This window comes from Gobio gobio (assembly GCF_949357685.1).
Source record: "Gobio gobio genome assembly, chromosome: 11".
NCBI classification, from domain to species: Eukaryota; Metazoa; Chordata; class Actinopteri; order Cypriniformes; family Gobionidae; genus Gobio; species Gobio gobio.
In genome coordinates, this window is record NC_137104.1 from 22,882,022 (window position 1) to 23,026,200 (window position 144,179).

A 144,179-nucleotide genomic window follows, 5' to 3' on the forward strand; every position below is an offset into this window, starting at 1 on the left:
CTGGAATGAAATCAAATATTTTTTCAGAGAGACCTGACTTTTACATTTCCTTTACTATAAAATGTAATAAGTCAGTTGTGGCATAATAAATAAAGAAGATATCTCATTAAAACTGCTCTACAGTGGTACATGGAGTTTCTTGCATCTTTTGACCAATTAATTTCCATTCATGGTTACTGAATAAATACATTTAAAAATAATTATTTTTTATTTATTTATTATAATTTAGTAGAGAATGATTGAATTTAATAGAGAACTTCCTCTTGTACACTACCATTCAAAAGTCTGTGGTCGGTAAGATTTTTATTTGAGCAAAAATACAGTAAAACATTAATAATATGTGAACTAACATTACAATTTAAAACAACTGTTTTCTATTTGAATATATTTTAATTAGGGCTGTCAAAAGATTAATCGCAATTAATCGCATCCAAAATAAAAGTTTGTGTTTACATAATTTATGTGTGTGTGCTCTGTTAATTATTATTTATATATAAATACACACACATTCATGTATATATTTAAGAAATATTTGCATGTATATACTGTATATACATTTATATAATCTATAATATATATAAATATAAATGTTTTATATATAAAAATGATATTTTTTCTTAAATATATACATGCTTGTGTGTGTATTTATATATAAATAATAATTAACAGAGTACACACACACATATTATGCAAACACAAACTTTTATTTTGGATGTGATTAATCGCGATTAATCTTTTGACAGCCCTAATTTTAATATGTAATTTATTCATGCGCTGTTAAGGCTGCATTTTCAGCATCATTACTCCAGTATTCAGTGTCACACATGATCCTTCAGAAATCAGTCTAATATGATGATTTGCTGCTCAATAAACATTTCTTATAATTATCAATGTTGAAAATAAAATCAAAAAGTTGTGCTGCTTATTATGTTTGTGGTAACAGCGATACGTGTTTTTCAGGATTATTTGTAACATTTTAAATGTCTTTACTGTCACTTTTGATATGTAGTGTCCTTTTGGATGTTATGTATATCAGATACCAGTCCTTGGAATTCATAGCTTAAAACACTTATCCATGTAAATCACAAAGAGACAAAAAGCATCATGAAACTTGAATGCAGTGGAGGATTCAGGTTTCTATGTTTGACTGGTGAATTTCCTCTGCTTAATCATCTATTGTGTCTCACCTGGACTCCATTCAATTGTGTTGTTCTTCGTCTCACCATTTTGGTATTTATCAGAGTAACGTGCCACATCTGAAAAAAAAAGAAGACAATAAAAAGCCGTTCAAACCTGGTCTTCCATGGACCATTCATGCCTGATGGGTCGTTAGCTTTGAATATTTTAGTGACTGCCCACAGTTCAAATGTAAATCTAGAGATTGCATGACCTCATTCTCTAAGGCCCGGTTTTTACACCTGGTTTTAAGATGCGTATTGGTCGATCGGATCACAAGTAGACACATACCAGTTTACACCTGGGTTTTTAATCCATCTCTTTTGTCCACTTTCAACCACTTCTGTCCTGATTTCTACGAGGGGCGGGTCTATGGGTGGGTAATATGGATGGAACGATTACCGGTTTCACTATAAACCACGATAAAATGTACTGACAGTTAGTAATATTGTTTAAAATTTAATTATCATTAAAACCGTGTTTGATTATCACGATTTTGAAAACTCGCGGTAAATCCTGTCCAGCCAGCATCACTCTGGTGAAGGCGCAGTGCTGTTTTTTTTTTTATGAAAAGAAATGGCAGAAGGCAGTGACGGCGCTAAAAGATTTTTCAGCCTTCTAAAAGGACCAAATCTGAGGAGTGGTCATATTTTGGCTTTTACAAAAGTCCTGAGGGAAACTTAATCAAGTATGGTCACTCTGTCTGCAGAACATGCGAAAATAAAGTTGTTGCTATAGGGGCAAACACTTCGAATCTGTCGTTTTCGTGACCACCCACTGTTCTATAGCATCTATAACACAAGGCAAGTGGACTTTGACCTCAATACCAAAACTACGTCTGGGAAATAATTGGACTCAAAGATTTGAGTTGAAATATTTGATCTCACTCACTTGAAATTAACGTGAAGCTTCCACAAAGAAAAGTTTGCAGCAAGTGGCTTTGGGCCAAAGACGAACAAACAAGTTCAGACAAGACTAGGGTGACATTTAAGGGATAATAATGTATATTCATTGTACACTTATAACGCAGATTTTCTTTACCACATAAATAATTACGGGGACAAATTGAATTGAGATTAATGCTTATAAATCCATTTTGTACAGTGTACAAAACAATCCTCCAGACAAGTGTAGTATTAATAGTAAAGTCCTCTGATTTCACTACTTTCGTCTTCATACCAAACTTGGGTCTTCAGCCACATGGTGCAATCAATGAGTACATTTTAGTGGCATCTAGCGGTGAGGTTGTGAATTGCAAACGCCCACTGCTCACCTCTCCCTTTCGAAGCACATAGAGAAGCTACGGTGGCCGACACAGGACAAAGATGTCGTCGTCAGCAGAGAGTAGCAAGCGCTCTGTAGAGCAGTTTGTCCGTTTAGGGCTATTGTAGAAACATGACGATGCAAAATGGTGACTTCACTGTAAGGGGACCCACGGTGTATGTCGATAGAAATGGCTCATTCTTAGGTAATTAAAACATAACGGTTCATTATGTAAGGTCTTTATACACCACTGAAAACATAGTTATGTATATTATATTACATTTCTGTCAATTGATCCTCATAAATACTACACACCGCACCTTTAAATCTTGTCTGGCTAGTGCACTTCCCATAATATTTACACATAAGGTCAGTAGCTGGAGACCACACTAGTGTTTACACTACGAAAGCAATCCGGTCTTTGACTACCTCTAGAAGTGGCTGAAAGTGGACAAGCTCTTTTAGACCCCATTTACACCTGTATTTCTATTTAGTGTTGTCCACTTGTGAACCGATCGACCAAATCGCATCTTAATACCAGATGTAAACAGGGCGTAAGTCACGTTGGATCTTCATTCTTTGTGCTCAGGATTGTCCACTCTTGCCCATTTTACCTGTCTTTGTTCTGGCTTCTCTTATGTGGAATGGCAGATTCTTGCTAGAGGATCTCAGCTCCTGCTTTAGAGCGAGCATATATTCCACCTCTTCTCCTGTAGGCAGAGGCACTGGTCTAAATTGCATAGGCTGAAAAAAAAAAAATACAATTACACTCAAACAAAAACTTTTTCTCAGAATAACCAATTCTCACAAATCAGTAATAAGATATGTATATCATTTATATATGTGTAATAACAACCATTGTAGTTAGAATGTAAAAAAAGATTGTTATTCATGCTACGGTAAAAACCTGTTTCTCTGTACGAAAAACTGCAATAGATCTAACCTTACGTTTCACATAATTTTACAGTAAAATACAATTTATGGAAAGTAAAAAAGGACAAAGATTTTACATTACCAAAATTCCCTGTGTGACTCTTCAATATTGATGGCTTTTCATTTTAAATAATGATTATGTTTCTTCTTAGTTTGTAGTCAGTGATGTACATCTGTTTTATGTTACATCTTATTTTGTTAAAGTGTTTATTGCATTATTTTAGTGTCTTGTGTGTTACTATGAAGGTGTTTTGTACTTTGTGCATGATCTTTATATTAGTTTTTACCTCAGTTTGTGGAAAAACTACATGTAATGAACTGCGATTCGTCATGTGTTTTCTCTTTACCACCTGTGTTATTATGGCGTTTGACGGTATATTTTAAAGGTACAGCTTGGCCTTACTAGTTCAGCAGAAAAAGTACTGTTAGAGTTACCTGTTTAAATGTCTCTGTATTAAATTACAGTTTTAAAATGTAAATGTAAAACTAACAGGTTGTTCTGTAAACATGTTTAAACCACAGCTGACCGTTTAATTATCTGTAAAAAATTACAGAATATTGTACAGAGTATATTATATATTACAATGTAAAGACACTGAAAATACCATTAAACACTTACAGGAAAAAGAGGAGAAGGTGTATGTGTAGATGTGGGTAAAGAATCACCCCTTCCAAAACCCAGTGCGTCCACGCTGAAGGTAAACTGGCTTCTTCCACGACCTCTGCTCCTACCTGCCATGACTGTACCTGTATGGTCAACACATGTGCTTGACTATACAACTAGTCAATAGCAATAAATAACATTCATTACCATGATAAAATCTGCAAGATAGATCCACAAGGATGCTGTATTTTAAGCAGCAATAGATTCGCCACTGAACTTCTTACCTTAAAATGTGTTTCAGGTTAAATCTCCCGTAAATATGTGCGCAGATCAACAGCTGCCTGCTGAATGTAAAGCCATGTGTAAGGCACAATCATTAGGAGCCTACTTGAACACGTGGGTAGTTGTGTTTACATCCGGCACATGTACACGTGTGGTCCGTCTCAGTTTACAATCCAACCAGAAAGACCCCTCGGGTAAAGAGTTCCTAGCACTGACAGCATGCACTACAATTGATTACATTGCTATTACTACTGTTATTAATATGATATTACAACAAATCTTATCTTAATGGTGTTGTAAACACGAATAAAAAAATCGCTTCCTGACAGACATCACTTGAAATAGCTGTCGTGAGAAATCACGTGGTTGCGAGTTGTTGGAGGCGGAGTTATATAAATATATTTAAGGCTTTTTATCTAAATTTTTTTTTTCTTATTTGCGAGAATGTGAAAAGTCGCCACAAGTCGCGTTTTTGTAAGACAAAACGTCATGAGATTTGAAGGTGCCTCTGAGTGTCGAGCGCCCCCTGGAGGAGAATAACTAGGCATGTGTCACTTTGGAAACGGTTCGATATTATTTATTCCAGCAGGTGGCACCAATGGTTATATCCACTTGCATGATTTCACATCACTGAAACTGGCAGAGGGATCTGGCATGCATGACCAGCAACAGGAAATGTCCCATTGTTATATCTGTATGTGACATTTATTTTGCCTATTGCTTAAGTCAAATATTATGGGTGGAAACTTGAGTTATGGAATGTAAGTACGTCTTGAACTTTACATTTGCTTTTCCAATTAACCACCCAATAAAGGCATACAATTAAATATGCATTTGAATGTTCTTTCCTCAAACCATGTACTACAGTATATAGTTGTGGATGCAAATAATTCAATACATTCTATTAAACACACACCATCAAGACAAGATAGAGGCAACTAAATGATGAAGGCATATGATTACAACTGAAAGGTTCTTAAAATGAAAGCAAGTCAGTGCAAGACTCATATGTTGTTGTTTTTTATTTAGTTTTAAATTACAGTTTCTGGTTTGAACAAAAACTACATTTTTGCAGCTGTACTTCAGTTTAAATTCTGCTGAAACGTCTAGGCCTTTTTGCTTCAAACTATAGGCCAATAAAATGACAAAAGGCTAATAATAAATGAAAAGAAAAAAAATTATATATTATACTTAATTATATTATTATAATTAGACAATATAATACTATTTTTGTGTTTTTTATTATTCTCACATATCAGTAAAATCAAATTCATCCCTCTCCACAAGATTTTTATCATGCCAGAAATATGATTATGTGTCCCATTATGAACCATTGTTTGCAAAATGTTTCCATGACAACACATCCTGTGCAGTGCACATGTATCCCTCTCCTTAGGGTGCAGCAGACCCATGTCAGACGCATTAACCTCTGGTTAAACCAACCAAGTTATACCTTTTTGACGCAAGTAGATTTCACAGTGTATTGCGTGCAGGTCAAACAAAATGGCTTTGACGGAGGTCCATGGATCTCAGTGAAGAACAATGAAAAAGCGGATGGAGCAAAACAAAAGAATTGAGATGATTCATAATCTGTTACTAACTTTAGGTCCCATAAAGCCACGCCTCCGTCCATGATTGATTGACATGTGTATTGTGTATCATGTGTGATTGGCAGTCTGTTTCTGGATAAAAGCTTTGCAAATAAAAGATTATACTTAATTTACCCTCAGTGCCACTCTACACAAGACACTCCATTAGAGGAATACTTCAACATTCAGTGAATTTGAATCCAGTTTCTTCAGGATGAGGCACATTGAGTTACATTACACTGGGGCAGTATTGTGCTTCCTGCTGTTTTCTGCAACAGGTGCGTACAAACTTTTACATTTAATGAAATATCTTGAGGACATCACTTAACTGAGTTCATGTGAACACAATGTTATGGTAACTCACTTTCTCTTTTTTTTTTATTTCATTCATTGACTCCCATATTCAGCTTGTAGAAGTCCATATTAGTTTAATAGATCTTTACATCTGCTCTTTTTTGAGGGTGAGGAAGAATATGCTTTATTGCTTATATTATGAGAAAAAAAATGGTTTGTGACAAACACAGGTTGTCCTTTGTCAAGTTAATGAATCAAGAACACAAATCAAACATGCCAATAAGAAAAAAGTGCTCAAATAATTTTAAAAAGCCATCACATTTGGAAAATATCAATGTGTAAACCCAGTTTGTTCAAACCATACAACTGCAGGAATGTTTGTGATAATAGAATAAGATAAAAATATTATATTCTATTTAGAAAATGTCTGATCTCATTATTGTCAGTAGTCTTGAATAGTTAATAAAAAATATTTTTCATGGAGATTTGTAAATAAACTATTAACATAAATTGGAATTACTCATTAGAAAAGCAATTTGGAATTGCAATGTCCTGACATTGACATAAGCTGAATATGATTATTTTTTGGAAAAATACACAGCCACGACCAACCTCATAAGCAGACCTAGAAAAAGGAAATAAATAAATTATATATAGTTTTGTGGCCGTGTCTTTTCCTTAAATAGTCCTGATCTAATAGATATACAGCATATAGTCACCATCTAATAATAACAAAACAACAATAATAATTTATTATATATAATAATTTTATATATATATATTAGATCCAATATACACACACACACAATATAATATATACACAATATAATAATAATAATATATTATTATTATTATTATTATTAGTAGTAGTAGTAGTATTAGATGGTGACTATATATCTAGATTATGACAACCACTTTATTTATTAAATTTTTCTAGGTATGTATATATATATATTATTATTTATTATTATTATTAGATGGTGAATATATGGTTACTAACATGGCAATGAATAAGCTTATTGCTTTTGTAGGTGCTCAGCCCTTGAGCATTTTAAAGATTGTTGAGGAGCTCCAGTCAGCCCCACACGCCTACTCTTCACCCCTTTACTCATTTTCCCTCTGCATGGAGATCACCAACCGCGTCTTCAATGACTCCCTCCTTAACACAAGCTCGCAGCAGTACAAGCAGATGTATGCCGAGGTTTCTGGAGTTGTAAGTGTTTCCTGCGATTTATCAGTAGACAGATGTCAGTACCATTTTACAAATAAAAGCAAAAACATTTTAAGTAGCTATGTAAATTGCTGTTGACCCTAAGAGAGATCTGGTTTGACCTTCACAGTTGGACGTGGCCTTTAATTGCTCTAACTGTGACACAAGAGAAACGTACAGAGGGGTAACCAACATACAGTTCAGGTAAAACTCATTTGATTCTTTTTATAAAGGTGTTCTTTCTGATGAACTGAACTGAGAATATAAGTGCATGCTCTTGTGAAAAAGAAGTGTGCTTAAACTGTACTTGCGGAATGTAATGAAAGAAAGGGACACATAAGTGTACATAAAGAGAGTACACTTTGATGAGTGTACTTTACAATAATGTCAAATTAATTTAAAGTCTTTTGTCATGCATTAAAGAAGTAGACTTGTTTTGATGTGTTGACTAACAAACTAAAACACTTTTAGCTGTTTTTAACTGCACTCAAAAAAATGATTCTTTAAACTTACTTAATTTAATTATGGACAGTGGTTCCACACAAGCAAATTGCTTTTTATTAACATTAATGGAATTTTTCTAATCTATGTAAACTCCTTGTGTTGGGACAACACGACTGAATGGGGAAGAATCTATGTGAAATAGTAATGTTGAACTAAATCAGTGGAATTGCTTCCCTATAAATAAAATCGGTTAAGTTAAATGAACATGCACACTCAAAAAAATAACTCATTGGACAAACTCAATTTACCTGAGGGGAGGTTTTCCATCCAATAAATATGTGTAACCCCAACTCATAAAAAACTAATTCATACAATGAAATGTAATTGAGTTGGTTCAACTCAATTTTATCTAATAGTTTAATTGATATTTATATACGTATAACATTACTTTTTTTTCTTGTCAAACTTAAATTTAAAAAAAAATTGGAAAACCAATTATAAGCAATTTATTTCATCATCATATACAATGTATATAATGAATATATAAGAAAAGAGGTTTGACATTAGCATAGATCACTGGCGCCACTCTTCAGCATAACGGTAACCACAAAATTAAAAAAACATTACAGAAACCTCTCTAAATGTCCAACATAACTGAACATTAAACACTAACATTACTAACAACATCATTCCCTTTACAGAAAAACATATAAAATAACACTTTAATCGCTAAATTTACTCTCCTAATGGAGTCCCTTGCAAAGCATGCTGGGAACTGCCCAGTTAGTTATGTCAACACAAATATTTAATGTAGTTTTAACACAACTGAATTAAGTAAACTTCAGTTTTAAATATATTAGGTTGATTGAACACAATTAAATTAAGTTGTGACAAAATTAAATATGTTTAAGTAAAGTGAACAGAATTTAAATGTGTCACATCTATGAAGGGCTTGAATCATTTTTTTGAGTGTGTGTTCTTTAATATTTACATTTAAAGTTAATGTATTTAAAATGTACTAAATGTACCATATTTCAAAGAATAACATTTAAACTATAATTAAATGTATAATGTTTTATTTATTGTGTCTGAAAAATTACATTCAGTTCACACTAAAGTATATTCTTTTAAAGAGAGTATTATTTCTGTAAAAATGCTTAAGTGTAGCTATTTTACACAAAGGTGATGTTTCTGCATTATACATTACAATCAATTTGCAAAATGTTGTTTCTCGCTTGATTACAGGAGCAGGCCTATGATCGCGAATTGTACCGTTCAGTTTCAGACCATTTTTATCAACCATGTTGTGGTCAAATATTTGTTCCTGAGAGCCATTGATAATAATACTCAACCAAACGGTCTTGCACTCAACAGACAGTACACTGCTGGTAAGTATTCATCAGGGTCAGACAATGTTCAGAATTCATGAATTAGCTCTCTTTTGATTTAGGCTATCACTATCAGTGTGAATTTAAATTAACATAAAAAACAGTCACATGCTGCATCCAAAACTGCATACTCTCTTGAGGAACTTGTTTCGAATGAGTAGCCTATAATTACTTCACGGCCGCAAAAAAAAAATTATGTTCCATATAGTATGACTGTGTGCAGTATGAATGTAGCCTAATCCAGACGTATTACATTCGCCATGTTGTCATTATCATGTGACCTACCGGCAGTTGCGACGCTTCACTTCCATTCACTAATAATCCTCTTCCATGTATTCAGGAAATGATGTGTCCTTTAACAAAGGTTTCATAAAATTATATATATAGGCTACAATTGATTAAATAAATGGGCATTTCAAGTATAGTGTTTCTTTAGATAGGCTAGCATATATGCTGTAAACAATAACATGCTTATGATTAATTCATAAAAAATGAAATGTATTCTAAAAAGTTTAAAAAAACTAATTTTGTGCAGAAACAGTCACACCTGCCTGGATTTTTACAACATCCACAACTCCTGGGGCTATAGCAACTCCCTTTGCTGGAAGTAGTGGTTATTGGCTTCCTGGTTGGGCCATTGCATTGCTAGTGTTAGCATGCGTCATCATACTGCTTCTCCTCATCCTCATTCTACTGGTAAAAACTTAACATTTACACTTCGCTTTATAAAATCACAAGTTTCACAAAGAACCCTTTGTGAAAACAAAGTGCGCTTAGTATTAGTATAGTATTCAATTTGCAGTGTATTTCACATTTAAAAAACAGTAGGCCTACATTGTTAAGAATGCAGATGATATATGAAATTATATATTCTATATTTATATATTGCAGATAATATAAAATGGATAATATATAAAAGGAAATAAAATGCTGTTAAAAAGAGTGCACATGTATTGAAAAAGAGAACACACTTTTATACACTTAACACATTTAAGTATGCTTTTAAAACGTGCACCTTGTAATGTAATGGTTTTACTGTTTTCTAAATTATGTATATTATATAAATATATATTATATATCATATAAATTACGTATATTTAAATACATGAAAAACACGTTTCAATAGAAATGACATTAAAGTATATTTTAGTTTACCATATAGGATTTTCAGTACATTCGGCAGTACACTTTAACCATATTTCAAAGATAATTTAAGCAATTATGAAATTACATGATGTTAAGACTTAAGTGGGTCAAAAACTAGAATACATTTTCATTTAACTGTAAATAACAAGCAATTAAGTGTCCAAAATATTACATTTGCTTTAGACTTGAGTGTATTATTTCTGTACACTTCTTGTACTTGTACTTTAACTTTTTTTTCACAAGAATAATAACAGGAAAAAAGGTCCTCATGTACAATGTTACAATGCTATAGCGTGATATCTTATTTCCAAATCTCCAGATGTGCTGTTGGTGCTGTAGGAGAAAAGACAAAAAGGAAGAAACAACCAACATAATAGAACATGCACCTTATCAGAGGACATCTTTCAAAGAACATCTTGCCAATCCCACATATATGTCACACACACCTGAGAGAAGCCCAAACTACCCAGTTTTGGTAAGAACATCTCTACAACATGTCATTTCTTATGGCTGAAAAAGTTAAAAGATCTATTGAGAAATTTGGTCACACCGCTATCCTTAAAAACATTTAGTTTAAATCAGCGTAAGACATTGTGAAAACATAAATCATCTTTTTATCTACGATTCGTGCACTTTGAAATCTTGGAACTGTATTGAGCGATCAGATTATCATAACAGTTGTGCTTATTACATACAGATGTGGTCAAAATTATTGGCATCCTTGGTAAATATGATCAAAGATGGCTGTAAAAATAAATCTGCATTGCTTATCCAAAAATTTCTGACCACAACTCCTCTATGTTTATATATGCAATATATAATAACTTTACTGTTTAGATTTTATTTAATGAATGAAATTGAATATTCAGAATTACATAATATGCTTATGATTCTATTATTATGGCTGACAGACATGGGGCCCTATCATACACCCAGCACAATGCGAAGCCAGGCGCCGCGCAAGTGTTTTTTTGCTAGTTTCAGCCTGACGCAGATATAATTTTCACGTCAAGCGCCGCGTTGTTTAAATAGCAAACGCACTCACGTCCATCTGTTCGCCCATGGGCGTGCTGGTCTGAAAACAAGGCGTGTTCAGGCGTATTGTTAGCGCGTTGCTATTTTGAGGAAACTGAAACCGACTGCGCCATTGACCAACAAAAACCTAGTCTAAAGTCAATAGCACAGTATTGTTTATTTTTTATTTAAAGGTCGCGTTAGTAATATGCGCCTATAGGTGGGTGCACAACACGCCTAATTACACACACAAACATTTTTAAATATTAAAAATAAAAGGATTCCTCTCTGGAGAAGTGTTCAGTCTTTCCACTCGCAAATTCCGCCATGGTGCAAGCGCAACTGGCTTTTAAAGGGAATGGGAGATGAGACTCTGATTGGTTTATTGCACATTACCATGCGTTGAGATTGTAAAAAAAATTGTTAAACTTAATTTTGTATTGTTTCTTCAACAGGGAGGACCGGAAGTACAGCATGGCGGCCAAGCTGGGATGTACGCAATGAACCCTCAGAGATGATAACCACAACACCACTATAAGAGAGGTATAAATCAACTCTTTATCAATAAAAATGTCAACATTATAGACATCTATACGTTATAAACAAGTTAATGTAGGTTATGTATTAAGTTCTAATATATAGGCATATAATACCGGCATGAAAAAATGAGAAACAATGCAGCAAAATTATTGTTATTATTATTATTTAAAAATTAAATTTAAGTTAAAATTTTCTCAAGGGGTTCTCAGAAACCAGGGGAGAGGTTTGGAGTGACTAACAGGAGGCGTATTTGCTGGGAGAGCAATTATTCATTATGTACAAAGAGACACTAGCAACACAATGCAGATTAAATACATAAACTGGGCTAGTTAACATGAGGTGAAGCCCTCCATTCAATGAACTGTTTACCATTGTGACCATAATGCTTACATAATATGGTAACACAAAGATGGGCTTTAATGCTAGTAAATATATGTCATAAAGCTAGCATTGAATTAGGATTAAACTCAATGTACGCAGTTCTTTTACATACGATTAATATGTTACTGTAGTGTCAAATAATGAATGACAATGATTTATGGCTATCGCTGGGAAAAGCTCCATGCTGATTGCTTTAAACTGATGAGTGAAGTGGAAGTAATTATTTGAGGTTATTTAAATGTACCTTATACGATACACTAAAATAATACAAAGGCCAGGGAGTGGCTTAAGCCAGTAAAACTCATCCTTCACACGTCATTTACATTGCTATATTTCACATAGTTTACAATACACAACCTAATAGATACGTAGTGCTTCTCTGACCTTTGTAATATTGTTAACATTAAACACTGAAAATGGTCAAACGTAAACAGTATGTTGAAACCAGTTCAAAGCATCAACTGACGTTGGTATTTAGCTGAACACTGACAACTTTCCGAGAAATATTTCAGGAAAAGTCACATCACATGTCGATATCTGTTGCAAGTCTACATAGACTGTAATAAATAATAATGTAAATAATGTGTTTTTTGTTTCAGAGCCATGAAGTAACTGATGCTATGAAGGTTCAGGACGACAAAGCGGTTTCTCTCGTAGAAGATGCTGGATTCATCAAAAAGATTCTAAAAATGTGGACTTGTCATCATTACCATGTTTAATATAAGTATTATACTCAACTTAGATGGAAGTTTATTTATTGTCACACAGATATGGGGATTTGGGTCTGTGAACTTTTGCATCTCTTGTATATCATACCAGGGTTAGTTGTCACACTTTTTACTTCACTAAATATTTCTCAGTTCTTGATAAAGCCTTTAAACATTAAAAAAATTGCACTGTTTTCCCCCAAAATAGATAAAGTTAAATTAATATATGTTGCTTCATACAGTGGTGTATGTTGTCACACTATGTAGTTTATTATTATTTTGAGACATTTTTGAAATATATTATTCCGTAACACGTATTTAAAATGTGCTATAGGACAGGGGTTGAACTGTAAAAATGTAAGTGTAAATGTAAAAATAAATAAATAATAAAAAATAAGATTAAAATAAGTAAATAAGTAAATACAATAATATACAGTACTAAATACAATTGTAGACTATTTATGATCTACCATTTTCAAATTGGGTCTAAAAGATGCATTTTACATTTTAGGGGTGCCTGGCAGAATCCTATTTGGGGGTCCTTGAAATCTAAATGATTGAAACCCTCTGCTATAGGATATTTACTGGCATTCCAATTAAATTTACTCAAACAGTAAAGGTATTATAGCCTAAAACAAAATAATATATAAAACAGAAATGATGTAAAAGACGTCTCAAGTTAAAAACCATTGTTTTTGCAAAATTAGGAAATTTGATCAAATAAATCACATGTAAAACACACGCAAAACACATGCAACAATAACTTCCCCATGTGACAACTTGCCCCGGTCTCTTTGATATCTTAGGCTACAGAAGAAGAGTAGTGGTTTGCTTTAATGTATCTTCAAATTACAAGGTTATCAATCCATAAACCTTTTTTCATTTGTAATTTGCATTCATGTTTATTGTATGGACAATTACACTTTCTGTGGGAACTAATAGTATTTAATGTAATTTACTGTAAATTAAACAATACCAGTTACATTACAAATAAATACGGCATGCAGTACATGATTTGTTATATTTCTTAAGTTTCTGTTCTTTTGCAATGATTACACAGCTGTGAAATTCTAAATGTACTTAAATGAAACTGTGCAACAGTAAACAGTTTTTGGGTTAAAGTCTGAAAACACATGGAAAAAGAGTTAACCTATCAATATCAAAGCTTTATAATTAAAAAAATAAAACAAAGAAATGTAAAAAAAAAAACATTTATAACCTAGGCCGCCAATAAAAGTAAATTTGTAACATTGATCAGATGTTCTTGCACTTCCACTGCAGCATGAGATACTCTTTGGATTCTTAAATCATGCTGGAGAACATGATCAACTTGTGGAGACCACGCAGCTCAAGTGCTACGCCATTATAGCATAAAAGAGACATACCCAAGCAACTCAACTTCTAACACAAATTGTTATGCTAACAATATCATTTTAATGTAAAACGGCAACAGAATAATTTTCTGAAGTGGTCTTAGACTTCAGGACTTCATAGCTTTACATTGCATAACATGTTGTGGTTGGTCTTGAAACTAGCATGCACAGAAGTTTATGTATCAAAGAATTAGAAATAAACATAATTCATAATCCTGCTTAGTTTACAAAGTACTTTAACTTCAGCTTGTTTCAAGAGCACTATCTCTTCAATTAGTGTCAGTTACTTTATAGATGAAGAGTCTGTTAATTTTCTTAAAGTGGTATTAAGCTCTTAAGCAATTAAGTATTTAAAAAAAAAAAAAATCAATACTCTAACAACCACCAACCCTCAGATAGTAAGCACTAAGCAGTTTGTTACTATGGGTGGATGCAGGTCTGTGGTTGGTTTGGTGCGCTCTGGTGTTCCTCAGGAATCAATTTTGGGTCCTTTACTCTTTAGCATATAGAGATGAAACCCAGATTTACAAACATTCAAAACCTGATAATAATATGGCTGTGGCCTTTCTTTCTCAATGTATTTCTGAGATTTAAAACAAAATGTCTCAAAATGTTCTTTGTCTTAACAGTGACAAGACAGGTTATGCTCATTGGCTCACCCCACCAGCTAAAGCAGGGTCTTTAACCTTAAAGTCCCCGTGAAATCAAAATTGAAGTTTTTTACTGTTATAAGCTAGTGTGCTCAAAACAATGACAAAATTCACATTTAGAAGAATTAAGCATTCAAAAGTTACGGTCTCTCACTTCCACCAATATGCATCAATGATTTTGATGACATCACTCTGCACTTCAGCTTCTTATCAGATTTTCTGTCCAATCAAATGCTCTCTAGAATCTGAAGCATCCCGCCCCTAAATAGACGTTGAAGCTGTGGCTAAAATCGGACATTTATTTGCACATTTACTATTTTCTACATGGTGAATGGCACATAGTGCACTATGTAGGGGATAGGGAACGATTCAGACAGTGTAAATATGCTTTCCATTGGGGCGAATGAAGTCTGGTTTTATGTTAGTGGCATGTCAACCGCGGCCGCCGCAGCGCACACAGGGCCCTATCATACACCCGCCACAATGCGACGCCAGGTGCAACACAAGTGTTTTTTTGTTAGTTTCAGCTTGACGCAGTTATCATTTTCACGTCCAGTGCCAAGTTGTTTAATTAGCAAGTGCACCATTAGCGTGCTAGTCTGAAAACGAGGCGTTGTTGGCATGTTGCTATTTTGAGGCAACTGAAAACGACTGCGCCATTGACCAACAAAAACCTGGTCTAAAGTCAATAGCACAGTATTTTTTGTGTTATTTAAAAGGTGCGTCAGTAATATGCGCCTATAGGCGGGTGCACAATGCGCGTACACTCAGCTTATTACACACACAGCAGCACACAAACATTTTTAAATATTAAAAATAAAAGGATCCCTCTGGAGAAGCGTTCAGTCTTTACGGCCGCAAATTCCGCCATGTAAATAGCGAATCCGCCGTGGTGCAAGCGCAATCTGATTTATTGTACGATACACCCAAAACACACCCATGACTCATTACATTTACATTACATTTACGCATTTGACAGACGCTTTTATCCAAAGTGACTTACATTGCATTCAAGGTACACATTGGTCTCTCATTAAGAGACTAAGTACAACCCTTCTGGACCATGTGCTCAGATCGTTAAAATAGGGCTCACAGTCTGCTCCGGTCTAGAGACACGATAGCACAGAGCGGATCATATGCGCGAGTCAGTGCAGACCAGAAAACCTGTCGGACCCATTTGAATTCTGCACAGAATGCTAGTTTAAAGCAATATGGAGGAGATCAGCAGGAGAAATGGTTAGAGATTAGGATACCGAGAAACTGTGGATACCAAGCTCAACGGCTCTGGGCGAGCTGTGATATAAATTTAACTTAAATTGTTTTAAAATCTTCCCTTAAAACATACTTTTTTTATAGGGTAGCTTTTATTTAATTACTTTCAAATAGTTTTTACTCTATACACTTTAAAAAATGCTGGGTTGTTTTAACCCAAATTTGGGTCAAATTTGGACAAACCCAACTGTTGGAATAAAAATTTCATAAAAAAAATTGAGCCAATGTCTGGGTTTGACCCAAATTTGGGTTAAAACAACCCAGAATTGTTTTGAGTGTACAGTTGTTTTAATAGCATGTTTTTTGTATATTGCTCTCTTTCATGCAACTTGTTCCTCGAGATTTACCCACCTGCAGAGTTTAGATCCAACCCTGATCCAACACACCTCTCCGTATTATCAAGTGCTCCTGAAGATCTTAATTAGCTGCTTTGTTGTGTTTGATCAGGGTTGGAGCTGAACTTGGCAGGAAGCTAGATCTCCAGGAACAGGATTGGGCATGGTAGAGAGTTTGTGTAATGACATTCAGATATTTCAAGCATACCAATGGCAAACCTGGTTATCAGTGTGCTGAGTAATTATCTCAAATCCGAATAACCCACTGCAATGCCATCTCTGACAAAAAAAAACAAAAACATTTCATATACATTTTTTCATAGGAACAAAACTTGTCAACCAGGTTTCGTGTTTTATCCCCAGACTGAAAGTCAGAGGTGCTGCACCTAATTCTATCTTTAGTAACAGTTTTGCGTCACAAGGTAATCAAAAAGTGTTAAGTCATTATTTGTGGATTATTAATCAAAAAGGATTACCTTTAAACAGCTACATTTATGAAGTCCATTTATAAAGAAACTTTTATGAGAGCATTTCTTATGAATGCTTATTGAGTTTGCACTTCAGTGTCCTTCAAGTATATTTAAGATAATTTATTATTAATGAATTAAAAGGCCATTTAAAGAGAGTAAACTTTGATGACTGAATTTTATGTACTTAAAGAGACAATTATGTGTGTCAAAAATAACGCTATAGTTTAGCTAATTGCATTTAATCTCAATTTAAACTGTAATACATTTTCATTTGATTGCAATTAACATGTAATTAAGTATCCGAAAACATTACATACAGTATATTCTTTTAAAGTATTATTTGGGTAATAAGTACTCAAAAGTATGCTTAAGTGTAGGCTACATCTCTTTTTTCATAACGTCATACAACTGAATCACCTGAGCTTTTGAAAGGTGCTTCAGGTTGCTCACGTTTGTTTTTAATTCAAGAATCTGTCTGTAAGTCACGAACATGACACAATCTACTCACATAAGCATAAGCAATCAATGTGGCTATTTGATCAACACAAAGGAGGAGCCTTTGCTTTAGCTAAAGGGTATTTGGCTGTTGCACGTTTCTAACCTGAAGTCTGGCGCAATAATATTACGCAGCGCCTGAAAATAGGCTAACTTCCGTCAACATGACCAACGTAACAACCTGCTTGCACAGAGGGGACATATCGCTCTTCATCGCAACTTTTCATTTTCCGTCGGTCTTAGTAAATGATGTAACCATACACATCACAACATGTAAATAGGAAAACGTTGGCGTTATTTTGTCACTTATTGAGCAGTAGGCTAGCTGGAGCCGTTTACCTTCAGTCTTTGTGCTAAGCTAGGCTAGCGGTGGGTGCGTCAGACAGTTATGGCACGCACGGAGATGAGAATGGTATATATGGACTTATCTAACTCTGGGGGATACGGTGAATCAGCTAAAGTCCCAAAAAGTCGGCGTGTTCCTTTAAGTGTTTATCTCTCTGTATACATCTTTATTTGTGTGCGTATGTTTTTGAGAAAACTACGTAAATCGAGCATGTCTGTCAAATGAGAGATGAATCATGGCAACCATAAACTACAATATAATATTAAATATTTAAATAAGCTACAATAAATTAAATTGGTCTACAATTGTTTTTTTTAATGACTACAACCAGCACTTAAAACATACAAACCATTTAGTACCAACGACACAAAAGTATTTTTTTTTTCCATTTAGTCAAACCTATCACATTACCCAAGGTGAAAACATATGATACAGAAAATTAAATCAGAACTGATAATACAGAGTGCAAATATTAGAAAGTATCTGAAGGAAGATGCTTTTGAATATGCCGCTTACTAGCAGGTTTTTTTTTTGTTGCAGAAGCTTTGCATTTAAAATACCTAATAAAATATTTCAACTCAAGTCAATATTCTGTGTCTGATTATTTACTAATGTATCAAGTACATTACATTACATGCGTACATTAATATAATATAATGAATATAATTAATATAACAACATAATAATATAATATAATTAATATAATATATGTGTGAAGTTTACACTTGATCAAAACCACCATTACAAACATCAACTTACTGCTATAATGTTCTTTTTATACACAGGAAATATATAAATGTGAAATAAGAAACAATAATCTCACCTGGTTGGTGCAAAAAAGTGGTTTAATAAGACCATTCAGCACCTAACATACACTTCAATGCACTTCAAACACTATGAGAATGTGTTATTACAATGTCACACCAAGTTCTTTGATCCCCATCTAGTGGAAACTGAAGTAATAGCAGCATGCTTAAGATTACAATTAAACAATACCTGACAGAGTGATCCGAGCAGAAAACATACAGATGTTGTTTAAAAGAGGTATGAAAGTAAATTAAAGTAGTAATACAGTGGGTAAACAAAATACTTTGGTTTGTTAGATCTGTAATCAACAGTTTCTTGGATTATGACTGTGTTATAACATCTAGTTTCATATGATGAATTCAGATACAAGTGAGATAATACAATGGACTTTCTGTGAGTCTGGGAAGTGAGTAACATACAACAATAACTATAAGCTTAACTATTAAGCCTTGTGAAACGATAATGGCAATCAAACAACCCAGCTAACAGGGACTGTTCTCAGAACATTGGCTAACGTTCTATCAAACGTTCGTCCAGTAACATTAATAGAATGTTGGTTCATTATTAAAAACAATTTATTTATACATTTACTACTCACTACTTATTTCAGATGGTTCAGAGATTTCATTGCTTATAAAGATCAAAATGTGAAATAAGAAGCAATGATCACACATTGTTGGTGCATAGAATATATAAAATACATAATTATATATAAAACAAAATATATAATATTAGCATACTATTATAATTTTCTCTAACGCTCACATAACTAAGAAATTTAAAAAACAAAACTAGACGTTTTGAATGAGAATATTCCGAAATATCTTTTAACGTTTTCATAACTTGATGTGAACGTTAGCGAAACGTTTCTAGAACATATTTTGTTAGCTGGGAAAGGGCCAAAAATGACACATAAAACCCCTAATCCATTTGATCAAGATGAAAACATGCTCTCTTAGACACACAACCTCATCCTGCACTGAAATGGGTTTTCAAAATTTACTAGCACCAATGATTTACATTAGGAAGTATACATCATATTTACAGAGAACTCGTCCCACTGTTTGATACTACCTGTGGAGAGCACAAAAACACTTTTCTTTTAACCGGGTGTAAAAGATCAAACCCAACTTGGGTGTATATTATTCTGTTAAGATATTCTAGTGAGCAGTTCAAGATAGAATAGTAAATGCCATCACATTTACTACACTGAAGAGGCCAGATGAATTGTGGGAATATTTTACTATATTAACATACCATACAGAGCATTTTTTTGTTTTTTGATAAGTTAGCTCCATGTATTTATTATTGCAAATCAGTGGTAAGGTGCCATTTCTCAATTAACACGATGTTACCTGCAATATAGTTTTGGACAGCTGAAGATGATTTAAAGCTGATTTACAGTCTATATCTAAAATGTTCATCCTGTTAAGCTACCTGGTAATAATGTTTTGCATTAAGCGGATCCAGCTGTGCATGCTTGCATTGTTTAGATGCATTTTTGCAAGCCACATTTTTTTTTTAAATTTTTTTAGCTGTTGTTACATTTACATCAATTATGCTGTGATCTTTCTGCATTAATATTAATACTATTGTTCATTATCTTTTACTTGTCATTTATCTTGTAAAACTGGGGGAGATTTGCTCTATATTTTTCATTTCCTGTAGAAAATAACAGTGTTTGAAAATAATTATTCCCACATCCTTTGAACACTGAATTTCAATGACTTTCTATTACTTCTTCAGTTTTTGATTATCAGATAAATCCCCGGTTTCACAGACAAGGCTTAAGCCTAGTCCCAGACTAAACTGCATGTTTATAAATGTTACTTAAAGGTGCAGTGTGTGAATTTGTGAAGGTGTGAATTGCATCACCCAACGCTCACCCCTCCCTTTCAGAGGACATAGAGAAGCTATGGGGGCCGACACAGGACAAAAATGTCGTCGTTGGAGAGAGCAGAGAGTGACTAGCCTGATAAAAGGTAATAAAAACATAGCGGTTCATTATGTAAAGTCTTTATACACCACTGAAAACATAGTTATGTATATTATATTGCATTTCTGTCAATAGATCCTCATAAATACTACACACTGAACCTTTAAATGTCCTAATTGAACTAAAGCCTAATCCTGGCTTAATCTTAGCCCTGTCTGTGAAACTTTGCCTATGAATTTAAATAAGTCATTTTATAGAGATAACTAGAAAGATCTACATTCACTAACTGCACCTTTCCAGGATTGGAAATCACAATAATCTTATTCCCTGATATTTCCAGGGTTTCCATTGAGTTACATTTTTACCTAAAATTTAATTCACACACAACCAAAATGTCTAAAACCTAAACATTGGTTCAGTGTAAATGAAATGCTACATTAGAGTTGCTTTGCAATTGAAAGAATAAACATACACTGTACAGTGTAAATGCTCTGAATGATTAAGGAAGAATGCAAGTATGCACCAATCACAATTCAATATACAAACAGATGCAAGAGAGAAGACCAATCACAAATCAGTAGGCTATGCAAACATGATGATGACTTTGATGCAAGTTACCTTTTAAATGATGAAGAGTCAATCACTGTATGGAACATTTTCAAACGTAATTTTTTTTCTTTTCTTTTTTTTAAAGGAAGGGAGTTTACAAAAAAAGATAACACAAGCAGTGAAATTAACTATAGATGTTTAAACCTGGGGTATTGGAATACCATTGGTTAAATTGGCTGTGGGTGGGATAAACTTAGCATGCTTCCTATATTTCTGCAAACATGGTATTTTTATGCTTTAGTAAAAAAAAAAAAACTATACACAGCACCTTTAATATTTAGGTTTACGGCCTGAACCTGAATATTTGAGGGATATTAGGTGCTGCTTTGCACACACTGTAAGTGCCTTGGCTGACAGACAGAGAGGATCTCTGCAGCTTTTTTATATTTGCAATGTTAAAGCGATAGTTCACCCCAAAATGAACATTCACCATCGTCTTTTTAAAACCCAGAACTTAAAAAAAATCTTCTGTAGAACGCAAAAGGACAAAATATTAGTAGAATGTTGCACTTTTGTGTTGCACAACAGTGAATGGTGACCACAACAGTAATGATATAAATGCCTGTTACTCACTCAAAACTATACGACTTAAAAAAACGTTAAATATAGTGCACAAGTTGTATGGATCACTTTTGTTTTTGCTTTAATTGTGATTTTTTTTGTCCTTTTTAGAGCTTGATAACCTCTGGTGCCCATCCACTTTCCTTGGAAGAAAGCGTTAAAGGTTTGAAACTTTTGGTTGAACCATCCGTTAAGCATAATGATGACATATTGTAATGCCCTATTATTTCATACACCACCAAAAATATAAAAACTTGCTGCTAAAACCTCACTGATCACCAAAGCCCCTCTACTTACAATATACATACAGATCACACGAGCGTCAAACGTCTGTTAAAGAGTCAATAGGGGCCACTTGAGGTTCAGTGGGAGGGCTGGGGATTTCTTCTATTGGGTCAGATAGAGGTTCAGGCATGGGCTCTGTCATTGGCTCCACCTCTGAGACAAACACCTCCACCTATAGGGTTTGGAATGAAAAGAAAAAGAAGTTTGATTGGTTGATAGGTTCTAGAACTAGAAAAGAGTTAAGGCCCCTTCACACCAAGGAATACTATAAAGACAATTATACCAAGTTCTGTCATGAAAGTCTAGACGGTGCAGTCTGATGGGTCTTTAACGCAACCTGCTGACAATCACATCGTTAAAGGGTTAGTTCACCCAAAAATGAAAATTCTGTCATTAATTACTTACCCTCCTGTCGTTCGACACCCGTAAGACCTCCGTTCATCTTCAGAACAGAAATGAAGATATTTTAGTTGAAATCTGATGGCTCTGAAAGGCCTCCAATCGGCGATAATAGTTTTTGTGCGCAAAAAAACCCTAAATAACGACTTACATAGTGATGACGATTTCAAAACAAAGCATCATGAAGCTTCGAAGCGTTATGAATCAGTGAGCCGAATCAGCGGTTTGAATCGCCAAATTTCAGCAGTTTGGCGGTTTGACACGCGATCCGAATCATCATTCGCTCACTGATTCATAACGCTTCGAAGCATCATGATGCCTTGTTTTGAAATCGTCATCACTATGTAAGTCGTCATTTAGGGTTTTTTTGCGCACAAAAACTATTGTCGCCGATACATAAAGTTAATTTAGAACCACTGTAGTGAGATGGACTTTGTAACGACGTCTTTAGTACCTTTTAAGGGTCTTGAGAGTGAACCGTGCCATTGTGCCAATGGGGGCCTTTCAGAGCCATCAGATTTCAACCAAAACATCTTCATTTCTGTTCCGAAGATGAACGGAGGTCTTACGAGTGTCGGACGACATGAGGGTAAGTCATTAATGACAGAATTTTCATTTTTGGGTGAACTAACCCTTTAACTACACGGTACAAGCTGATTTTGTCAGCTGACACGGGGGGGGGGGGGGGATTTTCATTTTTATAAAGCATAAAGAAACAGTGAATGAAATTCTTGGTCTAATTCTAGTAGGGAAATAATAATTTTGGGACTATTTGCAAATAATATTTACATTAATTTGCGTTAAATATGGTGTTAGTCTTGAGATCCTTCCCGTTAGTAAATAAATATATAGATCCCCTGATAACATTTGAATTCTTTAGTGGTCTGGTGGCAGAATTTTTTTAAACCGTGTCGAAGGTTACAGGTTCTAATCATCACTCATATAGGTTTTTTCAAAGATGTTCAATGATTGTATATTAAGAGCATGGACACGTTTGTGTGCATTTTACATTTCCATTTATGCATTTAGCAGACGCTTTCATCCAAAGCGACTTACAACTGAGGAGTAAAGAAAGCGATCTGTCATGAAGCGGTCATGGAATATAAAGAATGGATCCAAGAGCAGAGGTTGACAGGATAACAACAGTCTTAAATGAGAATATAAACAAGGCAGTCTGTCGTTAAGGCACACAGAACTGGTGAAGCAAACTCAGAAGGCAGCTGAGATGATCCTGTCTTGAAGAGGTGAGAGATCGGGACACCCGTAGAGGTGAAGGCAGTTCTTGAGAATTAATCACAGTCAGGTACAGAGGACCGTGAAGGTACTCTAGCAGCAAATGCAGAACTCAGACAAAAATTAGGCGCAAGGCTGTATCAGACAAACAAGACAAGGTGAGCACTACCAAAGCTAATCAGACATGAAGAAAGCAGCAGTCGTAACACATGACATAAAACAATAATCCAACAAGAGGCAGTAAGAACAAACACTAGATAAAGGGTAAGCACTCAAACAAAAGTGGGAACAGGTGTCATCGCAAGGCAGCGAGGCAGCTGATTGCGATGACTAACAGGTGCAGGTAGACAGAGAGAAGATGAGCGTGACGAGCGAGTGAGTAAGTGTAAGTGTGTGTGTGTGTGTGTGTGTGTGTGTGTGTGTCTGAAACAATCAGGAAGAAGAGTGAGTGAAGAAAAGGATAGTGAGAAGCAAAGAGAAAGAACCTGACACATGACAGTAGCGACGAAGAAATACAAAAAGTGCTTGAAAAACTAAGTTTAGGACATTACTCAGAGCATCATACCCCAGGGTAGGGAGGGAGTAGAAGAAAATAGAAGTAAAGTTTTTTTTGTTTGTTTGTTTTTTAAAGGGGGGGGGGGGGGGGTGAAACACTCAGTTTCAGTCAATCTCATGTCAATCTTGAGTACCTATAGAGTAGTATTGCATCCTTCATATCGCCGAAAAGTCTTTAGTTTAGAGAAAGATACACTGTACCGAGTCTTTCCGAAAAAAAAATAAATGAGCGGCTGGGGGCGTATTGTGTGGGCGGAGCTAAAGAATGACGAGCGCGCTCAGCTATTGCCTTGAGAGCGTCTGAAAGCTGTGACATCCTTAAACGTGGAAGCAACGTTATCCTAAATAAACCATCGAGATCAATCAGATTTAGCCATACATATGATCCAGAATCAGATCTAGAGGCTGAAATTGAACAGGAGAAGCAGCAATGACTACAGCAGGACGTCTCAATGGTATGTACTTTAACAGTAACCTATATATTTTCTTAGCGGCTTGTCATGCGTGAGTTTTACAACATTTGTGTGTGTTTGCTCATGGTTTACGAGGACATAATTTGGTTTATGGACTATTTAATTATTTTAAAAAAATGTTTGGACTATTGTATGCAATTTAATGTTAGCAGTAGCAAACGGAACGGTTTTGCACGTCAGACTAGTGCGTGTTTACATAAAAAAACGATGGAATAGTAGCGCATTTGAATGAAAGAGTCGATAGCTAACAACACAAAGACATTTGAAGCAGTTTTACTCACCACCTGCTTCCAAAGCACGACCGTGAACCTTAAATCGCTGGGACTGCTCCATCTTTCAGCATTAGATGAGCTACAAATCCGGAGTTGAACTGTACCTTGTTTATAAACCATCGTCGCCAAAAACACTTGCACAACTCTGTTGCTGCTCAGGAAAAAAAAATTCCATCCACTGTCCCATTAACGCTGGGTTCTTTGGGAAGCTGTGCAGGGTTGTCTTGCCCTGACAACCAAAAACACACTTTTTTTGGTGACATTGTTGATTTCATTAAGTCCTGTGACTGCAGCGCGCAGCCGATGAATTCCCTAAAGCCGAGCAGAGCGTGTTAATGGCCGAGCGTTTGCTCTCTCATTCTAGTCGCACGCGCACCCTTCTGGGAGAAGAGCCCATACGGCCCATACATGGACATTCCGCCCTTGCTGACGTCAGATAGACCCATACTCGAAAAAACTTTCCGAAATTTATGAGAAACCGGAAGGAGTATTTTTGGCACAGAAACGTCCAACTCTTTTTTTTTGTTTTTTTTTACTTTGTTCATGTTTAGCATGGGAATCCAGGTCTTTAACCGTGAAAAAGCTCAGTATGCATGAAACAGCATTTCAAGATGAGGATTTTGTTTTGTGATTTCACCGGAAAGAATAGAGTCCCCGCAATGGCATTAAGCGATAGACTGACGCGCTCATCTGTGTGAAGACTGTGAACGAGCCAAAAGAGAACGTAAACCCTGCCTACTTTGATTTGATTGGCCATCTCAATCATTTTGACATTGACGAGCGCCGTTAGACCTGAGGCAGACCAGACTAAAAATGTAACTTTTAAACCTTTTTGTCATCCTAACATACAGAGTGCTGCCCCTTGGGGGGGACAATTTGGCCATTTCTAATTATTGGGGGGACCTGTCCCCCTCAATGTCTATGGTAGTTATGGCCCTGCTGAAACCCTCCACCTTCCTCAGCTCCACCTGAATAGATCTGCCATGGGTCATTTCATATATGCTATTTGTGCAGCAGCAGCGCGTCTTACATGCTCACAGTACAATACTATGTATTGGCAGAAGCAAGTTTCTTTACTTGCAATAATCAACAGCAGCAGCAGCAGCAGCAGCAGTATCAGATCTATTCCACCAAATACATTAACATTGCCATATCCATTACCATGCTAAACTCTTCCTAGAGTTGTCATGATAGAAATAACAATAACTACACTAGCATCCACACCAATGGACGATGCTACGATGAACTTTCTGTTTATTATGAGCACGCTCTGTAGTTACATCATATGCAGCTTTAAATGCTTGAGCTATTTAAAGTTGAGTGGATTCTGCTTGGCTAAAAATGTTTCCAATGATATCATTTCTTCTGTGTCCTTAGTTATAGTTGTGTGGACTTCCCTATTCTCAAAGAATTAGAACAATAATTAAAACTTTATAGTTGTCATTATAGTTATCGTCATTGGTGTGAGTGGGCCTTTAAAAATTAGAATGCAATGGCTTGGCAAACTGTTTCACATTATGTCTGTTCCAAACCCAATGAAGGTAGTGTAACTAGGTATACCTGAGGTTGGCTAGGGGTGACCGCCTCAGGCTGAGATGGAACTGCACGCTGTCTAAAACCAGGAAGCTGTGGAAAACACAGAGTTCATCAATGTATTATATTAGTTTATCAAAGGATTTGCTCAGACAATTTTGAAGAACAGATTGCAAATCACATTTATACCAAAAGTCTACCAATTTTACCATACAATTTTCATTAAATGGGTAGTTCACACAAAAATGAAAAAATCTGTCAATTATTCACTCTCATGTCGTTCCAAACCAATAAAACTTTCTTTCATTTTCGAAGCACAAATGAAGATATCTGAATTTGAGAGATTTCTGTCCCTCCCACTGCAAGTCCTTTAAGTCAATGGTAAATGGAAGTTCAACTGTATTTGCTTGATGCAGGGGAACAAACCTCATTGGTTCTTGCGGAAGCTGCAATCATGCTGGCGTGACAAGGAAAAATGAATCTTATTGGTTCTTTACATTTTAGCTTCTGTTTACCTAATTTGAGCAATCTACATATTAGCTGATCAATGCCTAAATTAAATCTGTTCATCATATAAAGTGATCATATCTCTTCAGAACATTAATTAAATTAAAGAAGAGCTCGTTTCATATGGATTTTTTTATCTCTTAATGAACTGAATCTTTAGCGTTTTGGGTGAATAGAGTTTTAATGGAACGACAGAAATCTCTCAGATTTCCTTATTTGTGTTCCAAAAAATGGGGGTTTGGAACAACACAAGGGTGAATAAATAATAACTGAAGTCTCATTTTTGGGTGAACTAATCCTTTAAACACATATAATCCTTAAATCACATACTCTCTCTAACCCTACCATTGCGCATATGTTTAACTGACCTTCACACCAGCTTTAGCCAGAGCACTGAGTCCAAACAAAATGGTTACAATGCAGATTGCCAACTCCACCACAAGAAATAGAACCAAGGTGGCCAAGAAGCCATCAATCAAGAGCTGACAATATCCAAAAGAGACGGAAATACAACACAGTGGTTATAACATGTCAATTTACCTAAAAAGGCAAAATAGTTACAACAGCTAACAAAACTGACATGGTTGTCCACATGTTTGTAGGTTGCCAAAGAGATCAACTCTTTTACAAACATGCAGACAAGCACATCAGTAAGGCAGGTATTCTTGTAATATAAAAAAATTGACATAAGATTAGCAAGAGTGACCTGAGGATTCATAGCATATCTGCAAATAATTTAAGGTATTTTTCAATCTGAAGCATTTTCAGACAACTGGCCCAAAGTGCAAAACTGATGACACAAGTCTTCAAAATGACCCCCACCCCTGCTTCCGCATGCATTCACTCTACCTAAAGTGCAAAGAGAAATATACACAAAGCTACTGATTATTTGTTAAAGACATTGAAAAATAAGCAGATCCTTAAAGGGTAAATTCAGGCATTTTGGACCACTGTTTGAGAGGCCGTCACATCAGTGGCCCAACTTACCTGAAGTAACATTATAGGGCTATATGTTTTGTGCTTTAATTGCTGCAAAATGCTTGTCATCTTAAAAACAACAACAATAACTATTTTAGGAAAATGTTATTTTCAGTTTTTTTTCCTGCATTATCAGCAAATATTTAAGCACATTCATGGACACAGAGGAAAACATAAAGGTAAGAATTACTTACTTTACAATTTCTCTCGACAGTATAAGTGCACTTCTTGAAACAAAATTGTTGCTTTGGAAAAGCAGACACAAAAGACAAAATCTTGTTGAATTTTGCCAAAGACCGGGCTCACTTTGCTATAAAGTTATTATTCATATACAAATGTAGCTGCAAGCACACCCGATTAGTCAATTTAGAAAAACTGTTACAGTTTTTTGGCTTCCTTGACAAACTACAGTGCCCTCAGAAAGGTTTTGGACTTCTGAGATTGGGACAAATCCCACAAGTCAGCTATTATTAAAGATGTTTCTTCTGAAAAACGATTCACTCCTTTTCAGGTAACTATTGAGTTTTAGTTTGGTGTCAGACAAAACAGTGTTAAGGTGGCTGGACTTTGCTGGACTTAAAATATATATATATATTTTAAAATAGGCCTACATGAGCAGCCTCAAAGCCTAAAACGTACAGTATCACGCCCCACCAACCCCCCAGCCCAAAAAAAATAACACACACACACACACACACACACACACACACACACACACACACACACACACACACACACACAAACAATAAAAAAAAACCGCAAACCAAGAAAATGGCTATATTCCAGATCCTAAAATCCCCCCTTTTTGCATTTATAAAATGGCCATTATGATCAAATTTTGTATTTCATTTCAGCTTAGCTTTGTAGTCCAAATACCTTGAAAGGGCACTGTTTTTATTAATTTCTCCAACATCAGAAAAAGTCTGTACCAAGTGCAAAGGATCAATATCCATTACTCTATTCTGTTATATAAGACAAAATATACATTACAGAGCTGAAACAACTGAACAGGAGCAATGTTAACATATTTAGTTATATCTTATGTCAACAATTCATATATATATATATATATATATATATATATATATATATATATATATATATATATATATATATATATATATATATATATATATATATATATATATATATATATATATATTTATATATATATATATATTTATATATATATATATATCACTCATCAATTTATAAACCTCTTAATATTCTACCTAATAAAACAAATCTACTTCCAAGCAAAATGCTTAAATTGCTTTCCAATTTAAAGCAATTTAATAAATAATGTTGTATAAAACCACATCAATTTATAATTTACTAATAACTAATAAGTTATAAGTTACTAATAAATAATAAGTTATTTAATTAAAAAACTTTATATTCATTCCCAAAAAATAATCCTTCACTTCATCAAGCCCTGGTAAAAAAAAAAAAAAAGAAATTCACACAGAAGATTTAATCACATATGTATAATTTTAAATTAAGGTTTAAGCAAACAAAAATTATACTAAAACTTCAGCTTCCAATTTTGAAAGGACTTCTTAATTCACTATTTAAAAAAAAATATTTAACTCCACTGCACTGCACATTCTTAAAAAATCTTCACCCATCTGAAGCACAGACAGCCACATCATTATGCCTTTTATCGAAAGTTTTGAAGATGCTATGTTTTGCACTTCGGTACAGTCCTTTGAAAAGGCATCAAGGAAATTTCTTAAAGAAAAAACTGTAACAAGAAAGTTGATGTGGCCAGTTCATCACATCATACCCACTTTACAGTGTTTCATCCATCCCACTGCACCCAAAACATACATATGAATTCATCATCAATATACTGTATGTATAAAAAGAGCTATATCTGCAGGTCTATATATACTGTGCGTGCAAGAATACACAAACCCATCTACCTATAATGCAAGCTGCTCAACAGTGCAGTAACAGAGTAGCAGATTTGTGAGCTCACCACAGCATAGATCTCCAGTCTCCTGCAGTGCTCACAGTGGTAAGTGTCCTGACGGTAAGGCAGGTGACGGGACAGCAGCCCAAGAACAGCAGTGGAAAACGCTGCACTGACCAGGTGAGCAACCAGTGTGGCTTTCACCTTCACAAGATGGGACAGAAGTTACTGCAGAGCTATAACTCGGTTACTGTAATTCGTCAAAACATTGAAAAGATTAAAATAATGCCATTCAAAAGTTTGGACACACCTACTTTCTTCATTATGGTTATTTTCATCATCAAACTATGAAATAACAAATGGATGTATGGGAATTGGAGCAAAAATAAACAAACAGATCAAAACTTGCTTGTAAATGGTGAAGATTAGCTTGACAGCTTTGAAGCAGTTCATATGTAAGATGGATATGTAGTTGTTGGCTGCCTATACTTACCTATCTTCTCCAAAATGAAAAACAAAACACACAAAACAACTTCAGAAAATCCTAAACAAGGGCCTAAACAGGCTAAAAAATTTTCTACAACCCTAATTTCAAATCACGCACCTAAGCATTCACTCTCTGTTCAAAACAAAGCAAAGAAAAGGCAAAACAAAAAGCAAAAAACACAGCAAAACAAAGCAAAACACAAAGCAAAGCAAAACAATGCAAAGCAAAGCAAAACAAAAAGCAAAGCAAAGCAAAGCAAAATAAATAACTATCACAACAAAAAACAAAACAATTTTTAAGAAAAGCAAAGCAAAACAAAAAACAAAGCAAAACAATACACAACACAACAAAACACAAAACAAAGCAAAGCAACGCAAAACACAAATAACTATCACAACAAAAAACAAAACAACTTTTAAGAAAATTATAAACAATTTATATATTTTTTGCAAAGCTAATTACATTCATTAAGAGAGAGAAACATTTTGTCAAACGTGTCCAAACATTTGTCTGGTAGCGTAGGTTCAGGGTGGGTGGGTAAATAGGTAGGTAGTTTCATTGGTTAATCAATCCTTTTAACTTCTACTCACCCAAAACAGTGAAGGGAACCTTCCAGTATGGATTAAAATGGATCCAGACACAAGCAACTGATAACAACAGATTAAAGAATTATTGTTTGCAGCATCCATAGTAACAATCTAATTCACAATAGATTAAACACTGTGTTTTTTAATGAGCTTTAGTACATTCAGCGTACCTGAACAACAATCACTACCACAACGATGACATCAGGAGAGAAGTGAACCTCTTCGTAGAGCTGAAGAATGGTGACGCTCAGACACAAGCACAAGACACCAATAATGATCTGAATGGACTGAAACAACAGAACAAGATCAACTTGGTATGTTTCCAAAAAAGGCCATTAGAAAGGTTACAGAACAGAAAATCCAAACAAAAATAGTGTGCGATCCAAACACTTCGAACGATCCAGAATGCAGCAGCACGTCTTGTCTTCAACGAGCCCAAAAGGACCCACATCACACCTCTCTTCATCTCCCTGCACTGGCTTCCAGTCGCTGCTCGCATCAAGTTCAAAGCGCTGACCCTTGCCTACAGAGCCACCACGCGTTCAGCTCCTGCATACTTTGACTCGATTCTACAAATCCACACCCCCACCAGATGGTACTTGTGGTACCATCACAGAGAGGCAAAAAATCCCTTTCCAGAACATTTTCATTCAACGTTCCCAGCTGGTGGAATGATCTTCTCAACGCCATCCGAAACGCAGAATCATTGACAACATTCAAAAGTCAACTAAAAACTCAGCTCTTCCGTGACTACTTCCGTGACTACTAAAAAAAACTTTCCTTTCCTCTTTCTCCTCCTTTTTCCCCTCCCTACTCTAGCCTGTGCTACACTGAGCAATGTACGGTCTCAGTATATCAGGCACTTGTTGCGCTTACTCGACTCTTCATGACCAATCGCTTCGTGCACCCCCAAGTTGTAGGTCGCTTTGGATAAAAGCGTCTGCTAAATGCATTAATGTAAATGTAAAACAGTTCTAAACACATTTATTTGATGTCCAAGATACAGTTTTGGGGTATATTTTTTTGCCACTGGATCATTTTTCATGATAAACTATAAACACTATATAACTAAGCTATTCAATTTTTCAATATATTGTAAAGCATGTGCAACAAAGTGGCTCTATAAAAATAACTGCTGTATAAAGATACTCCTGTGCACTTTTTCCTGCATTCAATAATCATATTTGTTGTAGTGTTGAATGTGAAACTCACCCCCAGTGCCTTCGGCTCCACATTCTGAAATGCCTTCACCTGCTTTGGCGTCAGATTTCCTGGAGGGCGGGTGGGGCCCTGACTCTCAATGCCCATGTCAGTCAGTTTGAGGCGTGGCTATGCTAAGATCAAGAAATATAATTTGAGATCTCTTGATATAGCTGGTTATGAAGAAGGAACCTGAAGTGAATAGGGAAATAGAGAGAGATGAGAACAAAGACAGGACAGGAGGCAGCACAGGACAGAATGAAAAGGGGTGAGTGTGAGCTGGGAAAAAATATGGAGGACTGAGCATTTACCCTTAAACAGGTCATGCTCATGGTGCCATTTGTGCCTGAAAGGATACTGCTTTCAAGAAATCATATTTTCCTTCTTTTCTCATGCCCAAAAGTCCATCAGAGGGAGGCACACAATAGTCAGATTAGACCAATATGGGGTTTGCAGTAACTATTCTTAAACCATTACCCACAATCTCAAAATATTTGTTACAGACTTGTAAAGTAGCAATAGGCTTTAATTTATAGCATTATATACACACATTTTACTGTAACAAAGTGTACTTTGCCATTATTCCATTATGAAAACCATTTGACTTGGACTTGACTGGGGCAAAATAAGTTTCAATCTATTGCATTTGAATGGTTGACTAGTAGTTCTTGACCGTTTGTAGAGACACCATTTGAGATGCAATACAAAGCAAAATGATTTTCGACATCTATTTATGGGTCATTGACAAATAAAGCTTCAAAAATTTTGTTTTTTTATATATATATCAATTTTTTCACTTTTCAAAACTGATGAAATGCATATTTTTGAGTCATGAACAAGTTTCAGTCGTTAAATAACATTTAAAAGTGTTTTTATGTTAGGCGGTACAACCGAATAGTTGTACTCTAGTTGTACCACCTAACATGGAAAGTGAAACCTACCCATACTTGAAATTAACAGGTTTTTTTTACCAGTATTTGAGAGGGATCTACGAACATTTTCACTCTGCCACAAGGATCAGTTGGGGTCCTCTGGATGATGCATAATCATGTTTATTGTTATTCCCTTGTATAGTCTGCAGTTGTGCCACCCTGGCATTTGAGAATATACAAATTGCTGACAAACAGCTGACTACTGATATTTATAAAGTTTGTTTTAACTTAAATATTTCAAACCTAAAATGATGTCATAGTATTTTTTTATTTTTATTTAGATACCAATTAAAATAGTTATCTTAATCTGTTCAATTCTTAGTACAGTTGCACCAGCTGACATTTTGGGGTTTAAGATAGCAAAACATAAAAAAAAAAATATTATTTAAATGTACTAAAAATTAATTCTAACCAAATAGGTTCCCATTCAGTCGGTCACTTTCGATGCCACATTCACTCTAAAAAATTATTCAGTGGCTTAGTAAATATCACAGTAATAATTAACTTTATTTATTAAAATCTCTAAATATCATTTACTTTATGTTTTGAGTTGAACATACCAAAATAATTTACTAAAAATCCAACAATTAATTTTGTCTAAAATTCAGTTATATTTAAGTTTTTTCACTACAAGCATTTAGTGTTTGAATAACCAATTATTTATTTTAAATATACTTAATATATTTGTGAAATTTCTATCAAAATATTTGAGAAAGGAGAATTAAATCGATTGGTTTCAAGAACCACAAATATTACTTAATTAAAATCAAGATTATTAATATTTAACACACACTGAAGAAATTTAGTAAGTTTACTCGATTAATACAATGAACCCCTCCCCTGCCCACTGACGTGACGACAGCTCGACGGTCGATTGAGCGTGGGCTGTTTGAATTCTCTTCAGTCTCCAGAGCAGTTCCTTCTTCTCAGCGTCGCAGAATTGGAACATTTTCTCTGTGAAATTCAGGTTTGTGTGTTTTATTTTATCTATAAAATCATTACTGTGCTTAAAATCTTTTTATTTAATGTAAAACAACATACAGGGACGCAATGTGAGTAAACGAGTGTGGCATCTGTCTTTGAAGCCCCTGTTGCCTTGCTCAAAACACACGACTTTATTCCTTAAGATAATGAATATAATTAATTGGGATGATAAAATGTTCTCAAAACCGTGAGTCCATCTCAGGCTCGAGAAACGGCGCTGATACGGTGGAAATGGGTTAACAGACAGGTTGATGACACGTGAATTACTTTTAAATGTTTAATTTTTACTTCTAAAATGTGTGTTACATGAGTTTAAATGTTGCCAATATTGTACACATGTCAAAGCTGTAATATATGCTGTATTGCTCATCAACAATAAAGGCCAATGTCATGTATAAGTGTGGTTGTGTGGAGTATTTTACAAAGGTTTAGAGGAAATTAAAATTAATATTAAAGTTATACTATAAGAGTTAATATTACTCATAAATAAAAACAGTTAATATAAATCACAAATCTTGGTTTTTAAATGTTTTCCCCCCAATTTTTTCTACTCAATTTTATTTGTAAAGGGACCAAATGTAGTTACTCAGATCTACTTAATTTTTTTACTTGCATTTGCTCAGCTCATATGGTGTATGTTATTGATTTCACTGCTTTAATTTTTTTTACATTTTTTTGTGTAAAAATGTTTCACCAAAACATTTTTGTAATTCATAGTAAACGTTTTTAGAGTGTTGGTGAATGACGAATAGGAATCTCGATAGAGAGGCCAATCTACTTCGAGTGTAACTAAAACAAGCCAATACACATTGACATGCAATGATTGCACCAGCTGCTCTGCCTCGCAGCACAGGGATATAATGAGCAGCAGGTGTGTTGCATCTTTAGCTTTTCGTTTCAGAGGTGACTGGTGAGCGGTTAATATCTTCTGCTCTCTACAAAGTGGTGTTTTCTGAGAAAAGTGAGTCAAGCTCTCCTGCGAGGACCTTGGATTGGGGTTGGTGTGACGGCATGGCAGCGGTGTCAATTTCCTCCCTGGATTTGTTTTTCTCTTTCTCTTGAGCAAAAAAAAAAGAAAAGGCTGTTCTCACAGCTGGTCATCGGTGCGCTGTGGAGAGCACTGAAAAGCCATTTCAAGACGGCAGTTCCCCTAAAAGTGATTACACCGGTAGAGCTTGCATCTTTTTAAAGATGACATTCTACCTGTGTGGTTCTAGATGCAGTAGTTACCTGGCACTGAGGGATGGTCTAACACTCTAACCCGAGGTGCCCTAATGACTACCGCCCTGTAGCACTCACACCCATCGTTATGAAGTGCTTTGAGCGGCTGGTCCTGGAACACCTAAAAGACTCTATACCATCCACATTGGACTCACACCAGTTTGCCTACCGCAGCAATAGGAGCACAGAGGATGCCGTTTCCATGGCACTGCACTCTGTGCTCACCCATCTGGACCATAAGAACACGTATGCACGCATGCTGTTTGTTGACTTCAGCTCCGCATTCAACACTGTAATCCCATCCAAGTTAATAGCTAAACTTGGAGACCTGGGCATCAACACTTCAATGTGTAACTGGATTTTGGACTTCCTAACTGACAGACCCCAGAATGTTCGTTCAGGATTCACCTGCTCCACATCCATCACACTCAACACTGGTGTACCACAGGGCTGTGTGCTAAGCCCGTTTCTCTACTCCCTCTTCACCGCCGACTGCAAGCCTGTGTATGGATCTAATTCTATCGTCAAGTTTGCGGACGACACTACGGTGATTGGGCTCATCAGCAACAACGATGAGACTGCCTACAGGGAAGAGATCCAGCACCTGGCCACATGGTGCGCTGATAATAACCTGCTCCTCAACACCACCAAAACGAAGGAGCTCATCGTGGACTTCAGGAAAGAGTCAAGAGGCACACACGACACCATCCACATCAATGGAATGGCTGTTGAGCGTGTCTCCAGTTTCAAGTTCCTGGGGATCCACATCTCGGCGGACATGTCGTGGACGACCAACACCTCCAGCCTGGTCAAGAAGGCTCACCAGCGCCTCTTCTTCCTGAGGACACTGAGGAAGAATCAGCTCTCCTCGGCTATCCTGGTGAACTTCTACCGCTGCGCAATAGAAAGCATCCTGACCAACTGTGTGGCAGTATGGTATGGGAGCTGCTCTGTTGCGGAGCGCAAGGCACTGCAGCGGGTGGTGAAAACTGCCCAGCGCATCACAGGGACTCCACTGCCTGCCATCGAACACATCCAGAGGAAACGCTGCCTGCATCGAGCTCGCAGCATCCTCAAGGACTCCTCTCACCCATCCCACAGAATGTTTTCTCTCCTGCCCTCCGGCAGGCGTTTCAGGATCCACCGGACCAGGACCAGCAGACTAAAGAACAGTTTTTTCCCCAGAGCTGTCTCTTTATTGAACTCAAACCCCCGTTGATCCACTTCCCTCATAAACTGATAACTCTCCTACCTCACATCTTCCTTCACTTTGTTATTTGCACTACCGACTGTTTATCACAGTAACAACTGTTTACATATGCATCTTACACTGCCATATCTTAACTGGATTATGCTCATTTGCACTGCCGACTGTATTTATAGTACCAATGTTTACATTTGCATTTTTGCACTGTACTTCTAAATGTAATATGCAACCACTTTCCACTGCACTTTACACTTTTTTTTCCGGATAGCTCTGTCCATAATTTATTGCACTACCCTAATCCACTGCTATTCCTCATATTAGCCTAACATATTATTGTATACCTCTATCTGTAAAATTCTGTTTATAGTAATAGCCATCTGTATATTGTATTCATAGTACATATTCACCTGTAAATTCTGTTTATAGTAATAGCCATCTGTATATTTATTCACTGTACATATTCACCTGTAAATTCAGTTCTGTTTATAGTAATAACGTCTCTCTATTTATACATATTTATACATATTCAGTACATATCCATGTCCTGCACTTACGCATCCATTGTATATCCTGCACTTGCTGCTATTGCACTTCTGGTTAGACCTAAACTGCATTTCGTTGCCTTGTACTTGTACTTGTGTAATGACAATAAAGTTGAATCTAATCTAATCTAATCTAATGGTCACGATCGCTGTCTCACGTGTCTGGGTGTTACGTGTCTGAGGCGGCGTTCGTGGATGAGTCATGCACCCACTGTGGGAAGATGACCATCTCGGAGCTGTGGTCAAGACTCCAGTTCCTTAAAAGGGGCGGAGTCACTGTGCCTCTGCCTCGATCTAACCCTCCCCAGAGGGTTACTTCAGGCAGTAGCACAGGTGATCTAAGGATTACGGTGAGGACTTCTCCTTCGGGGAACCAACCCCCTAGGAATCTTCATCCCTCCTGCAATACGCAGACAGTAGAGCTGCTGAGGGAATGAGCTGGAGCTCCCCCCGACAACCGGATGTCTATTGCTGCATTGGAGGGTGAGCCAGACTTCTCTGGGGATGACATTTTGGCTGCGTTGCATCCTTCGGGAACGGTAGCGTTGCCGGATTCAGATCCAGAGATGATGGCTATGTTTTCTCAGGCCACCAACAGGGTCTGGCTCATGTGGAATCCTCCACTGTGTCCCTAACCCCCGAAGCTGGACAATTGGTTTCTCAGGGTGGCTTGCGCTGGTTCTCAGCATCCCGTCCAGTTCCGTTCTTCCCGGAGGTGCATGAGGAGCTCACTAGGTCGTGAATGGTACCCAAATTTTCTATGAAAGAGCAGTTTCCTCTATCTCTGGGTCCCAAGGGGGGCACGAAGAGCAGTGGACGGTGCACTCTCATCCATGTTTGAGGACGCAACCAAGCCCCCCCTCAATTTGCCCTCAATTTACAGGGGCATCCAGTTCACTTCAGTGAAGGCTGTCAATGCCAATGTCTTGCGAGCGAAGATTGCAGTCCTACTGACAAAGGACATGATAGAACTTATCCCTCCAGCCAATATGAAGACAGGGTTTTACAGCCCTTCTATACCCAAGAAAAGTGGTGGGTTACGGCCAATCTTGGACCTGCGAGTCTTCACAAGCTACCGTTCAAAATGCTCACACAGAACAAATTTTCGAATGCAGTCCCCGAGATTGGTTTACAGTGATTGACCTGAAGGACCGATTGTCTCAATTCTCCCTTGACACAGGCCATTTCTGCGATTTGCGTTCGAGGGTCGAACATAACATTACAAGGTCCTGCTCTTCGGGCTGTCCCTGTCTCCACGTGTCTTCATGGAGGTCACAGAGGGGACCCTTGTTCCCATGAGAGAACACGGCGTTCACATTCTGAACTATCTTGACGACTGGCTCATACTAGCACAGTCCCGGGATCAGTTATGCAAACATAGGGACCTGGGGCCCGTTCTTCGTACCTCGCTAACTCAGTTAGCTGGATTTAATTGTTGACGATTTGGCATGATCTTGGATTGTTTGGTTCTTCGAAGCTCATCCTGAACTTGCTGTCATAGCAACAGGTCCGTAAGCTTAAACCTGCTCGGGAGCAGGCTTATTTCATGTAAACAGGATTAGATTGCAACTTGAGGTGATACTTAAAATCTGTCCCAGCCACTGCGAATTTATTACAAGAGTGCATTACTGAACCAGGGGCAATAATAATCATTTTAAATAATAATATAAAAATGTTATATTGTATATGTATATGAGAATGTATAGTGTTGTGTATAATACTATAGACACAGCCACTTGATTGAGCGATTTATTTGTGATGGAATAATTACTTTATATAATTTAATTTTTATTGGTTTACACACATGTTGTACAGTTAATCTGAGCCGTGCATTAAGTGATCACGGATATTATGGGAGTGGCTTGATGCAGCGCAAGAGAGGATAATTTGATCTTGACCCATAAGAAACTTAAATACTGTCACGTTTCAAATCTGCTTCAAATTGAATTAAAAATTAAATTACAACATTGACATAAAAATGTAAAGGGTGTACAAATACTGTATAAAATCGTGAATATAAATAATTGGTAATCATGTTAAAAAAATTAAAAAAAAATGATAATTTATCTATTATAACTTTTATGTTGGTTTGGTCGTTTGGCTGTTTCCTTATAAAGGTTCAGAAATTCGTGTTTTTTTGTAAGTGTAATTTGTCAAGTTTTTTGGCAGGTGGCTTTTTAATTATATGATGTCATTACGTTGCTGTCTTGACGCCAACCAATCGCTGCATTGCTGATCGTGGTTTCGAGTATCGATGCATCTGCCCTCTTCAGGGAACACAAGAACGCGCTGTGATCTTAGATAATTTAATCCAGATATTTTAATCCAATCCGCAAATTCGTTTGAAGAACCAAATTAGCCAGAGATCAGTTATCACGATTAAAAGATCTGGGATCTGTCAAATCATCTTAGATGTATTAAGCGAGGTACGAAGAACGGGCCCCTGGTGTGCTCAGCCACCTCAGCCAGTTGGTCCTCGGGTCAACTGGGAAAAGAGCAAACTCTCCCCTGTGCAGAGGAACTCTTTTTTCTCTGTACACTCTAAAAAAAAAAGTTCTATATGGCACCAAAAATGGTTCTGTCGTAATCATAGAGGAACCACTTTTGCACCATATCTAAACATGTTCTGTACATGGTAGCGGTGCTATATAGCACCTTAGTTAACGGTGCTATATAGCTCCTTAGTCAAAGAACTGGTGAAGAACCTCTGAAGAACCGTTGAAGAACCCAAAATTGGTGCTTTATAGCACTTAAAAAGGTTCCCCTATGATTACGAGCCAAGAACGATTTTTGGTGCCATATAGAACCTTTTTTTTATTTTTTAGAGTGTATGGAGTTGGATTCGTTTGAACAGGCAGCACGCCTCATAGAGGAACATGCTCAGTCGGTGTTGAATGCTTGAACACATTCAAAAGCAGGACGACAGTCCCACTGAAACTATTTCAGAGACTCCTGGGGCACATGGCAGCCACAGCAGCAGTAACACAGCTCGATTTACTTCATATGAGACCGCTTCAGCAATGGCTTCACGCCCGAGTCCTGAGATGGGCGTGGCAACGAGGCACTCACGGGGTAACTGTGACACCGGTGTGTCGCCAAACCTTCAGCCCGTGGTCAGACCCCTTGTTTCTTCGGGCAGGAGTGCCCCTAGAACAGGTGTCCAGGCACGCTGTTGTTTTTACAGATGCCTCTGCCACGGGCTGGGGTGCCACGTACAATGGGCATGCAGTGTCAGGGGTTTGGACGGGACCCCAACTGCATTGGCACATCAATTGCCTGGAGTTGCTAGCAGTACGTCTTGCACTGGGCAGCCTAAAGAAGCCGCTACAGGGCAAAGACGTATGGACAACAACTGACAAGGTGGTCTACGCTCCTGTTGCATTCTACAACTCGCCCGCCATCTCCTCCTCTAGAGTCAGAAGCATCTGAATTTGCTTCGGGCCATTCTCGTTCCTGGTGTGCTCAACCGTGTGGCCGACGAGCTCTCACGAGCTGCGCTCCCGGGAGAGTGGCGACTCCACCCCCAGGTTCAGCTGATCTGGCTCAGGTAGACCTATTTGCCTCTCCAGAAATGTCCCACTACCAGCTGTTTTATTCCCTGACCGACGGAACACTCGGTACGTATGCACTGGCACACAGCAGGCCCTGGGGCCCACGCAAATATGCGTTCCCCCCAGGGAGCCTGCTCGCACAGACCCTGCATGTGCAAAGTCAGCGAGGATGAGGAGAAGGTCTTGCTAGTTGCGCCCTTTTGGCCCAACCAGACCTGGTTCGGAGGATAAGTCCACCCTAATGTCTGCCTTGCCCACCCAATCAGAATTTAGGAACTGATAGTGTTAATCTGTTTTTACGATTTGAGCATTGAGTAAAACAATCTGAGGTGGGCTATGTTGAAAGTAAAAACCCAAACAATATATACACCTTCTGAACCCTCATAACAGTGTGGAGAGCATCTAGACACCCTTTCAAAAAGAACAGTCCCTGAGGAACAAGATAGAACCCACAAGTTCCAACAAAAACTCTAAGCATTGTGGTTCTTCCATTTTCCCCCATCATACAGGATGAGGGTAACCATGACAAAATCTACCAGCTGTTTTAACTGAGCACATTTGATGAATGGCTATGCAATATATATATATATTTTTTTGTCATTTAATCTGAATACCAACATTTGTGAGATTTAGTCAGTTGAAACCGTTTTGAGGTTAATTGATCTAGTTTGGTGTCTCTGGAAAATAGTGATGTGTGATTTTTATTAAGTTGAATATCAAAATGCTTTTTCTATTTATTAATGAGGGATTTGTGGATGAACACATTGTTTTAGACTTGTGGAGTAAGTTATACTATATTTTATTTTAAAGTAAATATATTAGAAAATTAGACCCTTTGGGGTAAAATGACCCCCCTCTCTAATTATTTTAATGAATGGGGTTATTATTCAGTAGATGTACATTTCAGACATCTTTGCTTTCATTAAAACCTATAGGTTAGTGGAGTTAAATAATGTGCATTCATAGTGTTGCTAATATGACATATCTTCAGTTAAAATATGGGCAATTAAATATTCAAATATTCATATGGCTGTATAGAAGTCATAGAATAATTTTACCTTTCAGATTGATCTATTTCTGCTTTGTCTGTCATCGGTTATTCAATTATTATGAACTAAATTGTCCAAATACAATTTTAAACAGGCTATAAAAGTTAATTTCGTATTTTACACTAGTAATGACGCTTTAAAAAATATTGCAAACGTATTAATAAAAATTCCTGCACATGCTAAACTTAAATTTAAGTAAATCCACATAGTTGTTATGGACTCGTTGTGGAATTGTGCTGCATAGATAGACATACAGATTTCATCACCACTAGAAGAACACCTATCTGTATTAGTTTTCTGGACATTTTAAATATATTCAAGTGCACATATTTACGCATTTCTAGAGTGCAAAAGTGTTTTGATCATCGATATAACCTTCCACAATTTCAATTAACGATATATTATATTTTAAGTGGTTTCTTGGCCTCGGAGGCCAGAGCAGCAGCCAAAAATAGACGTAGGGCAAAACGTGCAGCTTCATCACTCTCCTCACATCCGCAATGCCCCGCACTATGACAGAACATGCAACTTTATTACGAGCATAATACCTGCACTATGAATAACACTAAACAGAGCGACAGACTCAATGCGACTCACCCCAGTGCTTTATTCTGATTTCCAAATCCTAAACGCGTGTAACCTTCAGCCCTGTCGTAGGTGGGGCCGCGCGTTTGTAGCCTATACGTCCCGTCCCAAATCGAGATTCGTTCAAATAGGCTACATGTGTGATGTCACTTACCTCTGCAGCTCAAGCAAAACGCGTTCCTTTGTGGTTGTTTTTCTCTTTAAAGGCGAAAGTGCAGCATTCAGTTATCCCATCCGCGACGGGGTTGAAGGGAAACAACTAGTTAATTCGATGGGTGTGAGACATGCGGCTTACGTGCAGTACCGCAGTGAGGAGGTGGTTGATGCTCTGCATTGGTATGGAGGCAGACTGAAAAGTGATGCGGCGCTATGGCAACTTCCATAAAACTCACTCGCCTCTACACGCGACACAATAGAACAGGGGTTTGTTACATTGCTTTTCTACTCAATATATTCCAATGCTGTACTGTAATAGATTATTATTATTATTATTTTTATCAATGTTTCATTTATTTAATTTAGTTTAATCTACCCCCCCTCTTTCTTTTAAGGGAATAACAAATCACACAATTAGCTCGCGAGAGCTGCTGTTAAATACCACCTCGAGGCCGATGGTAAACTGATAGGCCTATTCAAAAGGCCTACAAGCAACAGTTTAATAAACAATATATATGTTTCATGCAAAATCATCAGTTTATTTATTTTCCAACAAGTGCAGTTATAGTCTAGGCCTATATAATGCTCAAAATGGAACTTCACTGCTAACAAACGAATATTCTGTGTTCATCACCAGTTAATCTCAGTCGACAGAATTTGTGGCATAAATGTTGATTATCATAAAACAATTACAGTGCATTTACATTGCAAATTTGGAAGGTGCCCTGAAACATCACCAGTTGAAGAGCACTTTAAATGGCCTTTGTTTCGATTCACTATGAAAGTTCATTTATGTGCTATAGATTTTTACCTTTTGTCTTTTGATGCCACCTAGTGGCAATAAAAGCGAGTTGTAAAGACTTTAAATCAATTTCTTTTATTTTCAAAAACAGCCTGCTTTTTAGGCTATAAAAAAATAAACAGAATCTTTCGAAAACAGTGGCATGCAGGGGAATGCATCTAGTCCTGAGACAGACTTCACATATCAGGGCTTCGATTGGACTCGAGTTTGAGTTATCCAGCTAAAGACAAACAGAAAATGAAATTGTTTTTGAACCACTAGAAAGAACATGTTCTCCATTCTCTGATTATAAAACACAGTTTTGGCAATATCACAATTTACAAGTGATTTCCCCACAATGAAGACTTCAAATCTGTACCGTTCAGTGACAAATCACAGGCTGGGAAAGAAAACAACAAACAAAATATTGGTTTAGGTCACTCCCATCTAGAAGTAGAGCAATCAGGCCCAATATACTGATGTGCAAAAGGCAAAACACAGCAAGTACACTTTTTTTTTTTTTTTCAATCATAATTTGTTCTGTGAAGAATTCAGTTTGCCTCAACTATTTTCAGATGCTGAAAATGTAACAAAATGTTTGTAGTTCCAGTGTTGACGCAGTTACTGTGCTTTGCCATCGGGGTATAGTAAAGTGGTCAATAATGAATGAGGTAAACGGGCTACATAGTTCTATAACAGGTCCAACGTACAGAAAAAAAAACACTTTTTTTACATTGAGTTATGTTGAAATATAAATGATAGAGATACATCTACCCGTACTAACACATGATTGCTCAGCGCAACCTTTTTTTGCATTACACAAAATACTTACAAATAAACAGCTTGAAAAGCATTTTTGAAAGCTTCATATTAGGATTGGTGCAAATTTAAAGGTATAATCCATCCAAAAATGACAATTCTGTAAGCATTTACGCACCCTCATGTTGTTTCAAACCTTTTTGACTTTCCTTGCTCTGACATTTAGAAGAATGTTGGCAACCAAACAGTTTCGGTTACCGTAAGTAAGTCAGTCGGAATGACAGGAGGGAGAGTAAATGAGGACCATTTTTGTGTGTCCCGTTATTAAGACTATGAAAGAAAAAAGAAAACGTACCTCGTCTTGACATTTAAAATTTGAAAATGAGACAAGAATAAGAAACAAAGGCAAAGACTAAAAAAAAAATGTGCGATATAGCGACTCTGACCAAGGTAGACAGAGTACTGGAAACTGAATGTTTTATGCGAGTGGAAAATATGAAATTTCAAAAAGTTGTTTTTGAAGTTAAAAGTTCCAGATGATCAGTTTAGTTAGTTAAGCAGCCTCTCTTTCCATTAAAATTTGTATTATAAGATTTTTTTTTTTTAATCTGAGCTGCATTAACTTTTTCCTAATATAAATTCAAAAGTTTGAAAAGATCAATGAAAACCTTAAACTGTCCATCTATATATTTCACATATATTTGCCTGAAAGTGATTTAAGAGAGGCATAAAATCTGATACGCTTTAGACTGAAACAAACAGTTGTCAGATAAATTACATCTTCAATATTAACAAACTGAAAAAGTACACTAGTACCAAGAGATATGAGTCTTTCAGCTTCAAAAGGTTTGTAAACGGTCCAATGTGCCATTTTTTCCCTCTCGGACTGCAAAGTGATCCTGCAAAGTGAAGTGGTTCAGCGAAAGGGCTTGATACAGCAGAAGCCCAGTTTGGCTCAGAAAAGAGGTTTACAGTGAGAGGGTACCATCACAGTGTCCGCCCTCAGATGGGTGTGTTGGGTAGGTGACCGTTAGAGCCGTTCAGCATACTGTTGCTCAGTGTGATGGGAGATTTGCCGTTATGTGCCTGACCATTGTGGGGCTGTCCGTTAGGAGCTTGTCTGTTCTGCTTTTCCAAACATGGAGAATGCCCTCTGAGAGACTCTCTCTCCTGGGGCGTGGCACTTCCTCCCTTTTCGTTATGTGGGACCGTCCTGCTGTGACAAAGATGCCGGAACCTGTTAACCGCAATGGTTAGCAAGGCACTGATGCACAGAGCTAACAGAACGGACACCACCACTAGCTCTTGCAAGTAGGTGGGTTTGTTCACTTGCTGGAGGTTTTCGCCAGGCTCGGTCATTCGTGAGTTTTCCTTGTTCATGCCAGACAAGCGAGTGAAGTTTCTACTTTTGAGCGTCGGGATCGTCAGGGAATCTTTGTGTGTGACAGTTGGATCCACAACTTCTGGGTTAGGCCTCGGCTCCGTCTGCTTGGGTGTCATCCACCTGGGAGTAGAAATGGGGGTTTTATTTCCCGTTTCGACAGCCGGGGTGCTGTGCGGGCGGTTCGGGGAAGCTGGTTGGATGGTGGGGTTGCTCTTCTGTTTAACGTGGTAGACGGCCAGTGTTTGGGTGTAGCCGTTCTCTACAGACTGACACAGGTAGTGTCCCAGGGTGGACGGGGTCGCCACAAAGTTGAGGTTGCCGTTGTCTGGCTGAATGTAGATTTTGGGCGAGAGCTGGCTGTTAAGACGCTCCCAGTGGCGTTTGGCGAGGTGTGACGCTTCCGGGCACTGCAGGTGCACTACCTCATTTAAAGACACAGACACCACTTCACCTGGAGGACACACAGCTGAGGAAGTCAGGGGTCAAGGGTCAGCATACACATGACACCACGATGGCAACAGGCATGCAGTTAAATCAGTACTCTGTATGGCATTTTCAGGGCTTGAAAAAGTGCTTAGCCTTCAGAAAATGTTTCATGTCAAGAGGTCAAATTAAACAAAGTTAAATATCTATAATATAATTAAATATTTATATGATATATGTTTTATATTTAACTTTACATTTTTGCAACCCTGTTAGCTACATGAGGGACACAACTAAACAGTTTAAAACCATAATTTGATTGTTATTACTAGAAATAAGCATTACAAAAAAAAAAATTACATTTAAAACAAAAGGTTACAAAAGTATTTAAAATGATGTTATATTAAATTAGCTTACACATTTATTATTAACGGTTACATGGAAATACTACAATTTGTGTGAAAATTAAGGGCATGGAATGAAATGATGAACTCGTCTTGCTGTCATGTCAAATGATGTTATTTCCTGGATGTCACAACTTTATGAAATTTTTCTTTTTTTTTTAATAGAGGAAAATTCATGTGGTAACAGGGTTGTGTGTAAAATTTGTGACAGCTAAATATGTTTTTTGATTATGTTTTACCCCCCTAAAATAAATACAAATTTAATCAGACTGTGCCAACATTACTGTATGATTTTGTTGTTTATTTTTGAATGCAGGAATTTTGTGGAAAATGCCATAGAAAGTACTGAACATACTCAAAGATCTAAGTTAAAATGGGACAAGAATATTTCAGGGACTTCTATTGAGTTACCCAAGTACCACATTTGCAACAGCAATAAATACAATTAAGATTAAATGAATGATACACAATTAAAAAGGATAGATAGAGAAAAAAAATAAATAAATAAATAAAAAGGATAGAATTTGAGACTCTTGGAATAGAAACCAGCATTTATAAACTGATATCTAAACATTATAGAGATTTAACTGTACTCACTTGAATGGATTCGGGACTGGCCAGAGCGTGACCTGGGGGCCGCATTTATACACTGCTCCGATACATTACCCTCATCTACATCCTGGGCACTGTGAAAAGCAGTGAAAGGAGAGATTAAAAACAAAAGACGGGTATGTATGTAACCTAGTCAATGTGAATGCTGAAATCTGGAATAGAAGCGCACCAACCCCATATTTGATTAGAGAGTATTTGTTAGGTTTGAATACACTTGGCTGTGATGATACTTACAGACGGGCCTGACTAGTTATGTCTGTGCAGACTTTCATCACAGGGTCCCAGCCACAGAAGGGGTCTCTGGCTAGAATACACTCAGCACAGTTCCAGTAGTAAGAACAGTTGGACACAGGTACTGACACCACTCCTTCTGAAGAGCCTATCAGCACTGCACCCTAGGGGAGAAACAAACAATTCATTCTTCAGACCCTTTCTTGCACAGTACAATACATTTCTGTTCAGTAAATTTGCAGTGCCATAATCAAATTAAACTACTATAAAAGAATGAAGATGAATGAATTAAATTTTTCTTTCCTTCACAAAATCAATTTTAAATACATTAGTACATTATAAATTTAAACTACACCTTTTCAAAATATACTATTTGGTGCCAAGGAACCCTGTATAATTTAACTCATGTACCCTTTAAAAAGGTAAATATCAGATATTCCTTTAAAAGAATAAGATTAAATATCAAATTAAGTTAATAACTTATATTATATTATGCCATAGATGTTCATTTTTAAAGAAATCCGAAAAGGTATGTAGCATACAGCTTTCAGAAAAGCCACATGTCTAACAGAGCTGTTGTCTACCTTCTATATTTATTCCAATCTAAGGTTATTAGCATTAGGCTACTCAGGGGTAATTCCTTTAGCTTTTGAACAAACATCTATGCAAGTACACACTACACTAGAAAACTGGTCACACACCTCCATCTAACCCAATTACAGAAGAAATGTGACTGCTGAGGTCAGTATATACAGACTCATAGACTCTTGGGTCCAGTGACACAATCCAATTGAACACTTTTACACAGTTGGGACAACAGCTGGGACAACAGTAACCTGATAGTTAAATCAAAAAGTTAACAGTAGCACAACAGGGGTTAAAGGGATAGTTTACCCCAAAATGAAAATTAGCCCATGATTGACTCATCCTAGGTGTATATGACATTCTTCTTTCAGACGAATACAATCAGAGTTATATTAAAAAAATTCCAGGCTAATCCAAGCATTATAATAGCAGTAATAGTTGCTCTGTTTTTGAAGTCCATAAAAAATGCATCTGTCCGTCGAATAACGTGCTCCACAAGGCTCTGGGGTGTTAATAAAGGCCTTCTGAAGCGAATCGATCCGTTTGTGTAAGAAAAATATCCATATTTAAAACTTTATCAAGTAAAGTTCCTACCGATCGCCTTCCGTGGAAAAGTGTTAAAAGTGCCATCTCGCAATTCAAGATGTGTACGTGACGTCATGACGAGCGTACCTGGTCGCGTTTGTCTTTCGATCGGCAGAGGCACTTTCAACACTTTTTCCATAAATTGAATATGGAAGGCGGTCGGCCGAAACTTTACTTTATAAAGTTTTAAATATGAATATTTTTCTTACACAAATGCATCAATTAGCTTTAGAAGGCCTTTATTAACACCCCAGAGCCGTGTGGAGCACGTTATTTGACAGGCAGATGCATTTTTTATGGACTTCAAAAACAGAGCAACTATTACTCGGGGTTCTTGCAGGTTTCAGAAAGTCAAATTTAAGACCTTTTTAAGACATTTTAAGACCATAAAGATTGAAATTTAAGACCTATACGACACATTACCAAAATTATTTAAATCACAGAAATTAAAATAATAATAATAATAATAATTTTATTTCAATGAATTAAATCATTGAAAAAGCATTAATTTAATTTACAGATAAAGCAATGACATTAGTAACCCTCCACAGCCAACAACGTGCCAAATGCCCAAAACCTTAGGCCCAAAATGAAAATAGGCAAAAACAAACTTGCCCTCGAATAGAATAGATATAGACAAAACAGCATATTAATAGCCAAATAGAGATTGAACAGGCTACTCCAAACTGTGATTATTCTGGTTAAAATGCATTTTTTTTTTTTTTACAAATGAAAAATGTTGGCATATAACATTTTATATATTAATGTTTATATATTAATGAGACTAATAATAATTATTGTATTTGATAAATACAAATATTTAACAAAATTTGAAATATTACAATTACAATAACATTTTCATAAAAAATTTAAATAGAGTATTTAAGAATAAATATAACAATATAATAATAATATTAATAATAATAACATTTATATTTTACAGAAAACTGCTGGGTTACCAGTTAATATGCAGACAGTCTATGTATTTAACATGAAATATGAGCCTCTTATGCATCCACTCTGGGGAAAAAACTGTACATTGGAGAAAAACATGGATTGTCATATAAATTTATTTAGAGAGAAGTATTATTTTTCTTATTTGTTACCCAAATGTTTCATTCATACTGGAAGCCAGAGGGCGCCCTTGAGCAGAAACTCCACATTTGCCTCAGAGAAGTGATCGTTAACTTAGCCCTAAAGTGAAGCTAGCGATGTAGGATAAACAGAAGATAGAAACGCTTTGACTGATGAAATGAAGACAAAAAACACGACTGCATCAAGATATGGTGTATTTGAATTCTTCAAGCCTTCACTATTTTCATAATAATAAGGTATGCACTGCTGATTGAGTGCAGACTTTATCACTGTATAGAATAATATAAAACAATGCATGTCTGCCTCATTCTGTCCAACAAAATACAACGTTATTAAACGTAGACGTATTTTGCGGGCAGGTAATTGCCTTTATCACGGGATTTGTAGTTTTATCACCGCATACGTGTACCAACACCAATATCCCCCAGAAAGAACTACAACACACCGAACGAACGCTCTGAGGGCAGTGTAGCAAAGACTCTAGAGCTCCGCTTTGTAAACTACGATTCGATACCATTTTGCTACTGTGTAACGTTAATAACTTTCTGCGGCCAGCGTTTCTGGAAATGAACAAGGATAAAACCTTTTATTTTTTTAGACCTAACTGAATGAAATTTAAGACCTCGGATGAAAATCTGGCCGTTTTTAAGACATTTTAAGGCCTTAAATAAAAAAATTATAATTTTAGACATTTTAAGACCCCGCGGGAACCCTGATTACTGCTATTATAATGCTTGGATTTGCCTGGACTTTTGTAATATAACTCCGATTTTATTCGTCTGAAAGAAGAATGTCATATACACCTAGGATGACTTGAGGGTGAGTAAATCATGGGCTAATTTTCATTTTTGGGTGAACTATCCCTTTAAGAAGGAATCTGATTTAATGGCTCAAAGAGTATGATATTGTGCATGTAGTCGCTTTTATTGTGTCAGAGTATTCTATAGATTAAATACAGACACATGTAGATAGCTGTTCTCCAAGTAAAGCTAATAATAAATGACCGTATGGGTACCTTAGAGACTGAAAGCAGGACGTTTTTGACCAGCTGAGGTTCATGAAACACTTGGATCTCCTCAATGATGTGAGCGCCGTTCTCCAAGATTACAGCTTTGTGCAGGTAGCCCAACTCTACCGGGAACACAGTTAAAGAGATATTAAGATTCGAAAGGGGAAAGCAATTATAAGAAACAGTAATAAAGTAAAAGAAAAGAGAAAACAATTTCATATATTTATTTGATGTCTGTTAAAATATGTGTTGTTCTACATTCTAATATGTCAAATCAATGCATTGCATTTTAGGAGTATAGGAATTATTACAACTGTCATTAGTTCATTTAATCTAATTAAATCTAGCACATTTTACTCTTGTTTACTCTTATAGCTTTTACTTTTATATTTTCAGTTTTCATGGTATTTTTACTTTAAGTTTGAGTTATTTTTAATTATAGAACACAACTTAAAGGTTGCTACAGCTTTTATTTATTGTAATCCTGTTTGAAATATAATGCATTATGATCATTGGACCCACTTTAAATAAGGTGGCCTTAATTACTATGTACTAACATATAAATTCATAATTTGATACAATGCACTTATTATGTACATAAATGTTTTTACATTGTACTTACATTTTAAAAAAGACCTGCATGTAATTACATCTGTAATTCATTTCTGTAGTTACCTTTATAATTACACTGTTGTCCCGACCCTTCCCTTCCACCTAACCCTACCCTTAAACTTACCCATACCACCTCACCTATCCTTAACTTTACCAGTATCCCACCTCAATATCAGCAAAAGTGTTTTGCAATACAATATGAACACAATAAGTACATTGTACTTATTTTTTGAGTTAAGGCCACCTAATATAAAGAGGAACCAAATAATTTAAGCAATCAATAAAACTACTGACAAAGAAAAACATCTCCACTATCAGTGTAATTGTGATTTTTGATGGTGACACTGATATTGACCAATATTTACCCGTGAGCAGGTAAAGCACAGTGTAATCTCTGCCGCCTGCTCCGCGCACTCTCTGAGCTGCGATGTTGCTGTAGCTCTTATCAGGTGACACCATTGTCGGGCCCTGATTGACCGGTGGAACACTTTTATCAGCCAGGAAGTTGTCCTTAACAAAGCGCAGAGTGTTGTCCGATGCATTATGGAGGCCACACTGCAGAGATAAACAGAAGAAATTTGAATGGTTTGATTTAAGGGCAAGAGAATTTTGCCCTTTAAAATAGGAAGACAATTTGGTTAGTAAAATAAAGTTTGGGTTCAGTAAGATTTGTAATGTTTTTGAAAAACGTCTCCTATGATCACCCTGGCTGCATGTATTTGATTAAAAATACAGTAAAAAAATAAATTTTGTGAAATATAATTGAAAAAAAAATGTTTTCTATTTGAATATATTTTAAAATGTAATTTATTTCTGTGATGGCAAAGCTGAATTTTCAGCATCATTACATCATTCTCTGCTTGAGAAACATTTCTTATTATTATCAATGTTGAAAACAGTTGTGCTGCTTAATATTTTTGTGGAAACTGGGATTTTTTTTTTCAAGGGCTCTGATGAATTTAACATTCAAAAGAACAGCATTAATTTTAAAATAGATATCTTTTGTAACATTATAAATGTTGCTACTGTCACTTTTGTTCAAATAAATCCATCCGTTTCTTACGGACTTCTTAACAGCATAAAATAATTAATAACAAAACATTTTTTCATAAAAAATAAAATAAAAGGGGCATTTCAGGGCACGCTTATGACACTAACCTCTCCAGGGTTTGCCATCTGCTCCTGTACCCGCGTGCTCCATTTCAAAGTGTCCCGATTCAGAACCTTGTAACGCCCTGTAAACACCTTTTTAATGTCTTTGAGGCTGAACGCACACACGGCTGAGCTACGCAAGTTTACTCGCCTAAAACAACAACACAAAAACGGAGGTAAGTTTAAGCAAAACAGCAAATTATAAAAAATATCTCACAATAAATCAATACTTCAAAATATGAAAAAAAAATCGAATAAACTCAGAATAATAAAGCAAGTTTCCTCACCACTGAGAGTTGAAAATCCCATAGAAGAGTGTTTCGTCCTCAGATGCGCCCTCCGGTGGTGGAAGGCTGACAATGTCCTGTAGGACGTTGTATGGCAGCTCTTGGTCAGCTTGACACAGTAGCTGAGCCTTGGCGAAGGTGGTCCAGCGTTTCTGAAGAGTACGCTGCCCACCCACATCACTCTAAAGAGAGATTCACAGACAGATTAACTACTGAGAATTACATTTTTAATAAAAAACATCTCAAATGAATCTAATCTTTCATTAGAGTTTGAGGAATCTGTAAACATGCTAGCTAAAACACTGTTTAAACATACTCACACATACACAAGCAACACTTACTGTGCAAACTTGGGCAACACGAGACACTGTAAACTTGTCAATGAAGTCGTACTCTTTTCCAGTCTCACTAAAGAAGAAATAAACCTTCTCCTCGCTGGGAGCATACGTGGAGCTGATGAAAATAGGATCTGGAATTGTGAAGTGAAAAAGAAAGCAGTGTAGTTATAAAGAAAAGCAAACACTTTTGGTTTTAGCAAAATCAGAATCAGTAAAATCTCTCCCTCTCTTTGCTTTTGTGGCAGCATTAAAAACAAAGTTTTCTTACCCTCTAACCAGCCAAGCGTATCATCCAGTTTCAGATCAACATGGCTACCCTCGCTCAAGTGGCGTGAAATGACAGGTCGAGTTCCCCTGTAGTCTGCCACTGTTCCGGTGTACAGTTCTCCATCTGAAACATAAAGAAACATTATAAAGAAACATTATTTTAGGCTAAACCATTTACAAAAACACACAAACGTCTTTATCTCACCTAAGCATTTATAATTTCAGTCATTACCATCAAGCTAAATTTATTAGTTTAAAATACAAGATCTCATTTGTGGTTTTGGGAAGTTGTATGGACTCCTTTTATGATGCTTTTGGATGTGGATGTTTTTCCACTTTCCTTGTGTGGAAAACAACTTCTTGGATATTCTGTCTAATATCTCTTCTTTTGTTTCAATACAGGTTTGGCAAAATTGTAATATTTAAAGGTCCTGTTCTTCGTGATCCCATTTTTCAAACTTTAGTTAGTGTGTAATGTTGCTGTTAGAGCATTTATAATACCTGTAAAATTATAAAGCTCAAAGTTCAATGCCAAGCGAGATATTTTATTTAACAGAAGTTCCCTTTCAAAGCCTACAGCGAACGGCTGGTTAGGACTACATCCTGGTATTTCCTGCTTTAATTACGTCAGTAGAGCAGTATGTCGACTAACCTCCGCCCACAAGAACGCGCGGAAAAGGGGGCGTGGTCTTGTTGCTCCCTCGTGGAGAATAGGAAGTGTTGCGTTCGTATAGTTTGTTTGTTGCCATGTCGTCGAGACGCTGTTATTTTCATCCCGGAGTCAAGTCACCTTTGTTTGGCTTTCCCAGGGACGCTGTACTTAGAGATCATTGAGCGCATGCATCCCCGTTATGGTGAGAGGCGTGACCTTTCCGGTAACGTGCGCTCTGCGTTCGCTAAGCTGCTGTCGAATCACAACACGGGAACCGCTGGCACAATCAGAACTCGTTACGTATTTCTGAAGGAGGGACTTCATAGAACAGGGAAATCTTTCAAGCCGTTTTGAGGACAGTGAAAACAGCAGTATACAGATAAGTAAATTGTGTGAAAAATACTGTGTTTTTTTACACGCGAAACATGAACACATGTTATATTGCACACTGTAAACACAATCAAAGCTTCAAAAAAACACGAAAAACGGGACCTTTAAATATACATGCTTTTAAACACTGTTATGGCACCTTCGGCCTCATATTTACCAATAGAAAAGCCTCAGATAAAATAGAAAAGTCGAGAGACATTACAAATAAAATAAACTTCAATTTCCATAAAGCTAAATGTGCTAAACATGGGGTTTTCACAGTGATGCCATAGAAGAACCACCATTTTGGCTTCCACAAAGAACCTTGCAGTAAATAGCTCTTAAAATAACTTTTTGTTTGTACCATTATGAAGAACGTTTTGATAATCAGAAGGATCTTTTTCTACTATAAAGAACCTTTTGTGTGATGGAGGTTAAAAGTTCTTCATGGAACTATAGATGTTAGGAAAGGCCCTTAATTTTTAGCAGTATATAGGCACACAACAAACCACCGAGTGTGTGCCAACTGGGGTTCATGCATGGCTTTAAACAGGCTGTAGGCCTGTCCGATTGATGATGAGGTAAATGTGAAGTGAACGTTCTCAGGCATCATGTCTGAAGTCACATGTTGGCCACTCAAAGGTAAGTAGATCAGGACTAGGATTTAAGAGCAAGAGGATTAACAATGTCTGTTCACTGAGATAAATCTGCCTGTCTCTTTCTTGTTCAATCTATTCTTCATTATGGGAAGGCCAATTTCACAACCACACACACATAAGCAGCATGTAGGTGAAGCATCAGCAATAACTTCAATACCAAGAGTTGCGTTGTACTTTCCTACTGACAGTGTTTTTGCAACATAACGGAGCTGATGCTCTATATGGTAAATAAAGTAATTTCTGGGTTGCTTTATTTATTTTCTTCAATAACATCCATAAATTATTAAATGATTACCAGGAGTTGTGATTATTACAACTATTTTAACTTTTGTTTATCAAGTAATATATTTTAGGAGGATGACCACATTTGCATCTAAATTAAATAGTTTATATGTAATGAACCCAAACCCAATGATTCTCAAACGACTCGTCTGAAGATTTAGTCTCTCTAAATTCCTTCTTTCCACGAACCTACTCTGCTCTGATTGGACAAATGGCCCAGTCGGTTATGACTGGTCTACTGCATACAGTGCGTAGAAAATCCCATTACCATAACTGAATGTAACATTAAAGTAGTAAGAACAACAGACAATCTACATTAATGGACAATTTAAGCTAATAGTGGGCTCACAGCTGATTAGCAGTTAGCTGGAGACTTACACAATATAAAACACAAAACTATGTATTTTGAACACCCGGTAGAAAATATATACGTCAATAATTATTCATACTTACAGGTTATGATTCAGAGGAGCAAGTTGGTCCAAATAAAGTGGGTACTGTCCCATCTTTAATGGATAAGTGTTTTGTAAATCCCATTTAGACCAAAGATTTGAGAAGCAATTCTCAATTCTGTTGTATCGCTGTGGTAATTTTAACCACTGACTCTTCACATCCCTATTCTTTGGAAGTGTTTACAAAGAGAATTTCCTTTTGCAGAGCAGAAAACAGCGTCTTCTGGACATGTACACAACATGAACCAGCTACAGTGTTTCAGGGCTGGCCAATGCTCTCCATTGACTTTGCGTGAGGCTGCCTCCTTGTCATTTTGGACTTACAAAAAAAAAACAACAATATCTAAAACCTGCTATGTGACAGGGTGTACAGGAAACAAGCTAAAAAACACAGAAATACGTTTTTATAAGATGTCGACCCAAAAAAACAAGCGTTTAAGGAGACAAAAGTGGATACAGCCAAAACATTTTGGGATCCTGACACTCAGTATGCCGCAGTAAACAAACATTTTGTCACTGTTAAGTCAAATATCCACATCTCAGTTTTATACATTATATTCCCTGTCGCTGATTACGTTCCACTCCAGTGGGCGTAGTTCTCAGTGTAATAGAACATGTCGCGCTGTCTCAATTGCCTGTATCCACTTTTGTGTCCTTAAACACTCGTTTTTTGGGTCAACAGCTTATTAAAACTTCTGGGTTTTTGGTTCTGGATTTTGTTTAGCTTGTTTGCTGTACACTCTGTCACATGTCAGCTTTTAGACATTGTTCTGTTTTTTGTTATAAGTAAAAAATGACAAGGAGGCCGCTTCACGCAATACAAAGTCAATGGAGAGCGTTGGATTGTTTCCCCCCCGGTAGGCATGGTTTTCAGATTATGACGTGTGTCGCTCTGTCTCTATGAAGACCGTAGGCGGGCATTATGAAAATATGTCCCCGTGTTACGTATGCAGGTTAACTGGAATTCCCGACGACTCGTTTAGGCAGTTCCAGAGTCAATTCTTTCTTTTCGGAGACAGTAACTATTTATTGTGCACTTTCGACTTTTCAACTTTGCAGACGGTCTGCATTCACAGACAGCTATACTACACTCTGCATGAAATGTTATATTCAAAAAGCATAATAGGGGCACTTTAATGACAAAGTGTCAGACAAAACACAAGTCAAGTATGGAGTGCCACAGGGCTCAGCATTTGATCCTTTACTTTTCTCCTTGTATATGATCCCCTTGAGGGACTTAATCAGGAAACAAGGCACTACCACAGCTACCACTGTTATGCAGAAAAAACTCAGCTTTATATTTCCTTCAAACCTGAGCCAAGTTAGCAGAATGTATTTGTTATAATGATTTACATTTTCTTACTTTTGACAAAACAGTGGTTTTAGTAATTGGACCAAAAACCTCTGAGCATAAGACGATAGAATATAATCAAGGTTGCTTAAGCAGCAGCATGAATAGACATACATGAATCTGTGTATCTATTCGCAGTAGCAAGTTAATACTTGTTCTGCAGCAGCAGCGAAGAAAATCTGTCATGGCCAAATGATTAACACTGCATTAATATGCTAAAACTATTACGAGAGTTGTCATGATTGTAATGTGTTTACAACCAAGTGTTTTCACAGGCTAAACACCAAAATTCAACTTCCAGCTACGCTTCTACTACACAACACCATGCTGCTTATGCGCGCAGCGTGAATGCTGCTATGGATGCTGAAATAAATACACTCTACTTAGGTATGCTGTGTGAAACAAGCCAGATAACCTATGCCAGCTCATTATGCTCATGGCAGTGGAGGGATACTTACCCACAGTTATGGCAGTGTTCTTCTGGTATGGGTCGTAAGGGCAACGACCTCTGCCTTCTTCAGGCTTACCACTGGGGCCTGTAGCCATGGTGAATGTATTTGAATTCTGTGTAGGTGAGCAAAAAGCATACGAGTATTAATACACTGATCAATTTTTATATGAAAAGATACTGACAACAGTAAATCAAATCATTCACAGACTGTGGTGTTTTCATTCAGGAGGCTTGCTATTTGGCATGCACATCTCCCCTTGATACACGCACATACACAGATCTTCTTCCTTTCACACCCATGAAAGCACAGAGTGAGGAAGCAGCACTGAGACTGCTGTGTTCACATGACAGGATCAAAGAATGCTCAATGGTGTGTGAAGGACAGACGCGCAAATTTCCAACTTAAAGGTGTATAATACCATAAAAGCCCCAAACATGTTGCAAACTAATAAAATCTGTAACTACAAAGCAAGGAGTAATTTATCATTCACAGCAGGGTTATGCAATATCCTAATATGTCATGTGACTGATGCTGAGGCTAAGGCTGTAAACTGACGCTTAACTCAATAGAGGTCAGTGTACAGACACTGATGTGACTCACATGAAGGGATACTACATAATCATGGGCTTTCGGACTGTAAAGCCACCTTTTCACACGCACATACGATTGTTGCATTTTGGCACTTGTGGCAGTTGCACAGAACCTTCAAAATGGTTGTGAAGTTACTATGGTAAAATAAATGAATAATGAAAGTATGATTATAAATTTACAAAAAACAGACGACCACTGATAGGTCTGAAAGAAAAAAAGGGCTTTCTAGGGCTAATAAACAAATTATAAAATAATTGTTTCATACATAATTATTCATAACCGCTCATTATGCTTACAAGAAGTAAACGGAGGACAAAAAGAACTGTGAAAAGATAGATGCGGTCTGACTTACGATGTAGATGCAGCGGGGGCTGAAGGCAAACGTTCCACAGGCATACATATGGGTGGAGTTCAGCACTTGTAAAACCCTCACAAAGTTATGACAATCCATCTGAGGGTGAATGGGGGAGTAAGGTTAAAGGCCAGCTTATGAAGACAGAGATTTGCTCAGTTTAACATGAGTGTCAAAAAGGTTGGACTGTTTAGCACTTAAAGTGGTTGGTTTCCCATACCTTCAATTTGCCTTTCATGGAACAGTCATCGAGGTCTTTATCTGAGGGAGACCAGTCCAGCTGAAATGAGTGTAAAAACAGGTTCAGATTCATCACATGCAAATATCACAGCTCAAAGAGAGCTTACATTATTTATTTTACATTTTATTAAACTGTTAAACATTAAACATATTAAACAAGAAAACAAACATCAACAACCCAATACATATATATATATATATATATATATATATATATATATATATATATATATATATATATATATATATATATATATATATATATATATATATATATATATATATATATATATATATATATATATATATATATATATATATATATACACATACACACTATATAATGTACAGTTCTTAGACTACTCAACATACAAAATATATTTTTTAACTTCCTATAATAGTTTAAATTAAATAAATTAAACTAAATTGACGAATAACATTAGCTTAGATATAAATGCTTACACATAAATGTTAGATAACTTATTTAATAAATCATTTATTTTTTTGCTATTAAATATTTATTTTGTGATCAGCTTATTGTATTCAAGCAATAAGGCACGAGATGTCCTTCCAAATTGTGAATATAGTAATGGCTAAAGTGCCTTATTGTCATTTTAAAATGTATAAAATATTATATAAAACAAAAATATTAAGGACACATTAAATCACTGAATCCCCTGACATAACAAAAGTTTGCCATGCAACAAACATCAGCATCCATGGACGATAACCTAGATTTTTCTAGGTTATACCCTTCTGCTAGTCATGTACTAAATCAAAAATCACACTGACCTTCTCCTTCATGGTCATAGTGTCAGTCTGACTGACATCAATTGAGAAAATGGCATCACGTGCTCCGACGAATAAAGTGCCCTCATCGTTGCTAAGCAACAGCGTGGTGGTGTTATAAACATCAGGGTTTGTGAAGACAGTAAGGGAACGACCTGGACCACCTGTGACGCAGCAGAAAAGAAAAACAGAAAAATAATCACAAATTACAGTCTTACTGTAGAGTTGCCAATAATTACCACATTTTTATTTCAATTGATGGGTAAATGAAAGGGTTGTATTTCCCAGAACCACAAGAGAAAAAATAAGAATTTATATTTAGCAGATAGAAAGATTGTGATACAAATTTCATTAATAACAGTTGGGGTGGGCTTTGTGCATGTGATGAAAATAATCTGACATTGCAAAGAAACAATTTATATATTTATATACACATGCAGAGGTTTAAATTTTAGAATTTGGGGTTGAATTTGATAGCCTGCTTATAAGATGTGAAAGACAATTAAAGAAATCTTTATTATGGTTTTGTTTCAGCTACTGTTTCTGAAACACCTGAGCAATGAACAGTCATGTCTGACACTAAAAAGAGTATCTTACTTTAAATCTCATGTTGAAATTTAACATGTGGCGGAATCACAGAAGCGTAAGTCTATCTACCCAGAGGAAAGACACCATAATTTGCAAGAAGCCAATTTTTGAAGCATGTGAAGACAACACCAACTTCCTGTGCTTTTTTTTAATACAATACAGACATACCTAGTCATCAACGCCTGCCACACTTCTGCTCAACTTTTATTAGACTTACACTGTTGCAGCGGTTTCTTCAGCCGATGGATGGTTCACCTCAAGGCTGATGATGTATGTGTAAATTTCTGTGAGCAAATTTAAATGTGCAGCCGATAACTGGTTTCTGTACCGTGATCTTTCCCCCAGAAAACCACACTAGATACATCTCAGCTCAATCAGGTTCAGTCTAGACTGCTGAGTCTAGCCAAATCATTCAGCCTTATGTGACTTCAAGACCAGTGATCTCTTAAACACGCATACAAACACTGTATTATAAAGATGACAGATAAACCATAATACACACCTTTGTCAAAACAATGAGAACACAGACCAAAAATGAAGGCTGAATGAATTATTGAGTGCTTTATTTTGGACGCCGGAACAAACACACACCACAATGTGTGCCTGGGTGATATCTGCCATGATCAACTTGCAAAAACAAGCATACATGCAAGCAATAATGTTGTGCATGGTTTGAGCATGATAACTTGTGTCAGAGACTGAACAGTTTGTATAGGAATACAGTATGTACACTACCGTTCAAAAGTTTGGAGTTGGTAAGAATTTCGAATGTTTCTTATGCTCACCAAGGCTGCATTTATTTGATAAAACAATAAGTAAAAACTGTAATATTATGAAATGTAATGTATTCCTGTGATGGCACTACAGTCATTACTCCTGTCCACAGTGGCATATTACTCTTTAGAAATCATTGTAATATGCTGATTTGGTGCTTAAAAAAAGCACTTATTTTTTGACTTATCATCATTGTTTAAAACAGTTGTACTGCCTAACAAGAATCAGGATTCTTTCAGAAAATTCTAAAGAACAGCATTTTTTTTTTTAAATTAGTAACTTTATAAATGTAAGTTGATAAATTTAAGGCATCTTTGCTGAAAAGTCAATTTCTTAAATAAAAAAAAAGCACAGAACGATAGTGTACCATATTTTAACCCTAATTTACCTGACATACAGTATCCATTTATGGCTAAATTTAAAACTGTGCACAGCTTAATTTTTAAAATATTTCTTGTTTAACTAGTTTTTATGCAAAACAGCAACGCTGGCTCTCAATTTGGTTTCATTTCAACATGACATCACATGAAACTGTTAATATTTAAATCAAGAGAAACTGTTACGTTGACGAAGAGCCAACATACACACAATGGATAATGAAGAATATACAGGCCTTAACATATAAACATCTATGTGTTATGTCATTTGCAAGAAAAGTATTCGTAGAAAACTGGTAGTGGTTTAGTATACAATGAATACCATGTCTAAAAATTACGTCTCATAAGCCACTCTTAATCTGAGAGCACATCTATGGGTAAAGTTTTTTTCTGCATACAAAAACAGCCACATGAAAAAAAAATGATAGTGAGTGTTTCTGTGTTTACATCCGGCGCCATGTCCGCTCTTACAGGAAACTTGCTCAGGTCAAATTTGAACATGACAATACCTGAGCTGAGAACATCAAACCACAGACTTGAAAAACAGAAAATACTTTAGACAGTTTTATTCCTACTTATTAATATATATCTTATAACTTCAGAACTTATATTTTACAATGTGATAAATGTATTAACTTTCACCTGAAAATTATTAAAGTTATAAAAGTATGTACCTGATACTGTACATACTTTTATTAATGGAATTGGCTATTTCAATAATTCTTAAACTACTTAATTCTTAGTTGAACAAAGGTCGGCACTCTTAAAGAGCAAAAATTATTAAGGAAAAATAGATGTCAAAACTGTGTGGATCCAATAAACTCCTTTCATTCACATTCTTCCTTACAGAAAGAAGGGAAAGAGGGGTGAGGTAGTGTTACGCAACCATTTCACATCTGAAAAACTCCTGCCAATGCTTGCAGAAACATCTGGGCCTTCGCTGAGAGTTTGGAAAAGCGCTGACAGCAAGGATAGTGAGGTCATAAACGAAGCTCTAAGACAAAGAAAGCTTAATGTCTAAGTCACCTTAACATCAACAGATTTTGCCTTAACTGCAGTTCTTATTCTGCTGAGAACACGTGAACAACTTCTGCTAGCTGTCATGACCCTGGGAAGAAAACATTCGGCTCTGTGGGGAGGCTAATCCTAAAGCTGAGCCGCAGCATACCAGCTGTCTTCTCCCAGCAGCCCTCTGAGCGAGAAGAACGTCAGCACTACTTTTCCTCCTCTCTCTGCACCCTTTTCCACTATATATCATTCACATGACACGTAACAACTTCTGTGTAATCATAGCTTTTCTCAGGAATAAACAGCCCAACGTGCACCCGCAGATCTTCACAGACATTTCTGCAGACTTCCACAGAATTCACACCTCCTGCCCATGGGTGTAAAATATTTTTGTTCATTTGATTGTTTAAATCTACTCCAAAGACTGGTTTTCACAAAAATGATTCCAGGAAATATAGAAAAGGTCTGAAAATCTGCTCAAAAACAAGGAACAAATAAGCTGATAAGGTCATAAAACAGCCCTATAATCTCTTTGAAAATGTTGTTTAGCAAAAAGGGTGAAGAAAGAGGAATTTCCATGAAAATCTTGGCTTATTAGCAGCACTTAATAGTGGTTTTGGCCTCATTACCATTTCACTGAACTAAAGTCCTAATTCCTCGTATGAGCTGCTCTCTTGTCTGTGAGGCCTGTAAAGAATGTGGCTCTGACAGTCAGCACGCGGCTGTGAAATTATGCAACCCCAGGGTACATACTCTCAGTACAGACCAGAGAAACTAAAGAAGCGCTTCAGTTCATTTGTAAAGAACCAAAAGCTTAAAACCTCCGCTTTTGACTGTTTAATATAGAAACATGTGGAAAAATGTATGTATTGTACAGTACATTTTCCCCAGACACTAAAAAAAGTGGTGCAAGACTGCACGATTATGTAAAGTTAGATTTTTTTAAAGCCAATTCACACAGCAGACAGCCGCCGAACAATGGCAACAAACACTTCGTCTGGTTGTCAAATCAGTGTGTAACTCCTGTCGGTGTCTGTTGCCGTTGGTCTGTGCTTGTTGTAACCGACTGAACATTGAATCTGCGTTTGTCGGGGAATGGTAACAGAGAGAGCATGAAAAATGATCAAAAAACCAAACTATGGTGCAAAAAACAACAAACTGTGCATTTAATAGAAAATAAATTACCTCTAAAATATGTAAAATTTTCTAAATTACCAATGATCACTTTCAAGATACACAATGTAACTTTTGGCCCTCTAGCTGTTAAAGGTCCCATGGCATGGCATTTTTCTATTATTTTATAATGTTTCCTGAGGTGTACTTATATTGTTAGTATGATTTTTACATCATAAAATGTCAATTTAGAAATAAAAGGCATTTTTTCTATACTGCTGTTTGCCCTGTGGCTGAATGCCCTGTTTCAAGAGGCGTGTCTGCTGTGAGACTTCAGCAAAAACGCCCACTGTTGTGATTGGCTGACATCTTTGCATTTGAAATGAGTATCAGATCTTGTAGCGGAGGGGGCGTGGTTTAACGAGGTCTACCAGGCATGAGCCTGCTGCCAGAGAGACGGATGGACCGGAGTTCACTTCTCATCAGTTCTCAGCACGTCTCAGTTCAGTGACTATTGTAGTTGTAGTTACTAGCATATACTTCAGGTTATTAGTTTATTTCTAGTCGGAGGGGCTGTCACTCATGTCAGAAAGTTAGTAACTTTAGTAAATTATGGATCAGCGCTGACTCGAGACGCGAACCGTTTAGAACGATTCAGTCCGATTTGGTGAACTGATTTGGTTCACTAAAAAGAACCGGTTCAAAAGAATGATTAGTTCGCGAACCGGACATCACTAATGTAAGTTACCAGAGACGGAGCGATTGCTAACAAAGTTATTTATAGTAACTACTGAGTTGTGAAAGTGCTGTCAGCGCAAATTTTGTTTGTATCTGAGAGTTCTGAATAAACACGAGTCCGTCTTCATCATTATTCTACCAACTTTGTAACACATGCAATGTACCATTACAGCTGTCGAGATGAACGAGTTACGAGTAAGTGTTGATTATAGCATTATTTTTAGATATTTTCCAATCATATGAAAAGTGTCAGTGACGCGCATTGAGTACACAGCGCGAACAAAGACACAACAGCAGTAATCGAATCCAGTTTATTGTGGGGCTAGGCTGGTTATCCCGGATATGCTCACGCTTACCCCCCTTTTGGTGCCTCCGCAGTGGGGCAGATGCAGTACTGGGGGTCGGTGATGTTGAAGGCCGACCGGTCAGTGCAGCCCGAGCTTCGGCGTGCATGAGGTTTATCTCTAAAGATGTGACTCTGCCGATGTTGAGCAGAAACTCACGACCGTATGCACATTTTAGAACAGATAGACGCGACGAGGACGTACAAAAACATGGACTCACAAGATAGAAAACACGAAAACACCGTTCTGTCGGGAGAGAGAGAAGCCGCAGCGTGTGCACGAATAATAAATAATTAGCTACACATTAGAAATCACTGATCACAGATCAGAAGGAACTGAAAAAAGACTTCTGTTTTCATTTGTACATCCAAACACTGAGAAACTGCCAGCATTCACTTGTTCACAAGCCATGATCTCTCGAGGACAAATATAGCGCTGCATGGGCGTGCCAAATTCTCTGGGCGGAGGAAAGGGAGGTAACCGTTCCTGTGACGTCATAACAGGAAAATTCCAGATCAGCTCGTCTGGGCTGTCATTTTCTCAAAGGCAGAGAGAGACAGCCACAACTCGGTTTACACCGATCAAAATTTCTAGCCACTTGGGGACAATATTCAGGCTAGGGGAACTCATATTAATGTTGAAAAACCTCATAAAATGAAAATGTCATGCCATGGGACCTTTAAAAAACAACTGCATGCATTTTGCGGAAGAAGATTGTGCTTCTGCTCAGCATGACTGGGCGGATGAATATGGTTATCCTACTGCTCATAAAACATTCACAACTAGGCTTAAGAGATATAACTATTTTAGATGAAAGGACCTCAAGCTGACTAGCTGAAGATGTTACGGTGGCTATACCCATTAATAGACAAGGTACAGAGTAATAAAAACACCATCTCTGGCTTGGCTTTTCGGAGATGGCGAGAACTGAGGGATCTAAAATAGTTAATACCACTAACAAGACTCAAAATAGCCTCACACTAACACGGTAGCATAATGAGGGTCCCTTCATGCAAACCGAAGCATTGAGAACTTTGTAAGTGTACAAACAGTTTAATAAGAAGATATTTTATAAAGACAGAACATTACGCATATACAGACAGGAGCCATCTTGGAAAACAGTCTCGACAAGTCGAGCCACGAACGCTGTGCTAAGTGATGAACTGTGACTTGGAATCTCATATGGTCCGTTGTTTATGGAAGAAAGCACTGAACGCAACAGAGAAAATAAATAAATTAATTATTTTTTAAAATACTGAACGCAACAGAGACTAGTGCTTCCAAAGGATACACACTAAAGAGATGGCGGATTATTCAACCGTGGCTCAACTTGTCGAGACTGTTTTCCAAGATGGCTCTTGTCTGTATACGCGTAATGTACTGTCTTTATAAAGTATCTTCTTATTAAACTGTTTGTACACTTACAAAGTTCTCAATGCTTCGGTTTGCATGTAGGGACCCTCTTTATGCTACCGTGTTAGTGTGAGGCTATTTTGAGCCTTGTTAGTGGTATTAACTAGCGATTTAATTTTACTTATTATATGCCCCATATACTAGCGTTATAAGCTAATCTGTTTTTAGAGATAAAACTCTTTACATTCGATTTTCATGAAAACGCATTCCAGAAAACGATTTACTCGGTAACCATGTGTTAACTACCCCTAGGTTCATTTTTCATCGGAGTTGTCCTTTAAAGTGACTTTGACCATACACGCGTCAAAGTAGCCAGAGCAACTTATCTCTATTTCCAGATAAGACAAGACACACACAGGCTAGTGATGTATGTACACAAAAAACCATCCCGACAGGTCTAAAATTTAAACACTTATAATAGGCTTACTATAGTGAAACTTGTAATTGTAGTAAGTAATTGACTCATTACTTAAATTTAGTTAATTTTGAACAACAAAAAAAGTTACATAGTGTACATTTAATTTTGCTTCCAAAATATAAGAATACAGAAAGCATATTGATGCAACATATTACTTATTTTCTGCAGCTAGTGTCATATTGTCCAACCTACAACAATGACAGCAGCAATTATAAGTTTGCAGATGTCATCATATCAGGCTCAAACTCCTGCATAAGTGTGACCTGACTCATTCTGGCATCAGCTGTAATTGGTACTGCTGGGAAACAGGGACTCGGAGTCTGATTTAAGCCCTGTAATCTTCACAAACTCACATCTAGTCATTTACAGGGGGGGGGGGGGGGGGGGAGCAATCATTCACAGGTCGTATGACTGATCCTGAATCAGCAAAAGTGATGCATCTGCATGTCTAAGCATCTGTAGCACAGTCTCTCAAACAAGTAGTAGCTCATTTTAACTGATTTAAGTGACTCTCACAGAAAAGCCGTTTGCCAGGTCAGCCTGATTCTGCCCTGTTTTGCCAACTCATGGACTGGCCTCTTATCAAATAACTGTGGTTCAGAGAACAAGGGCCTCCATTCATTAAAAAAAAGAAACAAAATAACCACTTGCAACAACATCAGCAGATTTATCTGCTTACTTTCTTGTTTCATCAAAAGTAGACATTTTAACTTCCTTGTCTGTGACCTAAATTGATTACCCTAAAATCATAAATCTTTTTTTTTGACCAAGACATTTATTTGTACCAAGGAAGTAAAAAAAAAAAACAATACTAAATCAATATAGTATTTTTTATTTTATTCTATTGCATTTTATTGTATTTTATGTTTTAGTTTACGTTCAAATATTTTTTTAAGTAATTCAGCAATGATGCATTCAATTTATCAAGTGACAGTAAAGATATATATACTGTTACAAAATATTTCCATTTTGAATGCTATTAACTATTTATTCATCAAAAGAATCATAAAAACTATCATAGTTTCCACAAAAATATGAAGCAGCAACTTATATAGTTTTTTTAATAAGAAGAAATGTTTCTTGAGCAGCAGATATTAATTGAAGTATCGGTCAAATGTTTGGAAACATTATTAATGGATTTTAATGGATCTCTTATGTTCATCAAGCCTGTATGCATTTATTTGATCAAAATACAGAACTATTTTAATATACTAAATAGTTATTAGTTATACTATTTTATATACTATAATTCAAAATAACCGTTGTGTGTGTGTATACATATATAAAATGGTTATTTTGAATTATAATAATATTTCACAATATTACTGTTTTACTATAGTTTTTATAGTCATATTTTTTTTCTTTGCCTTAATCTTTGAGCTGATACTGTGACAATGTTGCATGTTGCACACAAGCCAATAAAGAATTTGACATTTAAATGCAAAACAGTAATGTGGGGCAATGCAAACAAATAAAACATTATACAAAAGTTTGCAACAAGTTCCTAGATTTTAAGAACCTGAGAGAAGGTTCGTGAGAGGTCAAAGCAGAAATGAAACCTAATCTAGAAGTTTCAGAAACATTTCAAGAATCCATTATAGGAGGTTTGCATCAAAGCCACAGGACAGAATCTTCCTCTTCAGAGAATCCATGCAGGATCTTTCATTCCTCTTACATCCAATGCTTTCTAATCAGGGCAATAAACATGATCCACATGGAAAGATATTTGTTGTAATGATCTCTCTTATGCTTCCTGCTGATCTTTTCTTGTTAGTAAAAATAACTTTTTGATGCACTAAAATTTCTAGCCCAGCTAGTATTTAAACAAACACAAATGATTAAATAAAACATTCTGTACAAACTGATTGTCAAGCGGAATCATCTGCAGACTCCAAAAGTTGTGGACTTTTCTTCATAAAGTGTCTTGTGTCTGCAAAATCTCATTTATATCTCATATCAAGTCTATGATATTACGTATTCTTGATAATATAAGCATCCTTTATATACACACATAATAATTAACTAGTCGTTCTGATAGAACTAATTAGATGATGATTATTATGACGTTATGACAGTCACATAATGATTACAGCAGTATATTAAAAATATATCTATTTTTCATGATAGTATTTCTTAAAGCAAATAAATTGCATATTGCATATACATGAAAAGTAAAAATTCAAGCCATGTTCTTACAGGTCTTTGACATAATCACAGCTAAACATCTCATCTAATCAAAGTCTTTCAATAAGTACCTGTACCAGTCACAGCAGAGCGCAGCCAAACGTAATGCACCAGAGTCATTCAACAACTGTGTTGGCCATTTCAGTTTTCTTGTTATTCATTTTAAACAAGGTCATGCTTAATTACAAATACTTTGTCACACATAATTAAAGAGGTTATAATCAGCAACACTGACCGATTTCATGATTCAACTGGAGAGTATTAAAAAATGCTAGCACTCCCAAGTATTTATGATACGGATTTAAAAACTATTATAATTTGATTATTACATTTAAAAAAAGACTCATGTTGACCCCATCTTTTAGTGCTTCATGTTTTGAAAATATTTGTATTAACCATTTCACACACAAGTTTAAAATATTAACCCTTTCACACACAAGTTTAAAATATTCTATGATATCAACAGTACAGTACAATATTCCAAGTGTATGTTTAAGTAATTTAAGAGTTTAATCTCGCTACGCTATTTATTATGTAATTCAACTTTATTCACCTTCTGCTTTTCTATTTACCCTAAGAACTCAGCTCATAAGCTATTCAAATAACTAATGGCATTTGAAAAACAACTTGTTTCTCTAAATTCAGTTCATAAATCTAGAAAAGTTTAAAAATAAGACTTACCCATGTGAAAAGAGAGGCGGGGGAGAACATGAGAATGACAGCTGAGGACAGTCAGAAGAGACAGACAGGCACAAAGTGACGCTGAATGCACCATCCTGTTGGCAAACCAGGAGGCAACGGAGCACAACAGATGAGCTTAATCCAAAGACTGGTCTATCTGTCGCTGTCGGGTTCTGCGCTTGTCCTTTCAGCACTGAGTAGCCCACAAGGACACCACTTCAAACAGCCAAAAGAGTCTGCCGTCATCTCATCTGCTAAGAAAAATTAAGAACTTGTTAGAAAACAAGTAGGCGAGTCCTTTAAGTCATCACTTCCTCTGAAGTCGCTTCTTCCTCTTTCAGAATTTAGCATAAGCTTAAGAAACAGTCAAATTATGACATACATCAGCACATGGCATCTTTATCTGTGATTGCAGGAGGGGGATTTAAGTTACATTTTTACATTCATATTTTGGAGGCAGCGGTATGGAGTGGAGCAATATGCTTTTCGCCAAGTAGTGTTCATTTTTCATTTAATATAGCCATATCTGATGGCCTAGATATTCAAAATATCAAATAACACATATATAAAAAAAAAAAGTTTGCCGGGCCGGGCCGGGCCGAGTGTCCTGGTTTTCGGTAATCAAAATATGGTCGCCCTACCTGTGACCCAAAAACAGACACATGGGGACTAGTGTCTTGTGTTTGGACAACCATGATTAACTAACCACTTGTTGATGTGGAGTGCTCTATTGACCATTAGAAGATAGAAAACAAAAAACAAAACTAAGGGTTCTCCATTGAGAATTTCTGGGGCAGATCACATTTACCAATCACAGGAAGCAGTATTGACCAATACAGATGACCGATACTGATCATGGGGTATATTTGAAAAATTATTTTTATCATTTAGCATTATTTATATGGATGCCACGATCAGGCATTTACAGATGTTAATTCAGGGCCTGAATTTCATTTTGGAAAATGGGAGGAATTCCCCCCTTAAGTGGCTCTTTTGGATTTTTGCATTTTTATTTAGACATTATTCTTCTTTAAAAAATTATAGTTGTTATCTTACCTAAATGTTTGATAATGCAATGCATTTTTGTTTTTACAATGGGGCAATTTTGTTGTTCAAACTTTGAATTTACAAGTAACGGTCAGTAATAAAATAAGAGCAAACACTTACAAGCAGCAGCACAAAAAAAAAAAAACATGTAAAAACAATGTCCTGCATTAAGCTCACAGGTAACAAGATAGTATCAGTGTTTCCCCTACAATGTATTCACAGCGGCGCAGCGCCGATCTTCACATGATCAGTAATATCACGACATTCACACACTGTAAAAGAGAGAGAGAGAGAGAGAGAGAGAGAGAGAGAGATTGACGATTGCCAGAGAACTAAACAAAAATGTAGTCTGCTTACACTTTAGGGCTGTGATATTAATCTTATTTTTGCTTTATTTTTATTTTCCCCAAAAATTATGAAAAGATGATATGAGGTTAAACTATTACCGCATTCCGTCTAGCGCAACTTCCTTCCCTTCACAGCGCGCGCTGTCATTTCTCCCCAAACATGCATTAAACGTCAGATTCAGCACAATCTGTGATTGGTGTCAAATGCTCTCTCCACTATGGCTAAATTGCAGGACGTGTTTGATAAAATTAAAAGCAGACGCCGTTTCCAAGTTCAAGGCGGGGGTATGTGTGTGTGTATGTGTGCGCGCGCACGCTGCGAAACGGACCGGCTTGCTTTGTGTGCGCGACTAAACCATCAAATACACAACAAATAGCCTATATCTCAAAATGACCGGCATGGAGAGTATTCACTTAAACACAATTTATCTTAAATGGGCATAAATAGTAGGGAGATATCAATGGGAGAATGATATGATTAGATCTCCATTTGGTCTTAAAGGGGCAGCATCTAATAAACCTGCTGACGATTGAGCCATTAATGTGAATCAAACAACAAAAGGCAAAGAGAAAATTACTTGCAGCTCTTGTATGTTATGTGATGCTCTTTTCTTTTTTTTAATTCTTTGATTAATAAAAAGTTACAAAGAACATCATGTAATAATATTTCAGGTTACTGTTTTTTTCTGTATTTTTGATTAAATAAATGCAGGCTTGATAAGCATAAGAGACTTTTAGCAAAAACATAAAATAGTATCCAAACTTTACACACACACAAAACTTTTTTTTATTTTTTTCATTTATCCACAAAACTTGCCAGAAGTCATGGTTTAAGATGTTTTTTTTATTTATTATTATTCCGGAGGTGCATGCTCACTAGTTGAGTCTGAGGGTGTAACTACTAAACAGTAAATTGGTTTACAATATACACAGAAGACAGAACTGACCCTGCACAAGCAACAAGACTTGAAGGATAATTGTTTCACCTGAACAACACAATAAACAGTAGGGCTCCAGACTAACTTTTTTCACTTGGAGCACAGTGGCCCCCAGCTGAAAATTTTAGGGGCACAACCAGAAATTTTAGGGGCGCACACCATAAATCAACATGCTAACCAAATCTGCTAATTTCCACTGTATTACTAATAGGGATCGGTATCGTTAAAGGAGCTGTATGTAGGACTGTGGCCAAAACTGGTACTGCAATCACTTTCAAATTACTGTAGAGCGGTGTATCCCCTCTCCCCCTCCCCTGACTCGAGGTTGCCAGCTAGGCTGCAGGATCCAGCAGGAACGTAGGCTGCTACAAGCAGCTTTCAATGGCAAGTGACGAGTCGTACACAGTAAGTTTTTTTTCTTTCTGTTAATTATGTTTATGCTTCAAGAGCGATGTTTTGTGAAGTAATTGAATCGCAAAAATGTACTAATGGCGATTAGCCAAATATAATCGTAAATATGAACACTCGTATGTGACAGTACATTCCCACATGAAAAAATACTATAGTAAAATTACAGCAAAGCTAAATAACATTAGCAATGGTCATACAGGTCCACTTGCAGCATGTTTTGTCCACTATATGCGAAGAACGAATGAGGAATAATTTTTACAGAGGTAACGTTAGGCTACAGTCTCAAATACGTTTTCACATTGCCATATATAGGCGTGCTAATGTTGTTTTCCTCAGCGTCCCAGCATAATGACAGAGAAACGGGCTCTGATAATGCATTACTAATGTTAGCAATGACGACTCGCCGTTTTTATTTACCAAACAATTCCTTAACGTTACCTTTTCAATTCAATGACCCACCTCCTCCATCTGCGTTAACCTAACGTTACTTTGCACGAACATGCATAACTTTGTTCGACTGTCATGAATATTTGAAATGTCCATTTACATTAAGTAAAAGTTAGCCAAACATAGATGAACCTTACCTGTCCAGGAGAAAATTAGCAACGTTGGCACCAGTCTTCAAATTATTCTCCGTTTTCAGCCGTCTCCATCTTTCAAAGGCATCTCTTATACAAATCCTTGTTTTATCTCGGACACTGTCACGACGTTTTTCTGATTCATAACGAGGCTGTTTAGGTTTCATAAAGTTAGACATTGTTTATCCAAAAAGTTTGTAGCTGCAGCTGTGGTAACTAGAGCAGAGCTGGCAACCCGAATGCAGAAACACTACTGACTTCGTGATTGGTAGATAGGTGGAGGGTGGCGCTTCAGGCATGACACAACATGCCAACATCAACATCAGTTGAGGGCTGCAACTTCACTTTTAAAATGACAATATCTTGGCCTGACAACTGTTGTCAGTGATATAAGTATTTGAAATTAACATGATTTCTTAATGTCTAGTGACATATCAGGGCCATTTTATGATTAATTGAAATACATTTCTTACATACAGTTCCTTTAAGGTTTTAATGGTATTACTACTCTTACCGCTACTGCTTATCGATCCGGTACTTTAACAGTATTCTTACCGGTTCTTTTTATTATACTTTTTGTTTTTATATTATATATATATATATATATAAAAAAAAAACATAATTAAGAACATAATTAACATGGCTTTATAATCTGAAAAGTAAAATATATATAGCAAAAGAAACCGCAAAGTTTGAACAAAAATATAAAACATCTATTTGTAAATGGACCAGTGTGCAGGCATTCGGAAGGTCTGCTAACATTAATATTACAGTAAAGAACAAACCTACAAAGAAATCTAATAAAGTAATGAAATGTAAAATAACACTGCATAGTTTTCACTGTATAATTTGATAGATTAATGCTTATAAAAGCTAAAGTTATTAATTCAAGAGATGTGAATATTTTCTATTTGCCTTTTGTTCGATTCGAATTAATGGCTCAATCGTCAGCATGTTTATTAGACACTGCCCCTTTAAGACCGATCAATGTAGAACTAATAATATCATATTCTCCTATTTCTCCAAACTATTTACGCCCATTTAAGATATAAACTGTTAAAATAACTACTCTCCAATCCGGTCAATTTGACACCGGCTATTTGTTGTTTATTTGATGGTTTAGACGCGCACACGAAGCCTAAAATATTAACTGCAAGTCGGTCCATTTCGCAGCACATACACATAAGCCGCCTTGAAGTTGGAAACAGCGTCACTTGCGCGGATTATTGTGCATTTAATAGCTCTTTATTATCAAACACATCCCGCAGTTTAGCAACAGTAGAGACTGCAGTTTACAAGGATGAGCTCGACGAACACGGCTATAGGAATAGTTTTACCTCATATCATCTTTTTATAATTCTTGGAAGCCAAAATCGAAAATAAAATTAGATTAATATCACAGCACATCCCTAAAGTTTAAGCAGACTAAACTTCTGTGTAGTTCTCTTGGCCATCCTCACTCATTAAGCTGACTGTGGTGTTGTGTTCGCTGCAGCTCCACGTGACAGTGCTCGCTCGCTTTCTCTCTCTCTCTCTCTTCTGGATTGCGAATGGCAAAAATGCATCACGGACAAATTATTTAATATTATCTCATATAGAAACGGCTGGCAAAGATAGAATTTGCCAGACATAACGTCTATCAATCATAATTAGTAAGTGTATTTTCTTAATTTATCCAGTACCGACAGCAGGCACATTTACTGGTCGCACATGTGCGACTGGATGTAAAATTCAGTCGCACACTCTCAAATTTGAGTCGCAAAATGCGACCATTTAGTCACACTCTGGAGCCCTGAACAGGCAACCTTATCTCCTGCACACTACTCAGCAGGTAATCAATATACAAACCAATTCAATTGGTAATCAATTCTTAATTTCATGAGTTTGCACTTGCATTTAATCAGATCAGGGGCGTTTCCTCCGAGGAGGCGGCAAGGGAAGCATTGGCCATTTCTCAATATGTGTTCTTGTCTGTACTTGTGTTCTCATGGACTTAAGAAATGTCATCAGTCGCTGCCCAAGTACTGTTCAAATTGAAAGTTCACATCTATCCAAGTACAGTTCAAATCCCCAGATATGTTCTTGATCCGCTCCTTTTATAGAGGATGCATCGAGAGGTGACTTGAGAGGACTTGAGACAGCCAGGTATCCCAGAATGCATCTTGCACTAACCAGCAAGCGTCAATAGCAGATGAGAAACCCAGCGTAATTTAAAAATACTACTGTCATTGCATCACGAAATTTAGTTAAGAGTTTTTCAGGCGAGAATGTAGTTGTTTAAAAGGTCAAATCTGTGAGAGATTGACCTATTTAAGAATTTTATCTGCCATTTTCAGAGTTGTGAGATCCAGTCGATCACCAGGCGCTCAGCGCTAATTAACCCCGCCGAGAACAGCCTTTCCTCGGCTAGTCCTTCTGACGTCTGCCGCTGGCTCTGATGTCTCTGTAGTGGTTAAACATGATATATAATTCGTCTTGTGTATCTATTGGGCGATCTTTGGTCTCATGAATCTATAATTTGTTCCCTGGCAAATCGTTTTGGCTGAGGGCAAAGAGAAGTTTCATAACTTTATATATTTAGGCTAGAGCACTGACTTGGTACATTTGACTGAATAGTTTTCTTTATTTATTTTACTTATACTTTTATAATGGCTATTATTGATAATTAAAACTGACATTTAACAAAAAGAGACATGGTTGTGTTTTATGTCATATTTTTTTATTTTATTAAAGTGATAATAATATGCACACTTATTGTCTGAACATATTAAAATGTTTAAGATTTTATTTAAAATGTAAACGAAAAGAGGCAGGGTTGTGTTTTATATTGCGTTTTGTTATAAATATGCATGCAGTGAAGATAATCAATCTACGCGTTGCCTGAACCACATTTGTGTGGCTATTAATATGTTTAAGATTTGTTTAAATGAAAATTAAGAGGCAGAGCGGTGTTTTATGACATATTTCGTTTTATTGTAGCCTAAAATATACATACAGAGATAACCGGAGTAGCAGAGCAAGCTGGGTGATGCCATCAAGAACGCTACTGTTCCATTTGCAGAATCACCAGACTTGCGTCCTCCCGTTCTCGGAAGTTTGTTCTCCTGAGTCAAACTTGGCAAGTCAGAACTACCAAGGATGCAAGTCCGAAGTTCGCGTTCTTGGTATTGAGAAACCTTGGTATTGTCTCCTCAAAGAAATTGTATGAGAAAATAATCGATATTACAAAAATAAAAATATTACAAAATTTGACATTAAAAGGTGTATGAATCACTAGTTTTACTAAGGTATAGTCCAACAGTGACACAGCATGTAAAGTTACAGCGGGAGGCTTGCCTCCCCAGAGCCAATTGAGTTTGAACAGACCCTCCAAAGTGTGGGGTAATTGACAATGAATGGGGTGAAGTCACGTGAGAAGAGGCAATGCCTCCATCTCGCTATGATTGGATATGATCGCTTATGTTTTAATATGATTGGTTAAATAAATAAACTTGTTAAATAAATCCCCGCTCGTTTTCGTGCGTGTTCACAAATCAGTCTGAATGATGAAAATGATGACGTTAATGGGAAGTCTAATTAAAAAGTAAACAACTCGACCACATAGATATCACCGCTTTATGACACATCACATTGAAGCTTGAAATAGTGGTTTTTTTTAGTGAGAAATCAGCGTTGTGCAATTAAAGTTACATATTTCATGTGACCGGTGTTTACTGAGCTTGATGACTGATGGAAATAAGATGACTATTAAAAAGAACAGCTGAACATCAGTTCACAAATACAATCTATTGTTTAAATTGTTACTGCCTTTAGTTATTCTGGAATAATTGTAAAACGAGTGAAAACACTAACTTGATTAGATGTATGCCTGGTTTTAATAAACAGAACATTAATTACAAAGTGTAAATAAAAAATTTTATTGAATGAATGACTTTACATATAGTATAGTAGAACATGCATATTTGGTGTGCGGTCCTCCCGAACTTTGTTAATAAAACATAATTTAGGTAGAGTGGCATTAACCGGAATAACCATCAAAGAACTACCCAATTGTTAGTTCCTTAAAAGGTTAATGATGAAGTACCAGTAGAAGCAGTTTCAGTTAGTCACTTCCAACATGATTCATGTCACAGAACCAGATCATAAGAAAACTGTGTGACAGCCTTATAAGACAGGACTTTTTTGTTTTACACCCAAACATAAAAGATAGCCTTGAAGGAGACCCCCTTCCTAAAGCATAAAAAGTAACTACATGTACATATTTTGATTTATCAATTTATACTCTGTGAGAAAAATACTAATACTTAATATTATAAAAAATATTGTTTATTGCCACTGTATTGGAGCCAAAGCAAATTATTTAAATATTAGCTGGTATTCTTTTCTTCCCACTGTTAATGTGACACTGGACTTTAAACATTTTCAATGCAATTCAAATGTATTTGTTTAGCACTAGGCTTGCTGCGATAGTCAGTTACCAGAGTTATGCAGTGTTCAGCCGCACACTGACTAAATCACTTGTCCACTGCGGCACCGCTTCCAACTTTGTTTAGATTTTGTTATAGTAAAATCATTTAGTTCCTTTAGAGAACAGACACTACAATTAAAAACTGAATGCGTCTGCTCAATTCAGCATTAGCGAAGCACAGATCAGCAGCAGAAGTCAGATTTTATTTATCACGTGACAAGAGTGAGGCGAGTTCAGCTGACTGACAAGAAGAATGAGGCGAGCTGACTGACAAGACGATGGCGGAAGATCTGGTTTCAAAGCTAAATGTAAAAGCGCCTATATCGAGTTTGTACAATCTATCAATATATTTTTTAGAAACGATATGGAATGAGTCAATACCGTTTTGATATACAGCAGATTGATACGAACGCATCTGAAAAATAGTGGAGTACGCAGAATGAGCTGATGCAGGGAAAGTGCATGATACAATTGGTCCTTAACATGACATGCTTTATATTAAGGGTTTCAAAATAACTGGTAAGATATAGATAACGCGTATAGTTTAAAGCAGATTGCCCTGTCAGATGCTCTGAGAGGTAAATAATTGCGGTGTTTAATGCATTTGAAATGTGGTGCTTTCCTCAGTGCATAACTTACATTTCACAGGTATATTCTCCATCTGTAAATGTTAGAAAGTCATGCAAATATGTAGCCTAGAAATCTAGATGCACCCTAGCAGCAGCAAATATAATTTGCAGCCAGGGCGTCTAGCAACTCTCCGTTGGCTTGCGAGCTGGAAAAACCAAACTCTAGTCAGGCCAATCACATCGTGTATAGAGTTGGTGGGTGGGCTTAACAAAATGACGGCAGAGTTGTGGCGGTTCCGCGTTCTACTACCAAAGAAGCTGGCGAATAGCGGTCTTTCGAAACGACTTTGGCCGCGACTCTGGAAGACTTGGAGTTAAGCTTTTCTTTGAGAAAAGAACGGCACAGAAGTCCTTCTTAAAAAAGGAAGGTAACACTTCTAATTTACACACACACCTTGTGCACCACAGGAATGAGGCTGCCAAAATGGGCCATGCAGCAACAACAACAAAAAAAGACAGTAGAAGCCAGACACACAGGTACAGCCATCAGTAGACATTATAGACCTCTGTCGCATAGACCTTATGAGACCGAGAAACAAGCGTGCAGCCATCAGAATTTTGTCTTTGAACTTCCGTTTTTGCGGTAGCTCTGTATATTTCTACAACTAATTAGCTGGTGAAATGGATTTACTTATTGTAGAGTTAACAAAAGTTATCATAAGCATCGTAATGTTTGAAGAGGACGGCATGACAAATGCCAGAAGACCGGGTAGATTTTAAAACGAGCGGTTCATTCATAAATCCATAGGATCTTACCTTCATGATGTGGAAATATAAATCAGAAGACAAAACACAACGAGCACAGCGCTGAAAAGGGATGGGGCTACATAAGGTCAGTTAGAGGTGGAACACATGCACCGTTTTATGCACCTATTAAAAATACATTTTGTAAAATCGTCTTCTATAACACATATAATCCAAGTTAAAATCTATCCTCTTTAAGTTAATAGTAAATTGAAACCCTGACGCTGTAAACCAGACTATATTTTCAATGCAATACTTTTCCATTTGGATGTGGAGATTTGAAACTAAAAGAAGTGTTGGATACTCCAGTGTTGATCCACCACATATGACACTCAGCTGTCAGCTGCAAAGCAATGGAATTTCAACTGAGTCATATCTTGACTTCCATCATGTGACAGCAAACACAGTTTATTACAACAGAGGCATTCACATCTGATTAAGCATAATGGTAGATCAAATCAGATAGCAATTTGTGTGTGAGAACAGGCCAGATGAGTGCTTCGCAATCTCCTGACAAGTGGTTTACACAAGATATTACAGAAATGGCTCTAGAAGTTTATTATACCTGGACAGTCCTATCTGCTAGCATTCCCATTCATCTAATGACAGTTGTTTGGTTGGTGCAGTATTTATTGAAATGATACCATCTTTACTCATCTGTGCTCAATTTTGCCCAAGTTTTTGGGGACAATCATCTGAGCCGTAAATCACATTTTATGAATTATTTTAAAGGCCACAGGAAATGACGTCATGACAACAGTTACCGGCATCATATAACTCGCACAAAGTCCATCACTACCAGTTAGAAAGTAGAAGTAGTTAATTTTGTCAGCAATTTTTTCGGCAAGTCGACTTACGGCAAAAGAATAACCCTGACGCAATGCATGACGTAGAATGTAGAGCGCATTGCAAGCTTTGATGCCTCTCGTGGTTACAAATAGGGCTGGGCAACAAACTCAAGCCCTTCTTCTCTTATATCAAAATCCTCCAGCATTTGTCTTTAAAAATTCTCGTTTTAGGCTTCTAAGTTCTAATTCATGACCGGTGGTTTGTTTTGCTCTATGCTTCCACGTTCATCAATATGTCATGCGACAGGTCAGGGGTTACTCTTTCGCCGTAAATCGATGCATACGTACAGCCGTCTGTCGGAAGCTAGTTATTTAAGTTTATAAAGTTTTAAATATGCATAATTTTCTCACACAAACCCATCAATTCACTTCAGAAGGCCTTTATTAACCACCCAGAGCCGTGTGGATATCTTTTATTTTTTATAATTCTTTTTAATATAACTCTGATTGTATTCGTCTGAAAGAAGAACGTCATATACACCTAGGATGACTTGAGGGTGAGTAAATCATGGGCTAATTTTCATTTTTGGGTGAACTATCCACATTGCTATTATCAGACGCTTTTCTTATGCATTATTAAAATGCTTGCTGTTTTCTCAATTTTGTTGTGCGTTTATTTTGTTATTGAAAGGAAAGCATGCAGCACATATTTACATATTCATCTAGCCGTCACTCTCAGCAGAGTGGGCGGTGTCAGATGTTCGCTACAATATATCGCCGTTCGGGTATTTTGACCTCTCTTTTACCCCTACCCCTACTTCACCGTGAGTAAATCAGGGCCTTTATATCTTGTCTCCTTTTTATTTGACAAAACAAAGAGATTTTGTTGAAGTTTTTATTTTTTAACTACATTTTAGTCTAATCTTTTTGTCAACGATATTACATGTTGATATGGTCACAGTCTTGTAATCGTCTTAGTCATGGAAAAAAAGGTGGTCGACCAAAACTTTCCATAGATGTGATAGATTTTACATAGATTTTGTTAACGAAATTAACACCAGTAGAAAGGAAAATATACATGTTGAGTGCTTCTGATTGCTTTTAGAGGGAAAAGCTGCCCATACCTGCTGGTCTAGGATCAGTTTTCTTCGTAATAATAGCATAATGGCGAAACATATGGTGTTTGCCCTCTTGAGAGTGTCAAAGGTTGCTATTTGAACTCAAATCAAACTCACCTGACTATAACTTTCTAGTAATCCTTAAGACATTAGTTGTTTAGGTGTTTAATCAGGCTTGGAGCAAAGCTCTGCAGGAAAGTGGACCTCAAAAGGTCAGAGTTGAAAATCCCTGCACTATAGCGCTCCAAACGTTTAATCAATTAAAGAAATGTATAGCAATATCTAACAGTCTATAAATAATTGCAAAATAAAGGATAATAAAAGAAAATTGCAATAGCAAATAAATGTTGAAATAAAATGAGAACATATTTCTTTAAGGTACTACTCTGGTGTGCGACTAGCAAGTATTAAATAGGCTATTTCTTTCTCAATAGATGAAGTTCAAAGAAGAAAAGAAAAAGTTGAAGGTTAAGCAAGACAATGGGCCCTATCATACACACAGCGCATTGTGATGGCAGGCGCGACGCAAATGTTTTTTGCTAGTTTCAGCCCGAAGCTGTTATCATTTTCACGTCCAGCATCACGTTTAAATAGCAAATGCACTTGCGTCCATCTGTTTGCCAATGGGCGTGCTGGTCTGAAAACGAGGTGTGTTCAGGCATATTGTTGACGCCTTGCTATTTTGAGATAACTGAAAATCTTGTCTAAAGTCAATAGTGCAGTATTTTTTGTGTTATTTAAAGGTGCCGTGTGTAGCATTTATGAGGATCTATTGACAGAAATGCAATTTAATATACATAACTATGTTTTCAGTGGTGTATAAAAACCTTACTTAATGTACCATTTTGTTTTTATTACCTTAGAATGAGGCATTTCTATCTAGATACACTGCAGGTCTCCTTACAGTGAAATGGCCATTTTGTGCCATCATGTTTCTACAGTAGCCCTAAACGGACAAATTTCTCTACAGAGCGCTAGTCACTCTCTGCGCTCTCCGACGACAACATTTTTGTCCTGTGTCGGCCCCCGTAGCTTCTCTATGTGCTTCGAAAGGGAGGGGTGAGCGGAGTTTGATTGCAATTCACAACCTCACCACTAGATGCCGCTATATAATATTAAACATAAAAGGATTTCATCTCTGGAGAAGCGTTCAGTCTTTCCGCTCGCAAATTCTGCAAATCCGCCATGGTGCAAGCGAAACTGGCTTTTAAAGGGAATGGGAGATGAGACTGATTGGTTTATTGCACTTCACGCCCAAAACACCCCCATGACTCATTAAGAGACTAGGTACAACCCTTTTGGACCATGCACCTGGTGCGCCGACCGCTTTTTCCGTCGTTAAACTAGCAAAAGTGGATTCGGACACGCCTGTGCATTTGCGCCATGCGCTTCAGACCATGCGCTCAGATCATTATAACAGGCACTTTAGGATGGGAAATCTATGCAGTGTAAACATATTACACTTTATAGGCTAGATTGCATGAAGCAAGAACCTGCTGAAAAAAATATTTTATTTTAACCAATATTGGGACTTTTTAAAGTTCATCATGTGAATGTCAGTAACGGTGACCAATGTGCACAATGTCAAAGTGCAAGACAACGAATTGATGAACAACTGTGGTTGAGATACCTTTTAACAAGTGATCACTATCTCTACCGAGGCAGGCCTTAAGTATCTGCATGAATTCCTCTTTAGCAAGAATAAAACCGCAAAACAGAAAGAGGAATTTATAAGTCACACTTAGACCGGAACAGTCTCAGACATAGACAATAGACAATAAGGTTAAATGTGGAAAAAGCATGCAAAAAACTCAGGAATACATACATGTTGAATAAAACAAACAGGATAAATGATAATAAATAAGATAAATGAAATAAGCTAAATGATCATAAGGTAAATGATTAACTTATTAAATAATTATGAAGAGTAATAGTGAAAAAAAGAAATAAAATATTTTACATATAATGGTGACTGAGTGAGACCATGGACGCATCAGTGAATGGTGAGATATTTTGCTAAATGGTGAGATGAATAGAAGATAAACTTTTGAGAAAATGCTTGAAAACACTAATGTGAATGGAGAGCGTTTTGAAACAAAAACCTTTTTCAAATGTATTTGGATAAATGTTGAATTATCATATATTTGATTTGTTCATGATAGTTGTTATTAGTCCGTAATGATACAATTCTTAAGTTTGTAGCCATAAGGTTATATTTTAAAATGCATCAAAGTGCCACCAACTTACATTTCAATATTAATATTTCTGTATAATAAGGGTGTTGTAGGTCTGTATTTTATTAGTTGTTGTCTGCCCTCGCTTTCTATACTCTCATTTGGGGCTTGTCGATAAAACAATAACGATAATTATAAGGGTTTATGCACTATGCAAATAATCCAGAGAATGTGTGTTGCAGACCTTCACACTGGTGACAGTACATGAATATAAATTACAGTATATGTTTTTTTGTTATTAAGCTATTACAGTTTGAGCATTTGCATTATACTGTTTTTCATAACAAATACAATAGAAACAATATGTTGTAGTTAACATGATTCAAATACTACGGAAGACCAAATTTTACCCTGTAAAATTGTATCCTATAAAAATGAGGTTGTCACAATTTTTTAGGGATGCACCCATATGAAAATTTTGGCCCATACCGAAAACCGATAATTCTTTATATTTGAACGCTGATAACCGATATATTGACTGATAAATCTAAATCCAAATTTTTATATAATTTGAGAGCCGTATTACAAAAACACAAGTCTCACCATTAAAAGCCATGTCCCGACTCCCACGCACACAATTATAATGTTCTCATTATACTTTTATGTAGCCTATATGACAGACTTGCGGTGCCCATGTTGCACTTAACTGTATTTTCTTTTTTTTTAAGTGATTCCTGTTATATTTCAAACAATTCAAAACCATCATGGCAAACATGATCTCAAGATTGCATCTCAAGGGCCTCAGCAAAATGACATAATCCATTATTTATCGGCTTTAATATATTGATTATTATATTAATAATATACCAAATTTTCTGCCTTTAAAAATGAAATATTTGATATCATGATAATTATTGATTATTTTTTTGGCCATATCACCCGGTGAGGTTTGAACGACCAGTGCCAAAACAAGGGGGTTTCATTTCCTTAACACATTTGTTGAGCCAAGGGCTGGATCAAACTGGTACAAAAAAATCCACACCACAGTCAAATTACTAGGGACAGTTGTGTGGCATGTTTTATCAGGTAACAAAATGGTAGGAACATCCTTACAAGCAGAACATTTTCATGTTTCATGTTCTTTACTCCTTAACCTTTAACCCCTAAATTTGCCAATCATTTATACTGAGGACGTCTACAAATTTGACACTCTATTCTGTTGCCCAATACAAGCACACTAGGCCTTATATTTTCTTGGCACTATTAAGGTATAATCATCTTAATATAAAATGCATATTCATTAGATAATTAAAGACAGCTGCCAATGAGAGAAAATCAATGCCCTCAGCTACTTGATAAATAACACACAACCTCTGTGTCAAAATGTTCGTGTCAAGACTGTCTGAAAGGTGACACCTCTAGTGTAGGAAGTCACGCAAGCCTGATATAAACACAACAAACGTTACATCACAACCTGCCAGGCCTTTCCATACCTAACCATAAACATTCAGGATACATGTCTGTCATACTATAGCCTACAGATTCTAAATTACAAGCTTCAGGAGCAGAAACGCGCACATGTGCACCAGTAAAACTGCAGTGGCCCTGGCCTGTGCACAATTTGAGTCAGGCTGAGAGTCAGACAGTCAAAAATAGTCTCAAGATAACGGTTCATTTAACTGAGAGAGTTCCTCTTCTAGTTTACTGTAAGATCATTTGCCACTTTTCATATCCGTAAGTGTTGTTTCAAAAAAAGGAGATGTGGCCTGTACTGCCACTCACCCATTACTTGAAGATTTTGTTTCACATTTTGTTAACTTCCCATAGGTACCGATATAGACACGGTTTTGAAATCTACTGATATTTATGAATCAACATAATTGTCAATCTAATGTGATATTTTTCTGTTACATTTAATTCTGCCACAAGAAACAAACAGCCTTTTTTATATATTTAAGCAAATTGTAAATGGACTAATTGTGAGCATTCTTTGATGTCAAATACAAAAAAGTGGCAACACTTTACAACAAGGTCTCATTTGTTAACATTAATGTATTAACTAACTGAACTAACAATGAGCAATACATTTGTTACAGTACTTATTCATCTTGGTTAATGCTAGTTAATGAATTAAGAATGTATTTTCATGTTAACTAAAGTAGTTAACTAATGAAACATTATTGTATTAGTGTTACAGTCTAGCTAGCTGACAATGCTAAAAACATCCATATAGACTTATTCCTATAACTGCATAGGAATCCTTGCAATAAATTGAGATCAAATCAGGGACATTTTCCAGGGCAAAACCCAGTGATGATCAAAGCAGGTCTGACTGTTTAGGGAGAATCTGACCTTTTGAAGAAGAGCAAAGAGTGGAGACTAAAGTCCAGTGTCAAAAACATGATGAAGCACAGACTTTTGAAGCTGACTGACGTCCCCATGGGGCAAAAAGGTTTTTTAAATCTCAGTCCTTAAATCTCAGCCGCACCGCACGTAGACAGATGAAAGGCAAGTGAGAAAAAGAGAACCGAAGGGAGGGTGGGTCGTAACTAATGGGGTGAAAATAAAATTATCTCTCTCTGGCAAATTCTGTATCTGTCTGTTTCACACAACTGTATGAAGCTTAAAGGGGTAAACGCTGCCATAAGGTTTAACATTCTCATCTAACCCAGGGATTAGGAGCAAAACCTCTCTGACCTATAATATTTACTTTAAGGGTATGTTTACACGTCAACAACGTATTAAAAACGGAAAAAAATTCCATTGGTTTTTTGCGTACAGACGACAACATTGTCAAAACGTTTAGTATAATATAAATGTCCTCATTCACATGGATCTGCAGCAACGACTAAAATGCTTTATTATGCTGCCAGGCCAGTAGTTGGCGATGTTCTGTAAAACAGAAAAACTATAGACTTATTTTGTGTTTGCAAACAGCGATGACTTTTTTTTGTGGGTGGAGCCTGCCTGGTTGCAGAAAATTACAGTTCTGCCGTGGCAATCTGTGGAAGCCACGGAATAAAAGACTAAAAAAAAAGTTAATTTCCAGTTTATATCTAACAATTCTTAGAAGGATAAATAGAATTGTGAGATACTCGTTATTTGGTTTATATCCTGCAATTCTGACTCTTTTCCCCTTAGAATTGTGATATAAACTCGCAATTGTGAGTTATAAAGTCTGAACTGGGAGATATAAACACGCAAAAGCAAGAAAAAGTTAGAAAAGGATAAAAATGTTATAGGCTACGTTTAAAAGTTATCTAAAATGTTATTGGTTTAAATATTATTTCATGCTGTAACTGCTATGTATGAATATGTCCCCTATGAACTGCATATGTGAATATTATGTAGACTTTTTGTTTACATCAAATTCATGCTTAAATAGTAGACTAATCATTGCAGGTTTCCTCAGTTCAGTCTGTGACTTGCAACATAAACGTCTGCGTTTAGCTTCAAAGGGTGTCTTCAACGACATTCTTTTTTTTTGATTCTGACATATAAAAAGGCACAACAAAAAAAATGTCTCTTATTATGTGGATTTTGCCCATTTTCCTCCACTAGTTATGTTATTTTTCTGCAGCCACTATGCGCACGCAGCTGCAAGTGACGTAACTGTGACGTCTGGTCCAAATGGACTGTATTCAATAGGTCCAATAGACTGAACACGTTTAACAAATTTGCTTTTTTATTGTTTACATGGAGACGATAACGGTATTGTTTTCAAAAACTAGCACTTTGAAACATTTCAAAAGCTTGCATTTTCAGGCCACCAAAATGCTGTTCACATGTAAATAAAAGGCCAAAACACATACAATTATCAATTTTTAGTTGAATACGGCATCATGTAAATGTCCCCCAAGTAGACCCTGAGATTTGAAGGTAATATTTCAATAATTTAACAATTGATTTATTAGCAGCTTTTAATCCACAAATTAAAGCCTCGTCTACCCAATGTCAAACAGAAAACATATTTTACATAACTGAAACTAAGCCTATTTTTCAGACTATTGTTTGCACTGTGACACTTTTGGGCAATTTTATTCCCAATTATGCTCACCATAACATTTACTTTTATTATTCCAATTATTGTCACTGATTATTATTCTCATTAATTTGACTATATTAGAGTGAAAGAGATGCTATTATATAATGTTATTGCTATTATATAATGTTTAAATAGTATAGCATAAATTAAAGCATGGCAAATAATACCAAGATGTATTATATATTTACATAGTAAAATACTACATACCATTTTTAATATGAACAAAGAGAATATTAAAATTAGAATAGTTTTTACATAGTAAAATACTACATACCATTTTTAATATGAACAAAGAGAATATTAAAATTAGAATATTTTTTTATTACAATAATGAGAATTTAAGGTTAAATATGCTTAACTATTTTATTACAAAGAAAAAAGCAAAAGAGTATGAAGGGGGAAAACCGCCACAGGCACAGCATAAACCTTTTGTGAAAAGGAAGCATAAACATCTGCCTCGGGAAGAGCATTAAGTGATACCCTAAGGAAAAAACGGTGGAGGCATTTGCGTGCAAGCAGGTAACATCTTGGTCCATGGAGGAAAAGCGATGAGTCAGTGAAGGGGAAGAAAATTGTTCTCCCTGTGAAAGCTTTCATTCCCATGTGCAGTTGCCATGACTACAGCTGATGTGATTACCAGGCAGCAGTGGAGTTATGAGGTGTTTGAGCCTGTGTGCGAAACTGCGAATGCACTATAGTATAATGCTATAGTTGTCATGTTAAGGAACAGTGTGAGAATGCCACATATTTTATTCTAGTTTATTCCAGCAAATAAAAAAAAACAGCTGGTGATACTATACCATACAGGCTGTGACGTAAGGTTTGTTCTAAGAGAGGAATTGAAACAGATTTTGTTTTTGTTTTTTTAAGACCAATTCCATCACAATCTGCACAGTACAGGTGATTTTTTTTTGTCTCTGGATAATGTTCTGAGGAAAGACAGATTTGGCAACGCTGAAATTAATTTCATTGCACTATAGCACTATAGATCTTCCTCAGAAACAGCTTCACTTTTCTGAACCATTTTTGCAATGACTTTTAAGCAACTGATCCCAAGGTGCTGGATGCATGCTAGTCAGTTCTCCTCAAGTGTCTTAAAGCCACAATATGTAATTTTTCGGAGCTTTTATTATGCCGCAGACGACTGCTTTTGCGTCTTCCGGTCATGCGTATGTGGAGTAACGCAGCACTGTTTTATCATATTAGATACATTTAGTTGTGCTGAAAGTTGTTATAATGCTGCTCTGTGCGTTCGCTCGGCGGCTACGAGACACTTGTTGCACAATGCAGTTAGCTAGATCGATAGGCATGGTAAAACATGGTACTCAATGTAACTCAAGAAAATGAGATTTAAACGATAAAACTAACTGTGTTGAGCTTAGCGCTGTCACGATATTAGATTTTTCACACCACGGTTATTGTGGCCACAAAAAAAATCACGATATCGATACATATCGCGATATCTATAGAAACCTTGGGGGGTTGATTTGAGAGGATAAATTGATCAAACAAGTGGTTAACTCACTGTCGGCCGCTGGCCGCTTGGTCATTACTTTAAAAAACAAAAACTTTAATTTAACAAACAAATATTGCTCCAAACATTTTTTCTAAATTAACTTAATAAATAAACAAAGCAAAATATAAATACTTTGACATTAAAAACAAAGCTGAACAATTTTTGAACATCAAAACACGGGCCCCAGTCGGACTCAGGACACCAGAGTATTTACGTGTCTTGTTATCATATGAGTCCTATTCATTTTCAATATTGTGGTTATCGCCAATACCGGTATATTGCCACACCCTAAATTAACACTGATATCTATAGAAACCTTGGGGGGAAAGTTATCAAATTAATTTTTACTTTGTTTATTTAGTTATTCTTTTTACCCAACAAACATAATTGGATACTGATAAACACATGGTAATACTCCGTTACTGATAAATCTTCTTTGAAGCTCCCTATGAAATAACAAGGGAGAACATACTGTCAAGTTCAACAGTATGATGAATAAATATTAACATAAATGTTATTGGCCATGATTAGATTGCAAATACAAATACAAGATTATGTAAATAGACATTAATTAATTAAAAGAAACTGAGGTGTGCTGCACTGGTGGAAACAACACGAGCCCATGCTACCACGACCGTCAAACATGCTCTGATGTTTAGAGTCCGCGCTAGCAGCAGCAGCAGCAGTAGCGAGCGTTCCTTCAGCGCAGCTGCAAGAGTTAAGGCCTTTTTACACCTGTTCACTTCATTCGTTTTCTCTGATCAGATATCTATAACATTGTAAAGGGATCAGGAGTAAATGTCTTCCAAGATTCTTTCGAGGCGGATTTAAATCTGATCACTCAGAGCCGCCGCTCCGACCACGCGCATCACGCGCTGCGCGTAGGGCACCGAGTGCTAAGGGGGGCACCACAAGAAAAACATGCAAATGGCTGCCAGTGAAACTGAAAGTAGCCTAATTCTCAGATGCTCGTGCAGTACTTAGGTCGCTCTTCCGCATATTGCGGCATTTGATCTTGAAATGAGCTGATGACAAATAAAATACAGCTCGAATATTTTGTTTTCGTTGACGTGAACTGAATTTGTATAGCCGGCGCGGGAATTGAAAATCGGATTTACAGGGAGTGCAGAATTATTAGGCACGTTGATTTTCTGATCATATTTTTTTTCCAGGCACATTTGATCAATTCCAAACCACAGTAATCCTAATAACTACTATTGATTTAGTATTTAATAATGTATAAGTGATATATAATTGTTCATGAAGGCTGGAAATGAAAATCACCTTATATTCAGGTGTGCAGAATTATTAGGCATGTTTTCTTTTACAGATAAATTGAGCCAAAAAAGAGATTTAACTCAGACTGAAAAGTCAAAAAGTATTAAATGCCCATGAGAAGGATGCAATACTAATGCAATACTAGACATTGCAGTTAAGGCATGACCATTGGACAGTGAAATGCTCGTTGGGTCGGCAGGATCTGACAAAAACGTGGCGGAGAAAAGACACCTGTTAACTGCAAAAGAATTAAGAATTAAGGTGAAGAATTAAGGGTGAAACCATCAGGAACCCTTTAGTCTCCAGCGCCACCATTTTCCAGAGCTGCAACCTACCTGGAGTCTCCAGAAGTGCAAGGTGTCAGGATCTCAGAGACTTCAGTTAGGTAAAGAATCCTAAAAAATGACCCCCACTAGATAAGAATCACAAGCTGAAGTGTTGTAAAATACATGAAGGTTTTTTTATAGGCTTTATGGACAGATAGGTTGAGAGTGACTCTTGAAGGACCAGCACCACATCCTCTAGTACCACTGTTTGAAGAATTCATCTTCCAGAATCTGGCAGTACGTTTTGGGAGTTCATTTTAGTCCATCCTGAAGTCCGTTTTGCAGAGATGGACTAAAAATGAACTCCCAAAACGTACTGCCAGATTCTGGAAGATGAATTCTTCAAACAGTGGTACAAGAGGATGTGGTGCTGGTCCTTCAAGAGTCACTCTCAACCTATCTGTCCATAAAGCCTATAAAAAAACCTTCATGTATTTTACAACACTTCAGCTTGTGATTCTTATCTAGTGGGGGTCATTTTTTAGGATTCTTTACCTAACTGAAGTCTCTGAGATCCTGACACCTTGCACTTCTGGAGACTCCAGGTAGGTTGCAGCTCTGGAAAATGGTGGCGCTGGAGACTAAAGGGTGCCTGATGGTTTCACCCTTAATTCTTCACCTTAATTCTTAATTCTTTTGCAGTTAACAGGTGTCTTTTCTTCACCACCTGTTTTTGTCTGACCCTGCTGACCCAACGAGCATTTCACTGTCCAATGGTCACGCCTTAACTGCAATGTCTAGTATTGCATTAGTATTGCATCCTTCTCATGGGCATTTAATACTTTTTAGAGTTAAATCTCTTTTTTGGCTCAATTTATCTGTAAAAGAAAACATGCCTAATAATTCTGCACACCTGAATATAAGGTGATTTTCATTTCCAGCCTTCATGAACAATTATATATCACTTATACATTATTAAATACTAAATCAATAGTAGTTATTAGGATTACTGTGGTTTGGAATTGGTCAAATGTGCCTGGAAAAAAAATATGATCAGAAAATCAACGTGCCTAATAATTCTGCACTCCCTGTATATTCATTTTGCGGAGAGGTGCAAGGTAAGACACCCTGCATGTTTTTTTTTTAATTTTTATTTTGTTTATTAGTTTAGATTGTATAGGCCGTTTTGTTCGCAAGCGCCGATGCAAGCTGTGAGCTGCATCTGCCTCAGCTTGTCAAAAACGCGTTTTTACTGTGGTGGTGATAGTAAACATTTAAACTAACATTGTGATATGCTTGAAGTGTTTTCAGGGCTCCAGACTAACTTTTTTCACTAGGAGCACAGTGGCCCCCAACTGAAAATTTTAGGAGCACAACCAGAAATTTTAGGGGCGCACACCGTAAATCAACATGCTAACCAAATCTACTAATTTCCACTGTATTACTAATAGGGATCGGTATCGTTAAGGTTTTAATGGTATTACTACTCTTACCCATACTGCTTATCGATCCGGTACTTTAACAGTATTCTTACCGGTTCTTTTTATTATACTTTATTTTAATTTTTTTTATATATAAAAAAACATAATTAAGAACCTAATTAACATGGCTTTATAATCTGAAAAGTAAAATATCTATAGCAAAAGAAACCGCAAAGTTTGAACAAAAATATAAAATATCTATTTGTAAATGGACCAGTGTGCAGGCATTCGGAAGGTCTGCTAACATTAATATTACAGTAAAGAACCAACCTACAAAGAAATCTAATAAAGTAATGAAATGTAAAATGACACTGCATAGTTTTCACTGTATTAATTGATAGATTAATGCTTATAAAAGCTAAATGTATTAATTCAAGAGATGTGAATATTTTCTATTTGCCTTTTGTTCGATTCGAATTAATGGCTCAATCGTCAGCAGGTTTATTAGACGCTGCCCCTTTAAGACCGATTGAATGTAGAACTAATAATATCATATTCTCCTATTTCTCCAAACTATTTACGCCCATTTAAGATATAAACTGTTAAAATAACTACTCTCCAATCCGGTCTTTTGACACCGGCTATTTGTTGTTTATTTGATGGTTTAGACGCGCACACGAAGCCTAAAATATTAATTGCAAGTCGGTCCATTTCGCAGCACACACACATAAGCCGCCTTGAAGTTGGAAACAGCGTCTCTTGCGCGGATTATTGTGCATTCAATAGCTCTTTATTATCAAACACATCCTGCAGTTTAGCAACAGTAGAGACTGCAGTTTACAACAATCACAGGTTTAGGGAGAAATGACAGCTCAGCTGTGAAGGGAAGGATGTCGCGCTCGACGGAACACGGCTATAGGAATAGTTTTACCTCATATCATCTTTTTATAATTTTTGGAAGCCAAAATCGAAAATAAAATTTGATTAATATCACGGCACATACCTAAAGTTTAAGCAGACTAAACTTTTGTTTAGTTCTTGGCCATCGTCCCTCATTAAGCTGACTGTGGTGTTGTGTTCGCTGTAGCTCCACGTGAGCTCGCTCGCTTTCTCTTCTGGATTGCGAATGGCAAAAATGCATCTCGGACAAATGGTTTAATATTATCTAATATAGAAACGGCTGGCAAAGATAGAATTTGCCAGACATAACGTCTATCAATTATAATTAGTAAGTGTATTTTCTTAATTTCTCCAGTACCGACAGCAGGCAAATTTACTGGTCGCACATGTGCGACTGGATGTAAAATTCAGTCGCACACTCTCTAATTTTAGTCGCAAAATGCGACCATTTAGTCGCACTCTGGAGCCCTGGTTTTATATCTATGGATTTTATTATAGGAAAGACAAGTCAAGAGTTGATTTGAGAGTATCAATTGATCAAACAAGTGGTTAACTCACTGTCGGCCGCTGGCCGCCATTACTTTAAAAAACAAAAACTTTAATTTAACAAACAAATATTGCTCCAAATTTTTTTTCTAAATTAACTTAATAAATAAACGAAATGAAATAACTACTTTGACATTAAAACCAAAGCTGAAAATGTTTTATGGCTGCAACAATGTGTAATAGCGAGGGAGAAAAAAACACGGGCTCCAGTCGGACTCAGGACACCGGAGTATTTACGTGTCATGTTATCATATGAGTCCTATTCATTTTCACTATTGGTTATCACCAATACCGGTATATTGCCACACCCTAAATTAACACGATGTCGATATTTCGTGCTTTGAATATCACGGTTATCGCCAATACCGGTATATTGCGACACCCCAGTTGAGCTATATAACAATGATTACTTTCTGGCGTCTTTGGTGTTAATATGGTTTCTACAAAATAAAATGGAAAATCGAGGGTAACGCAGGTATGAAGTCATTGATAGGTGACGCACAGACACGGTCCATGTCCTGGTTAAAATAGCTTTTTTTCTCTGGATTTAAACATTCTTGGAAACATTTGGGATAATGTACACAAGTCAACAAAATATACAACATTGTTCTAGTGGTTTTTTGATATTTTAATCCAAATATCTTACGTATTCCGCCTTTAAAGTGATAGTCACCCAAAAATGCCCATCAACTGTTTGTTACAGACATTCTTTAAAATATCTTCTTTTGTGTTTAGCAGAAGAAAGAAATTAACATAGGTTTGGAACTACTTGAGGGTGACTAAATGATGAGAGAATTTTCACTTTAACATCACTACAGGTATATTCCCATAATTAAAACCGCAATAATAATAATAATAATAATATGTAATACAATAATTTGTTTGTAAACTATATTAAAATGATCAGAACTGCCTTTCAACGAGTATAAAGCATATTGAACTGAATTAGTATACAAGTGTGCATTACTGCACTTCACTGCAGGTCCAACGAAAACACGGCCTGATATTCAGAAGTAGACAGGTTCACAAACAGCTGATACAGGGTTCTAAAAACGAAACGTGAATTCAGAATGCCTTTCAAAACAAACGTGACCATGTGCTGTTGTGTATTTGATGTATCTACTGTGAACAAGACCTGAACAACTGATAAAGAAAGCACAAAAAACTTCAAACTAGACTTTGCAATCACAGAAATGCTCGATGTTACAACAGAACAACCAAATTCACCAGGCAAAACACATCCTGCTTAAAAACAGACATACAGGGTGGAAAAACACGTGTTTCTTTCTCGGTCTCTCTCGATCTATCTTTGTTTTTGTTTTGTTTGTTTTTTGCAAAGTTTCTACATTGTTACTAAACATACTTCATTAATTAACCCATCGCAACATACAAGTCAATGTTTGTTTCACGCAAAAGTTTACACCGTACAACTCAAATCTACATTCGCATTGATTTGGATTCATGCTCAGCACTAACATATTATCAATTATCGCCCACAGTTTTGGGATTTGCCATGTCCTTTTCATTCTATAGTCAAATACACGCATTTATTTCACTTCATACGGCTCTGCAACGATTCAACGGTTGTAATACTCACATCAAAATGTGCTTCTCCGTGGTCTGTTATGCTGCGCTCCAGTGTTGATATAGTCTCCAGTCCGTGTCTATTACTGTTTCTGAATTACGAACAACCACCAAACTGACGTTACTACTCGAAGTAATCGAAAATCTGAAGCATAGTCTGTTTAGTGACAGAATTCTTCTCCTTTTTTCTAATTAGCTCGTTCTCTTGTAGACGCTCGTCTCTCCCTATCTATTGTGTCCACGCTGTTGATAAGTAAACGCCGTTTTGCCCACGGGGAAGAAGACATAAGTCAGCGACACTCCACCGCTACATTATACAATGGCGCCATCTGGCCGTAAGACACGGAATAACGACATTAAAAAAAAAAAACAAGGGTGTTTTCGCATGAATGCCAAAGCAAGAACCATTTTGGGATTTCTTGATGTGAGAAACATTTTAATAATCTAAAGCACCTTTTTCATTATAAAGAACCATTTGTGCAATGGAAAGTTTTCATAGATGCACTAGAGATGCCAATAAAGAATCTTTTGTATAATGTAACCGTCTGCAGTAGAAAGTTTCAATGGATGTTAAAGGTTCTTCATGAAGCCAGAGATCCCAATAAAGAACTTTTAACGTTTTTAACCTCCTCTGTACCACTGTCCTCATACGAGGACATCATATTTTAGTGAATTTCTCTGACACCATACATGTCATAGTTTTATGTCTGGATGTCCTGTAAACAGAACATTGGGCTTCTCATTGGTCTGTAAAAATGACTGAATGATCAGATGTAGCACTGGAAATATGATAATGTTTTGAAATTATCATTTAAACCTGACTAATTTTCAAATTGTCCTCAATAGAGGACACCTGGACTTAAAGCATGTTTATCAGGCATTTTGAGAGACACAACAAGTGAATAAAGACATGACATATCAATGTTCCTATAAAATATTAGATGTTGTTATGAAAATATTGCCAACTACTCCCATTATTACACTTCTTTTTTCATTACATGTTGCTCCAAGAACACATTAATATACAAATTAGATACATGCATTGCAGTGAATGGGGAAACCCATGGATGGCCATTTTACCCTCATATTGCATAAAGTAAAATGGTATATCAATTAATTCCGTTATATATTTCATAACATAGTTGAGAATAATCTTTAAACAAAGTTTGGTTAAAAAAATCCTGAAACCTGAAAATTGATTGGTGAATGAAAAACAGTCACGGTGTCATTTTAATTTCCCGATGTCACATTCGAGGACATAGCATAACATATGAATAAAATATAATTGTTCAAACAAATTTCCATTTGTTTTTTAAGCTCTAAACAATGTAATGACATGAAAAAATACTAAATTCAAAATACTTTGTTTTCCTCGGTCTTAGGAGGTTAAGAGTTAAGTCCTAACCTGAAGGAATGTTAATTTATTCAAAGAAAGAAAGAAAAAAAGAAAGAAAGAAAGAAAGAAAGAAAGAAAGAAAGAAAGAAAGAAAGAAAGAAAGAAAGAAAGAAAGAAAGAAAGAAAATCTTAAGACAGACGACTGCTTTTGGTTTACGATGATCTTAATTGGTTCATTCTTTGTAGAAGTGAACAATAAAATATGTGTGTGTAGCCTATAATTATTATGTAGACCTAAATACCCTATAAATGAACACACATACATGTATATATTTAAGAAAAAATATATATTTTTATAAACAATATATATTTCTTAAATACATGCATGTGTGTGCATTGTCACAGTTTCACCATATTCTGAACAGAAATATGTCACATATTAACCAAACCAGTAGGCCTAAGGCCGTGACAATTTACAAAGGCTTTGTTATTAATTATTGTGGATTATTGCCTAGGACATTGTGCAATATGCTGTCAAACTACATTACAAAACATGCATCTAAATGCAATATGAACAAACTGCTACTCAGAAGGGGGGAATAAGTTTGTTGATTGTAGGCCTACAAAATGTGCAATGTGATTAGTGTAAAATCTGAGTCATCAACATGTGATGAATAATTGAAATCTTACTTAAATATAGGCTACATATAAAAGCCTATTTAACCTATAAACATAAAATCATGCACTTACCTGACTTTTTCCGAGGCAACAAATTCGCTGTTCGAATTTTCTTTTGCTTATCAAAGGGACATCAATTTAGCGTTCGCGGTCATCTAAACTAAAACATTAGGCACATGTGTTGTCTCCGAGCAACACTACAACTCACCAAACAAGGTGAGAGTTGTCCTGTCACCGCACCTGTCCCGTCTGTGCATTCAGTGTGGATTTAAGCAGCCTAAACGTAGATCTCATTATTCACTTGAGAACCATGTGATTACTTTTACAGCTCTGAAATTCAAATGGCAGCAATCATTCAAACAACATTTGCTGAGCAATTTATTCAAAATGTTCAATAACCACAGATTGTCGTCTCATGGTAACTGATATAGGCCTAGTAGGTAGGTCAGGAACGAGCACGACAGGCCAGCGGGTAGTAAGATTATGAGCAAAGAAGATTTGGAGCTTAGCGCCGACCTCAAAACTGGCTTTTGCGCGCAAATGGTTGCTTGTAACGCGTACGTGTAGAAATGTGATTTTTGAGATTTTTGCTAGATGTGTAGTGATTTTATGTGTGGATTATTAATGTCTGAAATATATGTCTTTGAATAAAACCTGTTTATTTAGGCTAAGGTGTGTCTAAGGGCCCACACACTTTTGGGGCCCCCAGAGATTGGTTTTATTAGTAGTAACAGTAGCTACTAGTAGTAATGTAATAGAAATTATAAAAGTATCTACCAAAGAGTTACAAATATAACAAAATTATGTCTTATTTCTGCATTTCCGGCAAAATCCAGCAAAATGCAAAAAATGTCATTTGCTCAAATCCCGCTCCAACATGAAATTTCACTGTACTGTAGGCTATTATAATTGGTGTTGCCATTAAGAAAAGGTATTTACTTTTATATTTATGTTTAAATATTATAATGTTATTTTTTATGTCTATGTTGTCAATCTGTCAATCTATGTTGATTATGAAAAGTGAACAGCATGCGTGAGAAAGGACACATAAGATGCGCAATGCCTGGAGACATGGAGTGGGTCAGACATGATTGTGACCACTTCATTAAGTTTTGTTTTGTATAAATTGCATCTTAATTTTAATCAATGTTTCATCAGCCAATTGGGGCATTCTGGCCTGAGCTAGCAGAGCTTAATTGGGCAGTATTATTACATTGCAGACAAAGATTTTGGGTAGCTAGGTTAGTGCGGTAGGGGCCCAACATCATATTCTTTCATAGGGCCCAAAATAGCTAGCGGAGCCCCTGGGAAAAGGTGTCGTTCTTCAATTTCCCAATTATTTAATGAATAAATTCAAAGATGTTTTAATTTCTTACAGGGTGGAACTGCTGAAATCATAAAAGATTGTATCTATTGCAGCCGTGGAGCGAACGCAAAGAGTAACGTTATAACATTTTCAACACACTCAAATGTATCTAATATGATAAAACAGCGCTGCGTTACCCCACATACACTTGACCAGAAGAAGCGGGAGCGGCGGCTGTGGCATGATCAAAGTTCTGCTGCTCTCCAGCGTGTCACGCTCGGCTTGACAGCAATCGCTCCAGCTGCCTCGTTCAGCTCCCATAGCACTGGGCCCTGCTCTGCTTCTTACTGCAGTAATGTTAATCTCATCCATGAACATGATTTCAGCCTGTGTCCGGTCTCGATTCTTTTCCACCAGCTGTGAGGTGAAGACGTCAACTCCCATGAATGCGCGCTCAATCTTGGTGTCATCAAGCTACGCCCTTTGTTTTGAATAGGTGACCTCTAGCGGCGAAAAACTACATAGTGTGCCTTTTATGTGTGCAACATGTAATGAAAATAATATTGAAATATAATTGCTTTCCCTGTTCACTTGTTGTGTCTCCCAAAATGCCTGATAAACTTGCTTTAAGCCCTGGTAACCCCATAACATTTTTCTGAGATTTATGACAAACAATTCAAAAATTAGTTTTAAATTAGTCATTTAAATGATAATTACAAAATATTATCATATTTCATATAGTACTCACTAAATTAATGTCAGTCATTTTTAAAATCCAAGGAGAGGCAGTTGTCATTGTGAAACTTCCAAACATAGCACTCTGAAAAGCACTGAATGTTCTCTTTACAGGGCATCCAGACTTAAAACTGGGACATGTATGGTGTCAGAGTAATGATGATATGAGATGGTGTGATATGAGAAGAGCAAGGCCTGTAGTTAGGGAGTTATAGAATTATTATTATTTTTTTTTTTTAAAGTCTGTGGGGTAAAACGCCCCCAGGGGGCGTCACTTCCCACTATCATGTAGTTACCATGTTCTGAACATCACATTCTTTGCTTTTCCATCAAAATGTAATCTAACTAGGTTGAATACAAATATTTGGACCCTATATTTAAAGGGGTGGTAAACCACGATTTCACTATTCTAACTTTAGCTAGCGTGTAGTGTCGCTGTTTGAGCATAAACAACATCTGCAAAGTTACAACGTTCAAAGTTTAAAGCAAAGGGAGATATTTGCTTTTAAAGAAATCAGTTTCTAAGGACTACAGCAAACGGCCAGCAGGCGACTACACACATTCCTCCAGGGCTTGCTGACATCACCAGGCCCAATATTTACATAAACCCCTCCTCCGAGAATATTAAATAAGGGAGGGTGAGGCCATTTTGTATCGCGGCGCTGTTGTGGTATAAGTTAGTTAGGCTGGAGTGTTGTTGCCGCGATAACGAGGAAACGCTGTTATTTTCATCCGGATTGCAGGTCTGGGGTACTTGCTCTGTTCAGCCTTCATTGGGACGGGGGTGCGTTGCAGAGCGTTTAACACACAGCATGTTATATGCACGTGTGTTTGAGTCAGCGGGGAATCAGGCGCGCAGGGCTCTGCAGCACATCAGAGGAAAACATCCACCGTCTTCGCGATTTCAATGCCAGATTTGCACAACGTCAGCTGCGTGAAAAAAACACTGCCGGTGCGTGGATGCACGACGCGCGCGCTGCACATTTCACGGAGGACAACACAAACTTCGCGATTTCAATGCCAGATTTGCACAACGTCAGCTGCGTGAAAAAAACACTGCCGGTGCGTGGATGCACGACGCGCGCGCTGCACATTTCACGGAGGACAACACAAACTTCCACAAACTTCGCGAGTTCAATACAGGATATGCACAACGGCTTGTCCTGAAAGCTGGATTTACAAACAGAAGCTGTTCACGGGCCACAACCTGTAAGTCTGATTTATTTTTCATCGATGTGTTTTCCTGTAATAGGTTGTAGCAAGGAAGTAAACAGATGACAGCGCTGTTCTGCAAACCGTCTGTTAAATGCTCATTCATACTTAACGTTATCCGACGAACACCTAATGTTACAAACACTAACGTTAAAATCTCAACAGCGAACCTGACATTAGTGTAAATTATTCTTTGATTAGAGCTTTTATGTATTGTTTATCTTCAGGCATGCTAAACATGGTTCTGTGTGTGATTTGGCTACTATAGTAAAGCCAGTGCTTTGTGTTCGTTTTGGGTTAATAGTTCTTGGGACAGATATTTGGCTATAATCGTTCTAAAAATACAAAAGTTAAAGTGCCATTCAGTAGCGATCATTATAGATCCGCAGTCTTTACTCTTGAGGACTGAACAGGTTCTGCTCGATCATCTTCACTCAAATGTTCTGGGTCTGATTCGGGCTCAGATTGGTATGGTTTTATTGACGCCGTTGTTTCTAACACTGACCAAAGCACAGCCTCCGGTATGGGGCGTGACGTCTCCGACATACGTGCACTAGGCGTTTAGCGAATCACAACACACTGGGCCAGCTAACCAATCAGAGCCCACTGCATATTTTTGAGGGACTGGCTTCATACAACCCGGAACGCATCAGACCGTTTTACAAGGAGGGACAGAGCAGTGTAGAATAAAGGTCAAATATATGAAAAATAAGGCAATTTTTTTTAAAACGAAGCATGAACACATGTTACAGTGCAGCCCACAAACACAATCAAGCCTTCAAAAGAATGTGTTTTACCACCCCTTTAAAAATGGCCTCACATTAGCATCAGCTAGCTAGTTAGCCAGCCAGCTAGCATCAGCTAGCCTAACCATATTTTTTTCAAAAAGGTTCATTAATAAATATTCATATTTATGGTCCCACTTTATATTAGGTGGCCTTAACTACTATATGTGTTTCCCTAAAAAAAATAAGCACAATGTACTTGTTGTGTTCATATTGTATTGAAAAACACTTTTGCTGATATTGAGGTGTGATACGGGTAAAGTTGTGGTGGTATGGGTTTATGGGTAGGGTTAAGTGTAAGGGAAGTCAACAGTGTAATTATAAATGTAACTATACAGAAATTAATTACAGATCTAATTACATGCAGGTAATTTAAAAAATGTAAGTACAATGTAAAACGTGTGTACACAATAAGTGCATTGTATCAAATTATTAATTTAAATGATAGTAGTAGTTAAGGCCACTTAATATAAAGTGGGTTCATATTTAGCTACTGTTATTTTGGCTTGTCTTTTTAATTTTAAGCTAAATGCTTGTACTCTTATTTGGCTGTAAACGTATAAAGCAAATTGCTTTGTCAGAGTGGGGGCATTTTACCCCACATGTGGGGTAAAACCTTGGTACAAATTAAATTTTGTTAAACATCTAATACATACTTGCTTTATAATTTATGTCATTGTCGCTGAAAACTAGGATAACTATAGACACAATTAACTTTTGTTTCACAGAAAAAGTTACACAGTCCTTAATGGGTACGTTTTCCCTCACCATACCCTAACATTTTCATAAATAACTGTAATTTAATTACACTTTTTTTCTCAACTGTAACCGATTACAGTTACATTTATTTTGTAATTAAATAACATAATCTAGCTACATTTAACTAGTTAGTCCCCAACACTGATGCCTACATCTTCGCTTTTTTACACACATATTCCAAAAAGCAAAATTATATATCAAATCATTCTGTTATATCTTTCATAACATTGAGAATCATCTTTATACAAAGTTTGGCATAAAAAAATACTGAAACCTAAAAATTGATTGGTGAATCTTTTTTTTTTTTAAATCCCATTGTTTCATGTTTTTTCGTTTAAAAAAAGAGTCCTGGTGTCCTCTACAGAGGACATAGTAACATATGAATAAAATAAACATTTTCAAAAATTTTATTTTTCTATTTTTCCTCATGCGATAAAAAATCACAAAACTTTTTTTCCTGTTTCTCAGAAGGGTTTAATCATAATGCCTGCACTATCCGATGTGTGTGAAGCAATGAGTCAACGATATGAACTTTGAAAAATAAGAAACAGGCTGTAACAAAACCTACAATAATCTCTAAACATATATATCAATTTTTCTTTCTTTCTTTGCAGAAAAAAAGCTGTACAAAAGATTTTGTGAATATGGATAGACTATACTTAAAAACCACACTGCATGCCAACAAGACATAGCGTGGGCCTTTTTGCTGTAGCCTTTCTGCTGTCATCGGAGCACATGTGGTTAGACCAAAGTAAAGAGGTGCCAGCAGGATGTTAGAGATGATCGAGGGTCTCATGAAACTGCTTACTTTCACATACAGCTATCCATTCACAGTGACCCAATGGTATTACAACAACATTAATATACAATTTCAGTGATATTTACACACATAAAATGGAGCAAACATAACCCTTTTAATACATGTTACCCAATAGATCCTAAATAGTCAAATTGCTGGTGTAATGATTTGAACATTTTTGACCATAAATATAGACACAGTCACAGAATTAATTATATCTATAGTGTGATGCATGGCTCAATTTTTTTATTTACTTATTTACATATTTAAATACTTTACAATCTGGTTTGTAAAAATCTGTATATTTTGGTGAATCGCTTATCCTTGTAAGAAAAATCAAAATTCAGAAAGTTACTCCCTGACAAAAACAAAAAACAAAACAAAAGAAAACGTCTCGGTTACGGATGTAACCCTCGTTCCCTGAGGAGGGAACGGAGACGTAACGTTAGTGACTAACGAATGGGGGTTTCGCTTAGAAGCCTATCAACTTCGAGTTTTGAGAAAACGCCCAATGGCGTGCCAATGCCATGGGGCATGCGGAATTTGCATACGTAGCTCCGCCTCACTGCGTGAGTATATAAGGAAGTACGAGGCAATATCGCATTATGTTACCTGCTTGAGGAGCCAAGACTGAACTCCTGCGTTCCAGGCAACACAGCTGATGTGGCAAGGGGACGTTACGTCTCCGTTCCCTCCTCAGGGAACGAGGGTTACATCCGTAACCGAGACGTTCCCTTTCGTTCAGTCACTACGACGTAACGTTAGTGACTAACGAATGGGGGTCCCAATATAATCCCGCCACTCAGCTGTCTTCCAGCGCCCTGCGTAAGTGTGAGTACCCTGTCGTAAGACTAGTACGGACGAAGGACTCCCACTTAACACAGGATTACCAAGGTACACTGGGAAGCATATCCCAGTGAGGGAATGCCAAGATGCCTACCCGTGGGGAGGACTTAAGAGACACATATGACCCGGAGAGGGTTGCATATGGGAGATCTCTAGGGTACCAGCCGAAGGTGGATTTTTAACCCTAGGGGTGGCGGGGACACGCCAAGGGAAGAAACCCGCTCACTGCGGAGACTTACGGTGAAATACACATGTGGGGGTCGCCAGAGGGAACCATGCACATGGGGCACCTGGCCGGACATGAGGGTCTGGGCTCGAGAGGGCAGACTGAACTGATGTCGGCGTCGACAGTGCTGGAGGAGCTCAGGGCTCTCGGGGAACTCACCTGAGGAAATATCGCACGTATCCAGTCCGTGGAGTGGAGTGGCGAGCAAGCGAAGACACCTGAACCTGGTCCTTACCGGCCCCTCGGGGGAGCGAGTACATAGTCGGACACTGGCTCCACTCGGAGATTATAGAATCTGGCGAATGTGTTGGGTGTCGCCCAGCCTGCAGCTCTGCAGATGTCTGCTAGCGAGGCGCCATGCGCTAGAGCCCAAGAGGAAGCCACACTCCGGGTGGAGTGTGCCCTCACACCAAGGGGACATGGTCGGCCTTGCTGCTGGTAAGCCAAAGCAATGGTGTCCACTATCCAGTGAGACAGCCTTTGCTTTGAGAGAGCACTTCCCTTCCGCTCTCCACCATAACAGACAAAGAGCTGCAAAGGCTCAAAGGGAGGTCTCTGCAGAGCAGTTAACACTACTGCGAGGTCCCAAGAGGGTACGAGAGGAGAGCGAGGAGGATTCAGTCTCCTAGCTCCCCTCAGGAACCTGATGACCAGGTCGTGCTGACTTACCTTTTTGTTCTCCAAGAGATCGTGGTGGGCAGATATTGCGGCCACATATACCTTGAGGGTGGAGGGAGACAGCCTTCGCTCCAGCCACTCTTGGAGAAATTGAAGCACGGACCCGATCGGACATTTCCAGGGGTCTTCTTGGCGGGAAGAGCACCAGGTGACGAAGAGGTTCCACTTCAACGCATAGGCATGCCGAGTGGACTCTGCCCTAGCGGAAGTGATGGTGGCGACCACCGTAGGTGGTAGGCCACTCAAACCTGCCGGGTCCCGTCTAGGAGCCACACGTGGAGGTTCCAAAGGTCGGGACGCGGGTGCCAATGGGTGCCCCGTCTCTGAGTAAGGAGGTCCGGTCTCAGAGGAATAGGCCAGGGAGGGGCTGTCGCAAGGAGAATGAGTTCGGGGAACCAGGTCCGGCCGTGCCAGTACGGGGCGACCAAAAGGACCTGCTCCTTGTCCTCCCTGATTTTGCACAGAAGCTGTGCGAGTAGGCTCACTGGGGGAAACGCATATTTGCGTAGGCCCCGCGGCCAGCTGTGCGCCAGTGCATCCGTGCCGAGCGTGCCCTCGGTCAGGGAATAATACAGGCTGCAGTGGGAAGAGTCGTGGGAGGCAAACAGGTCTACCTGTGCGTCGCCGAACTGTTCCCAAATCAGCTGAACCGTCCGGGGATGGAGTCTCCATTCTCCCGGGAGAGGCTGAAACCGCGAGAGCTCGTCGGCTGCGTGGTTCAGGACTCCCGGAATATGGACAGCACGAAGGGACCTCAGGCGCTTCTGACTCCATAAGACGAGATGGCGGGCGAGTTGAGACATGCGGCGGGAGCGTAGACCGCCCTGGTGGTTGATGTACGCTACTACGGCCGTGTTGTCTGTCCGGACAAGCACATGTTGACCCTTCAGCAACGCTCGGAAGCGGTGCAGGGCGAACCGTACTGCCAGCAACTCGAGGCAATTGACATGCAGGAGACGCTGGGGTCCTGTCCAGGAGCCCGCGGCTGCTTGTCCATAGCACATGGCACCCCAGCCCGTGGCAGAGGCATCCGTCGATACGACAACATGCCTGGAAACTCGTTCTAAGGGCACACCGGCCCGTAGAAAGCTGAGGTTCGACCACGGGGTGAGTGTCTGTAAGCAGGCCCGAGTCACTTGGACCCGGAGCGTGCCAGACTGCCATGCCCATCTCGGGACTCGATCGCGAAGCCAGTGCTGAAGCGGTCTCATATGAAGCAATCCGAGCGGCGTTACCGCGGCTGCAGATGCCATATGCCCCAGGAGCCTCTGAAAAAGTTTCAGTGGAACCGCATTCTTGCTCTCGATTTGTCGGAGGCAAGTCAGCAGAGACTGCGCGCGCTCGCTCGAAAGCTGCGCGTACATGGCGACCGAGTCGATCTCCATACCAAGAAAAGAGATCCTCTGCACGGGGCAAAGTTTGCTCTTCTCCCAGTTGACCCGAAGGCCCAGACGGGTTAAGTGGTGGAGAACCAGATCTCTGTGTCCGCAAACCTGCTCTCGAGAGTGGCCTAGTATGAGCCAGTCGTCGAGGTAGTTCAGGATGCGGACCCCGTGCTGCCAAAGGGGCGCAAGGGCTGCCTCGGCGATCTTCGTGAAGACGCGAGGGGACAGAGATAACCCGAATGGGAGAACTGCGTACTGGTATGCCCGCCCCTCGAAAGCAAACCGTAGGAACGGTCTGTGTCGAGGAAGGATGGAGACATGGAAGTAGGCGTCCTTCAGGTCAATCGCTGCAAACCAATCGTATGGACGAACGCATTCGAAAAGGCGTTTCGCAGTCAACATCTCGAACGGAAGCCGGTGAAGGGATCGGTTCAAGATGCGAAGGTCCAGGATTGGCCGTAACCCACCGGTTTTCTTGGGTACAATGAAGTAGGGGCTGTAGAACCCCGACCTCATTTCGGCTGGAGGGACAGGCTCGATCGCACCCTTCGCCAGTAGAGTGGCAATCTCCGCACGCATGACGGGGGCATGGGCCCCGGTCATGGTATAGCGGACTCCCCTGTAACGGGGAGGAGCCTGCGCGAACTGAATCGCGTAGCCGAGCCTGATGGTCCGGGCAGCCCAGCGGGACAGCCCCGGAAGCTGAAGCCAGGCTTCCAGAGACTGCACCAACGGGGTCATCCGGACGACAGACGTACCCTGGGTGGGGCAGCGAGGCAGCGTTACCGGCGCGGACAGGGGAGGCTGTTGGGCGTCCCCGGGTCGGAGCACGGTTAACGGCTGCGCCCTGACAGAGGAGACCAGGGAAGGACTCGCGTTCCACTGGGGTCTGCTCTGCCAGGGGGCTGGCGACAGAGAGGGATGCGAGTGGCGAGACCCGAGGGTGGCGCGCACTGTCATCACCGGTCTCTGGGTGCTCAGAGACAGGAACATGAGTTCTTCCCAAGCGCTGCTAGCCCGGGGGCCAGCAGCGGAAGGATTTTCCCCCGGCCCTCCACCGGGGGAAGGAGAGGCCCTGCTACCATCCCCTGGGAAGAACTGGAACCCATCTCTGAGTTGTCCACCTCCATCCTGGCGTTTAACCAGTCTGGGGAGCGGACTGGGCGACATCCTCAACCACCTCCACGGCGCGGCCCAGGTGAAGGCTGCTGCTGGGGCCGGGCGGGAAGAGGGAGGGCGCCCTCGGCGGCGAGCGGACTGAGGCGACTGGGCCGGCGGCTGGTGCAGCAGCTGGCCGCCGGGGCAGTACGTGTTGCAGCCTCAGTCTGCTCTGGGGCGGCCGAGAACTGTTGGGCGCAGTTCTCAGCCGCGCCGCCGAAGAGGCCAGCCTGGGATATGGGTGAGTTGAGGAGGCGGGCCCGCTCAACGTCCTCCACATCACCAGGTAAGGCCTGGTGTTCTCCCGGACCACAGCTGTGGACATCGCCCGACCCAGGGAGCGTGTGGCCACCTTCACCGCCCGGGGGCGGGGTCAGTTGCGGCACGCAGCTCAATGAAGAGCCCTGGGTCGGCTCCACCCTTGTGCATGTGCAAAGGGGCGGCGGCCTGCCCGTAGCACTGCGGGACCACGCCACCGAAGTAGACGAGCCCACAGGCTTTGGGGGGGGTGCTTAGGACAGCCACACCACGCCACGTCAAAGCCCTCTGTGGACACCGTAGTGCGCAACAGAGAGTTCAACAGTGGGGGGGGAGGGGGCCCCAGTGTACCCTAGGCCGCGGCCCCATCAAGGGCAGAGAAGGCGGAGGAGGCCACCAAACGGTCGCGAGAAGCACGGGGACTTCCGGGACCGCGTGATCTCCTCATGCACCCCGGGAGCGAAAGGCATTGGGGGCGGGGCCCAACAGCTGTCGGGTGCCGCCCCCAAAAACCAATCGCGCAACCACGAGCACCCACGACTGGGCGGAGTTCCACACCAGCGCGAGACTCGCGGCTGCCCGAGATAACATGGCTGTCAACTTTAGGTCAGATCAGGCAGTGCTGACACACCCGGAGGCGGAGCACAACCTAATCGTCATCCCCAAAGGACTCCAGCCCACCTTGGGATGCGGCGATCAACATCTCACTGCTATCCGGAGCGTGAACTGAACGAACGGGGCGTCAGAGACGGGCCGTAGATTCAATCCAACACTCGCGGAAGCGATGTATAAGAGGGGGGTGTGGCCCGAGGAATGAACGTCGGGGTTCTTAATACCACAGCACCGCCCTCAGGTCACCCTGGCCACCAGCCAAAGTACCATCTCACTCGGGGACGGTAGATTGGGGTGTGGCAGAGGGGACTCTCTCTCCTCACGGAGATCATTGAGTCTCGACCGTGACATCGCGATGGTCACGCCCCCGTAATGGAAACGTGACACATCCGCAAACACTGCCTGTGCGCGCTGAAGCCCAAACACGCTCGAGCAGTGAATGCGTCCTCAGACAGCAGCGGAAAATCGATCGCACCCGGAAGTGCACGGGCGAGCCGTCTTGAAAAAGACGTGCCACGCGCAAGCTCTTTTTGTGAGAGGAAAACCTTGCAGTCGATGCCGAAGCGCCCAGGGAAACACACACCAGCTGTCAGGCGGACCACTGCACAGATCAGCAGGCAGGAAGTATGCGATCACTGGAACGCGCCGTCACACCAACACCGACTGGAAAGCTGCTCGTCTCGAAGAAGCTGACAGAGTCTCAGAAGGCTGTAGGAGTGAAGAGGTAGGTACTCTTGGCTCCGAAAGCAGAAACATAATGCGATATTGCCTCGTACTTCCTTATATACTCACGCAGTGAGGCGGAGCTACGTATGCAAATTCCGCATGCCCCATGGCATTGGCACGCCATTGGGCGTTTTCTCAAAACTCGAAGTTGATAGGCTTCTAAGCGAAACCCCCATTCGTTAGTCACTAACGTTACGTCGTAGTGACTGAACGAAAGGGAACTCTTAATACTCAGGACACAGGCAATGATTCAATAATTATTAATTATTAGTATAATTTATATTTATAGAATGGAATGGAAATTTTACATGACATTGCACATATGACATATTTTGAAGTGCAGGGTGGGGAAATGTTGCAGACTCAGTTTGCAAGTGAAGGTGTGGGCGTTCAGCATCGGCCGTTCTTCTCTCACCATGCTATTCTTTTCATCTGAAACCCATGTGGTTAGATCAAAACAAGTAACAGCATCCAGAATAACAGCAGACAGTAGAGTCAACTGACAAAAAGAACACCTGCTCAGTGTGCATTGACCTTTCGGGATACAAATCTGTAGACAGAGAAAGCCACACCAATATGCAATATAGTGACTTTGTGGATGATATCTGAAATATATGAACCTGAGACATCCAATCTGAGCTCTCATATGCACAATTTCCAATTTCCTTTTTGGCCTCTTAGTTTATAAAGCTCATGTCTTGGCACCCAAAACATCAGTAACAAATAGTGACAGGCCTCTGAGGACTGACACATTGACTGGAGGTTTATTTCTAAGTTAATGAAGTAACAGAGAACTGCATTAAGCAGTCATTCTAGGACAGTGCTTCTTAAACCTGTCCTGAAGACCCCCCACCACTGCACATTTTGTATGTCTTCCTCATCTAACACACCTGATTCAACTCATCAGCTCATTAGACTTTAATTGGGTGTGTCTGATGAGCGAGACATCCAAAATATGCAATAATGGGGGGTCTCCGACATGAGAAGCTCTGTTCTAGGCCTATGTGATATGGTGGCCCCATTTCCTGAAACACCAAAGTAAATGCAAGTAGTAAGGTGCTATTTTATCTTGGCGACATGCTTCTCTATAACTAACAAGTTGACTAACTACCTTTGAAGACTGCAGATCACTGTGAAAATCAGGGTTCCCACTCTTTTTCAGTGATCATTTTCCAGGACTTTAGGACATTTTCAATTTTACTACGACAATCACAAAGACAATGATCATGCCAAATATTGCTCTCGAAGTCTTTAAAAGGCATAGAGTTTATTGCCATGACTTAACTATAAAAACTCATGTTTTTAATATGAGCTCTTTATCATATGTTATGACTTTGGAAGCTTGTTTCTGCCACAGAATAAAAAGAAAAGGTAATTGCGACTTTTTATCTCGCTATTTTGACTTTATCCTTGCATTTGCGAGTTTACATAATTGTGATATAAACTCGCAATTGCGAGTTATAAAGTCAAAATTGTGAGATGTAAAAAAATGTTTAATTGGACTTTATAATTATAATTAGACTTCATAATTGCAATTGTGAGTTTATATCACGCAATTCTAACTTTATAACTCGTAATTGCAAGTTTATATAAAATTATGTGATTAGGTATCTGCTTACCAGTAACATTCACTGCATACATTTGAGCAGTTAATAGCATTATCTAACTGCTGCAAGTGGCAACACAAGACTAAACATTCAAAACACTACTCTCACGTGTCAAAACTAAGCATTGCTGAGCATTGCACTTTCTGCAACTAGCTGTAATTGTTTGGGCCAGTGATAAAAAATAAAAATAAAATCCCAGTACAACAAGAAGATTTTCCAGGACATTTGACATTTTCTCTAATTCCATGTATTGTTCAGGACTGGAACATTTGTCATCAATTTTCCAGGTTTTCCAAGATGAGTGGGAACCCTGTGTAATGGGAACACAATGTAAACAGGTCTTTCCATCTACAATGTAGGTGTAGTGATTTATATAGGCAATAAAGATCCTCCCACTGAACACTTGTAAGGGATTCTTTCTTTCTTTTCTTTTGTTTCTCCTAGGAGGCCAAACTGGGTGGTGTTTGATTGTAAGATTGCCATATTTAGGCTAGTTAAAAGTGGTACATCATACTTTCAGAACTTTAGAACTGCAGACATGAGCACCTCGACGCATTGGATACTGTTATGTTTTTGCATGTTTGCTTCACACAGTAAGTTATTTGACATTTTTGCCTATATTTTCAGTTAAGAACATTCTGTCTCAAGTATCTGACCTCATTCATTTTATGTAATATTTGATTCTAGTCATAATATCAGACACAATTTTTTTTTATTCTGTCATTTGCAGCGAATTGCTCGTTCCTCCTGGGTCAGTCACCAGAACTCATACAAGTCTCAGTTGGTGACACTGTAGAATTAAGATGTACATTTGAGCAGAAAGTCCGTTACTGCTATAATACTGCATCATGGCAAAAATTGAACCTACGGACTGGTAAACTCACACCGGCAAGGTCAAACGCTCAGTCTAATGTACTTCAACATGATGATAAAACTTGTGTTCTTACTTTTACAAATGCAACACCGAACGATTCAGGTTTGTACTATTGCATTAGCCATTTAAGCTCAATGGCTATTGTCGGCAGTGGAAGCAGGGTCATTGTAACAGGTAAATCTGGGGTTAAATCTCATCAACACTTCTATGGGTCGTGGTCACTATAACAGATAACATTTTGACTTGATATCTGTTGTAGATCGCTCTGTTGTGGAACCAAAACTATCCATCTTATACTCACCACAAGAACCAGGCTCATCATCGGTCCCACTGCAGTGTCTTGTGACTGGAGCTGTCCTGTCTCAGGTGCGGGTGTTCTGGATCATTGGAGAGAAAGCACATGTTGGATGGACCGAATCCGCCTGGACAGATGCCACTGATTCAGCCACAGAATTCACACGAGCTCATCTCTCTATTCCTGCAGAGGAGTGGACAGTAGCTGATGAGATCCAATGCTTTGCTGAATATAATGGCATGAATGTGTCCAAAACTCTGAAGCTATATGGTGAGTATAGCCCAAACTATAAAAGTTTCAGAGAAGCATATCAGGAAAAATAACAGGTATTGTCCTCTCAGGGTTTCTTAGTGTAAAATATCAACCCATGAACACTAAAAGTTAATTAATTTTTAATTTAATTAAGAACTTTGCACTGGAACTCTGAAAAACTTAAGAAATCAAGTAGAAATTAAAAACTATTTTGACAAGTTAAATGAACGGAAACAAAAATGTTAATATAAAATAATGAAAACATTTTTAAAGTAGAAACACTTGGAACACAATGTTAAAGCATTACACTTTTAGTTATTAATTAACCGAAACCTATATAGTTATAATTACTATTCTCATCTCTATATTTCAGAAACTATACCTATATAGTATTTAGTTCTAATTACCATTGTCATTGCTATATTTCAGAAACCAAACCAATTTGGCTTCTGTACGCCGGCTGCATGGCAGCGCTCCTTACCATACTTGTAACCATCATCATGTCTGTGGGATTATACCGTGGTAAGAATTTAATGCTTCTGATTTTATAGATCTATTGTTGTAAATACTAAGAAATATATAATATATTTCCTAAACAGTGATTAAGGTTTGAAATTCCAAAGTTCACAACTGCTTCTAAAATGAGTTTTGTATTGCTGGCTGTGCTTTAGTCAGTTTTGTTTGATTGGATTTATCTGACAAACAATCTAACATATTGTATTGATTACAAGACGTGACAGTAAAGAAGAGAAAATGTTAATACATACATGAAAATGTTCTGAAATTTCACATCAGTAGACTTTTACTTAAACAAAATCAAAGTTTATTCTGGAGGAAATATGTATAAATGTGCACAATTCATAAACAAAAGTGGAACCAAAATTATTTGGATATACATTTTAAAACTATCATCAGTCAATAATTGATTAATTAAAACACAAAGGTACATGCTTTGGTGAAATTGTCCAGCTGATAATATGAGACATTGTGGCATATTTTTATAATAATTTCAAGCATACTTTTAATTTTCTCATTCTCAGAAATGTCGCTGAATAAAAAATCAAGAGGGTCAGTATTTCACCTTATACCTAAAATACTTCAAGAGTACTATACAAATGTAATTGAAGCAACTGAACCTAACTGTAAAATATTTTTCAATTTAGACTCACAAGAAAAGATGCCCACCGCAAAATATCATATGGTAATATTACCTTTCTTACCTAAAACTATATATGTATGCTGTATTCTATGCATATAAATGCATATAATATATGCAATAATAGCTGTCAGGAAAAACACAAAATGAATGTGTCTATTTACCCTTTAACAGGTAAACAGAGCACATTGAGAGAAGATAATTTACCTATGGTACGAGGCACAGAAAATTGTGAAGACTGAAATGAATCACTACAATTTTTACTGTGTCTTCCGAAAAAGACTGTTTTTGCCATTTCAAAATAACTATTTAATATGTGCTATTTAGAACGTTTACCAGAAATGTTTATGCTTTTGGTTTTGTTTGTTGCCAAAAAGATGTTTTTTTGTTTGTTTTTTACTTGCAGACATAAATGTAGTGAGACAAATTATTAAATAATAAGCTAGCTCTAAATATGTATTATACAATATGAACAAGGCTTGTGATAATATTAAACAGAAAAGATCTAAGTATGTGGTTACTGAAATTCGATCCAAATAGTTTTTTTGCCTGTAAGTTTGATATAAAACTCCTTTGACATTGTGGGGTGTGTGCTCTTATATGTTATATTGGTGAAAGTTTTATCGGAGCTTGGCAGATGTTGTCACTACGAATGTTGTGAAATGGAAAAATGTTGTGTGCAGATTCTTTAAAAATGCTATTTTGTATTACATGGCTCTCTACATCATTTGATTTCGACAATTGTGGCATTGCGTAGTTAAACATTTATGTTTAATGACCAATAAACATATTTGATGGTTGACCGTGGCAGCTTGCAAATGTATTGTATTACTCAGTCTCTCCCTATTCATACTACAAAAATGATAATAATAATAATAATTGGACAAACTCCATTTAATTGAGGGAAGGGTTTTCATCCAATAAATATGTGTAGCCCCAACTCATAAAAAAACTAGTTCATGCAATTAAATGAAATTGAGTTGGTCCAACTCATTGTGATCAAATACAGTTTAAATGAAATTGATACATTTTTAAAATAACCTTTTAAGCTTGTCAAACTTAAATTAAACATTTATTTTGAAAATCAATTATAAGCAGTTCCATTCATCATTTTACACAATGTATATAATGAAAAAATAAGAAAAGACTGGTGTCACTCCTGACATTAGATCTGCCCACAGGTTAAACACAGGCGCCACTCTTCAGCATAATGGTAACCACAAAATAAAACAAAAACATTACAGAAATTCTTCTAAATGTCCAACATAACTGAACAACACACTAACATTAACTAACATCATATTTCACTTTACTGAAAAACATATTAAGTAACACTCTAATCCCTAAATTTACTCACCTAATGCAGTCCCCTGTAAAACATGCTGGGAACGTCTCGGTTACGGATGTAACCCTCGATCCCTGAGGAGGGAACGGAGACGTAACGTTAGTGACTAACGAATGGGGGTTTCGCTTAGAAGCCTATCATCTTCGAGCTTTAAGAAAACGCTCAATGGCATGCCAATGCCATGGGGCATGCGAAATTTGCATACGTAACTCCGCCTCACCGCATGAGTATAAAAGGAAGTACGTGGCAATATCGCATTATGTTACCCAGGGGCGCCGCTAGCAATTTTGGGCCCTATGAAAGAATATGATGTTGGGCCCCCTACCGCACCAACCTAGCTATCCAAAATCTTTGTCTGCAATTTAATAATACTGACCAATTAAGCTCTGCTCGCTCAACCCAGAATGCCCCAATTGGCTGATGAAACAAGGATTAAATCTAAGATACAATTTATACAAAACAAAACTTAATGAAGTGGTCACAATCATGTCTGACCCACCCCAATTCTCCTGGCACTGTGCATCTTATGATGTGTCCTTTCTCACTCATGCTGTTCACTTTTCATAATCAACATAGATTGACAGATTGACAACATAGAAATAAAAAACAACATTATAATATTTAAAAATAAATATAAAAGTAAATACCTTTTCTTAATGGCTACAACAATTATAGTAGCCTACAGAACAGAGAAATTTGATGTCGGAGTGGGATTTGAGCAAATGCCGTTTTAGCCGTGAGCGGTTCATGAGTGGAGCGATTTGTTGGATTTTGCCGGAAATGCAGAAATAAGCCATCATTTTGCTATATTTGTAACTCTTTGGTAGATTATACATTTATAATTTCTATTAATTCACTACTAGTACTGTACCCAAAAGTGTGTGGGCCCTTAGAATCGTCCTAACTTTCCCCCCCTTAGCGGCGCCCCTGATGTTACCTGCTTTAGGAGCCAAGACTGAACTCCTGCGTTCCAGGTAGCACAGCTGATGTGGCAATGGGACGTTACATCTCCGTTCCCTCCTCAGGGAACTAGGGCTACTTCCGTAACCGAGACGTTCCCTTTCGTTCAGTCACTACGACGTAACGTTAGTGACTAACGAATGGGGGTCCCAATATAATCCCGCCACTCAGCTGTCTTCCAGTGCCCTGCGTAAGTGCGAGCGCCCTGTCGTAAGACTAGTACGGACGAAGGACTCCCACTTATCACAGGAATACCAAGGTACACTGGGAAGCATATTCCAGTGAGGAAATGTCAAGATGCCTACCCGTGGGGAGGACTTAGAGAGTACACAGCCGAAGGTGGATTTTTAACCCTAGGGGTGGCAGGGACTTGCCAAGGGAAAGACACCTGCTCACTGCGGAGGCTTACGGTGGAAATACACTTGTGGGGGTCGCCGGAGGGGAACCATGCACACGGGGCACCTGGCCGGACACGAGGCTCTGGGCTCGCTAGAGGGCAGACACACAGGTATCGGTGTAAGCAGTGCTGGAGGGACTCAGGGCTCTCGGGGAACTCACCTGAGGAAGAAATCGCACGTATCCAGTCCGAGGAGTGTAATGGCGAGCAAGCGAAGACATCTGAGCCTGGCCCATTACCGGTCCCTCGGGGGGGCGAGTACATAGTCGGACACTGGCTCCACTCAGAGATTATAGAATCTGGCGAATGTGTTAGGTGTCGCTCAGCCTGCAGCTCTGCAGATGTCTGTTAGCAAGGCGCCATGCGCTAAAGCCCAAGAGGAGGCGACACTCCGAGTGGAGTGAGCCCAAACCCCAAGGGGACATGGTTTGACTGCTGCTGGTAAGCCAAAACAATGGTGTCCACTATCCAGTGAGACAGCCTTTGCTTTGAGAGAGCACTTCCCTTCCGCTCTCCACCATAACAGACAAAGAGCTGGTCTGAGGTCCTGAAACACTGCGTCATGTCTACGTAAGCGCGGAGAGCGCGTACTGGACAGAGCAGTGCCAAGGCTGGGTCTGCCCCGTCCACGGGCAGCGCTTGCAGGTTCACCACCTGGTCTTTGAACGGAGTGGTGGGAACCTTGGGCACATATCCAGGCCGGGGTCTCAGGATCACATGAAATTTAGCCGGCCCGAATTCCAGGCACGCTTCGTCAACCGAAAAGGCCTGCAGGTCCCTGACCCTCTTAACGGAGGCCAATGCGGTCAGCAGAGCCGTCTTCATTGACAGGAACTTAATGTCAACCGACCGCAAAGGCTCAAAGGGAGGCCTCTGCAGAGCACTTAAAACTACTGAGAGGTCCCAAGAGGGTACGAGAGGAGAGCGAGGAGGATTCAGTCTCCTCGCCCCCCTCAGGAACCTGATGATCAGGTCGTGCTGACTTACCGTTTTGTTCTCCAAAAGATCGTGGTGGGCAGATATTGCGGCCACATAAACTTTGAGGTATGAGGGAGACAGCCTTCGCTCCAACCCCTCTTGGAGAAACGAAAGCACGGACCCGATCGGGCATTTCCAGGGGTCTTCTTGGCGAGAAGAGCACCAGGTGACGAAGAGGTTCCACTTCAACGCATAGGCATGCCGAGTGGACTCTGCCCTAGCGGAAGTGATGGTGCCGACCACCGTAGGTGCCAGGCCACTCAAACCTGCCGCGTCCCATCCAGGAGCCACACGTGGAGGTTTCACAGATCAGGACGTGGGTGCCATAGGATGCCCCGTCTCTGAGTAAGGAGGTCTGGTCTCAGAGGAATGGGCCAGGGAGGGGCTGTCGCAAGGAGAATGAGTTCTGGGAACCAGGTCCTGCCGTGCCAGTACGGGGCGACCAGAAGGCCTGCTCCTTGTCCTCCCTGATCTTGCACAAGAGCTGTGCATGTAGGCTCACTGGGGGGAACGCATATTTGCGTAGGCCCCGCGGCCAGCTGTGCGCCAGTGCATCCGTGCCGAGCGTGCCCTCGGTCAGGGAATAGAACAGGCATCAGTGGGAAGAGTCGTGGGAGGCAAACAGATCTACCTGCGCGTCCCCGAACTGTTCCCAAATCAGCTGGAATGTCTGGGGATGGAGTCTCCATTCTCCCGGGAGAGGCTGAAACTGCGAGAGCTCGTTGGCTGCGTGGTTCAGGACTCCCGGAATATGGACAGCACGAAGGGACAGGCGCTTCTGACTCCATAAAACGAGATGGCGGGCGAGGTACGGCAACATCCGTCGATACGACAACATGCCTGGAAACTCGTTCTAAGGGCACACCGGCCCGTAGAAAACTGAGGTTCGACCACGGGGTGAGCTTCTGTAAGCAGGCCCGAGTCACTTGGACCCGTAGCGTGCCAGACTGGCATGCCCATCTCGGGACTCGATCGCGAAGCCAATGCTGAAGCGGTCTCATATGAAGCAATCCGAGCAGCATCACCGCGGCTGCAGATGCCATATGCCTCAGGAGCCTCTGAAATAGTTTCAGTGGAACCGCACTATTGCTCTCGATTTGACGGAGGCAAGTCAGCAGAGACTGCGCGCGTTCGCTCGAAAGCTGCGCGCACATGGCGACCAAGTCGATGTCCATACCGAGAAAAGAGATCCTCTGCACTGGGCAGAGTTTGCTCTTCTCCCAGTTGACAGGCTACGTATTGGAGCACCCGATCTCTGTGTCCGCAAACCTGCTCTCGAGAGTGGCCCAGCATAAGCCAGTCGTCGAGGTAGTTCAGGATGCGAACCCCGCGCTGCCGTAGGGGCGCAAGGGCTGCCTCGGCAATCTTCGTAAAGACGCGAGGGGACAGAGATAGCCCGAATGGGAGGACCGCATACTGATATGCCCGCCCCTCGAAAGCAAACCGTAGGAACGGTCTGTGTCGAGGAAGGATGGAGACATGGAAGTAGGCGTCCTTCAGGTCGATCGCTGCAAACCAATCGTAAGGACGAACGCATTCGAAAAGGCGTTTCGCTGTCAACATTTTGAACGGAAGTCTGTGAAGGGATCGGTTCAAAATGCGAAGGTCCAAGATTGGCCGTAACCCACCGTTTTTCTCGGGTACAATGAAGTAGGGGCTGTAGAACCCCGACTTCATTTCGGCTGGAGGGACAGGCTCGATCGCACCCTTCACCAGCAGGGTGGCAATCTCCGCACGCATGACGGGGGCGTTGGCCCCAATCACGGTCTGGCGGACTCTGAATGTGGACTCTGAAGGTGCCTGCGCAAACTGAATCGCGTAGCCGAGCCTGACGGTCCGCACGACCCAGCGGGACAGCCCCGGAAGCTGAAGCCAGGCTCCCAGGAACTGCACCAGCGGGGTCATACGGACCACAGACGTACCCAGGGTGGGTCAGCGAGGCAGCGTTACCGGCCCGGACATGGGAGGCTGTTGGGCGTCCCGGTGTGGGGGCACGGTTAACGGCTGCGTCCTGACAGAGGAGACCAGGGAAGGACATGCTTTCCACTGGGGTCTGCTCTGAGAGGAGGCTGGCGACAGAGAGGGATGCGAGTGGCGGGACCCGAGGGTGGCGCGCACCGTCATCACCGGTCTCTGGGTGCTCAGGGATGGGAATGTCAGTCCTTTCTTTAACCACATTAGGGTGCTGCTCACCCGGGGGCCAGCAGCTGAACAAAAGATTCTCCCCCAGCCCTCCACCGGGGGAAGGAGCGGCCCTGCCGCCGTCTCCTGGAAAGAACTGCCCATCCCTGAGCTGTCCGCGTCAGGAGTGTCGCTTAGCCTGGCGTTTTTTCGCAGGCTGCGGGGCTGGAGCGGACTGGGACGCCTTCCTGCGGTTACCTCTGCGCGGGCCGGGTGGAGGCTGCTGCTTGGTTGGTGCAGAGGTTGAGGGAACCGCAGGAGGGCGCCCTCGGCGGCAAGCAGGCTGAGGCAACTGCGCGGGCGGTGGGGTGGAGGCAGCAGCTGACCGCCGGGGCAGTATGTGTTTGATGGCCTCAGTCTGCTTCTGAGTGGCCGTGAACTGTTGGGGGCGAAGCTCTCGACCGCCCCGCCGAATAGCCCATCCTGTGATATGGGAGCGTCGAGGAACTGGGTTCGCTCGCCGTCGCGCATATCAGCCAGGGTGAGCCATAGGTGTCTCTCCTGGACCACGTTTGTGGACATCACCTGACCCAGGGAGCGTGCGGTCACCTTCGTCGCCCGGAGAGCGAGGTCGGGGGCGGCACGCAACTCATTGCTGAGTCCTGGATCAGCCCCGCCCTCGTGCAGGTCACACAGCAACTTGGCTTGGTAAGCCTGAAGAGTTGCCATGGCGTGCAAAGAAGAAACCTACAGGCTTTGGAGGGGTGCTTTGGGTCACCGCGCCAGGTCGAAGCACTCTGCGGACCCAGTTGCATCGCAACAGAGCGTTCGACTGGGGGGACCCCAGTGTACCCACTAGCCGCGGCTCCATTGAGGGCAGTGAAGGCGGAAGAGCTCGCCGAACGGTCACGGGAAGACAACAGGTTCTTCCAGGACCGCGCGATCTCTTCATGCACCTCGGGGAAGAAAGGAACTGGAGGGGTGGTCGGACGGGTGGTCGGACGGGTGTCCGAGCGCGCCGCCCCCAAAAACCAATCATCCAACCGTGAACACTCAGGTCCACTCCAAAACAAGCGCTGCGGCGGCCCGAGAGAGCATGGCTGTCAATTCTGGGTCCGACTCAGGCACCCGAAGGTGGCAGCACAGCCGAATCATCATCCTCAGATGACTCCAGCCCACCTTGTGATGCGGCGATAGACATCTCCTCATCCTCCGCCGCACCAAACGCCACAGTCGGGACGGCAGGAGCCGGCCCCGATGTAGACGCCTAGACACGGACCGGGTCAGGTGCATGAGAGGGGTGTGTGGGCCGAGGCATGAGCGTCGGAGCTTTATTCCACACCATCACCCTCAGGTCACCCTGGCCACCAGCCAAAGTGCAGCCTCCGGTGGAGACCGCAGATTGGGGTGTGGCAGAGGGGACTCTCGCTCCGGCATCCGCACGGAGTTCACGGAGTCTTGCCCGTAACACCGAGATGGCCATGTTCCCGCAGTGGGAACATGAGTCATCCACGAGCGCCGCCTGAGCGTGCTGAAAGCCCAAACACGTCAGACAGCGCTCGTGCCCGTCGAAAGGCTGAAGAGATCTACCGCACCCAGAAGTGCACGGGCGAGACATCCTGAAAAGGACGTGCCACGCGCAAGCTCTTTTTGTGAGAGGAAGCCTCGCAGTCGATGCCGAAGCGCCCAGGGAAACACACACCAGCTGTCAGACGGACCACTGTAGATCAGCAGGCAGGAAGTATGCGATCACTGGAACGCGCCGTTACACCAACACCGACTGGAAAGCTGCTCGTCTCGAAGAAGCTGACAGAGTCTCAGAAGGCTGTAGGAGTGAAGAGGTAGGTACTCTTGGATCCGAAAGCAGAAACATGAACATAATGCGATATTGCCACGTACTTCCTTTTATACTCACGCGGTGAGGCGGAGTTACGTATGCAAATTCCGCATGCCCCATGGCATTGGCACACTATTGGGCGTTTTCTTAAAGCTCGAAGATGATAGGCTTCTAAGCGAAACCCCCATTCGTTAGTCACTAACGTTATGTCGTAGTGACTGAACGAAAGGGAACTACAGATCCACTGCCCAGTTAGTTATGTCAACAAAAATTATACTGTATTTCTAACAGTAATGAATTAGGCAAACATCAGTTTTAAATATATTGGGTTGCTTTAACACAATTAAACTAAGTTAAATTAATTAATAATAAAAAAAGTTACTTTAGCTCATTTTAATAAATTAAACTGAACAAGAGGCAAAAAAATATTTTTGTGAGTGTAACAAGTTGAAACCTCATCATGTGTATCAAAACAAGTAGTAAAAATGGTGGGTGGACTTGTTTTAATATGAATATTTATGCAATGTTATAATAGACATAAGGGGGCAAATAAGGCAGCAAAATATTCCATCAAAAAGTAACACAACATAAAATAATTTTGAGAGACTGAGAAAGTTGCTATCTTTAGAAGCCCAGCCAATAGCCATGGTTGCTGTGCGGCTTTGCACGTACAATAGGCTAAATAGTAAAGACATAACTTTATGAAGTCTTGTTAGTGTCCTCACTATAATTTCTACTCCTTTATATATATATATATATATATATATATATATATATATATATATATATATATATATATATATATATATATATATATATATATATATAAATACATATATATTTTTTTACCAATAAAACATGTAACACTGTGCAGCAGATTAGACATAAACATATTACATATATGTTACATATATGGACTTTTACATATTATATATTTGTTGCAACAAAACCACAGTGCATGTAGCAAGACAATGTATGGCCTCTTGTTGTAGCCTTACTCTCAAGTGCTTGTGGTTAGACATAAGCTGCATAACAGGATGTTAGATGAGATGAGGGGCTCAAACATGCACACCTGCTTTTACTGTCCATTTTTGCAGCAACTCCACTGGCATTAAGCCTTGTTTTATTTTGGACCTTACACCTTTGTATTAATATACATATATATATATATATATATATCATTTGTCATCCCTACATGACTTAAGTAACCACATTAAAGGTGATATGAAATACTTGGTCCGGGGATAAATAAAATTAGACTGCAAATCTGTATTAAGGCACTCAAATATATTTGAGAATATAATGAAAAATGAATAATAACAGTTTGGAGTTGAATTAGAGCAAAATTGTGAATATTTCCCATACTTCAGATACCTTTGTTTTCCTCTTTTTTTATTATGCAGATTTACAGATCTTATAATATGAGATACCAAAAATGAAAATTCTGACATCATTTACTATCTCTCTCATGCCTTTGCAAACCTGTATATTTATCTTTCTTCTGTGGAACAAAAAAAGATTTTAAAAAAGAATATTTCAACTTTTTTGTCTATATGAGCGAAAGAAAGTCATGCAAGATTGGAGTGATTTAATTGTCATATTTGTGTTAACTATTTTAACATGCAGTTAAAACATATAGAATATTTACTAGGCTTGAAAATTCCACATATATAGCTATCTGAATTGCGGTGTGAAGAAACACTATTGTCAGTTTGTGAGCAAAAGTGTGGGCGTTAAGCATTGGCCGTTCTTACACCATGCTGCTCTTTTCATCTCACACCCTGTAGTTAGATACAAACAAGTGACAGCATCCAAAATAACTGCAGTCTGTCAAAAAGAGTAGAGTTACAAAAACATCTTCTCAGCTTGCATTGATTGCACAGAGAAACAAACTAATCCAATAATTGTAGATGATATGTTTAAATAGTGTACCTGCAGCACAGTATTAAAGCATTATTACCTAAATAGTAAGTTTAAAGCATTATTACCTAAATAGTAATTTACCTTAACTTCTAGAGCCTATGATAAGTTACATGAGTGTAATTTGCTACACAAAATATATACTTTTCAGTGTAAGCTTTGCAACAGTGATTCCTAGTGCTAGGAAGGTCCACCCACTGGTGAGTTTTTTTTTTGCCAGGAAAAAATACATTAAAATCTTGTGTACTGGTATCTTTTGGCATTAATATTGTGACCGTTAAATGTTACATTAAAAGGTGCGTCAGAGCCTTAAAACCGTTAACATGAGTACCTGGATGTGCTGTTGGATTGTATGTTTTAGCATTTCAGCTTTACCATGTAAGTATTTTATGCACGTTTAGAATGTCATCACATTTATCTTAAATCATTGATATTTCATTATGTTGAATATTCGTTGTAAATTTGCTTTTATTCTCTTGTTTGCAGCGAATTGCTCGGTCCTCCTGGCTCAGTCACCAGGACTCATACAGGTCTCAGTTGGTGACACTGTTGAATTAAGATGTACATTTGAGCAGAAAGTCCGTTACTGCTATAATACTGCATCATGGCAAAAGCTGAACCTACGGACTGGTAAACTCACACCGGCAAGGTCAAACGCTCAGTCTAATGTACTTCTACATGATGATAAAACTTGTGTTCTTACTTTTACAAATGCAACACCGAACGATTCAGGTTTGTACTATTGCATTAGTCATTTAAGCTCAATGGCTATTGTCGGCAGTGGAAGCAGGGTCATTGTAACAGGTAAATCTGGGGTTAAATCTCATCAACACTTCTATGGGTCGTGGTCACTATAACAGATAACATTTTGACTTGATATCTGTTGTAGATCGCTCTGTTGTGGAACTATCCATCTTATACTCACCACAAGAATCTGGCTCATCATCGGTCCCACTGCAGTGTCTTGTGTCTGGAGTTGTCCCGTCCCAGGTGCGGGTGTTCTGGATCATTGGAGAGAAAGCACATGTTGGATGGACCGAATCCGGCTGGACAGACGCCACTGATTCAGCCACAGAATTCACGCGTGCTCATCTCTCTATCCCTGCAGAGGAGTGGACAGTAGCCGATGAGATCCAATGCTTTGCTGAATATAATGGCATGAATGTGTCCAAACTGTGAGGCGATACGGTGCGTATAAATGATGAAAGTCTCAGAGAAACATATCAGGACAAATGTTACAAAATATTTTCCCATTTTATGTTTTGCTTTTTTAAGAAATTGGAGAGTAGATTAGTTGTCACACTAAAAGGTTACCATAGCAAGTAAAAAGTTTTGATTCAAAAGGCCATTTACACAAATGTTTTTTCCATTTTCTTTTTGACGGTTTTGTGTTTGTTACATACACCTATCAAAACCCTGATTAAGTGATTAAAAATGATTAGTATAGGCCTAATAATAATAATAAGTTTAATAATTCTGTTCTGCAAATTATAATTTAATCTCTGTTATGTGAACAAAATAATACATCTTTGTACATTTAAGCAAGATACATCCGAAGGATTGAACCCCGATCTTCACTATAAAACAATGCACATGATAAATATTAATAATGAATATTATTGTGATGGTTAATCTTTCAGGATTTAATCAAAGAACTCTCTGGTCTCTGTACTGTGGCTTTGGAGCAGCATTCCTGACTATGGCTGTGGCCTTCTCTATTTGTTTATGTGAAGGTAAAGATTTAAATCAATCTGGAAACTAGTTTCATGACCACTAATTAATTGTATTTATTTGTATTATTATTTTTTTTAACAAATGAATAATTTACAAATATTATAACTAACATACTTGAAACACAGAACATCTGAGGAAATTATTATCAGTATTCATATTATGTTATTATTACTATTTAAAAAATGTAAACGTGAAAAGAAATGTGGGTTACTTAAAAATGTTTAAGGTTTCATTTGTTAACATTAGTTAATGTATTAAACAACATAACTAACAATAAGCAATACATTTTATTTAAATATTTATTCATCTTTGTTAATGTTATAATGTTACATAACGTTGTTCATTGTTTGTTCATGTTAGTTCAATGTTGAAATTAACATTAAGTTGAATAAATGTTGTAAAAGAAGTTAAATAATGGAACTAAAATGTAGATGTCTAAATTTAATCTGTGATTTAATTTTCCACATTCCAATTCTCAGAGGTGCACAACAATATGTATGTAATGTCAGTATGTAAACTTCAAACTTCTAAGGACACTATAAATTAATTCAGATTAGAAGCAATGATAATATTAAACTTTTTTTCAGACATAAAGGAAAATATTTTCCAAACTATATGGTTATATGACTATTCTACTGTAAACTGTACAGTATGCTATTATGTGCGTATATACATGTAGTTATTTAGTGCACAAAATCGGCCTGCAGCTTCATCATAACACAAAATTACATTGAATGTATCTTTTTATTAAATATATTGTATTTACCATTTAACAGGTAAACAGAGTGCAGTGACTTCAGAAATGTCATCTGTAATGGTAAGCACGGTATAATCTAATAATTACTGATATGTAAATATATAGATATTATTATTGTTTGTTAATTATTCTATTTGAATGGTTGTTGGTGAATTTGTCAAGTGCAGTCAAGCATATTGGTGTGGATATATTAAACTTTTTCTCTTTTTTTGTTGTTGTCTAGTTTTACCCTGTGGATCCCATTAATTTGGGAAATAATTTAAGTTCAAAAACAAAAACAATGAAGGTAAAAATAAATTATTTTTTATTATTTTAAACTGTAATCATATGAATTACGTAAAACAGTAGACAATCCTTGTGAAGACCACTGTTAGTTTTTTTTTTTTCAGATAATCTTTCCTCTTTTTCAGGGCATCAACGGAGATCAGTGTTATTGAAAGGAATGTTGGAGTATGCAAAACAATTATTGAAATGAAAATTAATCATATTGACATTTACATAATTCTAATGCGGTTTATGATGAAGAGGGTACTGGTTTATAATGCTTACGCTTTATTCTCAGAGTTTGCTTTCTTTTGTGCTCTGTGGGTGAACAAGCATCTTCCAAAAATATTTTGTTGTTGAGTAGAAATTATATGAATAATCTGTATTATTGTTTGATTATGTCTCCTTTTGGTCCCAAATAAAGATATTTTTACTTTTTAAAAGCTGGAATTCCATTTTTATGTATTAGGAACATAAATTGCCTCCTACCTTCGAATTCTTTGATAGGAAGCTAAGAATATCAACAATAAAAATACTTAAAAACTTACATCTAAGGGAATTTTGTATACTCAGGATATTTATTGCTTATACTTTGTTTTGTTTTGTTTAAAAATGCAACTAATTAAAAAATACAGTTACATTAAAAGGCGAGATCTTTAAGATGTCAAACAATACAAAAAGTAAATATAGAATTATTTTCCATTAAAAATAGCTATAAAAGTTGTGTCCTCACTTTGCGTCAACTCTTTTTTTATAAAAAAAAAAAGCTTTAACTCTGGAGAGCACTTACTATTTCCTGCTCATTGTGGATCTCACAGTATAACAAAAAGTCCCAAAAGTTATGCATTTTTTTATATATTTTAAACAAACAATATTGATGTCTCTGTGGTCACAGCCTTAATATATCAACTCCGTCATCGCAGTGTAATAGTTTCTGTAAATAGTTGTAAGAATAAATCTTGCCATTTTGATATGATTATTAAGGCAGCTACAACTGAGGAAAAAAAATAAATTGCTCCGCTGTACACGTGGTTAACGTGGAAAAATATTCTATTTTGTCAACTCAGTCAGGTTTTAGGTCTGATGGTGCTCTCAAAAAGTCTGTATAATGGGATTTAATATGTTTTTTTGCATATGGGGAATTCTAATGATGTTTCATGATTCTATTTACATATACTGTATATTTGGGCTCAGCTCGGCCTTTGTCAGCACCGTCCAGCACTCCATCAGTTACACCGTCAGGTGAAGGTTTTTGTTAATTTTGAAAGAAATGTCTAATTCTTTTTTCAATTTATTGTGTAAAAATGTTAAAACATCAATGGAATTACATGATATTATGTCTTAATTACCTATAACATTGGTGATATATGTTTAATATTAAAATGAGGGAGGAGAATTAAGGAATTTAGAAATTGGGTTGTTCATAATAGTGTAAACAGAAAATTTATTTTATGTCTTAGCTCCTTAACTGAACACTAATATTACTGAAAACTTTACATTGTTTTTGGATAGTTTAAATTAAATTAGCATGCTTTTAGTGTGTCTAACGGAGGTGACACAAATTAAGTTATAGAGTGAATAAATATACATTTTTAGTAAAATAAATATTTAGAAATCAGCCTGTTCTCTCGTACATGGTTTATTATCTGAGACCTTAGTCTACAAAAAAAAATTTTTTTTTTTTAATAATGTAGTGTTAGTTTAAATTGTTTTAACATCTAAAACATGTTTTGTCCCTTATCTCAAGAATCAGTGATAGTATTTTGCAGTTATCCATCTCTGCATAATTCAAACATATGATATATTTTAAGTTTGATGGAATTACACTTCACTGAACAACATTACTTATAATCTCTAAAATGAAGATCCACGAATCAGAGACTTCATAGACTTTCTAATATTCTCATGACAACTTGCTCTTACTCCTCAATCCAAAATTAATTTCATTACCTGTCTGTATTCAATATGACTATTCAGCAGCAAACCGTGACGCTTGAAACTTTGCCCTCTCACCTCTTTCCCTCGTCAGGAAAAGTAAACTATCAGCATACAGGCATAGCTTACGGTGTTATCTTCTAGTGCTGCAGAAATTACATTGGACAGTCTTTCATCTGGAGTCCGAGTCAAGTCTGGAGTCTTCAAGCTGGAGTCTGAGTCAAGTCTGAAGTCTTTATCACTGGAGTCCGAGTCAAGTCTGGAGTCTTTTGTCATGAGTCCGAGTTGAGTATCAAGTAATTTCATATCTTAAAAAAAAAAAATAATAATCTCATACTCAAAAATCCTCCCTATTTTTTTAGTTTAGACAAAATATATGCCATTTTTATCACCTGTTTTGTTTGTAAGATGTAAGGAAGACATTATAATCCATTATAATGTACAATACAAAACAATTGTCCTGGCAACAAGACAACTAGTCATTTTCAATATAGTCACTGAGTGGACACAAGATGGCGCCAGTCATGTTTGTTATACAGTGCTTATTACAGTCATTATCAGAAAATATCAAACTTCTGAATGTTTCCAGCTGTTTTAGGTCAATAGAAAACTGTACGCATGCTGATTGCGACATGCTAAAATATGCGCTTGAAGTAATAAATGGATTAACATCTTTCTTTCTCTCTCTCGTAGACACACATTAAGAGAGAGAAACGCTGCATATACTACGAAAAGATTGATAAAAGTAAAACCTATAGAGCTAGATTTTGACTTTTACCCAGAGTTAAAATTTTACTCTCCCCTGAGACGGTTGAAGAGCTGTGCCATACCATTTGCATCTCCACGTCACCAAACAGATGGCCGCTGCGATCGGTCAATCCATGGCGGCCATGGTGGCGACAGAGAGGCATCTCTGGATAAACCTCCCTGACATCGGGGAGAAGATGTTTCTCCTCAATGCGGCAGTTTCGCCTTCCGAGCTTTTCGACACGTCCTTTGATACTGAGGCCGGGATGTTTCCGGAGGTGCACTCTGCGGCTTTTAAAACTTTCATTCATACCACGCCGGTCCAGGTCTGCGCCTCAAGCCGTGAAGGAGGCTGGCTCATCCCAGTCTGAGGACCGGAGACAAGACTAGAAGGTGAGCGCCACCTCTCGTGCGTCGAGATGCGTGAGTCCAGATAGAGTTGTCAAAAGTCCCGACTTTGGTACCAAGTTGATACTGAAATTTAAAAAAATTGTGACGATACCAGCATTATCCTCTAGCATTTTGAGCATTGTTGAACATTTTCTTAAACACCTCTGATTGAACATTGTGTTAACGCGCTCAACATATATGTCTGTGATTGGCTGCAATGATCAACGCTCTTCACAGTCTAATCGATACCCGATCCGGCAAAAAATGGTGGATTGGAGCCGATACCGATACTGAATATCGGATCGGGACATCCCTAGTTAATAGGCTCTCGGTTTGCCTCCCTGGCTACTGTCGTAAATAACTGGGGCGTTGTTAGACCTCCACTCGCCATATAGAGTCATCCTTTGAGGCCTCTGCTCCCTTGAGCTCCTCTTAAACAGCGATACGAGTCGTAGGCTCTCGTGAGCCTCCTCTGAGGCTGTCCTAAGTGTAAACATTGTTAGGCCCCCTCTAATTTAGATCGTTGAGGCTTCCATTCTTAGAGCTTTGAAACCAGTAGTACGGAGTAGCAGGCCCTGTTGGTCCTACACGGTGCTACTGGAATGGGAGCGTTGTCAAGTGTGCTCCCCTGAGCTCTGCACGCTTACTGATGTTAAGTTCCAGGCCTTCTTGACAAGTGTTGAACCGAACACTGAGGCCTCCATCATGTGAGCTCAGTCAGGGACCAAGTGGCTAGGCTCACTGTGAGCCTCCTTGATTATTGCTTTTTATCGGAGTGTTGCTATGCCTCCCCTCTCACTAGAGAGCTGTTTGCTAGGCCTCCGCTTCCTGGGGCTTCGCCAGTCAAGTGTGTCAGGTTGCTGGCCCTACTATGTGGGCTCCTTGAAAGGCGTAGGGCAGAGTTCTGAGGCCTGTTGTCCTGTGAGCTCAGCCAGCAGCCAAGTAGGCTCTCTGTGAGCCTCCTTGGTAAGCTGTCCTGGATGTTGGACATAGTTAGGCCTCCTCTTACATGGAGAGTCTTCATGTAAAAATACCCACTTAACATTATATTTGAAAGGCATTTTAACCTTCAATATTCCTTAATTGGAATTTTATTAGATGATATTTTTGTTTACACATGGTTAAATATGTTTACTTGTAGTGGTAACCATGAATAGAACATGATCAATCTTAACATTACATTTAAATAAGTGTAATTGCAAAAACTATGTAGGCTAAAATTTCAATTTGTTTATTGTGAAATAACTCAAAAAATATGTTTTTTTTTGTCTTCTGATGAGTATTGTTTTAGGCTGCGTTTCCAAAAGAATCAATGGTTTCTTATGATAGTTTTGGGAAACGCAGCTCTGTTTGAATACAGTGTCAGCAGTGAGCGAACACTCTCTCTGTGATTGATTGGTTCTGTCTTGCAGCATTTGCGTGTGTAGTGTAGGCTACTGTGTTCAGATCATGGTTCAGATGAGCAGTAAAATAGTCCTATATTGCACAATTATTCGCTTGCATGGGTTTTTTTGTACACTCTAAAAAAAAGGCTCGTAATCATAGGGGAACCTTTTTTAGTGCTATATAGCACCAATTTTGGTGCTTCAGTGGTTCTTCAGCGGTTCTTCAGAGGTGCTATATAGCACCTTAGTCAAAGAACCGGTGAAGAACCTCTGAAGAACCGCTGAAGAACCTCTGAAGAACCCCTGAAGAACCACTGAAGCACCAAAATTGGTGCTATATAGCACTAAAAAAGGTTCCCCTATGATTACGAGCCAATAACCATTTTTGGTGCAATATAGAACCTTTTTTTTTTAGAGTGTATTGCACGCATTAAATATTTTAAATAAAAAGTTTAAATAAATTACTGGTAAAAAAACAACTTAGTATCGATATTTTTCTTTGAATATCGATACTTTTCGATGCTCACATCAGTATCGATATATCGATATTTTTTATTTAATAAGCTATTTCATTTACGTGGCCGATTTTTTTATGATTCAAATTTGGCTGGGCGTGACAAACTCAGAACACATGTTTAACCCTCTGGTGCTCTTCGTTTAGGGGTTGCATTGGTTGTCTTCCCGGTCATAAGTGACCGGACACCTACAAATTTTACTTCCTCCACCCCAGTAAAACCAATGCAATTTATTTTTCTTCAATAATATTTTTTCGTTTTAATTTTGTATTTTTAGATAATTTTATGATATTTTTTAAAATATTTGCAATATTATGGTCTATTTTTGCCATTGAAAATTATAATAAAAAAAAATGTGTAATTTTTTTTACATTTTATTTTAATTATTGCAGTATTTTAGGTTAAAATAGAGACTAGGCCTTCAAAAGAATTTTTTTGAAGGCAGATTAGCACTCTCTTTTGGAATTATTTAAGAAATCATGCAACCATGGGTGTAATCCCTAGAGGTCTCTATGGAGAGGCTTGAGAATTCCCTAGTTCTGTTTTGAACATATTTAATGATTTTTTTTTTGTTGATGGATTTGAATATATATATTTAAAAAATCTCAAAGACTATTTATTATAAAGTTTTATATATATTTTTTTGTTAGAAATATAGATTTTTTTCTGTGAATTTGTGTTTTTGCAGATTTCCCATTCATTTCGGTGTCATTTTTGACCGAAGAGAGTTTTTTTACGACCACTTAGCATGCTCGAATCATGCCCTAATTCTTTTTGTGTGTTAACATGCTAATGATAGAAAAGTCACCAAGTTTCATATTTTTCAGATGAAGCTGCGATTTAAAACAATTCTAAATGTGGTTTTCATAGGTGTGTGTGTGTGTATAAGTGTGCGTGTGTGTGTGTGAGTGGATGTGTCAATATCACACTCTTGATGTTTTAGAGTGTCACCCCTTTACTGCTTTGAACTTTTTTTCAGCATTGTGGACGATTTGTAGATTGTATACACACAAATTCTGTGAATTTTTGTGTTTTTGCAGATTTCCCATTAATTTCCTATGGGGGTCATTTTTGACCAAAGAGCACAAGTGGGAGAATTTTTTTTCAACCACTTAGCATGCTCGAATCATGCCCTCAATTTTTTGTCTGTGTTAACATACCTAATGCTAGAAAAGTCACCAAGTTTCATATTTTTCAGATGAAGCTGTGATTTAAAAAAATTTAAAATGTGGTTCATAGGCTAGGTTTTTCACAGGTGTGTGTGTAAGTGTGCTTATGTGTGTGAGTGGATGTGTCAATATCACACTCTTGATGTTTTAGAGTGTCACCCTTTACTGCTGTGTACTTTTTTTCAGCATCGTGGCCGATTTGTAGATTGTACACACAAATATTCAGAGAATTTGTGTGTTTTTGACGATTTCCCATTCATTTCCTATGGTCGGTCATTTATGACCGAAGACAATGAAACGCTACTTTTTTTTTTACGACCAATTAGCATGCTCGAATCATGACCCCAATTTTTTTTGTGTTTACATACCTAATGCAAGAAAAGTCACCAAGTTTCATATCGATGAAGCTGTGATTTTTAACATTTCAAAACAGAAAATTTTCCGGTCAGGAATGACCGAAGAGCACCAGAGGGTTAATTTTGACTTTACAGGGACTTTTAAACATTATGCATTTTTTACAGTCAGTCATGTTATTTCATTGCTTTGTAAACAATTGAATGCGGTGCATTAATGTGCTCATTGCGCCCTCTTGCGGCCTCAGGAGACAAGCAGTTGCTTTAACACTTAAACATTTAATCTTCATATAAGATACAACAATAGCCTAGAAATCTAGACGCACCCTAGCGGCAGAAAAATTATTTTGCCACAAGTGTAGTCTAGCAACTCTAGACCCCAGAGCTGGAAAAACCAAACTCTTGTCAAGCCAATCAAAGCGTGTGTAGAGTCGGTGGGCGGGCTTAACATAATGACGGAGCAGAGTTGTGGATGTTCTTGGTGCTACAGGTAAGCAAAGAACTGACGATCAGCGTCATTCAAATCAGTTTTGGCCGCTACTCTGGAAGACTTGGAGTTAAGCTTTTCTTTGAGGAAAGAACAAAGATCGGCACTGAAGTCATTCGTAAGAAAGGAAGATGTATTCTGAGTTTAATCTATCAACTAACGTTAGCTCCGCTTCGGTTGGTTGTGGCGCTATCCAATTGCGTGCAGAGGGAATTTGACAGACAACCGTTTATCCCGCCCCTCAGATTGAGCCCTGTCAATGGTGAGTTTCCAGACCAAACATCTTGATGTGGGTCTGGCTTGTCACGCTAATACAACAAAGAAGATTTGTTTAAATTTTATTTTATTAAAACAATTGCTGATTACTTAAAAAAAAAAAAAACGTTTTGTTTGCTTTAAGTAAATTATAAAATACAATGGTTAAATAAAATAAAAAAATCTACTGGTCTTTGTTTAAAAAAGGTTATAAAACGTATTCAATATTTATTGATACCGAATGATATGAAACGTTATATCATGATACATTTTAGCTGTATCGACTAGTGCTACCTGCTCAGGATATGCTACCTACAGTTAAAAGTCATTCTTTCAAGTTAAAATATGGGTAGCATGCTTCATTATTGATGCACACAAAAATCTGTTAAATGTAGTACGATAGTGTGAAATGTGTACAAATTTAGCACATTTTGAGACCATACTGTTCACACGGTGTTGAGGCTTTACCAAGTTTCAAACCAACCCAAAACCCTACCCTTAAAACTATGCAAAAATACTGTATAGGTAGCACATCCTGATAGGTATTTTGTCAGAACAGTTGTACCTGACATAACTAGTCAAATCTTATGACAGGCATATACTTTCCCCTGAATCCCATGAAAAGAGAATTAATATCCGGCCTTCATCTTATTTTTTAATGTCATTACATTGTTTAGAGAATAAGAAACAAAAAACACACAAAAAATGTGGGGGGAAAAATCATATTTCCCTTTCAGTCGGTCACTACGACGTACGTCGGTAATACCGACGAATTGGGATCACTTCAGAGAGCCCCTATCAGCTTCGAGAACTTAAGAACAGGCCAATGAACAATTGGCGTGCGAGATTTGCATATCGCGCTCCGCCCCGCGCCGCGGGTATAAACAGGAAGCGAGAGCATCGCACTGACGTCATTCACTTCGAAGCCGAACCGGCGTTTGAAGAGTACGGACTGCTTTCCTGATTATTCAGGAAAGAGAGACGGAAAGAACAGAGAAGAGGATCGTGTGCTGGTGTGACGGCGCTTTCCAGCGGGACCGCGAACTCAAGCTGCAAGAAGGAACAAACTGCTGTTATCACAGCAATCTGTTGGTATCGGTGGGCGTTCCATTCTTTGAGTGCAAACACAGGCTGCACTATCCCCTGTGTGTTGCCGCGGTTTCCCTGGGTGCTTCAGCACTCTTTTAAAAGAGCGTTTCCTCACAAAAAGAGCAACACGGGTGTGACACTGCGTCTTTTTCAAGATGTCATTCCACCCGTGCGTTTCTGGATGCGGTCGTTCCCTCTCGCCCGCTGACGGCCACACTCACTGCATCACGTGCCTGGGCTTACAGCACGCTGAGGCAGCGTTTGTGAATAGCTCGTGTTCTCACTGCGGGAACATGACTATTGCGGTGCTTAGGTCAAGACTCACCTACCTCCGGGAAGGCGGAGTCCCCCTCCCCATACCTCGATCTAGAGCTATCCCTAACCAGGATAGACCTACTTCGACGGATGACCGGGGTGATCTGAGGATTGCGTTCAGGACAAACCCGCCTAGTGTCCCTACGCAGGTCCCTGAACCCTCGCAAGCACCGCTGCCGGTGGCGCCACCGGAAGAGATCGCTGGTCCCGCCCACGGGCGCCCAGTCATCTCTTTCGGAGCGCCCGCGGACGAGCAGATGTCTATCGCAGCATCAGAGGGGGAGTTCCAGTCCTCGGAGGATGAGGATTCAGCTTTACTGCCTCCCTCTGGGAGAGTGGCAACGGCTGAGTCGGACCCTGAGTTGACGGCTATGCTTTCCCGGGCTGCCGAAAAGGTCGGGCTTGTGTGGAACCCTCCACCACGTCCCGAGCCTTCTAGGTTGGATGATTGGTTTCTGGGGGGGGGTCGCGCTGGTACTCAGCGTCCCGCCCCAGTGCCATTCTTCCCGGAGGTGCATGAGGAGCTTTCCAGGTCGTGGACGACACCCTTCAGTGCCAGAAACAGACCTTGAGGCTCCTCCCTCCTCACTACCCTTGACGGTGGACAGGCCAAGGGTTTTGAGAGGATCCCGCCGGTCGAACGCGCCGTCGTGATGCAGCTGCGTCCGGCGACCGCCTCCGAGTGGCGTGGTGATCCTCGTCTCCCGTCCAAAGCCTGTAGGTTTTCGTCCAGTCTTACTGCGAAGGCCTACAGGTCCTGCGGACAGGCCGCGTCTGCCTTGCATGCCATGGCGTTGCTTCAGGTGCACCAGGCCCAGGCACTCATGGACATGCACGAGGGTAGGTCTGACCCAGAGCTCCTCCGGGAGCTCCGGGCGGCGACGGACCTCGCCCTCCGGGCGACGAAAGTTACCGCCCGTTCCGTGGGTCAGGCGATGTCCACCTTAGTGGTCCAGGAACGGCATCTCTGGCACAACCTGGCCGACATGAGGGATACTGACAAGAACCGGTTCCTGGACTCCCCCATATCGTCGGCCGGGTTGTTCGGCGACGCGGTCGAGAATTTCGCCCAGCAATTCTCGGCCGCCCAGAAGCAGAAGGAGGCCATCAAACATATCCTGCACCGGCGGCCCGCTGCTGCCTCCACCCAGCCGCCGGCTGCAGCACCTCCGCCTGCCCGTCGCCGAGGACGTCCTCCTGCGGCCGCCCCCGCTCCCGCCTCAGCCCAGCAGCAGCCTTCCACCGGTCGTGGGCGTGGAGCCGGTCGCGGGAAGAACGTCCAGCCCGCTGCCAAGCCAGGTGGCAAGCGCCGTCGGAAGAGACCCTGAGACGGGCCGCCCAGAGATGGAGGAAACTGCTCTTCGGGAGATGGCTGCAGCACCACTCCTTCCCCCGGTGGAGGGCCGGGGGAACCCCATTTATTTTTCTGTTCCGCCACTGGCCCCAGTGCCAGTGGCACCCAAATTTTCAGTAAAAGAGCAGTTTCTAACATCTCTGGGTGCCAAGAGAGCGCGTCTGGCGGTATGCGACGCTACCATGCCTCGTACCCCTCAGACACCTCTCTCCTCGCCAACAGGGGGCGTCGGTTGTGCGGACGCACACAAAGTGCCTCCCCACGCTCGCCCGTCCCCTCAGCGGATGCAGGTCGTGTGTCAGACCCAGACCCCTGCACGGACCACTCCCATGTCGTCCTGGGGCCCCTGCGTTCCGCTGCGCTGCCCCGCTCCGGGTACGTCCGTGGTGCCGATGATCCCGCTTGCTCGGTCTCTGGGGGCCTGGCTAGCGCTCCCCAGCCCGTCTCGTTGGATCATCCGCACCATCAGACTCGGCTATGCGATTCAGTTCGCCCGGCGTCCCCCGAAGTTCAGGGGTGTCCACTTCACTTCTATACCGAAGGAGGGCGCCCCCGTGCTTCAGGCGGAGATCACTGTCCTACTGGCGAAGGACGCGATAGAGCCGGTCCCTCCAGCCGATATGAAGTCCGGGTTTTACAGCCCGTACTTCATTGTACCCAAGAAAGGTGGCGGGTTACAACCGATCCTGGACCTGCGTTACCTGAACCGCTCCCTCCACAGGATGCCGTTCCGAATGTTAACCCAGAAACGCATCTTCAGATGCATCCGTCCCCAGGATTGGTTTGCAGCGATCGACCTGAAGGACGCGTACTTTCATGTCTCGATTCTCCCTCGTCACAGACCGTTTCTACGCTTTGCTTTCGACGGACGGGCATACCAGTACAAAGTCCTGCCCTTCGGGCTGTCCCTGTCGCCCCGTGTCTTCACGAAAGTCGCGGAGGCGGCCATTGCTCCCATGAGAGAGCGTGGTGTTCGCATCCTCAACTATCTCGACGACTGGCTGATTCTTGCCCAGTCGCGGGAGCAGTTGTGCGAACACAGGGACATGGTGCTCCGGCACCTCGGCCAGTTGGGTCTTCGGGTCAACTGGGAGAAGAGCAAACTCTGTCCCGTACAGAGGATCTCTTTTCTCGGGATGGAGATCGACTCGGTCGCCATGACTGCGCGTCACACAGAGGAGCGCGTCCAGTCGGTGCTGAGCTGCTTGAGTACGCTCAAACGCAGTACAGCGGTTCCACTGAAACATTTTCAGAGGCTCCTGGGGCATATGGCAGCAGCAGCCGCAGTAACGCCGCTAGGGCTGCTCCATATGAGACCGCTTCAGCACTGGCTACAGATGGGCGTGGCACAGCGGGTCCCTCCGTGTCCAAGTGACGCCGAGATGCCGCCAAACCCTCACCCCGTGGTCGGACCCTTCGTTTCTACGGGCAGGAGTGCCTCTAGAACAAGTGTCCAGGCATCATGTTGTCTCCACGGATGCCTCACCCACGGGTTGGGGTGCCACGTACAACGGGCTTGCAGTATCGGGTCTGTGGACGGGGCCCCAACTGCAATGGCATATCAATTGCCTAGAGTTGCTGGCAGTTCGTCTTGCTCTCAGCCGCCTCAAAGGGTCGCTCAAAGACAAGTTCTGGTCCGGACGGACAGCACGACGGCCGTTGCGTACATCAACAAACAAGGTGGTCTACGCTCCCGCCGTTTGTCCCAACTCGCCCGCCATCTCCTCCTGTGGAGTCAGAAGCATCTGAGGTCCCTTCGTGCTATTCACATTCCGGGCCTGCTCAACCGTGCGGCCGACGAGCTGTCGCGGTTGCCAGTGCTTCCCGGAGAGTGGCGACTCCACCCCCAGGTGGTCCAGCTGATTTGGAGTCGCTTTGGGGCCGCACAGATCGATCTGTTTGCCGCCCACGACACGACCCACTGCCAGTTGTTCTATTCCCTGTCCGAGGGGACCCTCGGCACGGATGCACTGGCACACAGCTGGCCCCGGGCTCTGCACAAATATGCGTTTCCCCCAGTGAGCCTTCTTGCACAGACTCTGTGCAAGGTCAGGGAGGACGCGGAGCATCTCCTCTTGGTAGCTCCGTACTGGCCCAACAGGACGTGGTTCCCGGAACTAGTGCTCCTCGTGACAGCACCTCCTTGGCCCATTCCTCTGAGGCAGGACATTCTGTCTCAGAGACGGGGCACCCTATGGCACCCGCGTCCAGACCTCTGGAAACTCCATGTCTGGTCCCTGGACGGGACGCGGAGGTTCTAGGTGACCTACCGCAAGCGGTAGTCGACACCATCGCTTCCGCCAGAGCCCCCTCTACGAGACGGCTATATGCGTTGAAGTGGAACCTGTTCGTTGACTGGTGCTCTTCTCGCCGAGAAGACCCCCGGAAATGTTCGATCGGATCTGTGCTATCTTTTCTTCAAGACGGGTTGGAGAGAAGGCTGTCTCCCTCCACCCTCAAGGTATATGTTGCCGCTATCGCCGCAAACCATGACCTCGTTAATGGTGAGTCCTTAGGCAAGCATGATCTGATCGTCAGGTTCCTGAGGGGAGCGAGGAGACTAAATCCTCCTCGCCCTTCCTCTATACCCTCTTGGGACTTGACTCTGGTGCTGACCGCACTGCAGAGGGCGCCCTTCGAGCCTTTACAGTCAGTAGAGCTTAAGATCTTGTCTCTAAAGACAATACTCCTGATTGCATTGGCCTCATTTAAGAGGGTAGGGGACCTGCAGGCATTTTCGGTCGACGAATCGTGCCTGGAATTCGGGCCGGGTGATTCTCAGGTGACCCTGAGACCCCGGCCTGGATATGTGCCCAAGGTTCCCACTACTCCCTTCCGGGACCAAGTGGTGAGCCTGCAAGCGCTGCCTTCGGAGGAGGCAGACCCAGCCCTAGCTTTGCTCTGTCCCGTCCGTGCTCTCCGGACTTACGTGGACAGAACGCAAAGCTTCAGGACCTCAGAGCAGCTCTTCGTCGGTTACGGAGGACAGCAGAAGGGAAAGGCTGTCTCCAAGCAGAGGATGGCCCACTGGATAGTGGATGCCATTGTCTTGGCGTATGAATCCCAAGACGTGCCCTGCCCGCTCGGGGTTAGAGCTCACTCCACCAGGGGTGTAGCTTCTTCCTGGGCGCTGGCTCGTGGCGCCTCGCTGACAGACATTTGTAGAGCTGCGGGCTGGGCGACACCCAACACGTTCGCTAGGTTTTATAGCCTGCGTGTAGAGCCGGTGGCTTCTCGTGTGCTCGCTTCCCATAGTCATCTTCACTGAAGTGCCCGTTCTAGTGTCGGCTTGCTGCGCCATTCCCTTCCCCTGGAACGGATACGTGCGCTTATTTTCTCCAGTCGAGTTCCCCAGGATTGGCGAACCCTGTTGAGTCCTCCGCACCCCTCGGCAGTCGGATGTTGCGGAGCGTCCGACGCCAGGTCTGGCACTCGTATGCATTGGTGGAACTTGTGTCAGGCTGGGTTCCGTATGTCGTGACTCCTACGGCGGTCCCATACGTGTATTCTCCACGGTACAGCTCCCTACGGCGAGCTCGTGTCTTTCCCTTGGCAGAATTCCTCTGCCGTCTCAGTACGGTGTCGTCCCCCGCCTGCATTAGGCCGGGGCCTCCCCTGGGACTTCGTATGTTGAGCTGCCCACGGCCAGCCCATACGTATTCTTTCCACATGGTAACTCCCTCTGGGCATGATGTGGCTCCCGCAGCGTCCTTCGGGCACGCTTTCCCAGCGTTATCCAATCAAGTCTGCTGAATGGGTCTTGCGGAACAGCAGTATGACTCTTCTGGCGTGAATCTTCCCGCCCGCTTCAGAACGGGGTCTGAGGGGCTCTCGCTGGGCGCTGGAAGTGGTAGTAACTGTGGCGTTTTCCATAGGGATCCCAATTCGTCGGTATTACCGACGTACGTCGTGGTGACCGACTGAAAGGGAACGTCTCGGTTACGTATGGTAACCCTCGTTCCCTGAAGGAGGGAACGGAGACGTACGTCCCGTCGCCACAGTTCCTTCCATCACTGCTTGGCCGGGTTACTGGTTCGGCTCCTCAGTGAAAAACGTCAGTGCGATGCTCTCGCTTCCTGTTTATACCCGCGGCGTGGGGCGGAGCGCGAGATGCAAATCTCGCACGCCAATTGTTCATTGGCCTGTTCTTAAGTTCTCGAAGCTGATAGGGGCTCTCTGAAGTGATCCCAATTCGTCGGTATTACCGACGTACGTCTCCGTTCCCTCCTTCAGGGAACGAGGGTTACCATACGTAACCGAGACGTTTATGCATATGCTATTTCCCTGTAAGTGGACACTAGGACTCAGTTGTTTAAAAAATAAAATGACATGACATGTAGGCAAAAACAATGGGATTTTTTTTTCATTCACCAATAAATTTGTAGGTTTCGTTTCAGGATTTTTTAAACCAAACTTTGTTTAAAGGTGATTCTCAACTATGTTATGAAAGATATAACAGAATTAATTGATATACCATTTTACTTTATGCAATATGTGGGTAAAATGGCCATCCATTAGCTTGACAAGCCAGACCCACACCAAAATGTTGGCAGGGCTCAATCCGATGGGCGGGATAAACGGATGTTTTTCAAATTCTATAGGATAGCGCTACAACCAACCAGAAAAACTCAGAACACATCTTCCTTTCTTAAGAATGACTTCAGTGCAGTTCTTTGTTCTTTTCTCAAATAAAAGTTTAACTCCAAGTCTTCCAGAGTCGCCCGCCGCAACTCTTCCGTCATTATGTAAAGCACGCCCACCGACTCTATACATGATGTGATTGGCCTGACCAGAGTTTGGTTTTTCCAGCTCGCAAGCCAATGGAGAGTTGCTAGACTACCCTAGCTGCAAATTAGATTTCAACTAGGTTGCGTCTAGATTTCTAGGATAGCCATCTATGGGTTTTCCTATTCAATGCAATGTATACCCTTACGAAAATTAAGTATACTTCAAGTTAATTTAATGAAGTATACTTAAGTAGTGGTCAAGTATATATTTAAGTATACTTTATGTAGTAAGTATACTATATCAATGTGTACTAGTAGTAAACTTGTAAATGTATTTCAATACTGCTTGGAGCTAAATTGGCCCACTTTTACTATATAAAAGTATTAAACACAATTACAAGCCAAGTATACTTTGAATACTTAATTATACTTTTAAGAATATCTTGATCAAAAGATTGAGTAAAAGTATAGGCCAAATATACTTAGACTTTTCTGTCAGTATAAGTTAAGTATAATTGTCTACAATTTTAAGTTCTGAGTAGTATAAAAAGTAGACAAGGTACACTTCCTTATTTTTAGTTTAAAAGAAGTATACTAATAGAACACTTGAATAAATGTCTTTTTCGTAAGGTTACACTGGATCTAATTTGCATATTAATGTGTTCTTGGAACAACATGAAATGAAAAAAGAAGTGTAATAATTGGAGTAATAGTTGGCAAATTTTTCATAATAATAATATATATTTTAAAGGAATGTTGATATGTTATTTCTTTCGCTATTGCTGTGTCTCCTAAAATGCCTGATAAACATGCTTTAAGTCCCGGTGTCCTCTACAGTGGACATGTATGAAATCAATGCCGTTTCATAACAAAAAGTCATATTTTGATTAGAAACCCCATAGCATTTTCCTGAGTATGAAATCAATGCCCCTTTTCATAACAAAAAGTCATATTTTGATTAGAAACCCCATAGCATTTTCCTGAGATGTTGACTTATAACAAACAATTTGAAAATAAGTCAGATTTAAATGATAATTACAAAATATTATCATATTTCCAAAAAACTGCTACATTTTATTTACAGGACATCTAGACTCGTAAAACTGTGACACGTATGGTGTCAGAGAAATTCACTAAAATATAATGTCCTCGTATGTGGACAGTGGCACCCAGGAGGATAAATATTATGCCGAGAAATATTATCATAAAATAGCTAATAAACCCACCTGTGGTGGGCCTAAGGCACTCCAAAGTTACACACCAATTCCTTCAATCCTCCATATACACTGAATGAACTTCGATCTAAACAGAATGCTTAGGCTTCCAAGCAGCCTTGTAATGTGAGCGAGAGCATGAAACATATGATTTGTGCGCTATTTTAAAGAGTTCCGAAGCCATGCTTTCAAACCTCACTCATTAAAAGAACCCATCCACCATGCATGCAGCACTCATACTCACTCAAGCCATTCAAGATCCCGCCTTTAACATGGGAAATAGCCAATCATAGTTTAGTTATCAGTTTGGTTTGGTAGTTTTCTTAACTACTACTAGTTACTACTACTAATATTAATAAATTCAATGAGAAATATACAATTCTAACAAAACCCCAGAACATTCATTCATTTTGTTTTTATTTGATTTCTGTTATTGAAATTATAATGGTTTTGGCTGTTTCACATGCTGTTAAAGGTGCACTGTGTAAATTTTAGCGTCCTCAAGCGGTGAGGTTGTGAATTGCAACCGCCCACCACTCACCCCTCCCTTTCGAAGTACAAAGAGAAGCTACGATGGCCGACACAGGACAAAGATGTCGTCGTCTGGGTCGAGAACGTCAAAATGTGGGTTTCGACGTGGGCGACCATTGCCACTTCAGTTTACTTTAGTTTGTTGTTAATCTGTTCAACGTTCCTGTCGAACCCCGCTGGAGCCATCTCCCGCTGAATCTGCTGTAACACAGGTTTCGTCTGTGAAACCCTGTCTAACTCTGGACTTCTGCAGAGGACCAGAGTGCTAGAAAGCAGCTTGTTTCCTCCTCGGACCACTGTTGTTTTTGCTTAAGCGTGTCCATTATGTTTAGCTGCTAATTCAAAAATGCCGGTCGCAAGTTTGTGTTCATCTTGTTGGTCACTGACGCAAGTGGTTCTTACTTCTAGACCAGCAATGGTGCTACTTAAGAACCACTTTTCCTGGTTTGGAGCTGCTGCTTTGGGTGTCGAAAGACAAAGAACCGATTTGAAACTAGGCTCTAGCTCCGAACCAGCAACAGCACTGCCTTGGTGGAAAAGTGGTATGAGACAGCAAAGAGTAGCTAGCGCTCTGTAGAGCAGTTTGTCCGTTTAGGGCTACTGTAGAAACATGGTGGCACAAAATGGTGACTTCACTGTAAGGGGACCCGTGGTGTATGTAGATAGAAAGGGCTCATTCCAAGGTAATAAAAACATAACGGTTCATTATGTAAGGTCTTTATACACCACTGAAAACATAGTTATGTATATTATATTGCATTTCTATAAATCCATATTCCATAAATATTACACACTGCACCTTTAAATGCATGGTTTTCTGATGCATGGAATACTTTTTGGTAATATTTTTTTTAATTAGCGCACCATGTCACTTTGAATAAATTCTGTAAGTATATGATATGAGGGAGCGCCCAAAGTTAATAACATCCGTGTTGGTCAATTACTTGTGTTCACCACATGAGGGACCTTCATGAGATCTGAGCTCTGGTTACTGAGATCCAAGTTTCAGCAACAGCCCAGTTTTAGCCACAATAGCAGTAATCCTGCTAGATTCCCCAGTGTTCTTTCTTTAGGATAGGATAATAAAACATATAGGATATAGGATTTAAAAGATAATGGAACATAATAGGGTATACAGGATAATGAAACATAGGTGTATTTGTCATTTTGTTACTTTCTGCCTTGTTGCATTTTCTTGCTTGGACAATCATTTAGCAAGTGCATCACTACTCATAATGTATGATCTTTGTGCCTATATATTTGCCTATACATTGCATTCTAACTTAAAAACCTAAACTACTTATTGCATTTAGGTCTCTCAATTGAATTCAAACTAAATAAAATCCAAAATTGGATGGCACATTGCAATGTTTGTTATTTGACATATACTGTAGGCCTTTATTCAAACTTAGGCTAATCTTTCACACATGCAGAAAATGCTCATCCCTTAACTAGTTTTACCTCTTACATTTGCATAAAATATAAACACAAAAAGAAAAGGATTAACCTAAATGTTCATTGCTTGTATATTATAAATCCCTGCCAATGCAAAAATTAAACCTATGCACAGTTGATGCTTTATGCATATTTATTTGTAACACATTTTCTTTATAATTTTTGTTTGATGTTTTCAGGCCATTGAATCAAATATAAAATTTCTGTGGTTTAGAAGCGTCCTGCTAATATTGATGAGGTTGTGAAAAAGAGAAGAGCGGCGACAAGTGCAAATATTCTAGTAACACCAACGAGAGGATAACAAGTGTCCTGAGTATCTGAGGAAAAGAAAGAATACAACGAAAAGTAAATCAAAAATGCTCTGCATAATCACAACATCCAGATTTAAGATCAGTCAAGAAATCATACAAATCAAAATTTTGGACAGATAATAAAACATTTCCTTGCTTTATCTTAGTGTGGACAGATTATGAAAAGTAATTTACCATAATGATGAAGGGTTTTGTTGAACATCCATTCACCAAGCTTCACAACACAGGTGCCCTGTCCTTCTGTCTTCCACTCCTCAGCTGATACCGCTACATAATTCTGAGTTTTCACAGAGTTCTCTTCACCTTCTTCCCAAACAAACAAAATGTGTCCATTTTCTTTTCTACTCCCTATGAGCCAGTACACATAGACCTGTGATGGAGCAAATCCCTTGACTGTACACTGAAGAGTGATTGTAGAGTCTTGGTTGTTACTGCTGACAAATGCCATGATATCAATAGACGGCATAACAGGGCTGTCAGCTGCAAGAAGAAAGATAGATCCAATTTTAATGAGATAAAATAACAAAATGATTGACACATAATTATATAATAAAAACCTAAGCTTTATTATCAACACAAACCAAATGAGGTAGTTCAGAAACGTTTTAATACATTACCTTGTACAGTGACAGCTGTGCCATTCCCAAGGTACATATGCTCACGGTCTGTAGCGATGCAGTAATACGTCCCAGAATCCTGCACCGCTGCGTTGTAGATGGAAGCCTGACACACTGTGTTTTCCACCTGATCTTTATTCTGATGAGAGGTGTTTGAGTCCTGCAGAATTTCTATTATTCCACTCACTGGATGTACTCTCACCCAGGCCACTGTGTGACAGAATGACTGCACCTCATTGAGTTGGCAGTGCATGGTCACTGTATCACCCGATCTCACCTTCACTGATGGGGGAAACTGATAGACTGTACCCGCCATCGCTGCAAAGGGATTCAGACCTCAAAATTTGAAAAATGAAACAATATCATAAATGCTACTTTGAGAGTCTTACCAATTACACTAGTTTTAGGTACAAATGTACTAATATGCATATAAGGAAGAGAAAAATACTGTTGTAGCTTACCGTGTGGCAAAAATAAACAGAAAAATACGAGAGAAAGTAGGTCATGCATGCTGTCTGAAGACTTTACAAGCCAAAGCAATTGAGAGATATGTGCCGAGTCTGACAAATCGCACACCTTTTCCTGTATGTCCATGGTCGTTTCATCAGCTTGTTGGAAGATGGAACCACAGTTCACACTATAGTTTCTATTAAGGCAGCATCTCAGGACTAACACAAAAAATACTAAAATCAAAAGAAATGAAAACTCTTATCCCAATTTATTATGTTTTTCTAACAGTAACCAAATATAATATAGTTATTTAGGATATATCAACCTTTTTAGTGCCTTGGGAAACATGAATTGCAACCCCTAAAATTAAATAAATAAACAAATTAGGGCTGTCAAACAATTATTCAAGATTAAGTGCATCCAAAATAAAAAAGTTTGTGTTTACATAATATATGTGTACTGTGTATAATTATGTATATTGGAATACACACACATACATGTATATATTTAAGAAATATGTGCATGTTTATACTGTATATATATACAGTAATTATATAATTGATATTATATATAAATATTTTATATATAAATATAACAACATTTACCTAAATATATACATGCTTGTGTGTGTATTAACTTATTATTATTACACACACATATATTATCTAAATACAAACTTATATTTTGAATGCGATTTGACAGCACTAATAAATATACTATAAAAATAATTTATTTTATTCTAAGTATATACTACAAATACATTTACATATTATGTACTTAATATAAATACCCTACAATTGTACTTTTGGTATACTAAATTGGTATACTAAATTCTGCAAATTTAACATTTCAAATTGGAACAACTCATTTTGTTAGCTCTGGGACAATATTTGGGGATTTCCGCCTGGATTTGGCCTCCCCAAATTTAAAAGCTTCCCACGCACATACAGTGGTCTAAATGCAGAATGTTGGTTTCATTTTACAGGAAATCCTTTGAGGTTACATAAAACACTGCTAAAAGTGATAAACATTTAAGTTTATGTTGTCTGAGCTGTAATAACCCCCCCAAAAAAAGAATTTTGGTTATAAATTAATATTTGAAAGTGTATAACTCAGGTCCTGTGTGCTCTAGCACCCTGCAGACAGTTTTGGCTGTTACTAGACAGCAAATACTGAAAAATACTGAAAATACTGAACAAAATTATTTTGTCTGTATCATGTTGTATGTAAGATTTATTCAAATGGATCTGAAGGGAGGA

At 39.0% G+C, this 144,179-nt stretch overlaps 6 protein-coding genes across 15 annotated transcripts in view; 2 read left to right on the forward strand and 4 right to left on the reverse strand.

The window, feature by feature from the left end:
• Positions 1-4,405, reverse strand: part of polr3gla (RNA polymerase III subunit GL a) — an 8,001-nt gene extending 3,596 nt beyond the window's left edge. The window contains exons 1-4 of one of the 2 annotated variants that reach the window (XM_079829629.1): positions 4,261-4,405; positions 3,992-4,119; positions 3,054-3,183; positions 1,188-1,256 (exon numbers count right to left, since the gene is read on the reverse strand). In XM_079829629.1, coding sequence (XP_079685755.1) covers positions 1,188-1,256; positions 3,054-3,183; positions 3,992-4,111 — 319 coding nt within the window. In that variant the 5' untranslated portion in view covers positions 4,112-4,119; positions 4,261-4,405. Of the gene's footprint in view, positions 1-1,187; positions 1,257-3,053; positions 3,184-3,991; positions 4,153-4,260 lie in introns of both variants that reach the window. The other variant, XM_079829630.1, reaches the window with a different exon arrangement.
• Positions 4,406-21,345: 16,940 nt separating this feature from the next.
• LOC307133943 (uncharacterized protein) lies at positions 21,346-42,660 on the reverse strand. Of its 2 annotated transcripts, XM_079829331.1 has the most exons (9): positions 42,475-42,660; positions 32,262-32,441; positions 31,220-31,336; positions 31,053-31,109; positions 30,042-30,179; positions 28,255-28,305; positions 27,451-27,564; positions 26,603-26,668; positions 21,346-22,282 (listed from the first exon to the last, which is right to left on the reverse strand). In XM_079829331.1, the coding sequence occupies exons 2-9, from the start codon at positions 32,355-32,357 to the stop codon at positions 22,148-22,150; spliced, it is 774 nt and encodes a 257-aa protein (XP_079685457.1). In that variant the 5' UTR covers positions 32,358-32,441; positions 42,475-42,660; the 3' UTR covers positions 21,346-22,147. The 2 variants fall into 2 exon arrangements, with proteins under 2 accessions (XP_079685457.1, XP_079685458.1); XM_079829332.1 differs by lacking the exon at positions 28,255-28,305 and having other exon boundaries at positions 21,347-22,282; positions 42,475-42,630.
• A 337-nt stretch (positions 42,661-42,997) lies between these two features.
• Positions 42,998-96,105, reverse strand: sema4ab (sema domain, immunoglobulin domain (Ig), transmembrane domain (TM) and short cytoplasmic domain, (semaphorin) 4Ab). Of its 8 annotated transcripts, none has more exons than XM_079829561.1 (15): positions 95,848-96,105; positions 68,828-69,078; positions 59,193-59,353; positions 58,381-58,440; positions 58,161-58,259; positions 57,224-57,329; positions 53,002-53,124; positions 52,737-52,864; positions 52,396-52,577; positions 52,115-52,259; positions 51,322-51,511; positions 50,351-50,466; positions 47,074-47,234; positions 46,825-46,913; positions 42,998-45,866 (listed from the first exon to the last, which is right to left on the reverse strand). In XM_079829561.1, the coding sequence occupies exons 2-15, from the start codon at positions 68,919-68,921 to the stop codon at positions 45,019-45,021; spliced, it is 2,502 nt and encodes an 833-aa protein (XP_079685687.1). In that variant the 5' UTR covers positions 68,922-69,078; positions 95,848-96,105; the 3' UTR covers positions 42,998-45,018. The 8 variants fall into 8 exon arrangements, with proteins under 8 accessions (XP_079685687.1, XP_079685691.1, XP_079685690.1 ...); XM_079829565.1 differs by having other exon boundaries at positions 42,998-45,851; positions 95,848-96,092; XM_079829564.1 differs by having other exon boundaries at positions 42,998-45,851; positions 95,712-96,074.
• A 13,142-nt stretch (positions 96,106-109,247) lies between these two features.
• LOC307133834 (uncharacterized protein) lies at positions 109,248-112,164 on the forward strand. Its single transcript, XM_079829135.1, has 7 exons — positions 109,248-109,324; positions 109,462-109,779; positions 109,865-110,170; positions 110,582-110,674; positions 111,193-111,220; positions 111,316-111,353; positions 111,483-112,164. The coding sequence occupies exons 1-7, from the start codon at positions 109,270-109,272 to the stop codon at positions 111,548-111,550; spliced, it is 906 nt and encodes a 301-aa protein (XP_079685261.1). The 5' UTR covers positions 109,248-109,269; the 3' UTR covers positions 111,551-112,164.
• A 9,194-nt stretch (positions 112,165-121,358) lies between these two features.
• On the forward strand, positions 121,359-124,060 carry LOC307133835 (uncharacterized protein). Its single transcript, XM_079829136.1, has 6 exons — positions 121,359-121,670; positions 121,756-122,054; positions 122,507-122,599; positions 123,377-123,417; positions 123,581-123,643; positions 123,768-124,060. Exons 1-2 carry the CDS (start codon positions 121,631-121,633, stop codon positions 122,043-122,045), a joined length of 330 nt encoding a protein of 109 aa, XP_079685262.1. The 5' UTR covers positions 121,359-121,630; the 3' UTR covers positions 122,046-122,054; positions 122,507-122,599; positions 123,377-123,417; positions 123,581-123,643; positions 123,768-124,060.
• A 16,880-nt stretch (positions 124,061-140,940) lies between these two features.
• Positions 140,941-142,745, reverse strand: LOC307133991 (uncharacterized protein). The gene is made up of 3 exons (XM_079829411.1): positions 142,471-142,745; positions 142,028-142,333; positions 140,941-141,859 (listed from the first exon to the last, which is right to left on the reverse strand). Exons 1-3 carry the CDS (start codon positions 142,721-142,723, stop codon positions 141,753-141,755), a joined length of 666 nt encoding a protein of 221 aa, XP_079685537.1. The 5' UTR covers positions 142,724-142,745; the 3' UTR covers positions 140,941-141,752.
• Positions 142,746-144,179: the final 1,434 nt, after the last annotated feature.

Excerpts from the sequence above, each read along its gene's own strand:
- LOC307133943 (XM_079829331.1), bottom strand. The coding sequence starts at position 32,357 with ATGGGCATTGAGAGTCAGGGCCCCACCCGCCCTCCAGGAAATCTGACG. Across the intron at positions 27,565-28,254 it reads CTGTCGAGAGAAATTGTAAA|CTCTTGATTGATGGCTTCTT; the intron begins GTAAGTAATTCT and ends GGATATTGTCAG. Across the intron at positions 22,283-26,602 it reads TCACCCCTAGCCAACCTCAG|GTGGAGGTGTTTGTCTCAGA; the intron begins GTATACCTAGTT and ends CAAACCCTATAG.
- sema4ab (XM_079829561.1), bottom strand. The coding sequence starts at position 68,921 with ATGGTGCATTCAGCGTCACTTTGTGCCTGTCTGTCTCTTCTGACTGTC. Across the intron at positions 52,578-52,736 it reads GTGTTGCCCAAGTTTGCACA|AGTGATGTGGGTGGGCAGCG; the intron begins GTAAGTGTTGCT and ends ATCTCTCTTTAG. Across the intron at positions 45,867-46,824 it reads CCAGTCCCGAATCCATTCAA|CTGTGTGTCCTCCAGGTGAA; the intron begins GTGAGTACAGTT and ends TGACTTCCTCAG.
- LOC307133834 (XM_079829135.1), top strand. The coding sequence starts at position 109,270 with ATGAGCACCTCGACGCATTGGATACTGTTATGTTTTTGCATGTTTGCT. Across the intron at positions 110,171-110,581 it reads CAAAACTCTGAAGCTATATG|AAACCAAACCAATTTGGCTT; the intron begins GTGAGTATAGCC and ends GCTATATTTCAG. Across the intron at positions 111,354-111,482 it reads CCACCGCAAAATATCATATG|GTAAACAGAGCACATTGAGA; the intron begins GTAATATTACCT and ends ACCCTTTAACAG.
- LOC307133835 (XM_079829136.1), top strand. The coding sequence starts at position 121,631 with ATGGCTATTGTCGGCAGTGGAAGCAGGGTCATTGTAACAG. Across the intron at positions 121,671-121,755 it reads AAGCAGGGTCATTGTAACAG|ATCGCTCTGTTGTGGAACTA; the intron begins GTAAATCTGGGG and ends TATCTGTTGTAG.
- LOC307133991 (XM_079829411.1), bottom strand. The coding sequence starts at position 142,723 with ATGCACTGCCAACTCAATGAGGTGCAGTCATTCTGTCACACAGTGGCC. Across the intron at positions 142,334-142,470 it reads CACAGCTGTCACTGTACAAG|CTGACAGCCCTGTTATGCCG; the intron begins GTAATGTATTAA and ends TTCTTCTTGCAG. Across the intron at positions 141,860-142,027 it reads CAAAACCCTTCATCATTATG|ATACTCAGGACACTTGTTAT; the intron begins GTAAATTACTTT and ends TCTTTTCCTCAG.